We start from the raw sequence: 112,150 nt of genomic DNA, 5'->3' as shown, positions 1-112,150 counted from the left end.
CTCACTGGGTGTGTGAGAGTGGCTCACTGGGTGTGTGAGTGAGTGCGACTCACTGGGTGTGTGAGAGTGTGGCTCACTGGGTGTGTGAGAGTGGCTCACTGGGTGTGTGAGAGTGCGACTCACTGGGTGTGTGAGAGTGGCTCACTGGGTGTGTGAGTGAGTGCGACTCACTGGGTGAGTTAGAGTGGCTCACTGGGTGAGTGAGAGTGTGACTCACTGGGTGAGTGAGAGTGTGACTCACTGGGTGTGTGAGTGAGTGCGACTCACTGGGTGTGTGAGTGAGTGCGACTCACTGGGTGTGTGAGTGAGTGCGACTCACTGGGTGTGTGAGAGTGTGACTCACTGGGTGTGTGAGAGTGGCTCACTGGGTGTGTGAGTGAGTGCGACTCACTGGGTGTGTGAGAGTGTGGCTCACTGGGTGTGTGAAAGTGGCTCACTGGGTGTGTGAGAGTGCGACTCACTGGGTGTGTGAGAGTGGCTCACTGGGTGTGTGAGTGAGTGCGACTCACTGGGTGAGTGAGAGTGCGGCTCACTGGGTGTGTGAGAGTGGCTCACTGGGTGTGTGAGTGAGACTCACTGGGTGAGTGAGTGTGTGGCTCACTGGGTGAGTGAGAATGCGGCTCACTGGGTGAGTGAGTGAGTGAGACTCACTGGGTGAGTGAGAGTGTGACTCACTGGGTGTGTGAGGGTGGCTCACTGGGTGAGTGAGAGTGTGGCTCACTGGGTGAGTGAGAGTGGCTCACTGGGTGAGTGAGAGTGTGGCTCACTGGGTGAGTGAGAGTGGCTCACTGGGTGAGTGAGAGTGTGACTCACTGGGTGAGTGAGAGTGTGACTCACTGGGTGTGTGAGTGAGTGCGACTCACTGGGTGTGTGAGTGAGTGCGACTCACTGGGTGTGTGAGAGTGTGACTCACTGGGTGTGTGAGAGTGGCTCACTGGGTGTGTGAGTGAGTGCGACTCACTGGGTGTGTGAGAGTGTGGCTCACTGGGTGTGTGAGAGTGGCTCACTGGGTGTGTGAGAGTGCGACTCACTGGGTGTGTGAGAGTGGCTCACTGGGTGTGTGAGTGAGTGCGACTCACTGGGTGAGTGAGAGTGCGACTCACTGGGTGTGTGAGAGTGGCTCACTGGGTGAGTGAGAGTGTGACTCACTGGGTGAGTGAGAGTGTGACTCACTGGGTGTGTGAGTGAGTGCGACTCACTGGGTGTGTGAGTGAGTGCGACTCACTGGGTGTGTGAGAGTGTGACTCACTGGGTGTGTGAGAGTGGCTCACTGGGTGTGTGAGTGAGTGCGACTCACTGGGTGTGTGAGAGTGTGGCTCACTGGGTGTGTGAGAGTGGCTCACTGGGTGTGTGAGAGTGCGACTCACTGGGTGTGTGAGAGTGGCTCACTGGGTGTGTGAGTGAGTGCGACTCACTGGGTGAGTGAGAGTGCGGCTCACTGGGTGTGTGAGGGTGGCTCACTGGGTGAGTGCGTGCGCGACTGGCAGAGAGGGTAGGCGGGAGCTGTGGTGGTGGTGGTGGGGGGCAGGAGTTGGGGTTGATTGGGTGGGAGGTGGCTCTGTGTGTGGAGCGTGGTGGGTGTTTCTGTGTGTGTGTGGGTGGTTCTGTGTGTGTCTCTGTGTGTGGAGCGTGGTGGGTGGTTCTGTGTGTGTGTGGTTCTGTGTGTGTGTGGGTGGTTCTGTGTGTGTCTCTGTGTGTGGAGCGTGGTGGGTGTTTCTGTGTGTGTGTGGGTGGTTCTGTGTGTGTCTCTGTGTGTGGAGCGTGGTGGGTGGTTCTGTGTGTGTGTGTGTGGTTCTGTGTGTGGTTCTGTGTGTGTGTGGGTGGTTCTGTGTGTGTCTCTGTGTGTGGAGCGTGGTGGGTGGTTATGTGTGTGTGTGTGTGGTTCTTTGTGTGTGTGTGTGGTTCTGTGTGTGTGTGGTTTTGTGTGTGTGTGGAGCGTGGTGGGTGGTTCTGTGTGTGTGTGGTTCTGTGTGTGTGTGGTTCTGTGTGTGTGTGGAGCGTAGTGGGAGGTTCTGTGTGTGTGTGGGTGGTTCTGTGTGTGTGGTGGTTCTGTGTGTGTGTGAGAGTGGTGGGTGGTTCTGTGTGTGTGTGTGTGGTTCTGTGTGTGTGTGTGTGGTTCTGTGTGTATGTGTGGAGCGTGGTGGGTGGGCATCTGTCAGTTATCTCAGTCAGTCGACCCGTGGCAGCTGGGTCTGTCTCGTGACCTCCTGCCAACAGGCGTTCGACACTTCACGTGGCCTCAAGGTGCACCTAGCCTGGCACAAGGGCCGTGGTGACGTCACCGCCACCTAGTGGCGAATGGCGGTTGTTGTTGAGTGTGCAGAGTGGTGAGTGGTTCTGTGTATGGGGAGCGGTGGTGCAGCGGTTAGCGCGCTGCGCTACAAATCCGGCGACCCGCGTTTGATACCCGCTCACGGCCAACACCGGTGACAATGATCTGAACCGGTCCTGTGCCTCCCCTAGGTCGACTCAGCCTCAAATGAGTACCTGGTGTGGTGTATAAACATCGTCACTGGGGAGACAAAGGCGGCCGGGCGTGGTGTTGACAACCCACCCTCTCGTGTGCCGTACCGGCCTTCATAGGTGATCGGTAAGAGCACTTGTCCCAACAGCCTGCTCAGGCTATACGGGGGATCTTTGTCTTTATTACTATTGTTACCTGTGTGTGGAGAGTGGTGGGTGGTGATGTAGGGGAGCGGTGGTGGAGCGGTTAGCGCACTGCACTACGAACCCGGCGACCCGGGTTCGATTCTCGCTCACGACCACCGCCAGTGACGATTACCTGAACAGGTCATGGGCCTCCCCTAGGTTGACTCAGCCTCAAATGAGTACATCGTGCGTAAACATCACCACTGGGGAGATAAAGGTGGCTGGCATAGTGCTGCCCCCTCCCGCATCTCGTGAACAGCCTTTACAATTTTAAATTTCACATTTTTTTTTATTTTACTAGGTAAGGCCCATTGGGCTATATAGTCATTTTTTATCAGAAACGACCTGGCCACACGTCACAACTCAACGAAGTGGCTATAATCGCGTGGTGGACGCACAGCAGCCAAACACTCTGGACGCATTTTGATTCGAAGTGTGGAGGAGAAAAACTGGATAAAAACCCGGATACAATTCCACGCGACACGGGGCGAGAGACGCACAAAACCTCCAATACACAGCAGGCGTCGGGATCGGGATTGAGCCCACGACCTCCTTGCACAGAGTTGGTGTACGGTGATTTTTCTGCAATATTTTGCTGTCTTTTCTTGGATTTTCTGTTTGCACTTAGTCACTTTAAGATGTTTTCTTGTTCATGTTTTTTTTTTGTTTGTTGCGGTTGCACCCGATTCAAGAGCCGAATGGCTCACAGGGCTATACCTAATAAATGAACTTTGAACTTTGCACACCTGGCGACGGAGTGAACATCTCACCACCGTGGCACTCCTCATAGGTGCTGCTCGCTAACAGCACGTGTCCCCACGGTCTGTTGAAGGCCATACGGGGGGTCTTTGGGTGGGTTGGTGAGCAGGGTGGCTGTGTGGGTGAGTGGGTGGCTTGGTGAGCACTGCTCGGTGCTAATGCATTAGCCCTGTGCCCTGGCCACCGTGTTCTGTGGCGTTCTGTGCAAGTTGTTGGGTCAATATTTGCGCTCAGAAGCGCCGGGGGAAATGGCGGTTTGTGGCAGGGCTGCTGCTGATGATGGTGATGCTGCCGATGATGATGATGATGATGTAGGGGATGATGGTGATGTGGGTGATGATGATGATGTGGGTGATGATGGTGATGCTGCCGATGATGATGATGATGTAGGGGATGATGGTGATGTGGGTGATGATGTGGGTGATGATGTAGGGGATGATGGTGATGTGGGTGATGATGTGGGTGATGATGTAGGGGATGATGGTGATGTGGGTGATGATGATGATGTGGGTGATCGTGATGTGGGTGATGATGTGGGTGATGATGTAGGGGATGATGGTGATGATGATGATGTGGGTGATGATGTGGGTGATGATGTGGGTGATGATGTGGGTGATGATGTGGGTGATGATGTAGGGGATGATGGTGATGTGGGTGATGATGATGATGTGGGTGATGATGATGTGGGTGATGATGCTGTGGGTGATGATGTAGGGGATGATGGTGATGTGGGTGATGATGATGATGTGGGTGATGGTGATGTGGGTGATGATGTGGGTGATGATGTAGGGGATGATGGTGATGTGGGTGATGATGATGATGATGATGTGGGTGATGATGATGTGGGTGATGATGCTGTGGGTGATGATGTAGGGGATGATGGTGATGTGGGTGATGATGATGTGGGTGATGATGATGTGGGTGATGATGATATGGGTGATGATGATGATGATGATGTGGGTGATGATGATGATGTGGGTGATGATGATGATGTGGGTGATGATATGGGTGATGATGATGATGTGGGTGATGATGATGATGATGATGTAGGTGATGATGATGATGTGGGTGATGATGATGTGGGTGATGATGATGATGTGGGTGATGATGATGTGGGTGATGATGTGGGTAATGATGATGATGTGGGTGATGATGATGATGATGTGGGTGATGATAATGATGATGATGTGGGTGATGATGATGATGATGATGTGGTGTGATGATGATGATGATGTGGGTGATGATGATGGGTATGATGATGATTGTGGGTGATGATGATGATGTGGGTGATGATAATGATGATGATGTGGGTGATGATGATGTGGGTGATGATGATGATGATGATGTGGGTGATGATGATGATGATGATGTGGGTGATGATGTGGGTAATGATGATGATGTGGGTGATGATAATGATGATGATGTGGTGATGATGATGATGATGATGTGGGTGATGATGATGTGGGTGATGATGATGATGTGGGTGATGATGATGATGTGGGTGATGATAATGATGATGATGTGGGTGATGATGATGTGGGTGATGATGATGATGTGGGTGATGATGATGATGTGGTGATGATGATGATGATGATGTGGGTGATGATAATGATGATGATGTGGGTGATGATGATGATGATGATGTGGGTGATGATAATGATGATGATGTGGGTGATGATGATGTGGGTGATGATGATGATGATGATGTGGGTGATGATAATGATGATGATGGGGTGATGATAATGATGATGATGTGGTGATGATGATGATGATGATGTGGGTGATGATAATGATGATGATGTGGGTGATGATGATGTGGGTGATGATGATGATGTGGGTGATGATGATGATGTGGGTGATGATGATGTGGGTGATGATGATGATGATGTGGATGATGATGATGATGATGTGGGTGATGATGATGATGTGGGTGATGATGTGGGTGATGATGATGATGATGTGGGTGATGATGATGATGTGGTTGTTGATGATGATGTGGGTGATGATGATGTGGGTGATGATGTGGGTGATGATGATCTGGGTGATGATGATGATGTGGGTGATGATGATGATGATGATGATGTGGGTGATGATGATGATGTGGGTGATGATGATGATGTGGGTGATGATGTGGGTGATGATGATCTGGGTAATGATGATGATGTGGGTGATGATGATGATGATGATGTGGGTGATGATGATGATGTGGGTGATGATGATGAAGTGGGTGATGATGATGATGTGGGGTGATGATGGTGATGTGATGATGATGATGTGGGTGATGATGATGATGTTGGTGATGATGATGATGATGTGGGTGATGATGATGATATGGGTGATGATGATGTGGGTGATGATGATGATGTGGGTGATGATGATGATGTAGGTGATGATGATGTAGGTGTTGATGATGATGATGTGGGTGATGATGATGATGTGGGTGATGATGATGTGGATGATGATGATGATGTGGATGATGATAATGAGGGTGATGATGATGATGTGGGTGATTATGATGATGATGTGATGATGATGTGGGTGATGATGATGTGGGTGATGATGATGATGTGGGTGATGATGATGTAGGTGATGATGATGATATGATGTGATGATGATGATGTGGGTGATGATGATGTGGATGATGAAAGCCGCAATGGGTCAGCGCACCGCGCTACGAACACATCTAACCTGGTTGTATTCCCAGCCCACGGCTTGCATCAGTGGCGAGTGACATTTGAACCAATCTGCTGGTGCGGTGTGTGAGAATCTCGCCACTGCGAGATGTTAACTACCTCGCCTGGTATACAGGAGGTCGTGGGATCGATCCCGACCCTGACGCTTGCTGCTGTATATTTGTGGTTTGCGTGTCTCTCTCTCATCATCATCACGGTGGCTAGGAGATGTTAACTACCTCGCTAGGTACACAGGAGGTCGTGGGTGCGATGCCTACCCTGACGGCTGCTGCTGTGTATTTGTGGTTTGCGTGTCTCTCTCTCTCTCATCATCACGTTGGCTAGGAGATGTAACTACCTCGCCAGGTACACAGGAGGTCGTGGGTGGCGATGTCTACCCTGACGGCTGCTGCTGTATATTTGTGGTTTGCGTGTCTCTCTCTCTCTTTTCCGGTGTTGGCGTGGCTTTTTCTCCGGGTCCTCCGGGCTTTCCCCTCCACATTTAGAATCAACGTCACGCGTTTAGAGCATTTGGCTGCTATACATGTCCCCGTGACGATGATGAGCTCACTCCGTTGAGCTATCATTTGTGTGCCGGGTCGCTTCTGAAAAAGCGCTGTATAGCTCAGTGGGCCTTAGCTGGTAAGACAACAGTTTAGTAAATATTAGCATTGGGGAGACAAAGGCGGCCGAGCGTGGTTCTGGCAACGCAAACCCTTCGGGCGACGTTTCTGTCCCTTGATGTCTGCTCGCTAGCTGCACTTGCCATGACAGCCGGCGCGGGCTACCCGGGGGATCTTTGTCTTGTTTGCGAACCTTTGTAGGCGCACGTGCAAGTATCGATGCTGTTGCGTTGTGCATCGAAGAGGGAATCGATCCCGGAAATGTGCTTTCGCCAAAGGAATGTTCATCAATGATCAATCACTGCCATCGTCACGACCGTGTCGATGAAACGAGAACAAACGCGTGGAGTAGTCGGACTTGTAGCAGGGCAACGTCAAATGTTCAAGTTCATGTATTAGGTGTAGCCCTGTGAGCCATTCGGCTCTTGAATCGGGTGCAACCGCAACAAACAAAAAAACATGAACAAAAAACATCTTAAAGTGAATATGTGACTAAGTGCAAACAGAAAATCCAAGAAAAGACAGCAAAATATTGCAGACAAAACATCGTACACCAGCGCTGTGTGCAAAAATCCCAGTGGGATGCAAGTCAAACAATAACAACAACCACAAGACAACATAGATTAAGGCCATCAGTCTAACTCTGTACTACAACAAACAACAACAACAACCACAAGACAACTTAGATTAAGGCCATCAGTCTAACTCTGTACTACAACAAACAACAACAACAACCACAAGACAACTTAGATTAAGGCCATCAGTCTAACTCTGTACTACAACAAACAACAACAACAACCACAAGACAACTTAGATTAAGGCCATCAGTCTAACTCTGTACTACAACAAACAACAACAACAACAACAACCACAAGACAACTTAGATTAAGGCCATCAGTCTAACTCTGTACTACAACAAACAAACATGGCCAAACCAATACACTTTTCGAAAATCACCAAAATAAATTCATGAAAGCAATGAAACAGTGATCATAGGAACTGTGACGTGGAGCAGATTCAATAACAAAAAGTAATTGGTGACAATCTCAATTTTGGAGCTTTCGTGACTGCAGGAATTATTCTTTGGTTCTTTCTGTTAAGTCACGTATAAAGATAAAACAATAAATTAAATAATAGTATACTACGACGTTTCGATTGCAACACAAGCAATCATCATCATCATCATCGTCTCGCTTACCGTACCGCGTCGTCGTCCACTCATTGACATGCTAATTTTGTCTCTGCCCCCTCCCTCTATCCGCCCCCTCTCTATATTTAAGGCCTCGTCACAGAAACGACCTCTCTCTTTGTGCCGATACGTGTTCTCCCTCTCTCTCTGTGTGTCTTCATGATGTCTGTCTGCTTGTGTGTCTGTCTATAGTTTTCCGGTTAGATTTTTGTTGCTATTTCTTTTATACCTGATGATGATTGCTTGTGTTGCCATCGAAACGTCGTAATATGCTATTATTTAATTTATTATTTTATCTTTATACGTGACTTTACCGAAAGAACCAAATAATAATTGATGACATTGGCATTGACATTACGCGTACGTTCAATGTAACTTATTTCGGAGAATCAAAACGCGTTTATTTTAATCAGTTTATTCCAGGTAAGGTCCACGTGACGTTTGTGTTTAATCGTCGTCAGCCCTGGTCTGTCCACTGCTGGATGAAGGCCTGCCCCCAAAACAAACGTCACCTCAGTTGAACACGTGGGAGGCTTTCGCGACCAATATCATCCACAATAGAGGTTTTTTTTGTGGGTGAGATCGCGTAAATATATAAATGTGTCGTTAAACCCACCACCACCCGACACAGCTAACTAGTAAGGTTTGTCACGTAAACAGAACGTGGTCAATTCGTCACTAGTACAGCATTAGTGTGTAGTGTATAGTGTAGTGTATAGTGTAGTGTATAGTAGTGTAGTGTATAGTGTAGTGTATGGTGTAGTGTATGGTGTAGTGTATGGTGTAGTGTATATTGTAGTATACTAGTACAGTACTAGTGTAGTGTGTAGTGTATGGTGTAGTGTATCGTGTAGTGTATGGTGTAGTGTATATTGTAGTATACTAGTACAGCACTAGTGTATGGTGTAGTGTATAGTGTCGTGTATGATGTAGTGTATAGTGTAGTGTATGGTGTAGTGTATATTGTAGTATACTAGTACAGCACTAGTGTATAGTGTAGTATATAGTGTAGTATAGTGTAGTGTATAGTGTAGTATACTAGTACAGCACTAGTATATAGTGTAGTGTATAGTAGTGTAGTGTATAGTGTAGTATACTAGTACAGCACTAGTGTATAGTGTAGTATAGTGTAGTGTATAGTGTAGTGTATAGTGTAGTATAGTGTAGTGTATAGTGTAGTATACTTGTACAGCACCACCGTTTGTGTGTTGGAGAGCAAAGCCACAACATTTACAATCCGAGTACGACGTTTCGCCAGTACTTACAACTTTTATTTATATTATCCCCCACCCCCCGCATTTAATTCTCTAAAAACGCAGCATTAAAACGTATTTTTATTTAAAACAAATGAACGTGCAAATGGTAACAACAATGTTAGAGGTCAATTCATTTGGGGTCACATGACATCTGGACCGCCCTGTGCAGTACAATACAAAGTTTTGCTGTCTGGCTGGCTGGCTGGAGTGAGGGGGAGTCAAACACGTAATTGGTCGTTTAAATTTCGATTTAAAGCTTCTTTCGTGACCGCAGGGATTCATCTTCTTGGTTCTTTCGGTAAAGTCACGTAGAATGGAAATAATAAAATAATGAAAATAAAACATAATAAAATTGTGTATGATTTGTGTACGAATTGTATCTCTTCATTCTTATTCTCTATCGATGTGTCACTGAAGCGCAGAGCGAGCTGCTACGTCAGAGAGAGCCGAGTGTGACGGTGACAAGGGGCGAGATGACGTCACGCCGAGAGCGTGCCAGCCGGAGACATGACGTCACCGTGACAGGGTTGAGGGGAGGGGGCGGAGCAAAACGAAGTGAGGGGGAGGAATGACGTAACCGAGAGAGGAGATTGACTGGCACTGCGCGAGCGAAGATGAAGAGAGAACATGACGTCACTGTGAGAGGGAAATGGAGGAAAGAGACGATGACGTAATGTAATGGTGGTGGAAAGTGAGGGGGGGGGGGATGACAACGTCACTCCGAGAAGCAAACGGAGGATGTCACTGCTTCCGGGGAGATAATAAATGACGTCATTGCGAAATGGGGAGATGATAAATGACGTCACTACGAGTTGGAAGATGATAAATGACGTCACTGCGAGTGGGGGAGATGATAAATGACTGGGGGGAAACGAGGGGGGGGGGCGGAAAGAGGGGGGGGCGGGGAGAGGGGGGGGCGGGAGGGAGGGGGCGGGGAGAGGGGGGGGGAGAGGGGGGGTGGGGAGAGGGTGGGGGAGAGGGGGGGGGGGAGAGGGGGGGCGGGAGGGAGGGGGCGGGGGAGAGGGGGGGGGAGGGGGGAGAGGGGGGTGGGGAGAGGGTGGGGGAGAGGGGGGTGGGGAGAGGGGGGGGGGAGAGGGGGTGGGGAGGAGAGGGGGCGGGGAGAGGGGGGTGGGGAGAGGGGGGGGAGAGGGGGAGGGGAGAGGGGGGTGGGGAGAGGGGGGGGGGAGAGGGGGGGGGGGAGAGGGGGAAGAGGGGGCGGGGAGAGGGGTGGGTGGGGAGAGGGGGGGGGGAGAGGGGGGTGGGGAGAGGGGGGGGAGAGGGGGGTGGGAGAGGGGGGGGGAGAGGGGGGCGGGGAGAGGGGGGGGGGAGAGGGGGTGGGGGAGAGGGGGGGGGAGAGGGGGGGGGAGAGGGGGTGGGGAGAGGGTGGGGGAGAGGGGGGTGGGGATGAGGGTGGGGGAGAGGGGGGGTGGGGAGAGGGGGGGGGGGGAGAGGGGGGGGGGAGAGGGGGGGGAGAGGGGGGGGGAGAGGGGGTGGGGAGAGGGGTGGGGAGAGGGGGTGGGGGAGGGGGGGGAGGGGAGGGGGGGGGGAGGGGGGGGGGAGAGGGGGGGGGGGAGGAGGGGGTGGGAGGGGGGGGAGAGGGGGGTGGGGAGGGGGGCGGGAGGAGGGGGGGGGGGGGGGGAGGGGAGAGGGGGGTGGGGAGAGGGGGGGGAGAGGGGGGCAGGGAGAGGGGGGAGGGGGAGGGGGGGGGAGAGGCAGTGTGGGGGTCGGGCGTAAGGTCACAGGTGAGGGGGGGGGGGGAGGGGGGGGGGGGGGGGGGGGGTGGGACAGGGGAGGGGAGGGGGTGGGGAGGGGGGTGGGGAGGGGGGGGAGGGAGGGGGTGGGGGGTGGGAGGGGGGGGAGGGGGGGGGGGGAGGGGGGGAGGGAGGGGGGGGGGGGGGGGAGGGGGGGGGGGGGGGGGGGGGGGGGGAGGGGGGGGGGGGAGGGGGGGGGGGGGGGGGGGGTGGGGGGGGTGGGAGGAGGGGGGGGGGGGGGGGGGGAGGGGAGGGGGGGGGGAGGGGGGGGGGAGGGGGCGGGGAGGTGAGGTGGAGGGAGGAGAGGGGGGGGGGAGGGGGGGGGGGAGGGAGAGGGGGTGGGGGAGGGGAGGGGGTGGGGAGGGGGAGGAGGTGGGGGAGGGGAGGGGGTGGGGAGGGGGAGGAGGTGGGGGAGGGGAGGGGGTGGGGGAGGAGGTGGGACAGGGGAGGAGGTGGGACAGGGGAGGGGGTGGGGGAGGGGAGGGGGTGGGGGAGGGGAGGGGGTGGGGGAGGGGGAGGAGGTGGGGGAGGGGAGGGGGTGGGGGAGGGGGTGGGAGTGGGGAGGGGGTGGGGAGGGGGTGGGGGAGGGGGAGGGGGTGGGGAGGGGGAGGGAGTGGGGAGGGGTGGGGGAGGGGGGGGGGGGGGAGGGGGAGGGAGTGGGGAGGGGGGGGGGGGGGGGTGGGGGAGGGGAGGGGGTGGGGAGGGGGAGGGAGTGGGGAGGGGGAGGGAGTGGGGAGGGGGGTGGGAGGGAGTGGGGAGGGGTAGGGAGGGAGTGGGGAGGGGTGGGGAGGGGGTGGGGGAGGAGAGGGGGTGGGGAGGGGGAGGGGGTGGGGAGGGGGAGGGAGTGGGGAGGGGGTGGGGAGGGGGGTGGGGGAGGGGGTGGGGGTGGGGGGGGGAGAGGGGGTGGGGAGGGGGAGGGGGTGGGGAGGGAGTGGGGAGGGAGTGGGGAGGGGGTGGGGAGGGGAGGGGGTGGGAGTGGGGGTGGGGTGGGGGAGGGGAGGGGGTGGGGGAGGGGAGGGGGTGGGACAGGGGAGGAGGTGGGGGAGGGGAGGGGGTGGGGGAGGGGGTGGGAGTGGGGAGGGGGTGGGGAGGGAGTGGGGAGGGGTGGGAGGGGGTGGGGAGGGGAGGGGGTGGGAGTGGGGGTGGGGTGGGGGAGGGGAGGGGGTGGGGGAGGGGAGGGGGTGGGACAGGGGAGGAGGTGGGGGAGGGGAGGGGGTGGGGGAGGGGGAGGAGGAGGGGGTGGGGGAGGGGGAGGAGGAGGGAGTGGGGAGGGGGTGGGGGTGGGGGAGGGGGGAGGGGGGAGGGGCCACCGCGAGCCGGAAGTGGCGATCAGCTGATCGGAACCGGCGGCGACCGCGGCGACTCGCGCATCAGGGAGTGCCGCCGAAGCCGTTCGTTCTGCCGTGGCGTCGTCTTCTCATCATCATCCTCCTCGTTGTTGTTGTTGTTGTCCTCGTTGTTGTTGTTGTTTGTTTGGAGGGAGGGAGGGAGGAGGCTCGTGAAGGACACCGCTACTGCCGGGGCGGTTGGAAGGCAGTTGTTTCTCCCAGCAGCAGCAGCAGCAGCATCATCAGCAGCACCATCAACAGCAGCATCAGCAGCAGCATCAGCAGCAGCATCAACAGCAGCAGCAGCAGCATCAGCAGCATCAACAGCAGCAGCAGCATCAACAGCAGCAGCAGCATCAGCACCATCAGCAGCAGCAGCATCAGCACAGCATCAGCAGCAGCATCAGCAGCAGCATCAGCAGCAGCATCAACAGCAGCAACAGCATCAGCACCATCAGCAGCAGCAGCAGCAGCATCAACAGCAGCAACAGCAGCAGCGGCGGAGGAGCGACGCTCACAACAGCGGGCGGATAAAACGCAGTGAGTTCAACACGTGGCAGGCTTTCGCGACCAATATTATTCATAATCAACGTTTTTTGGGTTTAGATCGCGTTATTTATAAATGTGTCGTAACCCTCCACCACCCGACACGGCCAATCAGTAAAAAAAGTGTCACGTTGACAAAAGACAAAATAGTTCACTGCTTTAGCGTGAAACCACAACATTTACAATTTGAGTAGTACGACGTTTCGCTGGTAATTATATAAGAACGGGAGACACAGCAGAGCCTCACCATTCTGGCGAATTGCCCGATGATGCTGGATGCAATTACCAGCGAAACGTCGTACTACTCAAATTGTAAATGGTGTGGTTTCACGCTAAAGCAGTGAACTATTTTGTCTTTTGTCAACGTGACACTTTTTTTACTGATTGGCCGTGTCGGGTGGTGGAGGGTTACGACACATTTATAAATAACGCGATCTAAACCCAAAAACATTGATTATGAAAACGCGGTGAGTTGCCACGGGGTCGGTAGGTCGGTCAACGCGGCCCCACGGCACTTGCCGGGGTCTGCCGGCGGGCGCTCGATGCTCCACGTGACCTCACAAGGCCACGTGACCTCACAGGGTCCACGTGACCTCACAAGGTCCACGTGACCTCACAGGGTCCACGTGACCTCACAAGGTCCACGTGACCTCACAAGGTCCACGTGACCTCACAAGGTCCACGTGACCTCACAGGGTCCACGTGACCTCACAAGGTCCACGTGACCTCACAAGGTCCACGTGACCTCACAGGTCCACGTGACCTCAAATGTCCACGTGACCTCAAGGTCTACGTGACCTCACAAGGCCACGTGGCCTCACAAGGTCCACGTGACCTCACAAGGTCCACGTGGCCTCACAAGGTCCACGTGACCTCACAGGTCCACGTGACCTCAAATGTCCACGTGACCTCAAGGTCTACGTGACCTCACAAGGCCACGTGGCCTCACAAGGTCCACGTGACCTCACAAGGTCCACGTGGCCTCACAAGGTCCACGTGACCTCACAAGGTCCACGTGACCTCACAAGGTCCACGTGACCTCACAAGGTCCACGTTACCTCACAAGGTCACGTAACCTCACAGGTCCACGTGACCTCACAGGTCCACGTGACCTCAAATGTCCACGTGACCTCAAGGTCTACGTGACCTCACAAGGCCACGTGACCTCACAAGTCCACGTGACCTCAAGTCCACGTGACCTCGTGGGGTGACTTCACCGCCTTCGAGTGGCGGGGTTTGTTGTGATTAATAGCGCTCGGTTGTTTGTTTTGAATAAAAATACGAATAATTACAAATGTAATTATTCGTATTTTGTTCGTGGAGCCTTCGTCATTAATCGGCGATGTGTCTGATTGGATGATTCTTCACCTTGACTGCAGCCTTGCACCCCCCCCCCCCCACACCTTGGCCGTCCATAAATGACGTCACGCACCTAGGGGGGTGGGGGGTCAGACATTTGTGACGATGTGTGACGAGGGGGGGGGGGTTTGAGAAATGTGACGTCACATCAAAATGCGCAACTTTAAATAAACATAGACAACACGTTCCACTTAATTAAATAGACTTTTTAATAAATGTTTTCTCCTACAACATCAGAGTGCAGCGCCACATTAAACACGCACTACAATGACAATAGTTTAAAGCGATTTGAAGCATGTTTTATTTTCAAAATGGAAATATGGTTTTGGGGGGGGGGGGGGGCAGAGCTTTGTGACGTCATATTTGAGGGGGGGGTCTGACTTTTTGTGACGCCGTGTGACGAAGGGGGGTGGGGTCAAAAATCGTCCATAATCGCGTGACGTCATTTATGGACGGCCCCCAACCGCGTAGAGGGTTTGATGGCACCAAGCAAAGTTGCCACTGACGCGGCCCGTGATACATATGCGTTTTCGATTGTTTGCCTTCGAAATAAAAAAAGTTGGACCACGTCTCGCTACCCCCCAGAAAGGGGGCATCTCTCACCACTGGCCTGCAACCAATCCGGGCAGCCGCCAACAAAATGTAAATTGACACCACGGGTGGCTAAAGCACAGCAAGTTGGCACAGTAGGGGGCACAGGTGGTGCATCAGCCAGTCATCTCGGTCATCTTGGTCAGTCGACCCGTGGCACCTGCTGGGTCTGCCCCGTGACCTCCTGCCAGCGGGCGTTCGACACTTCACGTGGCCTCAAGGTGCACTTGGCCTGGCACAAGCGTCGTGGTGACGTCACCACCACTTAGTGGCAAATGGTGGTTGTTGTTGTTGTGTGTACGTGGACCCCCCTAATGGAGCATCTTCGCCGGTTAGAAACATTCAGGCTGGCCTGCCTACAAACCATCCTGGGTTTAACCAGACTGGATTGTGTGAGGAGCTCACAAATCCTTGAAAGATCCATGTAGCCCGCATGCCCAGCCACCGCATGCCATATCTGCATTTCCCATAAATATGCTAAATTCCTCTGTTGATATGCAAATTCCTTTGTCAAGGCGCCCTTCCCCCTCCAACCCAGCTTAAATATACGCTGCCAAGCTTGGTGGTGTTCATTCAGATGCTGTCTTTCCGACAGACCTGTTCTTCACCTGAGGACGGCTGCTTGCGTTGTGGCCGAAACGTCATGAGAATTGTATTTTATTATGTTTTATTATTATTTTATTATTATTTTATTATTTCCCTTCTACGTGACTTTACCGAAAGAACCAAGAAGACGTTTGGTGTTGCCCGTATTGAAACGGCTGAGTCTGAAAATTAAATTTCCTTGTACAAGAATAGGGGTCAACCCGTAGTACGGGTTGACAGGTATGCGATTTCACATATTTTGACCATCGATCACGAATCCTCGACATTAATTTATTGCCGTATTCTTCTAATTAGAAGACACACACCAACCAAACTTAAAATCCGTTGGGGGGTCCAGATATGTGTTGCTTCATAGGTGCTACTCGCTAACAGCACTTGCCCCAACAGTCTGTTAAGGCTACATGGGGGATCTTTGTTTTTTGTGCGCGTCGTTCCGCATTCTGTCGTTCCGCTGCCGCACCACGCCGTGGCTGCTTCCTTGCGGGTTATTTCACTACGTATTCTTAATTTTTTTTTTCCGGTAAAGTCACGTAGGTAAAAAATGTAAATTAATAAAAGTAAAATAAAAATAAATAAAAAATCACGACGTTTCGGAGGTAACACAAGCCTCCGTCTTCAGGTGGAACCGTCACAGCACGATAGATTTTTTATTTTATTTTAATTTTTTATTAATTTAAATTTTTTACCTACGTGACTTTACCGAAAAAACCTAAGAATATGAATCCTTGCAGTCACGGAAGCTTCAAATCTAGAATTATTTCACTACGATCTCTGCCCACGCGATTTTTGCGAGGAATGTAACTTGGGGTGCGTTGCGAGCGATGCGGATTCCTTGCGATTCGTTTCCCAGTGAAGTTTGACCGGCCTCTAGTCGGTCAACAGCACCAACAACAATATCGGCCACAATGTTATCCTTACTATCATCATCTTCGTTGTTGACGACGACAACGACGACATCATCATCGTCATCATCCTCATTGTCATCGTCATCATCGTCGTCATCATCGACACCGAAACTGAAGCCACAATGTAACCGCAATCACAACCACGTTATAACCACAGCCATAACGTATGCGTGTATATATATATATGTACGATGAACTTCTTTTGCACCCTACGTAGCCAACCGTGCTAACCGGAGGTGCGGGGTGAAGGACAACAAACTAAGTAACAGCCGCATTATGACCGCAGCCAAATCCACATTTAAACCACCATCGCCATAACGCTGTCGACCGGAGTTGGATTTGATCGCGATCGCTTCTTCACCGCGAGCGCCGTGCGGCGGTGAACCCCCGGCGAGACCGCGAGGGGTTCCTGCCGGAGGTATTTTGTTCCTAAAAAAAAAAAAACCACCCGCCACGTTTAAAGAGTGCGAACCAAACCTTCCCGTCCGCTTTCGCCCGACAGCGCCGGCGCCGCCGCGCGCCCCGACACACGCGGCCGTCATGAAGTCGCTGGTGGCGTTCGACTTCGACCACACGCTCATCGACGACAACAGTGACATGTGGGTGCTGCGCTGCGCCCCCGGCGGAGAGCTGCCGGAGCGCTTGGATTACCGCGGCGACGACGACGGCGTCGGTGGCGGCGTCGGCGGCACCTGGACGGATCACATGAACCGGGTCCTGCGCTACCTGGGCGAGGAGGTGGGCGTCACTGCCGCCGAGATGCGGGCCACCATTGAGGCCGTGCCGGACACGCCGGGCATGCCGCAGCTCCTGCGCTTCCTGGGTAAATGCGGTGGGGTGGGCTCAACCAAAACGCTTTGCACCGAATTTTTCGCACCGCGCCGCCGGGCCGTGTCGGGGCCGTCGTGCCGAGACGGCCCGGCGCCCGGCTCGGGATTCGTCCGGCGTTGTTGTTCGAGCCGACGCCGCCGCCGCCGCCGCGAGTGGTGAAAGAGCGGAGACGATTGTGGGCGCCGCGGTGACGTGCCGGACACGCCGTGCATGCCGGCTGACGTCAAAGCGAAATAATAACGTGGAGGAGGTGGTGATGGGCAGAGGTGGTGGTAGTGGGGAGCGGTGGAGCAGGGGTTCGCCCACTTTGCTAGGAACCTGGTGACCCGAGTTCGATTCCCGCTCACGGGCAACACCGGTGATGATAATCTGAATCGGTCCTGGTCCTCCCCTAGATCGTCTCGGCCTCAAATGAGTACCTGATGCGGTGTGTAACCATCACCGCTGGGGAGACAAATGCGGTCGGGCGTGGTGCTAGCCACCCACCCCCTTGTGTGCCGTGCCGGCCTTCATAGGTGCTCTCACTAACATTCTCTTAAGGCTATTCGGGGGATCTTTGTCTTTGTTCTGATGACGATAGTCGTGATGGTGGCGATGGTGATGGTGGCAGTGGTGATAGTGGCAGTGATGATGGTGGTGATGGTGATGGTGGTGATGGTGATGGTGGCAGTGGTGATGGTGGCAGTGGTGATGGTGGCAGTGGTGATAGTGGCAGTGGTGGTGGTGATGGTGGTGATGGTGGCAGTGGTGATGGTGATAGTGGCAGTGGTGATAGTGGCGGTGGTGATGGTGGCAGTGGTGATAGTGGCAGTGGTGGTGGTGATGGTGGTGATGGTGGCAGTGGTGATGGTGATAGTGGCAGTGGTGATAGTGGCGGTGGTGATAGTGGCAGTGGTGATGGTGGTGATGGTGATGGTGGCAGTGGTGATGGTGATGGTGGTGATGGTGGCAGTGGTGATGGTGGCAGTGGTGATAGTGGCAGTGGTGGTGGTGATGGTGGTGATGGTGGCAGTGGTGATGGTGATGGTGGCAGTGGTGATAGTGGCGGTGGTGATAGTGGCAGTGGTGATGGTGATGGTGGCAGTGGTGATGGTGGCAGTGGTGATGGTGGCAGTGGTGATGGTGATGGTGGCAGTGGTGATGGTGGCAGTGGTGATGGTAATGGTGGCAGTGGTGATGGTGGCAGTGGTGATGGTGGCAGTGGTGATAGTGGCAGTGGTGGTGGTGATGGTGGTGATGGTGGCAGTGGTGATGGTGATGGTGGCAGTGGTGATAGTGGCGGTGGTGATGGTGATGGTGGTGATGGTGGCAGTGGTGATGGTGATGGTGGTGATGGTGGCAGTGGTGATGGTGATGGTGGCAGTGGTGATGGTGGCAGTGGTGATGGTGGCAGTGGTGATAGTGGCAGTGGTGGTGGTGATGGTGGTGATGGTGGCAGTGGTGATGGTGATGGTGGCAGTGGTGATGGTGATGGTGGCAGTGGTGATAGTGGCGGTGGTGATGGTGATGGTGGTGATGGTAATGGTGGCAGTGGTGATGGTGATGGTGGTGATGGTGGCAGTGGTGATGGTGATGGTGGTGATGGTGGCAGTGGTGATGGTGATGGTGGTGATGGTGGCAGTGGTGATGGTGATGGTGGCAGTGGTGATGGTGGCAGTGGTGATGGTGGCAGTGGTGATAGTGGCAGTGGTGGTGGTGATGGTGGTGATGGTGGCAGTGGTGATGGTGATGGTGGCAGTGGTGATGGTGATGGTGGCAGTGGTGATGGTGATGGTGGCAGTGGTGATGGTGGCAGTGGTGATGGTGGCAGTGGTGATGGTGGCAGTGGTGATGGTGATGGTGGCAGTGGTGATGGTGATGGTGGCAGTGGTGATGGTGGCAGTGGTGATGGTGGCAGTGGTGATAGTGGCAGTGGTGGTGGTGATGGTGGTGATGGTGGCAGTGGTGATGGTGATGGTGGCAGTGGTGATGGTGATGGTGGCAGTGGTGATGGTGGCAGTGGTGATGGTGGCAGTGGTGATAGTGGCAGTGGTGGTGGTGATGGTGGTGATGGTGGCAGTGGTGATGGTGGACTACGAGACTACGATTACCGATGCCGACTACTTTAACACTGCCCCCCCCTCCTGCCGCCCCCCCCCCTCTCCCCCGCCCACACTCCTGAAGCCGACCACCCCGAGCAGTTTGAGTGCGTCATCGTCTCGGACGCCAACTCGGCCTTCATCGGCTGGGTGCTGGAGTCACGCGGGTGCCGCCCCCTCTTCCGCGAGCTTCTCACCAACCCGGCGAGCGTCGACGCCGGCGGCTCGCTGGTGCTGCTGCCGTTCCACGGCGGCGGCGGCGGGCGCCAGCACGGCTGCTCCCGCTGCCCCGCCAACATGTGCAAGCGGGCGGCGCTGCGGTCGTTTGTGGAGCGGCACGGCGGGTACGGGCGCGTGATCTACGTCGGCGACGGCGGCAACGACGTGTGCCCCGCGCTGGCGCTGCTGCCGGGCGACGTGGTGCTGCCCCGCCGCGGGTACCAGCTCGAGAGGGCGCTGGCGGCGCTGGAGCAGGCCCAGCCCGGCGCGGTGCAGGCCACCGTGGTGCCGTGGGAGTCGGGGGATGAAATACTCGAGCACGTTCGGGCGCTCGCGCAGGGCGCCGCCTTGTAGCGGCGGCGGCGGTTGCGGTGGCGGAGAGGTGTGATGGTGAGCGTGGCGGTGGTCGTTTGTAGCGGTGGTGACGATGGTGGCGGCGGTGGTGGAGCGGAGTGACGGTAGCGGTAGCAGTGGCGGTGGCGACGGTGGCGGTCGCGGTGATGCCGCCATCGTGCGTTGGGGTGTGAACCGTTTTACCGAACAACCGAATGGTCGAACAGACAAATGAAGGAGAGGATAATTGTACCTGCTTGTGCGTGCATTCTGTTTATTGTATGCGCCTAAGCAAAGTGGTCCCGCTGTGTTGGGGACGATGTTAAACCAGTGGTTTTACGATGTGTTGGGGACGATGTTAAACCAGTGGGTTTACGATGTGTTGTGGACGATGTTAAACCAGTGGTTTTACGATGTGTTGGAGACGATGTTAAACCAGTGGTTTTACGATGTGTTGTGGACAATGTTAAACCAGTGGGTTTACGATGTGTTGGAGACGATGTTAAACCAGTGGTTTTACGATGTGTTGGGAACGATGTTAAACCAGTGGGTTTACGATGTGTTGGGGACGATGTTAAACCAGTGGTTTTACGATGTGTTGGAGACGATGTTAAACCAGTGGTTTTACGTTGTGTTGGAGACGATGTTAAACCAGTGGTTTTACGTTGTGTTGGGGACAATGTTAAACCAGTGGTTTTACGATGTGTTGTGGACAATGTTAAACCAGTGGGTTTACGTTGTGTTGGAGACGATGTTAAACCAGTGGTTTTACGTTGTGTTGTGGACGATGTTAAACCAGTGGTTTTACGATGTGTTGGAGACGATGTTAAACCAGTGGTTTTACGTTGTGTTGTGGACAATGTTAAACCAGTGGTTTTACGATGTGTTGTGGACAATGTTAAACCAGTGGGTTTACGTTGTGTTGGAGACGATGTTAAACCAGTGGTTTTACGTTGTGTTGTGGACGATGTTAAACCAGTGGTTTTACGTTGTGTTGGAGACGATGTTGAACCAGTGGGTTTACGATGTGTTGGAGACGATGTTAAACCAGTGGGTTTACGATGTGTTGGGGACAATGTTAAACCAGTGGTTTTACGATGTGTTGTGGACAATGTTAAACCAGTGGTTTTACGATGTGTTGTGGACGATGTTAAACCAGTGGTTTTACGATGTGTTGTGGACAATGTTAAACCAGTGGGTTTACGTTGTGTTGGAGACGATGTTAAACCAGTGGTTTTACGTTGTGTTGTGGACGATGTTAAACCAGTGGTTTTACGTTGTGTTGGAGACGATGTTAAACCAGTGGTTTTACGATGTGTTGGGGACAATGTTAAACCAGTGGTTTTACGATGTGTTGGAGACGATGTTAAACCAGTGGTTTTACGTTGTGTTGTGGACGATGTTAAACCAGTGGTTTTACGTTGTTTTGGAGACGATGTTAAACCAGTGGTTTTACGATGTGTTGGAGACGATGTTAAACCAGTGGTTTTACGTTGTGTTGGAGACGATGTTAAACCAGTGGTTTTACGTTGTGTTGGAGACGATGTTAAACCAGTGGTTTTACGATGTGTTGGGGACAATGTTAAACCAGTGGTTTTACGATGTGTTGTGGACGATGTTAAACCAGTGGTTTTACGATGTGTTGTGGACGATGTTAAACCAGTGGTTTTACGATGTGTTGTGGACAATGTTAAACCAGTGGTTTTACGATGTGTTGGAGACGATGTTAAACCAGTGGTTTTACGTTGTGTTGTGGACGATGTTAAACCAGTGGTTTTACGTTGTTTTGGAGACGATGTTAAACCAGTGGTTTTACGATGTGTTGGAGACGATGTTAAACCAGTGGTTTTACGTTGTGTTGGAGACGATGTTAAACCAGTGGTTTTACGTTGTGTTGGAGACGATGTTAAACCAGTGGTTTTACGATGTGTTGTGGACAATGTTAAACCAGTGGTTTTACGATGTGTTGTGGACGATGTTAAACCAGTGGTTTTACGATGTGTTGTGGACGATGTTAAACCAGTGGTTTTACGATGTGTTGTGGACAATGTTAAACCAGTGGTTTTACGATGTGTTGGAGACGATGTTAAACCAGTGGGTTTACGATGTGTTGTGGACAATGTTAAACCAGTGGTTTTACGATGTGTTGTGGACAATGTTGAACCAGTGGGTTTACGATGTGTTGTGGACAATGTTAAACCAGTGGTTTTACGATGTGTTGTGGACAATGTTAAACCAGTGGTTTTACGATGTGTTGTGGACAATGTTGAACCAGTGGGTTTACGATGTGTTGTGGACAATGTTAAACCAGTGGTTTTACGATGTGTTGTGGACAATGTTAAACCAGTGGTTTTACGATGTGTTGTGGACAATGTTAAACCAGTGGGTTTACGATGTATTGGAGACGATGTTAAACCAGTGGTTTTACGATGTGTTGTGGACAATGTTAAACCAGTGGTTTTACGATGTGTTGGAGACGATGTTAAACCAGTGGTTTTACGATGTGTTGGAGACGATGTTAAACCAGTGGTTTTACGTTGTGTTGGATACGATGTTAAACCAGTGGTTTTACGTTGTGTTGTGGACAATGTTAAACCAGTGGGTTTACGATGTGTTGGGGACAATGTTAAACCAGTGGTTTTACGTTGTGTTGGAGACGATGTTAAACCAGTGGTTTTACGATGTGTTGTGGACAATGTTAAACCAGTGGTTTTACGATGTGTTGGGGACAATGTTAAACCAGTGGTTTTACGATGTGTTGGAGACGATGTTAAACCAGTGGTTTTACGTTGTGTTGTGGACGATGTTAAACCAGTGGTTTTACGTTGTGTTGGAGACGATGTTAAACCAGTGGTTTTACGATGTGTTGGGGACGATGTTAAACCAGTGGTTTTACGATGTGTTGGGGACGATGTTAAACCAGTGGTTTTACGATGTGTTGGAGACGATGTTAAACCAGTGGGTTTACGATGTGTTGGAGACGATGTTAAACCAGTGGGTTTACGATGTGTTGGGGACGATGTTAAACCAGTGGGTTTATGATGTGTTGTGGACGATGTTAAACCAGTGGTTTTACGATGTGTTGTGGACAATGTTAAACCAGTGGTTTTACGATGTGTTGGAGACGATGTTAAACCAGTGGTTTTACGATGTGTTGGGGACGATGTTAAATCAGTGGTTTTACGATGTGTTGGAGACGATGTTAAACCAGTGGTTTTACGTTGTGTTGTGGACAATGTTAAACCAGTGGTTTTACGTTGTGTTGTGGACGATGTTAAACCAGTGGTTTTACGATGTGTTGGAGACGATGTTAAACCAGTGGTTTTACGATGTGTTGGAGACGATGTTAAACCAGTGGTTTTACGTTGTGTTGGGGACGATGTTAAACCAGTGGTTTTACGATGTGTTGGAGACGATGTTAAACCAGTGGTTTTACGATGTGTTGGAGACGATGTTAAACCAGTGGTTTTACGATGTGTTGGAGACGATGTTAAACCAGTGGTTTTACGTTGTGTTGGAGACGATGTTAAACCAGTGGTTTTACGATGTGTTGGAGACGATGTTAAACCAGTGGTTTTACGATGTGTTGGGGACAATGTTAAACCAGTGGTTTTACGATGTGTTGTGGACGATGTTAAACCAGTGGTTTTACGATGTGTTGTGGACAATGTTAAACCAGTGGTCCCGCTGTGTTGGGGACGTTAAGGGGGCGATGTTAAGCCAGTAGTGTGGGGGGGGGGGGGGGGGGTGTTGGGGATGACAGTGATGCGTATCGATTCTCAGGTTTCGGAAGCAATGGTCGCGATTGAACCTGTAGGGTTGTTTGCGAGGGGCCTGAGTTTTTAACGGTTTGGGTGAACGCCGTGGGAATTTTGCACCGAAATGAGACGGAGATACGAGCGACGTGAATTCGGACTAAACTTTCAACTAAAACCAAACTATTTATTGTTTCGTGTTTTTACCAGGTAAGGCGGCTCCACTGAGCGATGTCGCTCTTTCTCAGAAGCGACCTGGCCATCACAAATGACGGCACCACGAATTGGCTCATCGTCAACGCGTGGAAATTGATAGTAGCCAACAACTCTAAACGCATCATGTCGATTCTAAATGTGGAGGGGGCGAAAAACCGGAGGACCCGGAAAAAAAAAATCTACACTACCACAGGCGGGGGGGGGGGGGGGGGGGGGGAGAGATGCACGCAAATTACAAATACACAGCGGCAGGCGTCGGGGTCGGGTTTGGGGTCGGGATCGACACCACGACCTCCTGTAAACCAGGCGAGGGTGTTCACATCTCCTCGCCACCGAGACGGTACAAAGTGGACAACCCAAATACTAACCGCTCGGTGTGACCGCGACCGCCGATTCGGTGACGATTCATGGGCTGGCCAGAGACAGAGAGGGGGGGGGGTTGGGGGGGGGAAGGGTCAATCGATCGCTGCCTATTACCCGCTGACCGGTCACAACGCCAATTCCGTAAGCGATGACGGTGGGAAGCAGAAGCCGGAGATAATCCACGACGGCGTACGCACAATGGGATGGGGTGGGGGGGGGGATAGCCCACAAAGTTTCCGCTACACAGATGAGTTTACAATCCCGCTTGCTGCACTGCCCTCTCCTGGCCACATCTCGCGGCCTCTCGTTGCTCGCGTCTCCGAGGCCACGCACGTCGGCAACTGTTGGCTCTGGGGGAGGGGGGGGGGGGGAACGGCTTCAAGTGCGGTTCCTCGCACGCAACCGGTTTCGCAACCGAGTTCCGCAACCGGTTGCTCCATTGCGGGCCCCGGCTCGAGACGGAGGTAGATCTGGGCATCGCGAGACCGCGAGGAGGCATGGCGACGGAGTTGGTGGAGGCTTTTGTCCAGCAGGGGATCGATCGTGGCGCGTGACGATGACGATGACGACGATGACGGCTGTGTGCCCTGGCATCTTGTGCGTTGGGAGCGAGGAATTAAACGCGTCGGTCTGCGATTCGCCGTGTTAGGCATCACCGTTGTTGTGCACTGCGAACGGGAGTTTCGAAAGACCCACCTCCTGACGGTTTTGTGCAAAAGCTGCGTCTGATCCAGAGGTCGCAAACGGGTTTTGATTCTTTACCCATACCCGTACCTGGCCGCACCAGGGTCGCAAATGGGTACCCGTACCTGGCCGGGTACGGGTACCTGTTCCCTACCCGTACCCTACCCGAATGAGTGACAAACGGTGACTCACCAGTGACTCACAGCCTACCCGTACCCGTACCCGGCCGCACCAGGGTCGCAAACGGGTAGGGTATGGGTATCGGGTACCCGGTTGCGACCTCTGGTCTGATCCTGATGGCGTTTTTTTCCCGTGCTGGTTCTAAGCATCGAGCATCTCGCCTCCGTGAGCTTTTGCCACGCACGCCGCTGCGGGCGTTTGTCAATTTGGTGTGCGTGTTTGTAACCGTGGGCACGCGTGAGCGAGCACGCACGCACGGGCACGCACGGGCACGCGTGAGCGAGCACGCACGCACGGGCACGCACGGGCACGCGTGAGCGAGCACGGGCACGCGTGAGCAAGCGCGCGTACGGCACTCGGCCACGTGCTGCTGCGAGCATCTTCCTGAAGTTGAGTCGGCGAAATTTCCAATCCGCAAGAGCTCGGCTCGGTTCGGCTTCTGTGGTGGGGAGGAAACGGACCAGCCCGGTGGTGCCACCCCTCCCGGCTTTGCGGGGGGGGGGGGGGGGAAGAGGCTCAACGTGGCAACTGCGGCGGCGTTCTCCGCACACGCTGGAAACTCGTCCTGCACAGTGACCGTGCCCCGCAGCAACCTCCGGGAGCAGCGCGCTTGTGATGGGCTGCTGACGAAGTCAAGCGCGGGTGTCCCCGCGCGAAACGGCGGCGACGAGTTCAGGGAATAGGAAGTTTGTCCAACAATAATAAACTTGTTTTTGACTTGTTTGTTCTATCTTTGTGTGCGTGTCTCTGCGCGTGCGGGAGCGGTGGTGCAGCGGTTAGCGCTACGCTGCGCTACGAACCCGGCCGCCCGAGTTCGATTCCCGCTCACGGCCAACAGCAGCGACTATCAACTGAACCCGGTCCTGGGCCTCCCCTAGGTCGACTCAGCCTCAACCGAGTGCCGAGTGCGGTGCGTAAACATCCTCGACTGGGGTGAAGACGGCACAACGAGAGAACGGCGGCAAGAGCGATGGCAGCAGCTGCAGCAAACGGAAGAATTACACTGGTCAACACACTTTTTCTGGCATAAGCTATTCCAACGGTTTTAATGCAATTTTGGGGTGCCGATTCCAAATCTGTCTATCACATCAGGTTTTTGAGATATCAAATATTGCATTTTCAATAAAAACTGCAGAAGAAAAATATTAAATGTGGATATCGACATAAAATGATGTTAAAAACACACTCTCCTAAAAATACAGCACCGTATTTTAACACTAAAGCAGTCACTGACTCGCAACAACTTGCAATCGTAAGTGACAGAGTTAATTTCGGGTAAAATCAATGAAAATGGGGTATGCCGATAGCATACAAATGAGATGTGATAGAGAAAATCTGAGCAAATCAGATTTGGAATCGGCACTCAGCAATAAGTTTAAAACAGCTGCAAAAGTCCAGGCCAGAAAAAAATGGTTTTTTTTTGTTGACCAGCGTTAGCGACGAATTCTGCGGAGTCCATTTGAAAGGCTGCGATTAACACGCGGCACGCTCGGGCGTTTAAATTCACCCAGCCGCAGAAGGACCTATTCCATATCTAGACTAAAGCTTTATTTAGTTTGTTTTACCATGTAAGGCCCACTGAGCTATGCGGATCTTTTTATTTCTAGATTTGAAGCTTTCGTGATTGCAAGTATTCATATTCTTAGGTTTTTTCGGTAAAGTCACGTAGGTAAAAAAATAAAAATGTATAAAAGTAAAATAAAATAAAATTCACGATGTTTCGGAGGCAACACAAGCCACCTGAAGACGGAAGCTTGTGTTGCCTCCGAAACGTCGTGATTTTTATTTTATTTTTATTTTATTAATTTAGTCACCTACGTGACTTTACCGAAAAAACCTAAGAATAGGATCTTTTCATTTTTAGAAGCGACCTGACTTTCACAAATGATGGCACAACGAAGTGGATTATTATCATCACGTGGAAGTGTACAGCAAGTCGGCAGCTACTCTAAACGCGTGATGCTGATTCTAAATGTGGAGGGGGAAAACCGGAGGAACCGGAGAAAAATCCACGCGACCACGGGGAGAGAGACACCAAATACACAGCAGCAGGCGTCAGGGTCGGGATCGAGCCTACAACCTCCTGCATACCAGGCGAGGTAGTTAACGTCTCATAGCCACCGTGGTGATAATGAGAGAGAGAGAGCGAGACACGCAAGCTCCAAATTTTCAGCAGGCGTCTGGGTCGGGATCGAACCTACGACCTCCTGTAGACCAGGCGAGGTAGTTAACATCTCCTAGCCACCGTGATGATGAGAGAGAGAGCGAGACACGCAAACTTCAATTTTCAGCAGGCGTCTGGGTCGGGATCGAACCCACGACCTCCTGCATACCAGGCGAGGTAATTAACATCGCGCCCAGAGACATGCACTCGGACCCAGAGACTCAAAGAGTGAATGGTGATGACACAGGGTGCTCCAGTGGAGCGAGTTCATGTTCTCAGCCAGAGGTGTGGACTCGAGTCATGTGACTTGGACTCGAGTCAGACGAGTCATGAATTTGATGACTTCAGACTCGACTTGGACTTGCATAACAATGACTTTGTCCCACCTCTGTTCTCAGCCTGGTGAACAATTGACTACACACACACAATAATAGAGTTTTCCCATTTAAATGTGATAGCATTCAGGTCTGAGAATTATAAATATATTGGGTTGACTTCCGAGGTCGCAACCGGGTACCCGATACCCGTACCCTACCCGATACCCGGCTACCCGTACCCGGCCGGGTACGGGTACCCGTTTGCGACCCTGGTGCAGCCGGGTACTGGTTACGGGTAAAGAATCAAAACCCGTTTGCGACCTCTGGTTGACTTGGAACGCAACGGACATTATGAACCATCCCGCATGCAGAGCCTGCGAGAAGGCGAATATTTTCTCCTACAACATCAGAGTGCAGCGCCACATTAAATGCGCACTACAATGACAATAGTTTAAAGCGATTTGAAGCATGTTTTATTTTGGGGGGGAGGGGGGGCAGAGCTTTGTGATGTCATATTTGAGGGGGGGGGGGTCTGACTTTTTGTGACGCCGTGTGACTCGGTGGGGGGGGGGGGTCAAAATCGTCCAAAATCGCGTGACGTCATTTATGGACGACCCCCGATAACATCATCAGCCACCGACTTGCCAGAGGCGTCTGTCTATCCAGGGCTGACTAAGCCGCGTGGTGGGGTAATGGAAGCCCACAAAGGTGGAAATAGGTGACCCACCCTCCCTCCGATTAATTGGGCCGATGAGCCAATGGTGAGACAGCTTGGAGGGGGTGTGGAGGGAGGGGTGGAGTGAGGGAGGGGGGTGGATGTCTGTATTCTGAGCCAGAATACAGACATCGTGAGTCACGGAGGTGTTGATGTGCAGAGGAGCGGAACGTGAAACAACAACAACAACAACAAAACAACAACAGCAACAACCAGTAGCACCAGCGACCGCCACCACCGCCAGCAGCAGTATTTGGCGCTCTGGCAAAGCAAGTCTTCGAGACCGCAAGTGAAACCTCACCCGAGATGGCTGCTAACGAGACGGTTAATTTTGTGGGTGGAGCTAAGGCCGTAATTATGATATTCAAATATGCTCAAAATGTCCCCCCCCCAATCTATTGCTATAAAAAATAATTGTTATGTAAATAAAAAGAACAATTTGCTGAACCTTGGCCACAATATCTGGACTCGTCTTCATATAAATCAATGCGTAGATTTATGTTTGTATGATTGTGGTTATTGGTTGCACTTTATGAATCTCTAATCTCTGCCATTACATACAATGAAACAAGAAATGGTAAAAAAAACGGAGCAATGTAATACAATACACTATTAGACATTATTGTAAAAAACTGATAAAAAGTCCATCCCATGTGTTAGTGAATTTTTCAAAATATTTTGGGCAGGAAACCAGTTTTCAAATTTAGATATTTTATTTTTTAAATCCTTTATATTAAGTTCGCTTGCTTGCTTGCGTGCTTGCTTGCTTGCTTAGGACCGTGCAAATCTTTCGCTCGCTTTTTAACCCACTTCCCGTGATCCAATCGAGCTGACATTTTCCACACAGACTCGTTGTGCGAGACAATTCATGTTCGGGAAATTTTTTTTCTAAAATTTTACACTTTTTAGGCAAAACATTTTTATTTTACATATATTCAAATAGAACTCATTCATCGCTTTGGCTGAACGTCACAGTATAAGAGCCCAGAGCGTAACCCCTCCACAGGCCGTGGCGGAGTAGCGCAGTTGGTAGCGCCCTCGCTTCCCATGCCAAAGGTCGTGGGATCGATCCCCGTGTCCTCCACAGGCGAATATATTTTTAAATCCTTTATATGAAGTTCGCTGCCACGCATATAAAGGATTTATAGTGAAAAACTTTGTTTTTACGGGTTATACTTTTTTAACCCACTTCCCGTGATCCAATCGAGCTGACATTTTGCACACAGACTCGTTGTGTTAATTTTCGTGAAAAAAAATCCTAAATTTTACACTGTTTAGGGAATTTTAAAAAAAAATATTTAATTACCAATTGCTTAATGGTGGCAGGCAATCATCTGACCCATTGGTGGCAGCCATCTCAAGCCAGAGGACGAGAGGACTCTAGCCGCCCCGCATATAAAGGATTTATAGTGAAAAAACTTTGTTTTTACGGGTTAAATTTTTTTGGGTTGGGACCCCCAGACCCCCTGGAAGATTTGGTCCCCCCCGATGTTGACTCCACGGCTACGTCCTTGGGTGGAGGAGACAAGTGAATGGGGCTGTTGGGTGTTGCAGGCCGGAGAGCAGAGGGGGGGGGGCACAGAAGGCGCGGAGGCCACGGACGTGAGAGAGGCGTGGTGGTGGTGGGGGGGGTGGTGGTGGGGGGTGGTGGTGGGGGGGGGTGGTGTGGGGGTGGTGGGGGGTGGTGTGGGGGGTGGTGGGGGGTGGTGGGGGGGACACGGCAGGAGGTTTCGCGAGAGCGGGAGGCCGACGGGAGGCACGGGAGACTCGGCAGGCAGCACAGCGGTGGCGGTCGGGCTCGGGGAGATTTTGCGTCGCTCTGGAGGGCGGTGGGGTGGGGGGGTGAGATGGGGGGGATGGGTGAGGTTGGATGGGTGAGGTGGGGGGCAGGATGGGGGGGGGCGAGGTCCTCCGTGTGCCACCCTTGGGCGCGCCCCCGCTGCCCACACGGGTGGCAGTGGCGAGACATCACCAGGCCCCCCGTACTGCCAGCGTCGAGCTGCTGCTGGTCTGGATGGAGTGTGTGGTGTGGTGTGGGTGGGGTGGGTGGTGCGGTGTGGGTGGTGTGGGTGGTTCGGTCTGGATGGAGTGTGTGGTGTGGTGTGGGTGGGGTGGGTGGTGCGGTGTGGGTGGTGTGGGTGGTGTGGGTGGTGTGGTGTGGGTGGAGTGTGTGGTGTGGTGTGTGTGGAGTGTGGGGTGTGGTGTGGGTGGTGTGGGTGGTGTGGTGTGGGTGGTGTGGGTGGTTTGGTGTGGGTGGAGTGTGTGGTGTGGTGTGGGTGGTGTGGGTGGTGTGGTGTGGGGTGGTGCGGTGTGGGTGGGGTGGGTGGTACGGTGTGGGTGGTGTGGTGTGGGTGGTGTGGTGTGGGTGGTGTGGTGTGGGTGGTGTGGGTGGTAAGGTGTGGGTGGTGTGGTGTGGGTGGTGTGGTGTGGGTGGTGTGGGTGGTGTGGTGTGGTGGTGTTGTGTGGGTGGAGTGTGTGGTGCGGTGTGGGTGGTTTGGGTGGTGCGGGGTGGGGTTCGGCGGTAGTGGGTGGGGTGGGTGGCGCGCTGCGTTACGAACCCGACGAACCGAATTCGACTCCCGCTCACGGCAACAGCGGTGACCCATTGTCCGAACCAGTCCTGTGCCGCCGGGCCTTCAAACGAGAACCTCGTGCGGTGCGCAGTAAACATCGCCAGCACTGGGGAGACAAAGGCGGCCGGGCGTGGCGCTGGCCACCCACCCCATCGTGTGCCACAGTGCCGGCCTTCACAGCTGCTGCTTGCTAGCCGCACTTGCCCCAACAGTCTGTTGAGGCTACACGGGGGATCTTTGTCGGGAGTTAAAGGGTTGTGGCTCTGTGCCGTATTGGGGTCCCTTGATTTGCTTTGGCTCTCACAGCGCTATCGAAGCCGGTAAAGTCACGTAGAAGGGAAATAATAAAATAATAAAAATAAAACATGTATTTAATTGTTTTATTTTTATTATTTTATTATTTCCCTTCTACGTGACTTTACGGAAAGAACCAAGAACATTTGTGGTGAACCCCCCCCCCCCCCCATCACTGCACGTTAGCCATCAACCGTGTCCCAAGTCGGAGGTGCGATGTTACATGCGTTTTGTCAAGCGATTCTTTATTTGTTTGTTTGTTAAAGAAACCCACCAGGCCCAAACCAAGGTGGGCTCGCGTTTTGAAATCTAAAATCGTTGCCAGGGTCCAAAGAAAAAAGTCACCCACGAGCTTCTAGAACCAGATGTTGTACTGCGGCTGAGATGTTCGCAGTTGACGGGCGAAATGTCGTTTGTGGTGCTGCGATATACACAAGGTGGTTCCAGATGTCTTGTGACCCCCCCCCTAATTTATTTTAAACTTTAATGTTTTAAAGTAAGGTTTATTTAAAGCAAGCAAAGTATGGAAAGGGAACATTTTATTGGTCAATTATTTGGCGGTGGGGAGGGGGAGAGGGTCATAAGACACTCGGACCACCCCTGGTTGATCTTGTATGGCTACGGACCACGTGGCATTTAAAGTTGTTGGTGGCCAAATAGAATGTAAGGGGCGGGGCGTAGATTGCACCCGCCTCCACCAATCCCAACACCGGATTTAAACCCACATTATGACGTCGCCACCCGTCATTGTCGTCACAGGCCAACCACAAACGTTGCCTCGCACATTCACCGCTGTCATTCGATGTTTTTTTTTTTGAAGTACCGAGCACCAGACATTCGGGTTTTATTTGCAACATTGTAACAGGTAATGATGTTAAGACAAAACATTTATATTCGATATATTTATATATATATAGCAGAGGGCTAGGTTATTGGCAAAGTGCAGTGCAGAAGAAAAAAAACGATTGTACTGTACTATGGTCCCGTGTCTATGCCCCTCCTGACCGCACTTGAAAGGCGAATGCCCGGTTTGAAGCCTGGTCAAACGTGTGTCCCCCCCCTCACTTCCAGACATTAGAAATTGTTACATTCACCGCAAAATGTTTATAAACGAACATTAAACGGAGCATATTCTTGGTTCTTTCGGTAAAGTCACGTAGAAGGGAAATAAAATAATAAAAATAAACATAATAAAATACAATTCTCACAACGTTTCGGCCACAACGCAAGCAGCCGTCCTCAGGTGAAGAACAGGTCTGTCGGAAAGACAGGTGAAGAACAACCTGAGGACGGCTGCTTGCGTTGTGGCCGAAACGTCGTGAGAATTGTATTTTATTAGGTTTTATTTTTATTATTTTATTATTTCCCTTCTACGTGACTTTACCGAAAGAACCAAGAAGATGAATCCCTGCAGTCACGAAAGCTTTAAATCGAAATAAAACAGAGCAATTTCGGCGCAAATAAAGTGAAGGCGGCGGTGGTGGTGGTTTACCTCCCACTAACGGATATATTTGTAGAGGTGACGTGAAGGCAATAAGCAAACTTAGCAAAGGCTCGGGGAGGCTTAAAGAGCCCCCCCCCCCAGTTTCGTGATGTGGGTGCCTCGAATCTCGGCGCAACTTAATCCTAAATACATTTAAAATCCGTAAAAGGTGCCAGGTTGATGCCAAACGGTGAATGTTCTCGTCTAGATCTTGCCTCTTTCTCTTCTAACCACATCTCCTTGTCCAAGTTCCACGGACAGTGCCGGATTATGCTAGTAGCAAAAGTAGCTACATATGTAGCTACGGGCCCAGCGCTAGAAATGCTTTCAAGCTATCAATTTCGGTTCAGTGATTCTGCACTTGCTCTATTAATAGAGTACTATAATGAACGACTGCGTGTTTAAGGTGAGCGATTTTCGACCTGATCTTCACCTGAGGACGGCTGCTTGCGTTGTGGCCGAAACGTCGTGAGAATTATTAATGTTTTATTTGTATTATTTTATTATTTTCCTTCTACGTGACTTTACCGAAAGAACCAAGATGGTGAGCGATTTTGTCGTATTATCCGGCTGTATAGCAAATGCAAAAATACAATTACTTTATTATGCAAGTTACACATTTGTGTATTAATGTTTTTTTTTTATTTAGGGCCCCTTTATAGCATATGCTACAGGCCCCCCCCCCCCCCACTAGTTTAATCCGGCACTGCCCACAGTGTCTTCTCTCGTCGCACTATCTTGTCTTGCGTTTACATTCCTCTTATCGCGCCACCAATCTCCGCGCCGACATCGCTTTTCGTCGCCGCAGCTCTGAATCTCCGTTTTTTTGTTCGCCGCCGTTTTCAAAATGCTTTGGGTAGTCTTGCAATATTCCTCGAGTAGCATGCTGGTCATCGTTCTCTGCAATGTCGTCTTGCTCTATTTAAGACCGGAAGCAGGTGGATTGCTTCACTCTTCTGGCAAAATCGCCCGTGATGCTGGTCAATGTCGTCACCAGCGAATCTCTGCCATGGCAAGGTGACATGGCCGTTTGCGCCATTTCCGATGGAACGCCGCGCTGTGTTGCACTGCATGGTCCCACCACCCACGATGTTGGACAAACGATTGCAGGGTATTTTTTCGCATCTGCGTTTCTCCTCACCTCTATCCCCCCCCCCCCCCCAAGAAAGGGGTTGAATGTTTTTAGCTTCATATACACGGCGTCATCCTGCGTGCAAATTGCATCTCCCAGTTGCCATGGAGCAACGAGGCGCGGCACTTATACAGTGGTACCAACGGGTGCCTAAGCTCTGCAGTCCTCTATATATATTAAAGACTTTTTTATTTTGTTTACGAGCATTTTGGGAAGGAAACCTGCCAGGAGCACCCCATGAAAACGCACACTTTTTTACGGGGGGGGGGGGGGGTGGTGGCAATGCTACAATTCCATTCTTTGCAGAACCACCTTTTTCATATCATGTCTATTGTGCTTAATAAGATAACTTTAAAAACTTTAAATACACGAGTAGCAGGCTCCGCACCGAGTCGGTAGCCGGTAGGTGCGTAGGCTTGGGTACAACTAGCTGGGCCTGTGGCCGCCTCCGTGGCACTTTGTCGGATTCGATGCTTTTTCAACGGTTTTGCTTAACTTGATTCTTCTGTTTGTCGTGGTCAAATCTTGTAATCAAAATTTCCCGTTGTCCAATCAATTCCACATTTTGCACACGTACTCCGATGCGGTGACCATGCATGCCTGTATCAAAATCGGCATCGATTAAATCGCTACTTTTTAAAGCAATTAACATTTTGTGTGGACGCCTTATTATTTCTATATATTTGTATAGGTCAAAAACGCCGCGGTCGCTAAACTGTGGAATCGGCTCGCACAAAACGCAGGCGCCACGTGTCTCAGGCGCCATTTGACGTACTTCTCGACCGCGAGTTAAACTAAGTTGTTAATAAAACCGTTGTTTAAAAAAAAACTATTTTCAAGGAGTTTATTATTCCCTTAAAATCGACCCAGGGAAGTTCAACTTCCATAGGCCTTGCCCTTGACTCTTTAGGCCCTCACCTCCTGCCTCTGTATATCCCCCACCCCTAGATTTGGCCCTGTTGTTGTATCTTCCCTATTTTGTCTCTGTGCCTTTCCTTTTTAGGGAACGCGCCATTTTATGTTTAGGCACCAATCCTGTGGCCAAGGGGGTATTGGGCTGGTTTGGGTTGTGGTAGGGGTTGTGCAATTGAGCGGCGGGGGGGGGGGGTGGGGGAAGTGTGCGTGTGCAGCAAGCCCAATGACTAATCTTTTTAAGAGCAGCAATATGCTTGTAGACTGCATGTGCAGCAGAGTTATCCGTGTCGACCGGGAGGGGGGGGTGGGGGGGGGGTAACCAATGGGAACTGTTTCCCAGTGGCATGCCCGCCTGCCCGCCCACCCGGTCCCCCAACTTTCAAAAATCCCAGAGCAGCAGCTACCACCGCCTCCAAAAAGAGGACGAACCTGGGGAAACTCCCCCAGTTCAGGTGGCGTTAAGGTTATTTACAGCCTGAAGTGTGTGTGTGTGTAAAGCATGTTGTGCATATATACAGGTTCATATAAGTGTGTGCATAATATACATGTCCATGTGCGTACAAGCCTTTACTAGGCCCAAACGGGCCTGGCCTAGTGCAGGCTGTTTTGCGTGCCTCCATCAGGGAAGGGGTGTAAATCCCTTTTTAAAAGGTTTAATGCAACCGTATCCTACTTCTTAAAGTAATTCCAGTAATAATCCCAAGACAGCCTCGCCGAGTCAAGACTCTTTTTCAGGAGGGTCCTGCATTGTGATGTCTGGCCAGTCCCATATTTTTTTTGTACCAAGCGTTTGGCATTAATTGGGATTAAGCTGGACCAAACCCACCATGCATTCAAGGGGACAACCATAAACTCCGCACAGATGTAGTCACGAATCCATTGCTGTACTGCCACTTGCAATGGTCCCCCATCCCCACCTAAAAATAAGCCGACCTCGATCCCGGTTTTAACCCACCTCCAGAAATCACACCAATTCTGGAAGAATTAACAGTTGGGCAGGTCAAATTGATGAATACGCTTCCATCGCAGAGGATCGAGTGCTAGTGGTGGTTAACCTGGGCGTTGACGAGAGAATGGTAGGCGCCCTGCCGCGCCAAAAGCTCGGTATGCGTGCCAATCTCGACGACACGGCCCTGCTGGATGACGGCTATGATGTCGGCGTTCTGGATGGTGGAGAGGCGGTGGGCGATGACGATGCAGGTCCGGCCTTCGCGGGCCCGGTCCAGGGCCTGCTGTACGATCTGTTGGGCAACAACGTGCGACGGAGAAGAGAGAAGCATTAGAGTTAAACATATTTTGCTTTAATGGACTCAACTGAACTCTTTACCATTTTAGGACCACCGAGCTGTTCAGCTCTTTCTCCAGAAGCGACGTGGCCACAAATGAAAGGTCAACGAATTGGCTTAGGTGGAACAGCCAAATGCTCTAAAGGCACGCTTCTAAACTGTGGAGGAGGGGAAAAAACTGAATAAAAATCCACGCAACCATGGGGAGAACATGCAAACTCCAAACATACAGGCGTCGGGGTCTGCATCAAACCCACCAAATTCCTGTATATCAGGCGAGGTAGTTAACATCTCGCTACCATGGACAGGTGGGTCGGTGGTAGGGCAAGTTGGTTCGCAAGTGGAAGCGTTGTGAGATCGAGTCCTGGTTTTGGGGTTGACACGAACCATCTCTCTCCAGGTCGATTTAAAATTGGTACCACTTTGTGGGGGGACGTCAACTGTGGTTACCCCTTCGCCACCACCATAAGAATGTGGAACAAAACCCCGTAAACACTGAGAACAAACAACCTTCGCGCAGAAAAATGGCGCCCGAGGGTTGGGAATCGAACCCAGGGCACGTCTGGCATTGAGCCACGAGTGTTACCATTTGCGCGATTTTTTTTTTTTGTAAACGTGTGTGACGATTTCGGCGGGACCCTCACCTTCTCGCTCTCCGTGTCGAGCGCTGACGTGGCCTCGTCCAGCAGCAGGATCTTGGGGTTGCGCACGAGGGCGCGCGCGATGGCGATGCGCTGCTTCTGTCCGCCCGACAGCTGCGCCCCCTTGTCGCCGACGCGCGTGTTGTATTTCTGCAGGTTTAGGCAGAGTTGCAGAGTTAGAACAACTTCCATTTTGGAGGTGTAGTGAGTTCTCAGGGAGACAGATGGCGTAGTTGAGGCACACTCTTTTATTTAACCAAAAGGCGGTAACAACACTTGAAGGGGTAACGGCCCCTTCACCCGTGCTCAATGGGAAACACCCCTAGCACTATTCCCTGACTCTCCTATTCCCAGTGCTAGGGGAGGCTATCTGATCCGGCCCTGGTCAAGCACGGATCCCGGCACCCAGCTAACCAGGCCGTGCTCTTACAAGAGCAGCGGTCCTGGAGCTCTTGGGGCCGCGCCACTGGCTTGCCCTGCTCGGCCCTGACAAGGACAGCGAGCCAGGGGAGTCCCAGGGCCTATTCTGCCGGTCTTCAGTCTTCACTGGTAAAGCTTCTAACACACTGGCTCCGAGCCCTCTGGCTCCCCGCCTTTTATAGGAATCCTCTCCGAGGGGTGGGGCTATGGGGGATCACAGCGCCCCCATGGCCCCCCCAGGGTTAACCGATGCGGACGTGGATGTAGACACCCGTGTGTGGGTGCAGACACCCTTGTGTTTCTGTCCGCCTTTCTCCCCGTAACAACCCCTACAGAGGCAAGGCGTTGTATAATAATAATAATAATAATGACGACATTGAAAGTTTCTGCGGTGGCTCCTGTGGACCTGATGTGATATTTGGGGGGGCCTTGCTGTGTTCGGTTGGGCCCACCCTCGTGATTAGACTCGGTGGCCTTTTGCGGGGAGGTTTTAGCGGTGGGCCCTGCAATGCGGCCGTGGCGCGAAGGCTTACGTCGGGCAGCTCCTCGATGAAGTTGTGGATGTTGGCCGCCTGGGCAGCCGCCAGCATCTCGGCGTGGCTCACGCTGCGCTCGTTGTCCCCGTAGGCGATGTTTTCGCCGATGCTGCAGTCGAAGAGGATGGGCTCCTGCGACACGATACCCATCTGCTGTCGCAGCCAGCTGATCCTCAGAGTGCGCAGCTCCTCACCGTCCAGCAGCTGCACGAAGGGGGTCGGGGGTCGGGGGGGGATGGGGTCGGTGTGCAGACAAGGATGTGTGGTAAGGGTTTGGGGGTTTAAAGTCCCCCCCCCCCCCGCTCCCTTTATACAATGCATGGCAATTCTATGAGAGTATTTGGCTGCTATGAGTTTCCACGTGATTTGAAAGCCACTTCGTTGAGCTATTATCTGTGGCCATGTCGCTTCTGTGTGCCCCTCCCTTTTTTGAAACACGGTCTCGTTTACAAGGTTGTGACAACCTCTGATTTTCTTTTTAATGCACGGTTGGCTACGTACAGTGCCAAAGAAGTTCAGCATTCAAAATCATCATCAGCAGCATAATAACCATCGGTCTCCCCTCCTCTACCCCCTCACTTGCACCGTCTGAAACCGTAATCCTCCTAACCGCCCTTGCTCTAACACCTCGCCCTCCTCCATCCCCTCCACCCGTGACTCTTGCTAACCCTTAAACATCCCTCGCCGTGTACCAGAGGTCGCAACCGGGTACCCGATACCCGTACCCTGCCCAATACCCGGCTACCTGTACCCGGCCAGGTACGGGTACGGGTAGCCGTTTGCGACCCTAGTGCGGCCAGGTATGGGTACGAGTAGGCCACGAGTCACTGGTGAGTAACCGTTTGTCACTCATTTCGGGTAGGGTACGGGTAGGGTACGGGTAGGAAACGGGTACCCATACCCGGCCGAGTACGGGTAAGGAATCAAAACCCGTTTGCGACCTCTGCCGTGTACCTCCATAACTCGCTCGCCCCTAACCTCCATCATAACCCTCCTCCCCATCCCTCGCCTCACCCTCTCGCCCTCAATCTCTGCTCCCCCCTCGCACCTCCCCCCCACCCCCCCCACCACCACTCACCACAACGCCATCGGCGGGGTCGTAGAAGCGCTCGAGGAGCTGCACCGAGGTGCTCTTGCCGCAGCCGCTGCTGCCGACGAGGGCCAGCGTCTGGCCGGGCTCCACGGCGACGCTGAGGCCCTGCAGGACGGGCACGCCGGGACGCGTCGGGTAGCGGAAGCGCACGTCACGGAACTCGACGCGCCCGCGGGCGCCCCCCGGCGGGGCGGACCCGGCCTCGCTGTAGCTGTCGATGGAGGGCACCTGCGCCAGCAGCGCGAAGACTCGCCGCGCCGACATCTGAGCCTTGGCGAAGTCGGGCGCGAAGGAGCTCGTCTGACCCACCGACATCGCCGAGAAGACGATGGCCGAGAAGACCCTGGGGGGGGGGGGGGGGGGGCGGGGAAGAGGAAGGTTGTTTGGTGGTTGTGGTGGGGGTTGAAGTGGCGGTCCTAGTAGGAGAAGAGGGAGGTGGATGTGTGGTGTGATGGTGGTCGTGGTGGGGGGTGGGAGTTAAGAGGGAGATGTGTTTGAATGAAAGTCTTGTGTGACCTCATGGGGGTGCTTTTAACGAGTAGCGGCAACCTATAATTATGCTGAAGCCCGGCAAGACGCACAAGGGGTTGGTGGGTGGTCAACGGCACCATGTACTGCCTCTAGTCAACCTAGGGGAGGCCCAGGACCGGTTCGGGTAATCGTCTCCAGCGCTGGTTTGTGGCAGTGCGCAAGTGGCGAAGGCAAGTCGCCAGTGGAGGGGGGGAGTTGAACTCGCAGGAAGACCACGTGATGAGTGGGATTTGGACTCACAGGAAGACGTTCTCGAACGTCATGTACTGGTTGGCGACAAGCCAGGCGCCGAAGCGGAAGGTGACGGCGTAGATGATGTAGAGCATCATCTGGGAGATGCCGTACGTGAGGCCGGAAAGCGGGGCCTGGCGCATGCTCTGCCTGGGAAGGGGGGGGGGCGGGGGGGGAGGGGGGGGCGGGGGGGAGGGGGGGGGCGGGGGGGGAGGGGGGGGGGCAGCAGCGGTGAAGACGACATCAGCAGTGGTGGTGACCTCATGATTAATGGTCATTGCATTGGTGGTGGTCATTGGAGGTGACAGTAGTGATTGTATTGCGAGGATGGGGCTGACAGTGGTGGTTCTGCTCGTGTTCATGGTTGTGACTGTGGGTAGAGGTGGTGGCCGCTGTGAAGACGACATCAGCAGTGGTAGTGACCTCATGATTAACGGTCATTGCATTGGTGGTGGTCATTGGAGGTGACAGTAGTGATTGTATTGCGAGGATGGGGCTGACAGTGGTGGTTCTGCTCGTGTTCATGGTTGTGACTGTGGGTAGAGGTGGTGGCCGCTGTGAAGACGACATCAGCAGTGGTAGTGACCTCATGATTAACGGTCATTGCATTGGTGGTGGTTATTGGAGGTGACAGTAGTGATTGTATTGCGAGGATGGGGCTGACAGTGGTGGTTCTGCTCGTGTTCATGGTTGTGACTGTGGGTAGAGGTGGTGGCCGCTGTGAAGACGACATCAGCAGTGGTAGTGACCTCATGATTAACGGTCATTGCATTGGTGGTGGTCATTGGAGGTGACAGTAGTGATTGTATTGCGAGGATGGGGCTGACAGTGGTGGTTCTGCTCGTGTTCATGGTTGTGACTGTGGGTAGAGGTGGTGGCCGCTGTGAAGACGACATCAGCAGTGGTAGTGACCTCATGATTAACGGTCATTGCATTGGTGGTGGTCATTGGATGTGACAGTAGTGATTGTATTGCGAGGATGGGGCTGACAGTGGTGGTTCTGCTCGTGTTCATGGTTGTGACTGTGGGTAGAGGTGGTGGCCGCTGTGAAGACGACATCAGCAGTGGTAGTGACCTCATGATTAACGGTCATTGCATTGGTGGTGGTCATTGGAGGTGACAGTAGTGATTGTATTGCGAGGATGGGGCTGACAGTGGTGGTTCTGCTCGTGTTCATGGTTGTGACTGTGGGTAGAGGTGGTGGCCGCTGTGAAGACGACATCAGCAGTGGTAGTGACCTCATGATTAACGGTCATTGCATTGGTGGTGGTCATTGGAGGTGACAGTAGTGATTGTATTGCGAGGATGGGGCTGACAGTGGTGGTTCTGCTCGTGTTCATGGTTGTGACTGTGGGTAGAGGTGGTGGCCGGACACTGGTTTTTGTTGTTGTTGTTGTTGTGGTTAATTACTTGTGCACATCCTCCAAGCTGTCTGCAAAGCTCTGGAAGAAGGCATCCTCCCGGCACAGGCCCACCACCGTACGGATGTTCTCCACTGCCTCTGTGCTGATCTGGATGACACACACGCAAAACAAACACAAAGATCCCCCGTGTAGCCTTAGCAGACTTTTGGGGTAGGTGCTGCAAGCGAGTGGCACGCAACGAAGGTTGGCGCAGCGCACGAGGGGAGCGGGTGGCCAGAACCCACACCTCACCGCCTCCCTCGTGCCGATGTTTACACACGGCACTAGGTCGTAATTTGAGGCCGAGCCAACCTAGGGGAGGGCCCAGGAGAGGCTCCAATAATTATCACCCGCTGTGATAATTCCCGCGAGCAAGGATTCCGGTGGATGAGTTCGGAGCGCCAAATGAGACAATAGGCATGCGGCAGAGGTCGCAACCGGGTACCCGATACCCATACCCTACCCGATACCCGGCCGGGTACGGGTACCTGTTTGCGACCCTGGTGCGGCCGGGTATGGGTACGGGTAGGCCGTGAGTCACTGGTGAGTAACTGTTTGTCACTCATTTCCCAACGTCTTGTCTCTTCTCACAATTCAAGTTCCTAGAATCAACCCACCCGCGCCTGCAACATGGCTTCATCCCAGAGGTCGCAATCAGGTACCCGATACCCGTACCCGGCCGGGTACGGGTATGGTACGGGTACGGCCGGGTATGGGTACGGGTACCCATTTGCGACCCTGGTGCGGCCGGGTACGGGTAAGGAATCAAAACCCGTTTGCGACCTCTGGCATGCGGGTGCAAGTGTTGGCCACTCATCTTGTGGTGGTGGTGGTGGCGATGATGGCAGAGGGTGGTAGTGGGGAGCGGTGGCGCAACGGTTAGGGCAACTGCGCTACAGACCACCTGGCGACTCGCATTCGACTCCCGCTCGACCAATAGCGTTGGAGATTATTTGGACCAGTTTAACACGTGTAAGGCTTTCGCGACCAATATTATTCATAATCAACGTTTTTGGGTTTAGATCGCGTTATTTATAAATGTGTCGTAACCCTCCACCACCCGACATGGCCAGTCAGTAAAAAATTAACCCGTAAATCCTTTATATGCGTGGCGGCTAGAGTCCTCTCGTCCTCTGGCTTGAGATGGTTGCCACCTCTGGGTCAGATGATTGTCTGCAGTATTAAACAATTGGTAATTAAATATTTAATTTGTTTTCCCTAATCAGTGTAAAATTTTGGAAGAAAAAAATTCACGAACATTAATTGTCTCGCACAACGAGTCTGTGTGCAAAATGTCAGCTCGATTGGATTACGGGAAGTGGGTTAAAAAACGACCGAAAGATTTGCATGGTCCTAAGCAAGCAAACAAGCACGCAAGCAAGCAAGCAAGCACGCAAACTTAATATAAAGGATTTAAAAAGTGTCACGTTGACAAAAGACAATTAGTTCACCGCTTTAGCCCACCGGTGTGTTGAAGCGTGAAACCACAACATTTACAATTTGAGTAGTACGACGTTTCGCTGGTAATTGCAACCAGCATCATCGGGCAATTCGCCAGAATGGTGAGGCTCTGCTGTGTCTCCCGTTCTTATATAGAGCAGCAGCAGGAGGGTGACGTCATCATTAATTAATGATGACGTCACCCTGCTGCTTATATAGAGCAGCAGCAGCAGGGTGACGTCATCATCAACTCATCAACTCATCAGGTGCAATGATTTGAGGGGGGGGGGGGGCGGGTTATTGTAATTATATACTAGATTAGTAATCGGGCAGTTGTTACGATGCGAGTTGTAGATTAGTAATCATTTGGAATGTGTTTTATTGTGATTATGCTACGTTAGTAATCAGGCCTGGGCCCTCCCCTAGGTTTACTCGCCATTAAACGAGTACCTGGGTGCAATGTGGTAACATCGGCACTTGGGATTCAACAACAGTGCCTGGCGTGCGGCGCTGGCCCACCCATCTCCTTGTGTGCCATACCGGCCTGTGTTTGATTCTGCTCACGTACAATGTTATTATTACACCGAGACCTCCTTTAGCAGTGGCAAAATATAGTGATAGGTTTTAACCCTTTAAACTGGTACAAAAACTGACACCTTTATACAAGGCATCATGTTACAGTAAATGCTTACCCCGAGCTCTCAATACTCTGATAGTGCGCTGTTTTTGAGTTGTACGCCTTTTGGCGTCATCTGGTCCAACACCAATGGAGACTAGGCTCTAAGGAAAGCTGTCTCGGGTGTGGACCAATCAACTTCAAGGACATCATCAGAGTTATTTATTTTAGTTTGCAATTTAACTGCTTGTGTTGTGGTTATTGCAAACATGATGTCTTGTATAAAGGTGTCAGTTTTTGTACCAGTTGAAAGGGTAAAAACCTATCACAATGTTATTATTATTGACCTGACCCTATGTTTACATGTCATATTGGGGGGTGTGTGTGGGTGGGTGGGGGATGGAGTGGGCTGCTACCACAACCACCGCTTTGCCCCTCCTCACCCTGCCGGAATTCTCCAGCGCCGTGTGATCCTTGTTAGCGTGGCCGCCCACGGCACGGAAGCGGATGACGGTGGAGATGGCGATGATGGGCATGAGTGCGAGGATGAGCAGGCACAGCTGCCAGCCGAAGACGAACGCGATGATGACCCCCGTCGCCAGGCTGGCGAGCGTCTGCGCAGACAGGCCCAGGCGAGCCCCCGTAGCCTGCACCACAAAAACGCGTTGGCAACTGCGTTAGAACCCTGTAGCTACGTCGTCGGCTGTGTTATAACTCTAATTAACGAGCCAAATGCGTTATAACCCTGTAATAACTAGGTCGTCGGCTGTGTTATAACTTTAATAGACGAGCCAAATGAGTTATAACCCTGTAATAACTAGGTCGTCGGCTGTGTTATAACTCTCATAAACGAGCCAAATGAGTTATAACCCTGTAATAACTAGGTCGTCGGCTGTGTTATAACTCTAATACACGAGCCAAATGAGTTATAACCCTGTAATAACTAGGTCGTCGGCTGTGTTATAACTCTAATACACGAGCCAAATGAGTTATAACCCTGTAATAACTAGGTCGTCGGCTGTGTTATAACTCTAATAGACGAGCCAAATGCGTTATAACCCTGTAATAACTAGGTCGTCGGCTGTGTTATAACTCTAATAGACGAGCCAAATGCGTTATAACCCTGTAATAACTAGGTCGTCGGCTGTGTTATAACCCTGTAATAATGGCATCAACTTTGTTATAAATGTAATAACTACACCTTGTAACAGTGTTATAAATAACAAAGCTACAACCCTGTAATAACCACGTGAACTGTTATGGACCGCAACCATCGACTGTTATAACGGTATTACATTCTCGTTATCCCTGCACCGGGACACATTATATAATCGTACAAACCACATTACAGTGAGGGAAAAAAGTATTTGATCCTCCGCTGATTTTGTACGTTTTCCCACTGACAAAGAAATGATCAGTCTAATTTTAATGGTTGGTTTATTTGAACGGTGAGAGACAGAATAACACTAAAAAAAATCCAGAAAAACGCATGTCAAAAATGTTATGAATTGATTCGCATTTTAATGCTACTGTAGTGACATAAGAAGGGAGGGGCTGCTGGGGGCTCTGGGTTCCCAGGGGGTCCAGACGCTTAAGCTTCTGGGCGCCAGGCGTTGGGTTCCCAGGCGCTTAAGCCTTTTTGGCGCCGCCAACGGGGGGGGGGGGGGGGGCTGTGTGTGCTCTGTGGGATGTCTGGTGGCGCACACAGCCCCACCCCTCGTTAGACCAGGCATAAAAGGAGAGCTCCCTGGACGATCAGGGTCCAGTTGTAACTCAAGACCCAAGACCCACGACCAGCCATCTGAAGACCCTGGGATGCTGTGAGAGCCAGCGCTGGGACTCTGGAACTCCCGACTCTACGACCTTGTGAGGGCGAGTTCCGGAGCGTAGCCAGAGTAGTGGATCTAGGTTGTGTAGCTAAGCTGTGTACCTAGGCTGTAACAGAGTATCAGGACTGTTGGAGAGTTGGAGTACTGTTGGAGTGTTGTATTGTAATAAAGAAGTACATCTAAAAGTGTCTCCGGAACCCGTTACACTACCAACAGCTACATTCAAACGGGCACACACCACACACGAACCCGCAGCATCATTAACCGCAACGTAACCGCGACTTAACCGCATTATAACGGCGCCGCTTGGCATTGTCGCCACGACAACATTGCCCGCTGATCGGCCCCGCGTCCAGACGAAGACGCGAGCGTTCCAAGGCCGCGCTCCGCCACAATGCGCCACTCACCCCCTTGATTTGCGAGGCATCCGTCGCTAGGCGTGTGGTCAGCACCCCCACGGCGTTCTTGTGGTCGTCGAACCAGGAGATGTCCTGCACGCGGAGCGAAGGTAAAGAAACCTGCCACACTCCCCACCCCCCTCTGTGTAGCCTCCAGAATCTGCTGGGGCAAGTGCTGTCGACGAGCTCAAACGATTACCACGATGACAAACATGATGATGATGATGACAACCATGATGATGATAACCATGACGATGATGACGACGATGATGATAACCATGACGATTATGACAAAAACGATGATGATGATGACAACCATGACGATGATGATGATAACCATGACGACGACGATGATGACGATGACGACCATGACAACGACGCTGATGATGATGATGATGACGACAACGACGATGATGAGAACGACGACGACAATGCTGACAACCATGATAATGATGACTATGACAACCATGATAATGACGACGACGACGACCATGATGATGATGACAACCATGACAACGACGCTGCCGATGATGACGACGACGACACACACCTGTCGCAGTATGGCCTTGAAAAGGCGGCCGCGCACTCGCATGGTGAGAATCTCGCCGGCCTTGCCGAACATGACGCCCTGGGAAAGCCGAGAGACGCACGACACGCTCATGTTGACGCCTCTCAGGGGCTCTACAGGGACGACGCACGTGGAGATGGAGGCCCCTCCCTCTCAGCCATTCGGCCACACCCACTTTGACACTAGCACCACCCACTTCACCACCAGCCCCAAAGAAAACAAAGACCCCCCCCCCCCCCAACGTACAGAGACTCCTCCGTTTAAGACGCAGGGGGGCTTTGCGCGACCAGTTAATCAATCGCAAAGGTTTTTTTGGGTTAGATGGCATAAGTAGAATTGTGTCGTGACCCTCCACCACCCGACACAGCCAGTAAAGTTCGTGACGTAAACAAAACGCCAATTAGTGGGGTGGGGGTGGGGGGTCGGGAAATATCCATTCAGGGCCGTCCATAAATGATGTCACGTGATTTGACGATTTTTGACCCCCCCCCCTCAAATATGACATCACAAAGCTCTGCCCCCCCCAAAAAAAAATAAAACATGCTTCAAATCTCTTTAAAGTATTGTCATTGCAGTGCGTATTTAATGTGGCGCTGCACTCTGATGTTGTAGGAGAAAACATTTATTACAAAGTCTAAGTAGAAAGTATCTATATTTATTTAAAGTTGCGTATGACGTCTCATTTCTCACCCCCCCCCCCTCGTCACACCGTCACAAATGTCTGACCCCCCCCCCCCAGGTTCGTGACGTCATTTATGGACGTCCCCTTAGGGACGAGCACTGCTGAGCGGGCACGACGTGGGATCTGTGGGTCAGCCTGCCAAGGTGCCCGGGGGGGTGGGGGGTGCAGGGCTCACCTGCAGGAAGTAGGAGACGAAGCTGATGGCGCCCAGGAGCAGGAAGATGAGCGAGTAGGTGATCGTCTTGGTGCTCTTCACCTGTGCGTCTGGTTCGTTAAACACCTGGGTGACGGGACACGGACAAAGGTTCCCCCCGTTTAGCCCAAACGGACTGCTGGGGAAAGTTGTTGTGATGGCGAGCGGAGCCCACGAAGGCCGGCACGTCACACGAGGGGGTGGTGGGGTGGTCAACACCGCCGTGCCCGGCCGCCTTTGTCTCCCCGGTGGCATTGTGTTTTTTTTACTTTTTACACACCACACCAGGTCGAATCGACCTAGGGGGGGGGGGCGGGAGGCCCAGGACCAGTTTGAGATAATCATTGCCGGGTGTTGACCGTGAGCGGGAAATCGAACTTCGTAGCGCAGCGTAGCCAGCCACTCCACCACCGGTCCCCCCCCTACCACCACCACCACTGCTCCTCTACCGTGTCCACCAGTGTGGCAAACCTCTCCACACACACAGCTCGTTAACCACGTGGGCAAGGGGAGAAAACCCCACGTGTGCAAGGGGGGGGGATTTAAAACATAAAAAAAACTGCTGCACGCAAAGAGGCGGCCAAGTCTCTCTCTCTCTCTCTCGCATGTTCTGTCTCTCCTTTTTTTTTCACGAATTTGCGTGTCATCCTTGTGCAGGGGCCATGCTAATCTTCTCTGTATCGTTCCAATTTTAGTATATGTACTGCCGGAGCAAGTACTCTCGTTCTCTCTCTCGCTCTCTCTCGTGCTCTCTCGCTCTCTCTCACCCCGATGATTTTGGCAAAAAAGACGGCGAACGCCGGCTGCACCCCGCCGCTCACAATCGCCGCCACGACGCCGATCACCAGGAAGTGCCATTCCGGGCGGTTCATCGCCAAGATCTGGGAGTACTTCACTGTTGGAAGCTCCGCCTCCTACACACACGGACACACGGACAAACACAAAGACACACATGAACACGCAGATTCCCCCGTATAGCCTTAACAAACTGTAGGGGCAAGTGCTGTTAGCGAGCACCAATGAAGGCCGGCACGGCACACGAGCAGGTGGGTGGTCAGCACCACGCCCGGCCGCCTTTGTCTCCCCCAGTGCTGATGTTTTACACACTGCACCAGGTACTCATTTGAGGCCGAGTTGACCTAGGGAAGGGCCCAGGACCGGTTTAGATAATCGTCACCGGGTGTCGGCCGTGAGCGGGAATCGAACTCTGGTCGCCGGGGTTTGTAGCGTGGCGCTAACCACTACTCTACCGCTACACCACAAACAAAGATTCCCGCGTGTAGCCATTGCAGAGCGGTTGGGGCGAGTGATGCGAGCAGCTATGAAGGTTAGCGAGCACCTAACCAGCGGTTGCTCGGGGGCGGGGGCAGCGACATCCCGATGCCGCGGGGGCATTTCACTCGATAGGGGAAATAAATTTCGATGTAAAGCTTTCGTGACTGCAGGGATTCATCTTCTTGGTTCTTTCGGTAAAGTCACGTAGAAGGGAAATAATAGAATAATAACAATACAACATTATAAAATATGAATAAATTTCGATTTAAAGCTTTCGTGACTGCAGGGATTCATCTTCTTGATTCTTTCGGTAAAGTCACGTAGAAGGGAAATAATAAAATAATAAAAATAAAACATAATAAAATTATTCTCACGCCGTTTCAGCCGTCCTCAGGTGAAGAACAGGTCAGACGCTGTCTTCTCGACAGACCTGCTCTTCACCTGAGGACGGCTGCTTGCCGTTGTGGCCGAAACGTCGTGAGAATTATTTAATTATGTTTTTTTTTATTATTTCCCTTCTACGTGACTTCACCGAAAGAACCAACAAGAGGGGAAATACAATAAAATAAAAAGTCCAAACCTCCTCCTTCTCCAGCTCCTTCTGGCTCTTGGCTTTCTCTCCCTGCTCCGCCTTCCTCTTCTTCTTCCTCTGCCTCTTCTCCGCCCGGCTCATCTTCGCCGTCCTCTGCGACCGTCGAGAGCTCGCGCCGTCACGGAACGACGCCCCCGCCAGCGACGCCGCGTCGCCCGGCGCGCCGTGGTTCGAGTCCTGCCCGGGGTGGAGCGAGCCGGTAGCCACCACCTCGTGGTCGTCCTCCAACACGATATCCTCCTCCTCCTCCTCGTCCTCCACCGCATCATCATTGATCTCGTCGTCGTCCTCGTCCTCCAAGTTTTCTAAATCCGCGGCGCCCTCCTCGTCAGGATCCTGTCCCAGCGTCTGGCCGGAGGACGGAATACATCGCGGTTAAAGCAACTCCGGCCCACGGCTTGGCCACGCAGTGGCACCACTCGTTTGACCGTCGGCTCCAGAGGGATGCTGCGCAAGTTACGCACGACTGTTGAACTTCTTTCGCACCCTACGGAGCCAACCGCGCTCATGCGGAGGTGCGACGACGACGACGACGATGATGATGACGATGAGTCGAGCCGGCCCCCATGACCGGCATGCGAATTCGACGTTTGATTTTGTGAGCTGCTCGCGTCAAAAAGCTGTGCCCACATCCAGACGCCCCAATGATTTGAAGAATGTAAAAAAATTGCCATCAATTATCTGGGAGGCTCCACAGGCAGCGCGGTGAACTGGTCTGGCATCTTGAGTCCGCACATGTGACCGTGCACGTGTGTGACGATTATCTGAACCAGTGCTGGGCCTCACCTAGGTCGACTGTTGCGGTGTGTAAACATCGCCACGACAGAGACCAAGGCGGCCGGGCGTGGTGTTACTCGCTAACAGCACTTGCCCCAACAGTCTTAAAGCTACATGGGGGAATCTTTGTATTTAGTCTTTGCATGCGGCAGTGGTAAGTTTGCACAGTAGGGGGCACAGCTGCTGCATCTGCCAATCATCTCAGTCGAGCCGTGGCACCTGGGGTCTGTCCCGTGTGTGCTTGTGTGTGTGCTTGTGTGCGTGTCTGTGTGCGTGTGCGTTTGTGTGTGTGTGTGCTGGGTCTGCCCCGTGACCTCCTACCACTGAGCCTTCGACACTTTACGTGCCCTCGGAGTGCACATAGCCTGGCACAGGCACCGTGGTGACGTCACCGCCACATAGTGGCGAACGGCGGCTACTGCTGCATGCGGTCATACGGTCGGGCGCTCCGCGCTGCATCGGCGTACCCGCGCGCTCCGTGCGGCGGGTGGGGGAGCACCTGCTGGGTGACGAGGAGGTGGTAGATGCCGCGGCGCTCCATAAGCTCTGCGTGCGAGCCCTGCTCCACCACGACGCCGTCGTTGAAGCCGGCGATGACGTCGGCAGTGCGGATCGTCGACAGCCGGTGGGCGATGACGATCGTCGTGCGGCCTTGGCGAGCCTGCAAGCGACGATGGCAGCGGCGAAGGAAAATGTCGAGCGGAGGAGGAGGAGGCAGTGACTCCCTCGCATGAGAGTCCAATCGTGACGGCGGTGGAGAGCGATCCACCACTCGCATGGCGATGTCTAGTGTGCCGCTCGATTGCCAGTCTGTGGTAGTCTGCGACCCTCTACGCGAGTCTGTGATTCTCTACGCGAGTCTGAGTCTCTGTGCTGGTCGAAGGGTCTCTGCGCGAGTCTGTGATTCTCTACGCGAGTCCGAGTCTCTGTGCTGGTCTACGGGTCTCTGTGCGAGTCTGTGATTCTCTACGTGAGTCCGAGTCTCTGTGCTGGTCTACGGGTCTCTGTGCGAGTCTGTGATTCTCTACGCGAGTCCGAGTCTCTGTGCTGGTCTACGGGTCTCTGTGCGAGTCTGTGATTCTCTACGCGAGTCCGAGTCTCTGTGCTGGTCTGTGATTCTCTACGCGAGTCCGAGTCTCTGTGCGAGTCTGTGATTCTCTACGCGAGTCCGAGTCTCTGTGCGAGTCTGTGATTCTCTACGCGAGTCCGAGTCTCTGTGCTGGTCGAAGGGTCTCTGCGCGAGTCCGCTCACGGCCCACTGGCGACCCCCCCCCCCCCCCAGACACCAATTGCTTCTTCACACCCACCGCTCGCTCACGCACGCACGCCTCGCTCGCTCGCACACAGAGTTTGTGATAAACTCGGTGCCGCTGTTTCTCCGGCGCCCCCGGAGGGACCGAAGTGAGACCTTGTCGAGGGCGGACTGCACGACGGCCTCGCTCTCCGTGTCGAGCGCCGACGTTGCCTCGTCCAGCAGCAGGATCTTGGGGTTGCGCACGAGGGCGCGCGCGATGGCGATGCGCTGCTTCTGTCCGCCCGACAGCTGCGCCCCGCGCTCGCCCACCATCGTGTTGAATTTCTGGAAGGGCAGGACATGGCGCCAACACGTTACCGCTGGCACCCTCCGTGTGTGTGTGTGCCGTGTGACTGCCACGTGACTACCACGTGACTGCCGCCACCCTCTTGAACATGCGACTACAAATTTGTGTACCACCATGTGACCGTCATCGCCCTCTGTGCCATGTGACTGCCCCCACCCTCTGTAACATGTGACTACTACAAATTTGTGTACCACCATGTGACCGTCATCACCTTCTGTGCCACGTGACTGCCGCCACCCTCTGTAACATGTGACTACTACAAATTTGTGTACCACCATGTCACCGTCATCACCCTCTGTGCCACGTGACTGCCCGCCACCCTCTGTAACATGTGACTACTACAAATTTGTGTACCACCATGTCACCGTCATCACCCTCTGTGCCACGTGACTGCCCCCACCCTCTGTAACATGTGACTACTACAAATTTGTGTACCACCATGTCACCGTCATCACCCTCTGTGCCACGTGACTGCCCCCACCCTCTGTAACATGCGACTACTACAAATTTGTGTACCACCATGTCACCGTTATCACCCTCTGTGCCACGTGACTGCCCCCACCCTCTGTAACATGTGACTACTACAAATTTGTGTACCACCATGTCACCGTCATCACCCTCTGTGCCACGTGACTGCCCCCACCCTCTGTAACATGTGACTACTACAAATTTGTGCACCATGTGACTGCCGCCACTCTTAAGACCAGACCAGACTTGTATCTCAATGCTGGCCAAAGTATGCGTTACACGAACATAATTCAATACGCGATCGTCATTTGTGTATATAAATGATGATCACAATAATCGACAACCTTTTTCAGATCTTAGCGCAGCACGCAAACCGCTGTCCCTGCTACCCCATATATAACAAAGACAAAGATCCCCCGTGTAGCCTTCAGAGGCTGTTGGCGCAAGTGCTGTTAGCGAGTCGGCACACGAGGGAGGTGGGTGGCCAACACCACGCCCTTCCACCTTTGTCTCTCTAGTGGCAATGTTTAGACACCGCCCCAGGTACTCATTTGAGGCCAAGTGGACCTAGGGGAGACGCCGAACCGATTAGGATGATCGCCACTGGTGGGTTCGTAGCGCAGCGGGTTAACCGTTGCACTACCACTCCCCACACATACATACACACATATAATAACACCCGTCATTCGCCACTAAGTGGCGGTAACGTCACCACAGCGCTTGTGCCAGGCCATGTGCACGTCAAGGCCACGTGAACTGGCAGGAGGCCACGTGAACTGGCAGGAGGTCACGGTGCCGTGGGTTTACCGCCTGTGCCGCCCTCCCTCTGCCAACATACATACGCACACACCTCACACGCACGCACACACACGCGCAAGTATAATTGTCTCTTACGAGGCAGATCCGAATCTTGAGACCTTGAAAATCTGCACATTTGTAAGCGATACGAGGAGGCGCCGTCGTAGGTACGTTCCCGTCACGGCGTCCGCAAGTCGGGTTGCATTCTTTCAAAGCGACAAAATCGGGCCCCGAGATCCCAACTGCACCCCCCCTCCCACCCCCGCGGCATCTTGATGCTCGTACCAAAAATAAAACAAGAAAAACGCGACTTGGTTCCCAGACGAGTGTTTTTTGTGTCCCACGCGCCGTGCCACACGCCGGCTGTCAAAAACGATTCGTCGGGCAAAGCCCCGCGGAGCTGTCTAGCTCTTCGCCACGCTTGGTAGCTGACTGCAGTGACCGGTATCATCGCCGTCGTCACCCATGAAGCTTGGTGGCCTTCATCCAGCAGTAGGTAGACCACGGCTAACGATGGTGGCGGCCTTCATCCAGCAGTAGGTAGACCACGGCTAACGATGGGGGCCTTCATCCAGCAGTAGGTAGATCATGGCTGACGATGGGGGCCTTCATCCAGCAGTAGGTAGACCACGGCTAATGATGGTGGCCTTCATCCAGCAGTAGGTAGATTACGGCTGACGATGGGGGCCTTCATCTAGCAGTAGGTAGACCACGGCTGACGATGGGGGCCTTCATCTAGCAGTAGGTAGACCACGGCTAATGATGGGGGCCTTCATCCAGCAGTAGGTAGACCACGGCTAACGATGGTGGCCTTCATCCAGCAGTAGGTAGACCACGGCTAATGATGGGGGCCTTCATCCAGCAGTAGGTAGACTACGGCTAACGATGGTGGCCTTCATCCAGCACTAGGTAGACCACGGCTAACGATGGGGGCCTTCATCCAGCAGTAGGTAGACCACGGCTAATGATGGTGGCCTTCATCCAGCAGTAGGTAGACCACGGCTAATGATGGTGGCCTTCATCCAGCAGTAGGTAGACCACGGCTAACGATGGTGGCCTTCATCCAGCAGTAGGTAGACCACGGCTAATGATGGTGGCCTTCATCCAGCAGTAGGTAGACCACGGCTAATGATGGGGGCCTTCATCCAGCAGTAGGTAGACCACGGCTAATGATGGGGGCCTTCATCCAGCAGTAGGTAGACCACGGCTAACGATGGTGGCCTTCATCCAGCAGTAGGTAGACCATGGCTAATGATGGTGGCCTTCATCCAGCAGTAGGTAGACCACGGCTAACGATGGGGGCGGCCTTCATCCAGCACTAGGTAGACCACGGCTTACGATGGGGGCCTTCATCCAGCAGTAGGTAGACCACGGCTAATGATGGGGGCCTTCATCCAGCAGTAGGTAGACCACGGCAAACGATGGTGGCCTTCATCCAGCAGTAGGTAGACCACGGCTAATGATGGTGGCCTTCATCCAGCAGTAGGTAGACCACGGCTAATGATGGGGGCCTTCATCCAGCAGTAGGTAGACCACGGCTAATGATGGGGGCCTTCATCCAGCAGTAGGTAGACCACGGCTAATGATGGGGGCCTTCATCCAGCAGTAGGTAGACCACGGCTAATGATGGTGGCCTTCATCCAGCAGTAGGTAGACCACGGCTAATGATGGGGGCCTTCATCCAGCAGTAGGTAGACCACGGCTAACGATGGGGGCCTTCATCCAGCAGTAGGTAGACCACGGCTAATGATGGGGGCCTTCATCCAGCAGTAGGTAGACCACGGCTAACGATGGTGGCCTTCATCCAGCAGTAGGTAGACCACGGCTAACGATGGTGGCCTTCATCCAGCAGTAGGTAGACCACGGCTAATGATGGTGGCCTTCATCCAGCACTAGGTAGACCACGGCTAATGATGGGGGCGGCCTTCATCCAGCAGTAGGTAGACCACGGCTAATGATGGTGGCCTTCATCCAGCACTAGGTAGACCACGGCTAATGATGGTGGCCTTCATCCAGCACTAGGTAGACCACGGCTAATGATGGGGGCGGCCTTCATCCAGCAGTAGGTAGACCACGGCTGATGATGGGGGCCTTCATCCAGCAGTAGGTAGACCACGGCTAACGATGGTGGCCTTCATCCAGCAGTAGGTAGACCACGGCTGACGATGGGGGCGGCCTTCATCCAGCAGTAGGTAGACCACGGCTGACGATGGGGGCCTTCATCCAGCAGTAGGTAGACCACGGCTAACGATGGTGGCCTTCATCCAGCAGTAGGTAGACCACGGCTGACGATGGGGGCGGCCTTCATGCAGCAGTAGGTAGACCACGGCTGACGATGGTGGCCTTCATCCAGCAGTAGGTAGACCACGGCTAACGATGGTGGCCTTCATCCAGCAGTAGGTAGACCACGGCTAACGATGGGGGCGGCCTTCATCCAGCAGTAGGTAGACCACGGCTGACGATGGGGGCCTTCATCCAGCAGTAGGTAGACCACGGCTAACGATGGTGGCCTTCATCCAGCAGTAGGTAGACCACGGCTGACGATGGGGGCGGCCTTCATGCAGCAATAGGTAGACCACGGCTGACGATGGTGGCCTTCATCCAGCAGTAGGTAGACCACGGCTGACGATGGTGGCCTTCATCCAGCAGTAGGTAGACCACGGCTGACGATGGTGGCCTTCATCCAGCAGTAGGTAGACCACGGCTGACGATGGTGGCCTTCATCCAGCAGTAGGTAGACCACGGCTGACGATGGTGGCCTTCATGCAGCAGTAGGTAGACCACGGCTGACGATGGTGGCCTTCATCCAGCAGTAGGTAGACCACGGCTGACGATGGGGGCGGCCTTCATGCAGCAGTAGGTAGACCACGGCTGACGATGGTGGCCTTCATCCAGCAGTAGGTAGACCACGGCTAACGATGGGGGCCTTCATCCAGCAGTAGGTAGACCACGGCTAACGATGGTGGCCTTCATCCAGCAGTAGGTAGACCACGGCTAACGATGGGGGCCTTCATCCAGCAGTAGGTAGACCACTGCTGCTGGTGAAGATGTCAAGCATTACGTAAGTTCAGGGACTCGGGCATAATCTGCTACCCCCCCCTATTAAATGTACAGGAATGGGGGGGGGGCATCCGTGCCAAGAATTTTAAGAATCCGTTTATTATAAAACAGAACCTGGTACAGTCGCATTTCAAAGGTAGGGAGAGCCGAGGAGAGCCGCGCGGGTTTTTACTTTTTTGTCTTAAAAGAAACCGGTTCTGCAGCCCCTGCTGCTGCTGCTGTGCTCGGGTTAAATTTAGCACGAGACGGTGGTGGGGGCGGTGGGTGGCCCAGTGGTTGTGGGGGCCGGTGGTGGGGGCGGCGGTGGGTGGCCCAGTGGTTGTGGCGGTGGTGGTGGTTGTGGTGGGTGGCCCAGTGGTTGTGGCGGTGGTGGGGGAGGTGGTGGGTGGCCCAGTGGTTGTGGTGGTGGTGGGTGGCCCAGTGGTTGTGGCAGTGGTGGTGGTGGTGGATGGCCCAGTGGTTGTGGCGGTGGTGGGGGAGGTGGTGGGTGGCCCAGTGGTTGTGGTGGTGGCGGTGGGAGGCCCAGTGGTTGTGACAATGGTGGGGGGCGGTGGTTGTGGCGGTGGTGGCGGTGGTGGTGGCGAGTGGCCCAGTGGTGGAGGCGGGGGGGGGGGGGGCGTGAGTGGTGGCGCTAGCGGTTAACGCTACGAACCCGGCCACCCGAGTTTGATTCCCGCTCGCGGTGTTGGCATCCCCTCGGTCAACAAATGAGTACCTGGTGCGGTAGTGTGGTTAATCATCACCACTGGGGAGACAAAGGCGGCCAGGCGTGGTGTTCCCAAGCACCCCCCCCCCTCGTGCGCCGTACCGACCTTCGTAGGTGCCACTAGCTCACAGCACTTGCCCCAACAGTCGGCTAAAGGCTCCACGGGGGATCTTTGTCTTTGCTTGGCGTGAGTGTGCCGGGTATCATGTCAAATGTCACAAGCGAGGCGGCTCGGCTCGCCTTACACAAACACAATGGATGTGTAACCGATACAAACACGAGCAAGGAACCTCTGCATCACCCCGTGTGGCCCACACAACACTATGGGGGGGCAAGTGTTTTATTCTTTACGAGGTAAGGACCACTGAGCTGGTCGCCTAGCTCGTTTTCAGCAGCGACCGGCTCTCGCGAAGGATCGCTCGACTGATCGGTGGCTTATCGTGTGGGAATCCAAAGCAGCCGATGACTCGAAAAGCGTGGTCATGTCGACTCTAAATGTGGAGGGGAAAAACGGAAGGAGCCGGACAAAAAATCCACTACACACCGTACCAGGTACTCATTTCAGGCCGAGCCGACTTAGTGGAGGGGAACCCCGTTCAGACACCCGGTTATTGGCCGCGCGAGCGGGAAGTCAACGGGGAAGCAATCTCTTGCCGGGTTCGCGTGCGCTAACCGCTGCACCTCCGCTCTCTCCTCCCCCCTCCCCCCCCCAACCCCCAAGCGATGGACGCGTGCAAATTCACGGTGGAGCGAGGGGGGGTGACGCAATTGCCGCGGCCTCTCTCAGGCGTGGCAGTTGATGTCACCACCATCATCATTATCGGAGGTGGAGGAGGAGGTGGTGGTGGTGTTGGCACAGAAGTCACCCAACGTTTTTGCCGTCAAAGCGATTCGAACAAGTTCCAACCGACACATCCCCGCAAAACACCTTTGATCTCCACACTTTCGGTAAAGTCACGTGGGTAGAAAATAAAATAAATCAATCACGACGTTTCGATTGCAACACAAGCAATCATGGTTACCGAAAGAAGCAAAGAGTATGGATTCCTGCAGTCGCGAAAGCTTCGAACCTTTGCTCACAGCGCTTGGGAACGAGCGCCGACAGTTACGCACCGTAACACAACCCCGGCTCATATTCTTTGGTTCTTTCGGTAAAGTCACGTATAAAGGTAAAATAATAAATTAAATAATAGCATACGACGTTTCGATCACAACACAAGCAATCATCATCAGGTATAATGAAATAGCGACATAAAATCTAACCAGAAAACTATAGGCAGACATATAAGCAACAGATATCACCAAGATGCATAGAGAGAGCAACACAGGTACAGAGAGGGGTGATCGTCCAAAATTAAGATTGAACCCCGGCCCGCCCCCCACCACCCCAAACAAGCTGGGGGGAGGGCGAGTGGTGAGAAACGAAGCCCCCCCCCCCAAAGCCGGCGAGCGAACCACCACGCCCCGTCACGCCTGACCCAGGAGGCTCAGCAGGTCTGCGAGCCTGACCGGCGCACGCGAGCGGGGCGACCGACCGACTGCTGCCACATGTGACACGGGCGACACAACGCGGGGGGAGGGGGGGAGGGGGGGACGCGGGGGGGGGGGCACCTCGGGCAGGCGCGAGATGAAGTCGAAGGCGTTGGCCTCGTGCGCCGCTCGCTCTACGTCGGCGTCGCTGGCGTCCTGGCGCCCGTGCCGGATGTTCTCGCCGATGGTGGCGGCGAAGAGCACCGGCTCCTGGCTCACGACGCCGATGTGCTCGCGCAGCCAGCGCACGCCCAGCGAGCGCACGTCGCGACCGTCCACCAGCACCTGCGAGGGGGGAAGTTGGGGGGGGGGTGCGGGGGGTGAGTCACGTGGAGAGAGGCGCAGCCCTGCAAGGCCGCCCCGATCAACGCTGCCACTGCTGGTGCCGGACAGGACCACGCCAGCGAGCAAGAGACTTCGCGCCAGCTGACAGGATCACACCAGCTGACAGGACCACACCAGCTGACAGGACCAACCGCTGAACCACCGTTAAACACACACATACACACACGTGCACACACAAAAATACAAAGATCCCCCTGTACAGCCTGTAACAGACTGTAGGGGCAAGTGCTGTCAGCGAGTAGCAGCACCTATGAAGGCCGGCACGGCACACGAGGGGGGTAGGTGGCCAGCACCACGCCCGGCCGTCTTTGTCTCTCCAGTGGCGATGTTTACTACACCGCACCAGGTACTCATTCAAGGCCGAGTCGACCTAGGGCAGGGCCCAGGACCGGCTCAGATAATCGTCACTGGTGTTGGCCGCGAGCGGAAATCGAACCCGGGTCGCCGGGTTCGTAGCGCAGCGCGCTAACCGCTACCACCACCGCTCCCCGACACACGTGCACACGCGCACACGCACGCACCTCGCCAGCGCCGGGGTCGTAGAACCTCTGCAGCAACTGGATGGTGGTGCTCTTGCCGCAGCCACTGCTGCCCACCAGGGCGATCGTCTTGCCGCTCTCCACCTCCAAGTTCAGCCCCTTGAGGATCTGCGGGCCCCACGGTAGCAAACCCTTGAATATGACCTCTCACCGTCCCACGCAATCCCAGCAAGATCCCCGCGCAATCTCTCACAACTCCGATGGGATCCCTCACGCAATGATTTACAGCTACTCGCAATCCCATTAGAAGCCAGTCGTAATGCCATAGAATCCCCCTGGAATCCCTCAATCCCACACAATCGCTCACAATCCCACACAATATCATACAATCCAACAGAATATAGCCGCAATCCCACACAATCCCATAAAATCCCTCAATCCCACACAATCTCATACAATCCCACACAATCCCATAGAATCCCTCACAATCCCACACAATCCCATAAAATCCCTCAATCCCACACAATCCCACACAATCCAACAGAATCTAGCCGCAATCCCACACAATCTCATTAAATCCCTCAATCCCACACAATCCCATTAAATCCCTCAATCCCACACAATCTCATACAATCCCACACAATCCCATAGAATCCCTCACAATCTCACACAATCCCTCAATCCCACACAATCCCATAGAATCCCTCACAATCCCATAAAATCCCTCAATCCTACACAATCCCACACAATCCAACAGAATCTAGCCGCAATCCCACACAATCTCATTAAATCCCTCAATCCCACACAATCCCATTAAATCCCTCAATCCCACACAATCTCATACAATCCCACACAATCCCATAGAATCCCTCACAATCTCACACAATCCCTCAATCCCACACAATCCCATAAAATCCCATAAAATCCCTCAATATCCCATGAGGATCTCACGTTGGTGATGAGGTGGAGGCACTGATGCAGTGTCAGCGATGGGGTGGTCTTGACGAGGTGGAGATGGTGATAAAGAGACGGTGATAAGGCGGTGAGCGGCGGGGGTGGTGAGCGGCGGGGGTGGTGAGCGATGGGGTGGTGAGCGACGGGGCGGTGAGTGATGAGTGATGGGGTGGTGAGTGGTGAGTGACGGAGGTGGTGAGCGACGGAGGTGGTGAGCGATGTGGTGGTGAGTGATGAGCGGCGGGGTGGTGAGTGGTGAGCGACGGAGGTGGTGAGCGATGGGGTGGTGAGCGGCAGGGTGGCGAGTGATGAGTGATGGGGTGGTGAGTGGTGAGCGATGTGGTGGTGAGTGGTGAGCGACGGAGGTGGTGAGCGATGGGGTGGTGAGCGGCAGGGTGGCGAGTGATGAGTGATGGGGTGGTGAGTGGTGAGCGGCAGGGTGGTGAGTGATGAGTGATGGGGTGGTGAGTGGTGAGCGGCAGGGAGGTGAGTGATGAGTGATGGGGTGGTGAGTGGTGAGCGACGGGGGTGGTGAGTGGTGAGCGACGGGGGTGGTGAGTGATGAGCGATGGGGTGGTGAGTGGTGAGTGATGGGGTGGTGAGTGACGTGGCGGTGAGCGACGGGGTGGTGAGTGATGAGTGATGGGGTGGTGAGCGACGGGGTGGTGAGTGGTGAGCGGCGGGGTGGTGAGCGACGGGGTGGTGAGTGGTGAGCGACGGGGTGGTGAGTGATGAGCGACGTGGTGGTGAGCGACGGGGGTGGTGAGTGGTGAGCGGCGGGGGTGGTGAGTGACGAGTGATGGGGTGGTGAGCGACGGGGTGGTGAGTGGTGAGCGGCGGGGGTGGTGAGCGACGGGGTGGTGAGTGGTGAGCGGCGGGGTGGTGAGTGGTGAGCGGCGGGGTGGTGAGTGGTGAGTGATGGGGTGGTGAGTGACGTGGCGGTGAGCGACGGGGTGGTGAGTGATGAGTGATGGGGTGGTGAGCGACGGGGTGGTGAGTGGTGAGCGGCGGGGTGGTGAGCGACGGGGTGGTGAGTGGTGAGCGACGGGGTGGTGAGTGATGAGCGACGTGGTGGTGAGCGACGGGGTGGTGAGTGGTGAGCGGCGGGGGTGGTGAGTGACGAGTGATGGGGTGGTGAGCGACGGGGTGGTGAGTGGTGAGCGGCGGGGGTGGTGAGCGACGGGGTGGTGAGTGGTGAGCGGCGGGGTGGTGAGTGGTGAGCGGCGGGGTGGTGAGTGGTGAGCGGCGGGGTGGTGAGTGGCGAGCGGCGGGGTACCTGCACGTCAGGCCGGGAGGGGTAAGAGAAGTGGATGTTTCTGAATGAGATGTCGCCTTTGATCCGCTCCGGCTTGAACCCATCATCGGAACTGCTGTCTATGGGGCGGGGCTGTGCGTACAACCATCATCAGCATCATCAGCATCATCATCATCATCAGCAGTCGTCGTCACTATCATCGTAGTCATCATCGTCATAGCAAAAGCTCTGGGCCGGTTTTGACATTCGGTGCCTCATCGTCATCGTCGTCATCAGAGGCAGGCAGGAGGCTTGCCCGAAACCGATGCTGGTGAACTATTATTGGTTGAACCAGGTGGCCCGCGATGCGTCTATGTTGAACTTATTTTGCACCGCACTAATCAAAGGTGCGGGAGAAGGACAACCAAAACTAACACACACACAAAAGGCAGTTTTAAAGAGACGAGTTTGCAATCGAGATCATGGTGATTTTTAAGTGCATAGCCTCCCAATGGCTTCCTAATATCGGAAGGGGAAGAGCGTTCCAGACGGCCACAGAAGCAGCGCATCTGAAAGCCGCCGCTACTGATGCTCGGGGGGAATGATCGGAGTTTGCGCGATGGTTCGCAAGCTCGCAGACACCAGTTTAGGCACAGTGGTTCTCTCCAACCTTTACTTCTTGCAGCATTGCAACATCTTTTTTGGTTGTCAATCATTCAAGACAATGTGCAATGTTAAATAAAAACGTGTAGGGTCTGATGAAACAAAGTACGCTGCAACTTACATGCCCCATGCTTAATTTGTGTTTTCGATGAATTACCTTCTAACGAAATTAATCTGTCCATGTCTCGCACACCGCCACCCCCCTCCCCCCCCCCCCCCCCCCCCCAGTGCTGGTGGATTGAACTGTGCGTGTGTGTATATACCTGGCGCGGTGTGTAAACGTCGCCACGAGGGAGACAAAGGCGGCCTGGCGTGGTGCTGGCCACCCACCCCCTTGTGTGCCGTGCCGGCCTTAAATAGGTGCCGCTCGCTAACAGCACTTGCCCCAACAGCATGTTAAGGCTACACGGGGGATCTTTATCTTTGCGAGTGGGTGAGTAAGTGGGCGAGTAATTGGGCGAGTGATTGGGCGAGTGAGTAGGTGAGTGTGCCGTTTCGGCCTTCGTAGGTGCCGCTCGCTAACAGCACTTGCCCCAACAGCATGTTAAGGCTACACGGGGGATCTTTATCTTTGCGAGTGGGTGAGTGAGTGGGCGAGTAATTGGGCGAGTGATTGGGCGAGTGAGTAGGTGAGTGTGCCGTTTCGGCCTTCGTAGGTGCCGCTCGCTAACAGCACTTGCCCCAACAGCATGTTAAGGCTACACGGGGGATCTTTGTCTTTGCGAGTGGGTGAATGAGTGAGTGGACGAGTAATTGGGCGAGTGATTGGGCAAGTGATTGGGCGAGTGATTGGGCGAGTGAGTAGGTGAGTGTGCCGTGTCGGCCTTCATAGGTGCCGCTCGCTAACAGCACTTGCCCCAACAGCAAGTGTTTTTTTTGTGTGTATGTAGAGGCCACGGATATCTGTGTCGGTGGCGTCACCTTGTCTAGGATCTGGAAGATGGTGAACGCCGCACCGCGGGCGTTGGAGAAGCTCTCCAGGTTAGGAGCTCCTTGTCCCAGCGAGAAGGCGCCAATGAGGACGGAGAAAAACACCTGCAGAAGGCAAAAGGCAAAAGATTCACAGCGTATGCCCTGTGACCTTGGTAATCCAAGGTGGTGGTGCGGTGGTGGCGGTGGCGGTTGGAGGTGTTGTGACGGTGCATTGTGACCTTGGTAATCCAAGTTCAAGTTCATGTATTAGGTGTAGCCCTGTGAGCCATTCGGCTCTTGAAATCGGGTACAACCGCAACAAACAAAAAACGAAAACATGAACAAGAATACATCTTATAGTGACTATGCGTAAACAGAAGATCCAAGAAAAGACAGCAAAATATTGCAGAAAAAGCACCGTACACTAACGTTGTGTGCAAAAATCCCAATGGGATGCAAGTTAAACAACAACAACAACAACAAGACAACTTAGATTAAGGCCATCAGTCCAACTCTGTACTACAACAAACAAACATGACCAAACACAAAAACTTTTCGAAAATCACCAAAATAAAGCCATAAAAGCAATGAAACCGTGGAACTGTGACCGAATTTTCACAATAAACGACGTAAGCAACATGCATTACCAAACTCTGCAGCCAAGGTGGTGCGGCGGTGGTGGCGGATAGAGGTGTTGTGATGGTGCATTGTGACCTTGGCAATCCAAGGTGGTGGTGCGGTGGTGGTGGCGGTGGTGGATGGAGGTGTTGTGACGGTGCATTGTGACCTTGGTAATCCAAGGTGGTGGTGCGGTGGTGGTGGCGGTGGTGGTGGCAGTGGTGGATGGAGGTGTTGTGACGGTGCATTGTGACCTTGGTAATCCAAGGTGGTGGTGCGGTGGTGGTGGCGGTGGTGGTGTGACGGTGCATTGTGACCTTGGTAATCCAAGGTGGTGGTGTGGTGGTGGTTGGAGGTGTTGTGATGGTGCATTGTGACCTTGGCAATCCAAGGTGGTGCGGTGGTGGCGGTGGTGGTGGTGACGGTTGGAGGTGTTGTGACGGTGCATTGTGACCTTGGCAATCCGAGACTGGTGGGAGCGGTGGTGCTGCGGTGCGACTCACGATGAGCACGCGTCCGATGGTGTAGTTCTCGGGCTCTTCAATCACCAGCTTGGTGCCGTACCAGAAGGCGAGGGCGTACGAGCCGAAGATGATGAACTGCGTGAGTCCGAACGACAGGTTGGTGGCGACGGCCTTCTTCATGCCCATCGTGCTGGCGTCGTGCAGGTTCTTGTTGTACCTGCGGCGCCAGCGGCGACGAGCGCAGGAACGGGAGGTGGGGAGCGTCGCGGTGAGCGTGGCGGTGAGCGTGGCGGTGAGCGTGGCGGTGAGCGTGGTGGTGAGTGTGTTGGTGAGTGTGGCGGTGAGCATCGCAGTGAGCGTGGCGGTGAGCGTGGTGGTGAGCGTCGCGGTGAGCGTGGTGGTGAGTGTGTTGGTGAGTGTGGCGGTGAGCATCGCAGTGAGCGTGGCGGTGAGCGTGGTGGTGAGCGTCGCGGTGAGCGTGGTGGTGAGTGTGTTGGTGAGTGTGGCGGTGAGCATCGCAGTGAGCGTGGCGGTGAGCATGGCGGTGAGCGTGGCGGTGAGCGTGGCGGTGAGTGTATCATGGTGAGCGTGGCGGTGAGCGTGGCGGTGAGCGTGGCGGTGAGCATGGCGGTGAGCGTGGCGGTGAGCGTGGCGGTGAGTGTATCATGGTGAGCGTGGCGGTGAGCGTGGCGGTGAGCATGGCGGTGAGCGTGGCGGTGAGCATGGCGGTGAGCGTGGCGGTGAGCGTGGCGGTGAGTGTATCATGGTGAGCGTGGTGGTGAGTGTGTTGGTGAGTGTGGCGGTGAGCATCGCAGTGAGCGTGGCGGTGAGCATGGCGGTGAGCGTGGCGGTGAGCGTGGCAGTGAGTGTATCATGGTGAGCGTGGCGGTCAGCGTGGCGGTGAGCGTGGCGGTGAGCATGGCGGTGAGCGTGGCGGTGAGCGTGGCGGTGAGTGTATCATGGTGAGCGTGGCGGTGAGCGTGGCGGTGAGCATGGCGGTGAGCGTGGCGGTGAGCATGGCGGTGAGCGTGGCGGTGAGCGTGGCGGTGAGTGTATCATGGTGAGCGTGGTGGTGAGTGTGTTGGTGAGTGTGGCGGTGAGCATCGCAGTGAGCGTGGCGGTGAGCATGGCGGTGAGCGTGGCGGTGAGCGTGGCAGTGAGTGTATCATGGTGAGCGTGGCGGTCAGCGTGGCGGTGAGCGTGGCGGTGAGCATGGCGGTGAGCGTGGCGGTGAGCGTGGCGGTGAGTGTATCATGGTGAGCGTGGCGGTGAGCGTGGCGGTGAGCGTGGCGGTGAGCATCGCAGTGAGCGTGGCGGTGAGCATGGCGGTGAGCGTGGCGGTGAGCGTGGCAGTGAGTGTATCATGGTGAGCGTGGCGGTCAGCGTGGCGGTGAGCGTGGCGGTGAGCATGGCGGTGAGCGTGGCGGTGAGCGTGGCGGTGAGTGTATCATGGTGAGCGTGGCGGTGAGCGTGGCGGTGAGCATGGCGGTGAGCGTGGCGGTGAGCGTGGCGGTGAGTGTATCATGGTGAGCGTGGTGGTGAGTGTGTTGGTGAGTGTGGCGGTGAGCATCGCAGTGAGCGTGGCGGTGAGCATGGCGGTGAGCGTGGCGGTGAGCGTGGCAGTGAGTGTATCATGGTGAGCGTGGCGGTCAGCGTGGCGGTGAGCGTGGCGGTGAGCATGGCGGTGAGCGTGGCGGTGAGCGTGGCGGTGAGTGTATCATGGTGAGCGTGGCGGTGAGCGTGGCGGTGAGCGTGGCGGTGAGCATCGCAGTGAGCGTGGCGGTGAGCATGGCGGTGAGCGTGGCGGTGAGCGTGGCGGTGAGCATGATGGTGAGCGTCGCAGTGAGTGTATCATGGTGAGCGTGGCGGTGAGCGTGGCGGTGAGCGTGGCGGTGAGCATGGCGGTGAGCGTGGCGGTGAGCGTGGCGGTGAGCATGGCGGTGAGCGTGGCGGTGAGCGTGGCGGTGAGTGTATCATGGTGAGCGTGGTGGTGAGTGTGTTGGTGAGTGTGGCGGTGAGCATCGCAGTGAGCGTGGCGGTGAGCATGGCGGTGAGCGTGGCGGTGAGCGTGGCAGTGAGTGTATCATGGTGAGCGTGGCGGTCAGCGTGGCGGTGAGCGTGGCGGTGAGCATGGCGGTGAGCGTGGCGGTGAGCGTGGCGGTGAGTGTATCATGGTGAGCGTGGCGGTGAGCGTGGCGGTGAGCGTGGCGGTGAGCATCGCAGTGAGCGTGGCGGTGAGCATGGCGGTGAGCGTGGCGGTGAGCGTGGCGGTGAGCATGATGGTGAGCGTCGCAGTGAGTGTATCATGGTGAGCGTGGCGGTGAGCGTGGCGGTGAGCGTGGCGGTGAGCATGGCGGTGAGCGTGGCGGTGAGCGTGGCGGTGAGCATGGCGGTGAGCGTGGCGGTGAGCGTGGCGGTGAGTGTATCATGGTGAGCGTGGTGGTGAGCGTGGCGGTGAGCGTGGCGGTGAGCATGGCGGTGAGCATGGCGGTGAGCGTGGCGGTGAGTGTATCATGGTGAGCGTGGCGGTGAGCGTGGCGGTGAGCATGGCGGTGAGCATGGCGGTGAGCGTGGCGGTGAGTGTATCATGGTGAGCGTGGCGGTGAGCGTGGCGGTGAGCGTGGCGCCGTTCCTTTGGATCTCGCCCAATGACAACGATGACAACAACGAGGGTGGGTGGGGGGAGGGGCTGTGGACTGGACACCGTGCAGGAGAAGGCCGATGGGGGGGGAGGTGGAGGCAGGAGGCAAGCTCCTCGGTGTATCGTGACCTCTCTGTGTATCGTGACCTTAGTAATCTAAGCGTGGGGGGGGGGGGTGCTGGTGGGGTTCGTTGGGACCAGGCGGTCTTCATTGGGGGGTGGAGGGGAGCGGGGCGGGGGGGTAACGGAATCAGAACAAGGACCAATGAGGCACGCCGTGACGTACGTCGTTGCGTACGCCGTGACGTACCGCCTCGCGTACGCCGTGACGTACGTCATTGGAACGGGAAAGGGTTAATAGAGCAATGGCGTATTTGCTAAATTACGTAAAAAGGGGGCGACGTAAATCAACGTTACGGAGGGGGGCGGTGGGGGGGACAGTGGTGGGGGGGAGCAGTGATGGGGGGGGGCAGTGGTGGGCGGTGGTGGCGGGGGGGGTGCCCGTGTGCTCACCTGTCGACGGCTTTCTGCTGACCTCCGAAGGCCACCACCGTCCTGATGGCCATCAGGACCTCCTCGGCCACGGCTCCGGCCTTGGCGTACGCGGTCAGTTCGGCTGTCGTCAGCGAGCCCAGCAGCTGGTGTACGCGGACACACACACGCACACACGCGCACACACACAAAGACAAAGGTCACCCATAGAGGCAGACAGACCTGCTGGGGCAAGTGCTGTTAGCGGGCGTCTTATGAAGGCCGGCACGGTGCACGATAGCACGTGGCCACGTTTGTGTATGTGTGTGTGTACGTTGAACTTGTTCCGCACCCTACGTAGCCAACTGTGCCAAATCGCTACTGGGGCACAGTTGGAGCAAGCAGTCGCCTAACAACAACAACAACAACGGAGGGTTAGAGGAGTGAGCGCGCGAGCTCATCCACCCAATCTAGCAGGCGAGCGAACGAGCCATCGGGCGAGCGATCGATCGAGCGGGCGAGCGAGCGAACGGTCGACGAATGAGCGATTGAGCGAGCGAGCGATCGAGCGGGCGAGCGAACGGTCGACGAATGAGCGAGCGAGCGAGCGAGCGGGCAGTCAAGGCGTGGCCCACGCCGTGACCGCCAGCCCCGTTCGCCGACGGAGCGTCGCCGTCCTCACCTTGGCGAGCATCGAGGCGCAGATGGCGAGCAGCGGGCTCACGGAGAGGATGACGAGCGTGAGCTTCCAGCCGTGGGCGAAGCCGATGACGAAGCCGACCACGAAGGAGGAGAAGAACTGCATGAACAGGCTGACCTTGTCGCCGATGCCGACGTTGATCGTGTTGATGTCGCTGCGAGACGGGAGGATGGCAGAGAGAGAGAGACGGAGGTGGGGGTGGGGGTGGGAGAGGGGATGAGTCACGGTGCCGTGAACAGGATGGTGCTTGTGACCCCCGCAAGCTTTCTGTGACCGGTACCGGCGGTGTCAAGGAGGAGGTTGTTGAAGGAAGGACGCTGCTGCTGCTGCTACTGGGCCGTTGGAGGCAGTCGCCCTTCAGCAACAGCGGAGGGCAGAGGAACGACGCTCACAACAACGAGCGGAGCGCCGGGCGTGCGTGTACTTGACTCCATGTGTATGTGACTCCGCGTGTACGTGTGCGCCCGACTCCGCGCGCGCGTGTGCGGCGCTCACTCGGTGAGTCGCGAGCCCAGCTCGCCGATCTGCGTCGTGTCGAACCAGCTCATCTCCTGGTGGAGGATTGCGCGGAAGAACTGGTGGCGGATGCGTTGGCACTGGCGCGCCGCCGCCAGCATCCAGCACGACACCTGCAGCGTCGCGGACACCAGCACGGCGCAGCCGATGGCCACGTAGTACCAAGCGTACCTGCGCAGGCCACGGCGGGAGGGGTCAGAGTTCAGGAGGCGAGAGGAGCAACGCTCGATCCCCGCTCTCCTCCCGCATTCTCCACCGTTGCCGAAGTTATCTCCATCGCACCCCGGCCACAACACCCCCCGCCCCTCCCCCCCCTCACTTTGCGGCCGACTCCCAGATGGCGGCGAGGTGGCGCCCGCCGGACCGTCGTCTCCGCGAAACTTTGTGACGCTACGGCGTGCCCGCCCGGGGTCGGGCTGCGAGCGACGTGTTCAATCCACTGCCGGACTAATAGCCCTCCCCACCCCAAGAGCTGCCGTGGCCTCCGTCAGCCTCCGCCGTCGGCTTACGCCCTCCGACAAGATAAAAACTGAGCTTTGAAAAGGGAGGAACCCTTGCGCTGCTTGATCATCATCATTATTACCATTACGAGTCGTAGTATTATCATAACCACTTGGAACGTCTGTGGTGTTGGCTCATGGTGGGCATCACTTTGGAAGGTGCTGCTGCCACCGCTGCGGTTCCTGTTCCTGCTGCTACTGCTGCTGTTCCTGCTGCCACCACTGCTGTTCCTGTTGCTGCTGCTGATCCTGCTGCCACCGCTGCTGCTGCTAATCCTGCTGCCACCGCTGCGGTTCCTGTTCCTGCTGCTACTGCTGCTCCTGCTGCCACCACTGCTGTTCCTGTTGCTGCTGCTGATCCTGCTGCCACTGCTGCTGTTCCTGCTCCTGCTACTGCTGCTGTTCCTGTTCCTGCTACTGCTGCTGATCCTGCTGCCACCACTGCTGTTCCTGTTCCTGCTACTGCTGCTGTTCCTGCTGCCACCACTGCTGTTCCTGTTGCTGCTGCTGATCCTGCTGCCACTGCTGCTGTTCCTGCTGCCACCACTGCTGTTCCTGTTGCTGCTGCTGATCCTGCTGTCACTGCTGCTGTTCCTGCTCCTGCTACTGCTGCTGTTCCTGTTCCTGCTACTGCTGCTGATCCTGCTACTGCTGTTCCTGCCACTGCTGCTGATCCTGCTGCCACTGCTGCTGTTCCTGCTCCTGCTACTGCTGTTCCTGCCACTGCTGCTGTTCCTGTTCCTGCCACTGCTGCTGTTCCTGTTCCTGCTACTGCTGCTCCTGCCACTGCTACTCCTGTTCCTGCCACTGCTGCTGATCCTGCTGCCACTGCTGCTGTTCCTGTTGCTGCTACTGCTGCCGATCCTGCTGCCATGCCTGCTGTTCCGGTTCCTGCTGCTGCTACTGCTGCTGCTACTGCTGCTGTTCCTGCTGCCACTGCTGCTGTTCCGGTTCCTGCTACTGCTACTGCTGCTATTCCTGCTGCCACTGCTGCTGTTCCGGTTCCTGCTACTGCTGCTGTTCCTGCTGCCACTGCTGCTGTTCCTGCTGCTGGTACTGCTGTTCCTGTTCCTGCTACTGCTGCTGCTCCTGCTGCCACTGCTGCTGTTTCTGCTGTTGCTACTGCTCCTGCTGTTGCTACTGCTGTTACTGCTCTGGCAGCTACTCCTGCTACTGTTGCGCTTGCTGCTGCTGCACCACAATGATGATGATGATGACGGTGATAACGATAACCGTGACAAAGATGTCGTTGGTGACGAAGATGATGATGGCGGTGATTATCATTGAGACCCATGACAATGATGATGACAATCATGACGAAGATGATGACCATGATGAGGATGATGACCGTGACATTGACCAAAACGATGATGACGACGACGATGATAACAAGGACGACGATGATGACGACGATGATGACCATGATGACGAAGACGACGACAACGACAATGACAACGACGACGATCATGATGACGATGACGATCATGATCATGATGACGATGACGACGCAGGACAAGGGCGACGACGATCCTCACTTCGACATCTCGGCCTGCAGCAAGTCGCCCATTTCGGTGGCGCTCAGGTTTGCCGACGGGAAGGTGACGTTCGTGTCGTTGGCACCGCCGGGCACCGTGGCTGTGGCACAGGACAGGGCGCGCGCAGAAGCCACCGAGAATTGATTACACGGAGACTCCACGCGGATAACACACAAAGACAAAGATCCCCCGTGTAGCCTCAACAGACTGCTGGGGCAAGTGCTGTTAGCGAGTGGCACCTACGAAGGCCGGCACGGCACACGAGGGGGATGGGTGGCCAACACCGTGCCCGGCCGCCTTTGTCTCCCCAGTAGCGATGTTTACACACCGCACGGGGTACTCATTTGAGGCCGAGTCGACCAAGGGGAGGCCCAGGACCGGTTCAGATAATCATTACCGGCGTTGGCCGTGCGCGAGGATCGAACTCGCGTCGCCGGGTTTGTAGCGCACCGCAGCGCTAACCGCTGCACCACCGCTCCCCACACGTACAGGCACACACACACACGCACTCACAGGCACCGAGCGAGCGATGGAGAGAGGAGGTTTCACATCGTCTCTCTCCGGGCTTTGATCACCGGATCGCCTCTGCCGGCATCACGGCGTCACGGACGCCTCCACATGAGCAGAGAGCGGCCCGCAGAAGCGGATTTCACAGAGCTACCTCCGAGATCCCTTCATCACGTGACGACACTGGTCCCACTTGCCATGTTCGTGGTTCTTTCGGTACAGTCACGTAGATAGAAATACAAATAATAGAATAAGATACAAAATAAGGCGGTCTTTTTCTTTTTTCTTTTTCTCTCCGCCTGATGAAGACCGCTAGTGTTGCGATCGAAACGTCGTGGGCTTTTTGCTTTTATTATTATTTAATTTAATTTTTATTTATTTCTATCTTGGTGACTTTACCGAAAGAACCAAGAATATTAATTCCTGCCGTCACGAAAGCTTTAAGTCAAAATTTAACCCACTTCCCATGTTAGAGAATGACCTGCAGGAGTAGATATCACCACAGAGCTACCTCCGATATCCCTTCTTCAAGTGTCACTCGAGCGAGTCTTTGAGAGTCCGGTTCAATCACAGGGGGCTAAAGTCGCTGCGGCCCCCCACAGTCGCGCCAAAAGAGCGTCACGGCAGCGTCAGACCGACGGCGTCGAGACGGAGAGAACGAGAGGCAAAGAGAGCGAATCTGGACACCTGTGAAAAAGAGCTTCATAGGTCATCGGATTTCCTCCGGTCTGAATAAAGGTCGTGAATCGCGAGGTCGTGACCCCCCCCCCCCTTCCCACCGTTGATGCCGCTGCGGACGAAGCTGTCGGTCATTTGGCCGAACACGATGATCATGAGCGGGAGGGCTCCTCCGTGACCCATCGCAGCCACCAGGCCCACGATCATGAGGGCCACGTCCAGGCCGTCGGCGAACCGGAACTACGGGCACCGGGACAACGGCACGGAGACATCGACACGGAGACATCGACACGGAGACATCGACACGGAGACATCGACACGGAGACAACGGCACGGAGACATCGACATGGAGACATCGACACAGAGACATCGATACAGAGACATCGACACGGAGACACGGACACATTGATAGAGAAACATCGACACGGAGACATCAACAGAGACAACGGCATGGAGACACGGACACGAACACATTGATAGAGCAACATCGACACGGAGACATCGACACCGAAACATCGACACGGATATCGATATGGAGACATCAACAGAGACAACGGCATGGAGACACGGACACATTGATAGAGAAACATCGACACACAATGACGCGGAGGCAACGACTCAGGTAGAAGCAATGTTTTACCCGTGTGTGTATAATAACTACACGTATGTAAATGTACGTGCGGCGTAGTGATTATAATTACCACTTCCAGTACGCCGACTGTCTGCTTTGGCTTCTTGTCCTTCTTGTCTCTGATTGGGGGGGGGGGGGGGAGAGAGATGGGGGGGGGGGAGATGGGGGGGGATGGGGGGGAGGAACAGAGATGGATGGGGGGGGGTAGAGAGATGGGGGGGGGGGGGGGAGAGAGAGATGGGGGGGAGAGATGGAGGGGGGATAGAGAGAGATGGGGGGGGGGAGAGATGGGGGGGGGGTAGAGAGATGGGGGGGGGAGAGAGATGGAGGGGGGAGAGAGAGAGATGGGGGGGGGGAGATGAGGGGGGAGAGAGAGATGGGGGGGATAGAGAGATGGGGGGGGAAGAGAGATGGGAAGGGGGGGGGGGGTGGAGAGAGAGATGGGGGGGTGGAGAGAGAGATGGGAGGGGACAGATATGAGGAGGGGGGGTAGAGAGATGGGGTGGGAAGATGGGGGGTGGAGATGGGGGGGAGAGAGATGGGGGGGGAGAGAGATGGGGGGGAAGAGAGATAAGGGGGGGGGGGGAGAGAGAGATGGGGGGGAGAGATGGAGGGGGGATAGAGAGAGATGGGGGGGGGGGGAGAGAGATGGGGGGGGTAGAGAGATGGGGGGGGGAGAGAGATGGAGGGGGGAGAGAGAGAGATGGGGGGGGAGATGAGGGGGGAGAGAGATGGGGGGGATAGAGAGATGGGGGGGGGAAGAGAGATGGGGGGGGGGGGGTGGAGAGAGAGATGGGGGGGTGGAGAGAGAGATGGGAGGGGACAGATATGAGGAGGGGGGGTAGAGAGATGGGGTGGGAAGATGGGGGGTGGAGATGGGGGGGGGAGAGAGATGGGGGGGGAGAGAGATGGGGGGGAAGAGAGATAAGGGGGGGGGGGGGGAGAGATGCAATTTAAATCGCTGTGACAGCTTTAGATTCAGCGCAGGCTGGAGGCGTCTTATCAAGTAACAGACCACACACACATTGCAATTCCTTACAGGCGAGTCACATGCCAAGTGGCTGATTACAGATCTATTACATAATTGCATTCACCCCCACCCACACCTCCGCCTCCGATCTCGAATCCTGATGGGGTTCAACAATGATGACGTAATCCTGCACTATTTAAGACCGCGATCAGTTCACTACTCTGGCAAATCGCCCGACGATGCTGGGTGTAATCTCCAGCGAAACGTCGTACTACTCAAACATTTTTCAATGTTGTGGATCCACTCTTCAACACACCGGTGGGCTAAAGTAGTGAACTATTTTGTCTTTTGTGAACGTGACACTTTTTTTTACTGATTGGCCGTCTCGGATGGTGGAGGGTTGCGACACATTTATAAATAACGCGATCTAACCCAAAAACCTTTATTTAAATAATACTGGTCGCGAAAGCCTGCTACGTGTTAAAGTTGCGGTTTAAGTTTATTTTTTGCGCTTTGCTTACCCTTCCCTGTACTTTGCCCTCCCCATCGTTGTTGTATTGTTGTTGTTGTGTTGTATTGTTGTTATTATTGTATTGTGTTGTATTGTTGTATTGTTGTTGTATTGTATTGTTGTTATTATTGTATTGTTGTATTGTTGTTGTATTGTATTGTATTGTTGTTATTATTGTATTGTGTTGTATTGTAGTTGTTGTATTGTATTGTTGTTATTATTGTGTTGTATTGTAGTTGTTGTATTGTATTGTTGTTATTATTGTATTGTGCTGTATTGTATTGTAGTTGTTGTATTGTTGTTGTATTGTATTGTTGTTATTATTGTATTGTATTGTTGTTGTTGTATTGTTGTTGTATTGTAACACTCTGCCCCGCCATCCTGACTGGACACTCGTCAAAAAAAAAAGGCTGCATAGCGCACAGAAAAATCTCGAGCATAAAAAAAATCGGCATTCCGATTCTTCGTCTTCCACCGCTCAATGTCCTCCCCCGATGGAGGTCGCAAACGGGTTTTGATTCCTTACCCGTACCCGACCGGGTACGGGTAGCCGGGTATCGGGTAGGGTACGGGTATCGGGTAGCCGTTTGCGACCCTGGTGCGGCCGGGTACGGGTACGGGTTGGCCGCGAGTCACTGGTGAGTAGCCGTTTGTCCCTCATTTCGGGTAGGGAACGGGTAGCCGTACCCATTTGCGACCCTGGTGCGGCCGGGTACGGGTAAGGAATCAAAACCCGTTTGCGACCTCTGGGTCACAGCGATAGGCTGCCCCTCATTGTCGCCGCCGAACCGTTCTGACGTCACAGAAGCCCAGCCTCACCCCCCCCCCCTCCACCCCCCAATGAAAGAACCGTGGACTCACTTGTTCGCCTTCTTTGTGACCTCCTCCTTTGTGACCTCCTCTGGCGCGTCTCGCTCGAAGCCGGCGTTGTGGAAGCCATTCTTGACGCTACCTGCACGCAACGGACGACACGCAAAAAAAAGGGAGGCACCGCGCCCCCCACCCCAGCGCTGTCAGTGAGCGCCTATTGAGGCCGATTGGCACAGTTGGCGAAGTACGGTGCGAAAGAAGTTCAACGTACACGCACACACACAACGCGCGGTTAACATGCCAATGTTGACCCACCGTTGGTCCGACGTTGGTTTAACGTTGACCCAACGTCGCCCCAACGCTCCACGTTTACTGCGGTTTGGCAACCCCACCAGGTAGGTGCTCATCCGAAGCTGAGTCGACCTAGGGGAGAGTGGGAATCTAACTCGGGTCGTTGGCTTCAGAGGCACTACGAAGGCCGGCACGGCACACGAGGGGGTGGGTGGCCGATGTTTACACTCCACACCAGGTACTCATTTCAGGCTGAGTCGACCTAGGGGAGGCCCAGGACACGTTCAGACAATCGTCACAGGTGTTGGTAGCCACGAGCAGGAATCAAAGTCGGGTCGCCGGCTCCGCAGCTAAATGCGCTAACCACTGCGCCACCGCTCCCAACATGTGTACATGTACACATACGACACACACACACAAACACAGTCGTGTATGCACGGTACACACGCACACACAAAGGTTATTAGAAAGGCCATTGGAGGCAAAAATGCTTTGTGTGTGTTTAGTTTCTTGTCTTTCCCCCGCAACCTCCGATTAGCTCGGCTGTCTACGGACGGTGCGAAAGACGTTCAACGTGTACAAAGATAAAGATCTCCCGTATAACCTTAACAGACTGTACGGGCAAGTGCTGTTAACGAGCACCTATAAAGGCCGGCACGGCACACGAGGGGGTGGGTGGCCAGCAACCACGCCCGACCGCCTTTGTCTCCCCAGCAGCGATGTTTACACACCGCACTAGGTACTCATTTGAGTCCGAGTCGACCTAGGGGAGGCCCAGGACCGGTTCAGACAATCGTCACTGGCGGTGTTGGCCGTGAGCGGGAATCGAACCCGGGTCGCCAGGTTCGTAGCGCAGCGCTGCGCTAACCGCTACACCACCGCTCCCCGCACACACGCACACGTACACACGCAGGTTAAATAAACGCCGCACGCAGAAAGAGAGCGTAGCCTTACGCCACCTGACCGCGGCTTCGGGTTAAGCGATGACACCAGGTCCCCGGGCATCTCACGGAGACGCCGCCGTCAATCCGCCGCTGGACTAGAGCCCAGAGGTGGGACAAAGTCATTGTTATGCAAGTCCAAGTCGAGTCTGAAGTCATCAAATTCATGACTCGAGTCTGACTCGAGTCCAAGTCACATGACTCGAGTCCACACCTCAGAGGTGGGACAAAGTCATTGTTATGCAAGTCCAAGTCGAGTCTGAAGTCATCAAATTCATGACTCGAGTCTGACTCGAGTCCAAGTCACATGACTCGAGTCCACACCTCTGCTAGAGCCTCGCGCGTTATTTGACCGTACTTCACCATGCTGGTCAGTGCGGGTTTGGCGAAGACGGGCGGCGCAGAGAGTACAGCACAACACCAATGGGGGCGGGGAGAGGGGGGGGTGCTATCCTGTCCTCTGCTGCCCGCCAAAGCATCCCAGCAGCAGCAGCAGGAGCCTATAGCATCTGGCATGCACGGTGGTCACCCCATCCGAGCACTGTCCAGGCTCAACCCCGGCTTGACTTCGTGATGGTGCGATTTATTTACGATCATGCCTCACCGAGTACCAAGGCCTACTTCCCAGGAGGCTGCTGCTGCTGCTGCTGCCGCTGCTGCTGCCGCTGTTGCTGCTGCTGCTGCTACTGCCGCTGCTACTGCTGCTGCTACTGCTGCTGCTACTGCCGCTGCTGCCGCTGCTACTGCTGCTGCTGGCAGTACTGCATTGGGGACGTTTGGCCGACTGGAGCGACGGATGAGCGTTTGGGATTTCGCGTGGGCACCGCCAAAAAACGAAGAGCCCGGTGGGAGCGTTTACCTCGTTCGGGAATGAAGGTTGGCGTCAGATCAAATCCGTCGCTCTGCTTCCCCTTCCCGGCCATCTCGGCGGCTGCGGGTGGAGGACGATCCTGGGGTAGGTGGATTCCTGGAGAGAGAGAAAAAGAAGAAAGTCACGTAGGTAAAAAAATCAAAATTAATGAAAGTAGAATTAAAATAAAGTAAAAATCACGACGTTTCGGAGGCAACACAAGCTTCCGTCTTCAGGTGGAACCGTCACAGCCCGATAGCTGTATCAAGTGATACAGCTATCGTGCTGTGAAAAAAATTAAATTAATGAAAGTAAAATAAAAATAAAATAAAAATCACGACGTTTCGGAGGCAACACAAGCTTCCGTCTTCAGGGGGAACCGTCACAGCCCGATTGCTGTATCAAGTGATACAGCTATCGTGCTGTGAAAAAAATTAAATTAATGAAAGTAAAATAAAAATAAAATAAAAATCACGACGTTTCGGAGGCAACACAAGCTTCCGTCTTCAGGTGGAACCGTCACAGCCCGATAGCTGTATCAAGTGATACAGCTATCGTGCTGTGAAAAAAATTAAATTAATGAAAGTAAAATAAAAATAAAATAAAAATCACGACGTTTCGGAGGCAACACAAGCTTCCGTCTTCAGGGGGAACCGTCACAGCCCGATTGCTGTATCAAGTGATACAGCTATCGTGCTGTGAAAAAAATTAAATTAATGAAAGTAAAATAAAAATAAAATAAAAATCACGACGTTTCGGAGGCAACACAAGCTTCCGTCTTCAGGTGGAACCGTCACAGCCCGATAGCTGTATCAAGTGATACAGCTATCGTGCTGTGAAAAAAATTAAATTAATGAAAGTAAAATAAAAATAAAATAAAAATCACGACGTTTCGGAGGCAAGACAAGCTTCCGTCTTCAGGGGGAACCGTCACAGCACGATAGCTGTATCAAGTGATACAGCTATCACAACGCTTGATACAGCAATCGTGCTGTGACGGTTCCACCTGAAGACGGAAGCATGTGTTGCCTCCGAAACGTCGTGATTTTATTTTTATTTTACTTTTATTAATTTTAAATTTTTTACCTACGTGACTTTACCGAAAAAACCTAAGAATATGAATCCTTGCAGTCACGAAAGCTTCAAATATAGAGAGAAAGAACAAACGTTGGGGCGGGGTTGGTGGTGGCGGCGGCGGCGTTCGTCCCCGCGGCACGGACCATGAGCGACGGGGGACGCGGTCGTGGCGGGCGCACTGCGGCGAGGAAAGAAAAATGCCACGCCGAGGTGACACACACACAGCAAAGGGAATCTCCTGAGAATCATCTTCTTGGTTCTTTCGGTAAAGTGACGTAGAAGGGAAATAATAAAATAGTAAAAATAAAACATAGTAAAATAATTTTATTATATTAAAGTGACGTAGAAGGGAAATAATAAAAGAATAAAAATATAACATAATAAAATAAAATAATTTTATTATATTAAAGTCACGTAGAAGGGAAATAATAAAGTAATAAAATAATAAAAATAAAATATAATAAAATAAAATAATTTTATTATGTTGTATTTTTAATAAAAATAAAACATAATAAAATAAAATAATTTTATTATGTTGTATTTTTATTATTTTATTACTTTATTATTTCCCTTCTACGTGGTGACTTTACTGAAAGAACCAAGAAGATGAATCCCTGCAGTCACGGGGGAGGGGAGTGGGGGTGGAGCAGTCGCCTCTCCCCATTCAACACGATGACGTCCACTCGTCGTCGCTTGCAAGGTCACGCACGGCATGTCCGTTTTGGACCTGTGCGCTTAACCGACAACGACGCCGGGGAATGGAATTCAACGGATCTCGTGAACAAACACCAGCTTGTTGTGAAAGAGCCACACGCAGCAAGAACATCTGGGTTTGAACTTCCCACCCTAAACCGCATCCGCTTGACAAAGCTTCAGCGGCAGCACATGCTTGATCCCTGTTGCGCTGGTGGAAAATTTGAAAAATCTCCAGTAGCGTGTGCGACTGTGAGTCACCCAGGGCAGACACGTAGTACAACGTGGAATGACGCAATGGCCCGATCCACAAGCACGAAGGAAAACATCACAGCGGTACACTCCGCTTGCTCCTGATGCGGTTATCTGGCCTGAACACCTGAATGTTAAATTGTAGCCGTTGGTTGATGTAGATCAGCGGTCGGGAACCTATGGCTCGCGAGCCATATATGGCTCTTCCAGTGACGGCATATGGCTCCCAGACAATTTTGAGTTGAAAATAATAATAACAAAAATAAATAAAAAAATCGGTTTGGAACTGATTTTAAAATACTTGTGATATTGTTTAATAATGCTGTGTCATTTTAAAGTAAACAGAAATAAGTTTTGAAGATAAATTTCACGGGTCACGCCTGCATGAAGCTCAACCTCACCACGTACGAACCAGACTACAAGGCAATCAGCAAAACCATGCAGCACCAGAAGTTGCATTAAAAGTAAGACATATTTAATTTATTATACGTTAAAAATACTATATGGCTCTCAATGAAATATATTTAGAGATATTTGGCTTTTATGGCTCTCCCAGTCAAAAAGGTTCCCGACCCCTGATGTAGATGCACATCACACGGAAGAAATAAATGCAAGGAAGGAGGCCGCCTAGTAAACATGGAACGTCGCCGGGCCCAAGTCAGGCCTAACGTTTTCAACCACATCCCGACGTTGGCCCAACGTTGACCCAACGTCGGCCCAACGTCGGTATGTGCCTGCCCACCGGGTTGATGCCATCGGTTGTTCACCGCCGGCCCCAAAGCGTCAGAGTTGCGACGGATGAAGAGTGCATTCACGCGCGGCTGGGAACGAGCAAGGTTCATCGTAAGAGGTTATCTATCGTAAGAAGTTATCCATCGTAAGAGGTTATCCATCGTAAGAACAAGGTGATCATCGTAAGAAGTTTCCCCTCGCTCTGTGCGGTGGTAGTCGGCGTAGTAGTAGATTTTTTTCAAAGAATAAAGGGGAGCACGCAGTGAAATTGCGTGGCATCACGGACCACGCGGTCACACCCAACCCACAATGCACTGCACGAGGCGATAGCTGCCTGCCGAGTAGCGTACACACACACATCTATATTGCCAACTATTCAAACTATTTTCTATTATACTTGATACAGATATTTTGCTGTGACGGTTTCACCTGAAGACGGAAGCTTGTGTTGCCTCCGAAACGTCGTGATTTTTATTCTTTTATTTTTATTAATTTTAATTTAATTTTTTACCTACGTGACTTTACCCAAAAAACTAAGAGTATGAATCCTCGCAGTCACGAAAGCTTCAAATCTAGAATTATACAAGGTTTTCGAAAAAGATGGACTCAATTTCAAAGCAGTATATTTCACGATGGCAACATGTTACAATTACACAAAAAGTTACAAACGGTTTAACGAGTTATCAAGTTTTACTAACCATTTTATAAATGTACCCTCCACCTGCTGTACGGACAACATCGAGACGATAGTTGAATTCATCCCAAACGCCTCTCTTCTCACGTTTTCCTCTGAGGTGTGTGGTCGCTCCGTGCTCTTCCCCTTACATCAACAGCCCGTTTCCTCAAATTGTCGGCACCAACGACGAATGCTCTTTGACGTTGGCGGCTCAATGCCAAAACGCCGTTGAAACGCACGCTGCACCGCGATTACGGATTCAGTCTTGCCGAACTGCAGAACACAAAACGCCCCTTGTGTTGTGACTGAGGCTAGGGGCTGTTTGTGCGCTGGGAGAGGCATCTCGCGGTCATCATTTGAAACTCTGTGCCCCGCCCTCTCTCTATGCCCCGCCCTCTCTACGCCCCACCCTTTCAAGTGGTAAGAGTTTCATTCATGGGCGGTTCGTGGTTACAGAGATATAGCGATTTAAAATCGGGTCCATCTTTTTTAAATTTCTTCTTCTTTAGTGCTGCCTAACGGCGTGTGCGACTTCACGATGATATTGGTCCCGGTCTAGCACGGCGTGTAGAGTTTGTGCTGCTGTTGTTTATTGTAGCCATGTTTTGATGTTACTGAGCCATGTCGTTTTTAGCCGTCCTGGTCGTTTTTTCCCTTCGATTTTTCCTTCCAAGATTTGCTTTAATAGCTGGTACTTGTGGTCGTTTCGGGCAATGTGGCCTAGGTAGTAACACTTCCTGCTAATTATGGTCTTCAGCAGTTGCCTGTCAGTGCCCATATCTTGCAGAGCTTGTGTATTGGTGGTTTTGGCTGTCCATGGGATTTTCAGCATCCTTCGATACAGCCACATCTCAAAAGCTTCGAGCCTTTTTGTTGCTGTTGTTGTCAGTGTCCACGTCTCTACTCCGTACAGCAAAATTGACCAGATGTAGCATTTCAGTGTGCACAGTTTCAGTGATGTACTCAAGTTGTGATCTGCAAGGAGTGTTTTCCATTTAATAAATGCTTGCCTTGCTTGTTCAATTCTGCTCTTGATTTCGACTTCATGGTTCAACTGATAGTCAATGATTACACCAAGGTATTTAAATCGGTGTACTTGTTCCAATTTTTCGCTGCCAAGCTTGATTGTTATTTCGCTTGTAGTTCGGCTGACCTTCATAACCTTTGTTATCTTTTTATTAATTCGTAAGCCCCATATTTGACTCTCTGTGGCAATCTCGTCCAAGAATTGTTGTAGGTCTTGTTCCGAATCGGCCAACAGTGCAGTGTCGTTGGCATAACTGATGTTGTTAATGTATTGTCCATTGACTTTAATACCAATGTTTTTATTTGCTAGTGTTCGATCAAAAATCTGCTCCGAGTAGATGTTGAAAAAACTGGGTGAAAGTGGGCAGCCTTGTCGTACACCTTTTTGTATTGGTGTTGGGTCTGTCAATTCGTTGTCATATCGGAGTTGGGCTGTTTGCTTCCAATAAAGAGCAATGATGAAGTTGATGTCGTTTTTATCTAGTCCCAGTTGTTTTAATAGAGCTGCTAGTCGGTCGTGGTCTACTGAGTCAAAGGCTTTCTCGTAATCTATGATGCAGACGTACACTTCTTTCTGATGTTCGTAGCATCGCTGTAGTAGTATCTGTAGACAGAAGATTGCTTCTCTTGTGCCTAGTCCTTTGCAGAAGCCAAACTGTGTGTTCTTCAATTCATTTTCGCATGTGGAACGTATGCGCTGTTGGATCACCTTCAGGAAGACTTTCAGCACGTGGCTCATCAAGCTTATCAGTCTGTAGTCCTCGCATTTGCGGCTTGTTGCTTTCTTTGGTATGGCCACAAAGATGGATTGTAGCCAGTCGGATGGAATTTTATTGCCATTGTATATATGATTGTACCAATTAGTCAGTTGTCGTATGTTGTTACTGTCTAATAGTTTGAGCAATTCTACATGGATTGTGACGGGCCCGCACGCTTTGCCTGACTTAGCTGTTTTGATTGCATGTTCTACTTCTGATGTTAAAATGTGTAGAGCGTCTTTCGACATCTGTTGGTCTTTTTCTGCAGGTGTTCTCGCGGCGCCATAGAGCTTGTGTATATAGTTTGTCCAGGTGTAAATATGTTCTTGTTTATTTAGGATTGGTTGGTTGTTGTCCGCATACAAGGTAGCTGTTGGGGCTGGTCTGTAGATGTTACCAGATTCTTTGAGCTTCTTGTTGCCTCCGAAACGTCGTGATTTTTGTTTTATTTTATTTTAATTAATTTTGATGTTTTACCTACGTGACTTTACCGAAAAAACCTAAGAATATACTTCTTGTGCAGAGTCAAATTGTCATGTTTTTTAATTAGTTCTTCAATCTCGGCGCATTGTTCTTCCATCCACTTTTCTTTTGCCTGTCGGATTGCTTCTCTGATCTTCTGTTGCATTGTTTGTACTTCTCCAAGTTGTTATTTTTGTACATTCTTCGTTTGCTCATTAGATCGAGAATACAATGTGTCATCCATCGTTGTTTCTTTTTCAGTGGCCGATGTCCCAGCATGACTTCTGTTGTTTGTGATGCATTGTTTGAACGAGCGCCAGTACTCCTGAACATCTGCTGTTTCTGTTGTTATTGAGCGGATGCTATCGTTGAGATGTTGCTGTACTTGTATTTTATCGGCGCTGTTTTTCAGTTTCTCCAGGTCTGCTCGTCTCGTCTTTGTACATTGGATTGATCGCAATTTGAGTCTTATTGTAGCTGTTACTGGGTTATGATCTGACGATATATCGGCTCCAGGGTAGGTTTTTGCTGTAATCACACTGGACTTAAACCTGATGTTAATTAGGATATTTTTTTTTATCAGGTAAGGCCCACTGAGCTATGTAGCTCTTCTTTCAGAAGCGACCTGGCCACTAACTGATAGCTCAAAGAAGTGGCCCATCATCGTCACGTAGAAATATATTTTGGCAAAATACTCCAAGCGCACGATGTTGATTCTTAATGTGGAGGGGTAAAACCGGAGGTCCCAGAGAAAAAGCGACAAGTACAGGTAGAGACAATGCAAACTCCAAATATACAGCAGCAGGTGTCAGGGTCGGGATCGAACCCACGACCCCCTGTATACCAGGCGATGTAGTTAACATCTCCTAGCCACCGTGATGATGATGAGAGAGAGAGACACGCAAACTCCAAATATGCAGCAGCAGGAGTCAGGGTCGGGATCGAACCCACGACCTCCTGCATACCAGGCGAGGTAGTTAACATCTCCTAGCCACCGTGATGATGATGAGAGAGACACCGCAAACTCCAAATATACAGCAGCAGGCGTCAGCGTCGGGATCGAACCCACGACCTCCTGTATACCAGGCGAGGTAGTTAACATCTCCTAGCCACCATGATGATGAGAGAGACACCCAAATTCCAAATATACAGCAGCAGGCGTCAGGGTCGGGATCGAATCCAAGACCTCCTGTAGACCAGGTGAGGTAGTTAACATCTCCTATCCACTGTGATGATGATGAGAGACACGCAAACTCCAAATATACACCAGCAGGTGTCAGGGTCGGGATCGAACCCACGACCCCCTGTATACCAGGCGATGTAGTTAACATCTCCTAGCCACCGTGATGATGATGAGAGAGAGAGACACGCAAACTCCAAATATGCAGCAGCAGGTGTCAGGGTCGGGATCGAACCCACGACCTCCTGCATACCAGGCGAAGTAGTTAACATCTCCTAGCCACCGTGATGATGAGAGAGACACCCAAATTCCAAATATACAGCAGCAGGCGTCAGGGTCGGGATCGAATCCAAGACCTCCTGTAGACCAGGTGAGGTAGTTAACATCTCCTATCCACTGTGATGATGATGAGAGACACGCAAACTCCAAATATACACCAGCAGGTGTCAGGGTCGGGATCGAACCCACGACCTCCTGCATACCAGGCGAGGTAGTTAACATCTCCTAGCCACCGTGATGATGAGAGAGAGAGACACACAAACTCCAAATATACAGCAGCAGGTGTCAGGGTCGGGATCGAACCCACGACCTCCTGCATACCAGGCGAGGTAGTTAACATCTCCTAGCCACCGTGATGATGATGAGAGAGAGACACGCAAACTCCAAATATACAGCAGCAGGTGTCAGGGTCGGGATCGAACCCACGACCTCCTGTAGACCAGGCGAGGTAGTTAACATCTCCTAGCCACCGTGATGATGAGAGAGACACCCAAATTCCAAATATACAGCAGCAGGCGTCAGGGTCGGGATCGAATCCAAGACCTCCTGTAGACCAGGTGAGGTAGTTAACATCTCCTATCCACTGTGATGATGATGAGAGACACGCAAACTCCAAATATACACCAGCAGGTGTCAGGGTCGGGATCGAACCCACGACCTCCTGCATACCAGGCGAGGTAGTTAACATCTCCTAGCCACCGTGGTGATGATGATGAGAGAGAGACACGCAAACTCCAAATATACAGCAGCAGGTGTCAGGGTCGGGATCGAACCCACGACCTCCTGTATACCAGGCGAGGTAGTTAACATCTCCTAGCCACCGTGATGATGATGATGAGAGAGAGACACGCAAACTCCAAATATACAGCAGCAGGTGTCAGGGTCGGGATCGAACCCACGACCTCCTGTAGACCAGGCGAGGTAGTTAACATCTCCTAGCCACCGTGATGATGAGAGAGACACCCAAATTCCAAATATACAGCAGCAGGCGTCAGGGTCGGGATCGAATCCAAGACCTCCTGTAGACCAGGTGAGGTAGTTAACATCTCCTATCCACTGTGATGATGATGAGAGACACGCAAACTCCAAATATACAGCAGCAGGTGTCAGGGTCGGGATCGAACCCACGACCTCCTGTAGACCAGGCGAGGTAGTTAACATTTCGCCACTGCGGGGGCCATTATTTATGCATGTAGAACTTGTTTTGCACTGTACGTGGCCAACAGCGCTAATTGGAAGTGCGGGATACAAGGATGGTGACGATGATGATGATGGTGGCGATGATGATGGTAATGATGACGATGGTAACGATGATGGTAACTATGATGATAACGATGACTGTAATGGTGATGATGGTAACGATGATGATGGTAACGATGATGGTAACTATGATGGTAACGATGACTGTAATGATGATGATGGTAACGATGATGGTGTAACAATGATTGTAGTGATGATGATGATGATGATGGTAACGATGATGGTGTAACAATGATTGTAGTGGTGATGATGATGGTAATGATGATGGTGTAACAATAATTGTAGTGGTGATGATGATGATGGTAATGATGATGGTGTAACAATGATTGTAGTGGTGATGATGATGATGATGGTAACGATGATGGTGTAACAATGATTGTAGTGGTGATGATGATGATGGTAACGATGAAGGTGTAACAATGATTGTAGTGGTGATGATGATGATGGTAATGATGAAGGTGTAACAATGATTGTAGTGGTGATGATGATGATGATGATAATGATGATGGTGTAACGATGATTGTAGTGGTGATGATGATGATGGTAATGATGATGGTGTAACAATGATTGTAGTGGTGATGATGATGATGGTAATGATGGTGTAACAATGATTGTAGTGGTGATGATGATGATGGTAATGATGATGGTGTAACAATGATTGTAGTGGTGATGATGATGATGGTAATGATGAAGGTGTAACAATGATTGTAGTGGTGATGATGATGGTGTAACAATGATTGTAGTGATTATGATGATGATGGTAATGATGATGGTGTAACAATGATTGTAGTGGTGATGATGATGGTAATGATGATGGTGTAACAATGATTGTAGTGGTGATGATGATGGTAATGATGATGGTAACAATGATTGTAGTGGTGATAATGATGATGGTAATGATGATGGTAACAATGATTGTAGTGGTGATGATGATGGTAATGATGATGGTAACAATGATTGTAGTGGTGATAATGATGATGACGTTGGTGTACAGTAAAGACGGAGGTAGCCGCGTCACTTGACCCCTATACACACGTGACCCCTCTACACACGTGACCCCTCTACACACGTGACCCCTCTACACACGTAACCCCTCTACACACGTGACCTCTCTACACACGTGACCCCTCTACACACGTGACCCCTCTACACACGTAACCCCTCTACACACGTGACCCCTCTACACACGTGACCAGACACCTTGCGCCAATATATCAAAGGGACGACATCAACAAAAGACAAAGATCCCCCGCGTAGCCTCAGCAGACTGTTGGGGCAAGTGCTGTGTTAGCGAGCACCTATTGAAGGCCGGCATGGCACACGAGGGGGTTTTGGTGGCCAGCACCACGCCCGGCCGCCTTTGTCTCCCCGGTGCCGATGTTTACTACACATCGCAACCAGGTACTCATTTGAGGCCGAGTCGACCTAGGGGAGGAGGCCCAGGACCGGTTCAGAGAATCGTCACCGGTGTTGGTTTGGGGCCGTCCATAAATGACGTCACGCGATTTAGGATAATTTTTGACTCCCCCCCCCTCCCCCATCGTCAAACGGCGTCACAAAAAGTCAGACCCCCCCCCCTCAAATATGACGTCACAAAGCTCTGCCCCCCCAAAAAAATAAAACATGCTTCAAATCGCTTTAAACGATTGTCATCGTAGTGCGTATTTAATGTGGCGCTGCACTCTGCTGTTCTAGGGGAAAACATTTATTACAAAGTCTATTTAATTAAGTAGAACGTGTTGTCTACATTTATTTAAAGTTGCAGCATTTTGATGTGACGTCACATTTCTCAAACACCGCCCCCCGCCCCTGTCACACATCGTCACAAATATCTGACCCCCCCCCTCTTCCTCTCGGTGCGTGACGTCATTTATGGACGGCCCTTTACCGTGAGCGGGAATCGAACTCGGGTCACCGGGTTCGTAGCAGACCGACAGCTCGCGTGATGGTGCCAGGAAGACGACTCATCACAAAAAAAAAAATCTTAAAATAACAAATCCTGCCAATCACCTAGAGGGCAACTTAGTTTATTTCTAAACTCCCACCCGTAAAAACCCCAGCAGTGCCTCCTTAACCTTAGAGGTTATTGGGGTGGGGGGGGGGGGAGATTGCGTAAATATAGTAAATATAAGTGTGTCGTTAAACCCGCCACCGCCCGACAAAGCCCAGTTGAATTTCGATTTGAAGCTTCTTTCGTGACTGCAGGGATTCATCTTCTTGGTTATTTCGGTAAATTCACGTAGAAGGGAAATAATAAAATAATAAAACTAAAACATTTTTAAATAATTCTCACGACGTTTCGGCCACAACGCAAGCAGCCGTCCTCAGGTGAAGAACAGGTCTGTCGGAAAGACAGCGTCTCATTCAGACAGCGTCTCATTCAGACGCTGTCTTTCCGACAGACCTGTTCTTCACCTGAGGACGGCTGCTTGCGTTGTGGCCGAAACGTCGTGAGAATTATTTTATTATGTTTTAGTTTTATTATTTTATTATTTCCCTTCTACGTGACTTTACCGAAATAACCAAGAAGATGAATCCCTGCAGTCACGAAAGCTTTAAATGCTCAAAAGTTTGTTTGGTAAAAATAGAAAAGTCTTTCCGAGTTGCTGCTCCACGTTTCAGCTTGGTCTCATCCCCCCGCCCCCCACTCTACTTCCATTATTCAACCAAAACACAAGTCAAGTTCCTGGTAAGCTCCAACATATCCCCGACGCCTCGTGCTACCACCGAAAGTTTCCATTGCAGACCCGCCCATCTGTGATATCAACAGCTTCGTAGCTCATCAGATTCCTCCATGCAGTCTAAATCAAGATGCTGATGCTCGATTCGCGTGCGTTCATGCCACTAAACTATAGGCGCGGCCGTGCGCCTGTACCTAACGTTCCAAATGACACTTTGCAACCTGCGTTTCGTTTAACACCCGTTTAATATTACTCGTTTGTGAGTCGTGACGAATCCCTTAGGGACCCAGCTGCTGTATAGGCAAAGACAAAGATCCCCTGTATAGCCTTAACAGACTGTCGGGGCAAGTGCTGTTAGCGAGCTGTATAGGCACTCCTCTACTGACGAACAATCGACTTACGAACTTTCAGAGGTACGGACAAACCCGTCCGTATGTCCAGTTGCCTGTTCGGACCGAGAGTCGCAAGTTATAGATGGCGGTGGTGGCATCTACATCTGCTGAACGTGAAGAACCAGTGGCATCTACATCTGCTGAACGTGATGAACCAGTGGCATCTACGTCTGCAGAACGTGAAGAACCAGTGGCATCTACATCTGCTGAACGTGATGAACCAGTGGCATCTACGTCTGCAGAACGTGATGAACCAGTGGCATCTACGTCTGCAGAACGTGATGAACCAGTGGCATCTACGTCTGCTGAACGTGATGCACCAGTGGCATCTACATCTGCTGAACGTGATGAACCAGTGGCATCTACATCTGCTGAACGTGATGAACCAGTGGCATATACATCTGCTGAACGTGATGAACCAGTGGCATCTACATCTGCTGAACGTGATGAACCAGTGGCATCTACGTCTGCAGAACGTGAATAACCAGTGGCATCTACATATACAGAACATGAAGAACCAGTGGCATCTACATATACAGAACATGAAGAACCAGTGGCATCTACATATACAGAACATGAAGAACCAGTGACATCTACATATACAGAACATGAAGAACCAGTGACATCTACATATACAGAACATGAAGAACCAGTGGCATCTACATATACAGAACGTGAAGAACCAGTGACATCTACATATACAGAACATGAAAAACCAGTGACATCTACATATACAGAACATGAAGAACCAGTGGCATCTACATATACAGAACATGAAGAACCAGTGGCATCTACATATACAGAACATGAAAACCAGTGACATCTACATATACAGAACATGAAGAACCAGTGGCATCTACATATACAGAACATGAAGAACCAGTGGCATCTACATATACAGAACATGAAAAACCAGTGACATCTACATATACAGAACATGAAGAACCAGTGGCATCTACATATACAGAACATGAAGAACCAGTGGTATCTACATATACAGAACATGAAAAACCAGTGACATCTACATATACAGAACATGAAGAACCAGTGGCATCTACATATACAGAACATGAAGAACCAGTGGCATCTACATATACAGAACATGAAAAACCAGTGACATCTACATATACAGAACATGAAGAACCAGTGGCATCTACATATACAGAACATGAAGAACCAGTGGCATCTACATATACAGAACATGAAGAACCAGTGGCATCTACATATACAGAACGTGAAGAACCAGTGACATCTACATATACAGAACATGAAAAACCAGTGACATCTACATATACAGAACATGAAGAACCAGTGGCATCTACATATACAGAACATGAAGAACCAGTGGCATCTACATATACAGAACATGAAAAACCAGTGACATCTACATATACAGAACATGAAGAACCAGTGGCATCTACATATACAGAACATGAAGAACCAGTGGTATCTACATATACAGAACATGAAGAACCAGTGGCATCTAAATATACAGAACGTGAAGAACCAGTGGCATCTACATATACAGAACATGAAAAACCAGTGACATCTACATATACAGAACATGAAGAACCAGTGGCATCTACATATACAGAACATGAAGAACCAGTGGCATCTACATATACAGAACATGAAGAACCAGTGGCATCTACATATACAGAACATGAAGAACCAGTGGCATCTACATATACAGAACATGAAGAACCAGTGGCATCTACAGAACATGAATAACTAGTGGCATCTACATATACAGAACGTGATGAACCAGTGGCATCTACATATACAGAACGTGAAGAACCAGTGACATCTACATATACAGAACATGAAGAACCAGTGGCATCTACATATACAGAACATAAAGAACCAGTGGCATCTACATATACAGAACATGAAGAACCAGTGACATCTACATATACAGAACATGAAGAACCAGTGACATCTACATATACAGAACATGAAGAACCAGTGGCATCGACATATACAGAACATGAAGAACCAGTGGCATCTACATATACAGAACATGAAGAACCAGTGACATCTACATATACAGAACATGAAGAACCAGTGGTATCTACATATACAGAACGTGATGAACCAGTGGCATCTACGTCTGCAGAACGTGAAGAACCAGTGGCATCTACATATACAGGAGGTTAAGAGGTTATACAACATTTAAAAGCCATTCCCCGTGTTTCGTGTACACGCCGTACATGTTTCGAATCAAGGGGTGTCAAGTGGGACTTACGTGTCTCTCTCTCTCTCTCATCATCACTACGGGAGCTAGGAGATGTTAACTACCTCGCCTGGTATACAAGAGTTCGCGGGTTCGATCCCGACTCCTGACACCTGCTGCTGCATATTTCGAGTTCGCGTGTCTCTCTCGCCGTGGTCACGTGGATCTTTATCCGGGTCATCCGGTTTATCTCCTCCACGGCGTTCCGCGTCTAACACTATTTGCCGACTTGCTGTAAAATCTCCACGTGCCGACGAGGAGTCAATTCGTAGAGCCGCTATCGTTCGTGACAGCCAAACTCGCGTCTGTAAAAGAAGCAGCTTCGTGGGGGGCTTTACCTGGTGAAAAAAAAATTAACCCGTAAAAACAAAGTTTTTCACTATAAATCCTTTATATGCGTGGCGGCTGGAGTCCTCTCGTCCTCTGGCTTGAGATGGCTGCCACCTATATTAAGCAATTGGTAATTAAATATAATGTATTTTTTCCTAAAAAGTGTAAAAATTTTGGAGAAAAAAAATTTCACGAAAATAAATTGTCACGCACAACGAGTCTGTGTGCAAAATGTCAGCTCGATTGGATCACGGGAAGTGGGTTATAAAACGACCGAAAGATTTGCACGGTCGTAAGCAAGCAAGTGAACTTAATATAAAGGATTTAAAAAGTTTATAGTTTACCCTTAAACAACCTCAACCCCTCCCCCCTCCTTCTATCACGAACACGCGATCGACCAATTACAGCCAGCCCTTGAACACCGCCGGGTTGATCTTCTTGGTTCTTTCGGTAAAGTCACGTAGAAGGGAAGACAGCGTCTTCCCGACAGACCTGTTCTCCACCTGAGGACGGCTGCTTGCATTGTGGGCGAAACGTCGTGCGAATTATTGTATTATGTTTAAATTTTTATTACTTTATTATTTCCCTTCTACGTGACTTTACCGAAAGAACCAAGAAGATGAATCCCTGCAGTCACGAACGCTTTAAATCGAAAAATACCGCCGGGTTGATTTCATCTCCATCCGGTCGACGTCTTCCTCCGCTCGCACGCTGCGTTCCCTCCCTTGGGCTTTCGTTCCGTTATTTGTCTCGACCATCGTCCACATCGGCATCACCATCGTCGTCCCGCCCAAGTTCCACTCAAAACTAAAACTATATGCACGATAGCCCCCCCCCACCCCCCTAACTATGGCCGCGTTCTCGAATAAGCCACGTGCCCACCCCCCTCTCAGTGAAAGCCCCAAGCTGACACAGACCCACAGACCTCCCTTCCCCCCGTGGGCTTCACCTCGCGTGCGCGTTCTTTCTGCTCGCTCGGAGTTTCCCCATTTTGAATGCATTTACGAACCGTCTTAGCTGGGACAGCTCCAGGCATGCCAGTCGTTCGCTTGTCCCCACGATTCCCCTACTGTGCCCTGCCAATGTCCGTGCGTGTCAACCAGAGGTCGCAACCGGGTACCCGATACCCGTACCCTACCCGATACCCGGCTACCCGGCCGGGTACAGGTACCCGTTTGCGACCCTGGTGCGGCCGGGGACGGGTACGGGTAGGCCGTGAGTCACTTGTGAGTCACCGTTTGTCACTCATTTCGGGTAGGGTACGGGTAGGATACGGCTACCTGTACCCGCCCGGGTACGGGTAACCATTTGCGACCCTGGTGCGGCCGGGTACGGGTAGGATACGGCTACCTGTACCCGGCCGGGTACAGGTAGCCGTTTGCGACCCTGGTGCGGCTGGGTACGGGTAGGATACGGCTACCTGTACCCGGCCGGGTACAGGTAGCCGTTTGCGACCCTGGTGCGGCTGGGTACGGGTAGGATACGGCTACCTGTACCCGGCCGGGTACAGGTAGCCGTTTGCGACCCTGGTGCGGCCGGGTACGGGTAAGGAATCAAAACCCGTTTGCGACGTCTGGTGTCGACTGCGCAAGTGTGCCTTACCTTTGGTTCCAGAGATCGCTCGCAGTCGGATTCAAGTCGCCCGCGTGCGCGCGCGTGTCTCTCTACACAAGCGGCGTCCGACACGCCGAGTGACACGTCGACCCGAATCGCCGTGGAAAAGTTGTCGAAGCCACCGCGTGGCACCAGGGCGATGCCGAAATAAATGATTCAGCCCAGCGGTTGGCGTCCCACGCATTCGGCTGCCGAGTTAGCAAGCGACACGCTCGCAACTCACTTTTGTTTGCGAAGGGAGCGCCGACTGATCGACCGTCGGCGTTTCTGCTCCAACGTCCGTCTCGCGTGTGAGCTGTGCGTTTGATGTTTTATAGATGGTGGAGGTGAGTCGGTGGGTGGGTGGGTCAGAATGCTTTAAGCATGAGGGACCGCCCCATCACCTCATGCTATATCTGACTTGTTGATGCAACGGCGCTGTAATTCCGGTGGCTACATCCTCTACGATCATTATCACTATCAGTAACAACCATCATCACTATCAGTACAACCACCATCATCATCATCATCGCTACCATCATTATTACTCGTGTCATTGTTATCACCACCACCAACCATCATCATTACCATCATCACCACGACCATCATCATCACTACCATCGTCACTGTTAGTACAACCAAAGCGAACACCACCATCATCGGCACAACTACAAGTATCACAGCCATCATAATCATAACCACCAGCACCACCTCCATCATCATCGTCATCACATCACCACTACCACCAAAACCACCTCCATCATCATCATCAACACCACCACCAACACCACCAAAACCACCTCCTCCATCATCATCACCACCACTTTAATTACTACCAACATCACAACCACTTTCATCACCACCACCACGAGTACAACCACACAACAGCAACGTCACCGCCCCTGAGTAGCGGTGACGTCACCACGACGCTTGTACCAGGCTAGGTGCACTTTGAGGCCACGTGAAGTGGTCGAAAGCTCATGGGACAGACCCAGGTGCCATCATCACCATCATCACCGCCGCCACTATCACCACCACCATCATCAGCACGTCTATCAACCACCAACATCAACCAGTCTCATCCGGCAACCAGTCTCAATCCGGGGCACACACAGATAAAGACAAAGATCCCCCGTATAGCCTTAACAGACTGTAGGGACAAGTGCTGTTAGCGAGCACCTATGAAGGCCGGAACGGTACACGAACGAGGGGGTGGGTGGCCAGCACCACGCCCGACCGCCTTTGTCTCCCTAGCGGCGATGTTTACACACCGCACCAGGTACTCATTTGAGGCTGAGTCGACCTAGGGGAGGCCCGGGACCGGTTCAGATAATCGTCACTGGTGTTAGCCGTGAGCGGGAATCGAGACCCGGGTCGCCAGGTTCATAGCGCAGCGCGCTAAACGCTACACTACCGCTCTCTATTATACACACACACACAGATACACACACACAGATACACACACACATACAGACACACACATACAGACACACACATACAGACACACACACACATACAGACACACACATACAGACACACACACAGACACACACACACATACAGACACACACACATACAGACACACACACACATACAGACACACACATACATACACACACACATACAGACACACACATACAGACACACACACACATACAGACACACACACATACAGACACACACACAGACACACACACACATACAGACACACACACACATACAGACACACACACACAGACAGACACACACATACAGTCACACACACACATACAGACACACACACATACAGACACACACACACACAAGAGGCAGACAGAGTAACAATAATGCAAAGCGCCTCGACACGTTCAGAGTACGTTACATTATCGCCACCAAGCAGGCGATTCCCACGTGTAGCTACCCACGATCGTGGCGGTTTGGTGCGGGCCAGGAACCACGGCCCGGCCGCCTTTGTCTCCCCAGACACAAAGGCCGCGATGTGCGCGATGAAAAGGGGGCATCGCGGAAGGCGCCTCTTACTCGTTTTAAGGCTGAGTCGACCGCGGGGCGAAACTGCCAGACCGCTTCGGCAATAATTCCTCGAACGATCGTGGCTTTGCATAGAATGACATGATCCGGCAGCCGCTAGAGGCCGCTACGTCGCGAACGAGGGACAGGCGGGGTGGGTAGGGGGGATGAAAAATCCATACATAACTATACAAAGACAAAGATCCCACCCCCAACCGTATAGCCTCAACAGACTGTTGGGGCAAGTGCTGTTGGTAGCGAGTAGCGCCAATAAAGGCCGGCACACCGCACCGCACCAGAGTAGTCATTTCAGGCTGAGTCGACCTAGGGGGGGGAGAGCCCAGGACCGGTTCAGATAACCTCGCACTCCCCCACCCCCCCTCCCCCACTCATTATCGATAATCGTAGATCAGCGGAACCCCCCCCCCCCCACGACCAACACCGCCACCCCCCATTGAGAGGGCGTGCGAGACGTCTTCAACGGTGACGCATTCCGCACTCGAGGTGCCTCGGGGTGCCGGCAGAGTGGCTCCAGTGACCCCGGGGACCCAGTGCCCCATCTCACCCAGTTCCCCCCCCCTCCCTCGCCGTCGTTCACCCATTGGCGACGATAAACATCTCAGCGCGTGCCGAAGAGATTCCACCGAGTTCATCGGGGGAGGGGGGTGGAGGAGGGGGGGTGGGGGAAGGAGGCTGCTGCTGTTTGCTGCTGCGTGTGTCAGAGTGAGTGTGCGTGCTTTTGAACTCGCGTGTGTGTGTGTTCGTGTTAGTGTGTGTGTGTCAGTGTGTGGAGACAAAGGCGGTCGGGCGTGGTGCTGGCCACCCACCCCCTCGTGTACCGTTCCGGCCTTCATAGGTGCTCGCTAACAGCACTTGCCCCTACAGTCTGTTAAGGCTATATGGGGGATCTTTTGTGTGTTAGTGTGTGTTAGTAAGTAGTGGGGAGCGGTGGTGTAGCGGTTAGCGCGCTGCGTTACGAACCTGGCGACCCGGGTTTGATTCCCGCTCACGGCCAACACCCAGTGACGATTATCTGAACCGGTCCTGGGCCTCCCCTAGGTCGACTCAGCCTCAAATGAGTACCTGGTGCGATGTGTAAACATTGCCACTGGAGAGACAAAGGCGGCCGGGCGTGGTGTTGGCCACCCACCCCCTCGTGTGCTGTGCTGGCCTTTATAGGTGCTTGCTAACAGCACTTGCCCCTACAGTCTGTTAAGGCTATACGGGGGATCTTTGTTAGTGTTATTTTCTTTAGACGTGGGCTCGCCTTCCCATCAACCGGAGGCGAGGAGTGGTGGTCTTGGTGACTTATGCCCCCAAGACCGTTGAGTCAGATGCCTTTTATGACCTCCTGTCACAGGTGCTGGCTAAAGTGGCCCCTCGGGATAGAGTCATCTTGGTGGGGTGACTTCAATGCCCGAGTTGGTCATGATGCTGGCACCTAGTCTGGAGTGATTGGAAGGCATGGGCCATATCAGCTCAATAACAACGGTAGGAGGCTGCTAGATTTTTGTGCAGCCCATGGGCTTGTAACACGCTGGTCCGGCGTCGGCGCATCCATACAGCATCATGGATGCATGCCGGGTCCAAGCAAGAACATCTGCTGGACTATATATTGACATACCAGCGGATGCAAGCCCATGTCATTGACACCAGGACCTACTGTGGAGCTGATCTGCCCTCTGACCATCAACTTGTCATCTGTAAGATGCGCTTGCCATTTTTCCACTCCGGTGGTGGGTGTACACCCACGAACCAATTCCAACCAAAGGTTGCCTGGTCTGAGCTAGCTGATGGAAATTTCAAGCGAGAATTTCATCATCGCTTGCGGCTGGGGTTGGCATCTTTCCCCACTCCTCCTGATGTCGAGGGTAGATGGGCGAGGTTTAGGACTGTGACTAATGCAGCTGCAATGGCTGCTTTGGGAACGCGGTCCAGACCTCCCCAGAGACCCTGGCTGACAGAGGAGGTGTTCAGGATGGTTGAGAAAAAGTGACATGCCCACACTCATCGATTACAGCATCCCACGTCAGAGAATGAGGAGGCTTACCGCAGCCTTCGCTCGGAGGTTCGGAGAGCCGTTAGGCGCTGCAAGGATGGGTGGTGGTCGCGGGTTGCTGAGGAGATGGAGTCTGCCTCAATGGCCCGCGATCACAAATCCCTATTTAACTCCATCAAAAAAGTAACCTGCTGTGCCACACCTATTATCATCATTAGGGGAAAGAACGGTGATCCAATCCCCGACCCCCAGGAACAGGTTTGCTGTGCATTCCTGTGAGGTCCTGGGGGAGGGGGAATCCCTCGGCCTGGAAAACCTCATGGGACAAAGTGGGGATGACCCTGCTGAGGCTGCGGTGCCGCAAATATTGGAGGAGGAAGTCACCCCCTGTGAGTGGCTGTCTGAGGTGCCATCTGTTGAGGAAGTACTGAAAGCGATCCAGAGTTTGAGACCAGGAAAGGCACCGGGCAGAGATGATCTCCCAAGCGAAATGCTGAGGGAGGGTGGCATTTGTGCACAGAATGCCCTACATGACATCATAACAACAGTTTGGGCCACTGGACGGGTTCCGCAGGATTAGAAGGATGCCCTGGTGGTCCCCCTCTTTAAGAAGGGGGACCCCACACAGACTGTAACAACTACAGTGGCATCTCACTATTCAGTGTGCCGGGAAAGGTCCTGGCAAGGATTATTCAACTAAGCACCTGCCTGGGTATTTTGTACCATCGGGCAACCCACCAAAACAACTCCCAATCGGTGATGGGGCAGTTGTGGAGAGTAGAGAGTTTCCCATACCTGGGCAGTGTGCTCATGACTGGCTCCGGTTTGACAGCAGAGGTCTCACTCAGAATCAGTCAAGTGGTATTATCTTTTCATCGGTTGCGTAACGCTGTGTGGAAGCTACCTGGTCTGTCGCTCCGCACGAAGCCTCAAGTCTTCTCGGCCATCCCTTCTCTACGCTTGCGAAACGTCGACCCCCCTAATGGAGCATCTTCGCAGATTGGAAACATTTAGGCTGGCCTGCCTAAGATCCATCCTGGGTTTAAGCAGGGTGGATTGTGTGAGGAGCTCACAAATCCCAGAAATATCTGGGGAAAGTCCCATCGGTGAACTCCTCCGGCAGGCAAGGCTGCGTTGGCTGGGTCATATAGCTTGTATGCCCAGCCACCGCATGCCTAACCAGCTTTTGTTCGGCCGAATAGAGGGGGCTAAACGAGCGCGGCACAGGCTAGAAAAGATATGGAATGACGTGGTACAGGAGGATGTGGAGCTGAGTGGACTTGCCAATGACTGGTACCAGCGGTGTCAAGATCGGCCTCTGTGGAGGAGGCTCGTGAAGGACGCAGTTGGAGGCAGTCGCCCTCCAACAACAACGGAAGGCGGAGGAGCGACGCTCACAACAACGAGCGGAGCGCCGGGTGGCTAAATCACATAAAGTTATCACAGTAGGGGGCACAGGTGGTGCATCAGCCAGTGATCTCAGTCAGTCGACCCGTGGCACCTGGGTCTGCCCCGTGACCTCCTGCCAGCGGGCGTTCGACACTTCACGTGGTCTCAAGGTGCACATAGCCTGGCACAAGCGTCGTGGTGACGTCACCGCCACTCAGTGGCGAATGGCGGTTGTTGTAGTGTGTGTGTGCTAGTGTGTATGTGTAGAGTAGCGACCCGGGTTCGATTCCCGCTCACGGCCAACACCCAGTGACGATTATCTGAACCGGTCCTGGGCCTCCCCTAGGTCGACTCAGCCTGAAATGAGTACCTGGTGCGGTGTGTCAAAAATGATCGCCTCTGGGGAGACAAAGGCGGCCGGGCGTGGTGTTGGCCACCCACCCCCTCGTGTGTCGTGTCGACGCTTCATATGTGCTCGCTAACGGCACTTGACCCAACAGTCTGATGAAGGCTATACGGGGGGTCTTGGTCTTTGTGTCTCGCTACGAATGCGTCAACGAGGTCAGACCACGAGTGTTCCACTTACACTGGTCAACAAACAAACAAAATTCTGGCCTGGACTTTTGCAGCTGTTTTAGACTAAATTCAGGGTGCTGATTCCAAATCTGATCTCAGATTTGCTCTATCACATCTCATTTTTATGCTATCGGTATACCCCGTTTTCATTGATTTTACCCGAAATTAACTCTGTCACTTATGATTTCAAATTGTTGTGAGTCAGTGACTGCTTTAGTGTTAAAATATGGTGCTGTATTTTTAGGATAGTGTGTTTATAATATAACTTTATGTAGATATCCACATTTATTTAATATTTTTCTTCCGCAGTTTTTATTGAAAATGCAATATTTGATATCTCAAACACCTGATGTGATAGACAAAAACTGCCAGATTGGAATCAGCACCCCAAAATTACATTAAAACCCTTGGAATACCTTATGCCAGAAAAAGTGTGTTGACCAGTGTTATTAATAAACAGCCAATGATGTCTCCTTCACGTATCCGTCCCTCTGCGTAAAAACATCATGCATGTATCTTCCTGGTTCTTTCGGTAAAGTCACGTAGAAGGGAAGTAATAAAATAATAAAAATAAAACATAATAAAATAATTCCCTTCTACGTGACTTTACCGAAAGAACCAAGAAGAGTTAAGAAAGTTCTTGCTAACTTAGCTCTGCTGGTGTCAGCTCTGAGTTACTGGGTTAGCCCAATGCATTCTCTGGGTTATTGGGTTAGGGGCCGTCCATAAATGACGTCACGCACCTGGGGGGGGGGGGGTCAGACATTTGTGACGATGTGTGACGAGGGAGGGGGGGGGGGGGCGTTTGAGAAATGTGACGTCACATCAAAATGCGCAACTTTGAATAAATATAGACAACGCGTTCTACTTAATTAAATAGACTTTTTACTAAATGTTTTCTCCTACAACATCAGAGTGCAGCGTCACATTAAATACGCACTACAATGACAATAGCTTAAAGCGATTTGAAGCATGTTTTATTTTCAAAATGGAAATATGGTTTTGGGGGGGGGGGGCAGAGCTTTGTGACGTCATATTTCAGGGGGGGGGGGCTGACTTTTTGTGACGCCGTGTGACGAGGGGGGTGGGGGTCAAAAATTGTCCAAAATCGCGAGACGTCATTTATGGACGGCCCCCCTTAATCCAATGTCTTCTCTGAGTTACTGGGTTAGCCCAATGCATTCTCTGTTCATGGGGTGAGTGCAATGCCTTTACTGAGTCATTGGGTTAGTCCAAAGCCAACTCTGGTCATTGGGTTCGACCCAATGGTGAGGAATGTCCCCCGCATGTTTCAGCGACGAGAAAGAACACAATTGCAGCTTCTCAGAATTGTGGCTAAAATTAACATCTGGACGAACGGCATATCTATCCAGCGTGACGCGTGTGGGCGTGGAGAGATGGCGAAGCGGTCAGGACCACAGTGACGATGAACCTCGTTCACCCAGGTTGGGTGTCCGGCCTCGGCTAACAGTCGAGGGCGTTGAGATGCGATCTGAACCGGTTCTTTACCCGTCCTTAACCCCCCCCACACACACTCAGTCCACGCACACTCAGTCCACGCACACTTAGCCCACACACACTCACCCCCACGCACACTCAGTCCACGCACACTCACCACACGCACACTCAGTCCACGCACACTCACCCGCGCACACTCAGCCCACGCACACTCACCCCACGCGCGCTCAGCCCACGCACACTCAGCCCACGCACACTCACCCCACGCACACTCACCCCACGCACACTCACCACACGCACACTCAGCCCACGCACACTCAGCCCACGCACACTCACCCCACGCGCGCTCAGCCCACGCACACTCACCCCACGCACACTCAGCCCACGCACACTCACCCCACGCACACTCAGCCCACGCACACTCAGCCCACGCACACTCAGCCCACGCGCGCTCAGCCCACGCACACTCACCCCACGCAAACTCAGCCCACGCACACTCACCCCACGCACACTCACCCCACGCACACTCACCCCGCGCACACTCAGCCCACGCACACTCACCCCACGCGCGCTCAGCCCACGCACACTCACCCCACGCACACTCAGCCCACGCACACTCACCCCACGCACACTCAGCCCACGCACACTCAGCCCACGCACACTCAGCCCACGCACACTCAGCCCACGCACACTCACCCCACGCACACTCACCCCACGCAACACTCACCACACGCACACTCACCCAAGCACACTCACCCCACGCACATCATTTCACGCACACTCACCCCCACACTCACCCACACACACACTCAGCCCACGCACACTCACCCCACGCACACTCACCCCGCGCACACTCAGCCCACGCACACTCACCCCACGCGCGCTCAGCCCACGCACACTCAGCCCACGCGCGCTCAGTCCACGCACACTCACCCCACGCACACTCAACACACGCACACTCACCCCACGCACACTCACCCCACGCACATTCATCTCACGCACACTCACCCCCCACACTCACACACACACACACTCAGCCACGCACACTCACCCACGCACACTCACCCCACGCAGACTCACCCCACGCACACTCACCCCACGCACACTCACCCCCCCCCGCGCACACTCAGTCCACGCACACTCAGTCCACGCACACTCACCACACGCACACTCACCCCACGCACACTCACCCCACGCACACTCCCCCACCACACACTCATCACACGCGCACTCACCCCCCCACACACTCACCACACGCACACTCACCCCACGCACATCCCCCCACACACACTCACCAACGCACACTCACCCCCACACTCAGCCCACGCACACTCACCCCACACACACTCACCCCACACACACTCACCCCACACACACTCATCACACGCACACTCACCCCACACACACTCACCCCACACACACTCACCCCACGCACACTCACCCCACGCACACTCACCGACCACACTCACCCCACCACACCTCATCTCACGCACACTCACCCCACACACACTCACCCACAACACACTCACCCCACACACACTCACCCCACACACACTCACCCCCCACACTCACACACCACACTCACCCCACGCACACTCACCCACACACACTCAGCCCACGCACACTCACCCCACACAATCACCCCACGCACACTCACCCCACGCACACTCACCCCAAGCACACTCACCCCACGCACACTCAGCCCACGCACACTCATCGCACGCACATTCACCCCACGCACACTCAGCCCACGCACCCTCACCCCCACACTCACCCCACGCACACTCAGTCCACGCACACTCAGTCCACGCACACTCACCCCCACACTCACCCCACGCACACTCACCCCACGCACACTCACCCCATGCACACTCACCCACGCACACTCACCCCACGCACACTCACCCCACGCATACTCAGCCCACGCACACTCATCCCCACACTCCCCCCACGCATACTCAGCCCACGCACACTCAGCCCACGCACACTCACCCCACGCACACTCACCCCACGCACACTCACCCCACGCACACTCACCCCACGCACACTTAGCCCACGCACACTCACCCCACGCACACTCACCTCACGCACACTCAGCCCGCACACACTCACCCCACGCACACTCACCCCACGTGCACTCAGCCCACGCACACTCACCCCATGCACACTCACCCCACGCACACTTAGCCCACGCACACTCACCCCACGCACACTCACCTCACGCACACTCAGCCCGCACACACTCACCCCACGCACACTCACCCCACGCGCACTCAGCCCACGCACACTCAGTCCACGCACACTCAGTCCACGCACACTCACCCCATGCACACTCACCTCACGCACACTCACCTCACGCACACTCACCCCGCACACTCACCATACGCACACTCACCCCACGCACACTCACCACACGCACACTCAGCCCACGCACACTCAGCCCACGCACACTCACCATACGCACACTCACCTCACGCACACTCACCCCACGCACACTCACCATACGCACACTCACCCCACGCACACTCACCACACGCACACTCAGTCCACGCACACTCAGCCCACGCACACTCACCCCACGCACACTCAGCCCACGCACACTCAGTCCACGCACACTCACCCCATGCACACTCACCATACGCACACTCACCTCACGCAAACTCACCCCGCACACTCACCCCACGCACACTCACCATACGCACACTCACCCCACGCACACTCACCACACGCACACTCACCCCACGCGCACTCAGCCCACGCACACTCAGTCCACGCACACTCAGTCCACGCACACTCACCCCATGCACACTCACCATACGCACACTCAGCCCACGCGCACTCACTCCACACACACTCACCCCGCACACCACTCACCCCGCACACACTCAGCCCACGCACACTCACCTCACGCACACTCACCCCACGCACACTCACCCCGCACACACTCAGCCCACGCACCACTCACCCCACGCACACTCAGTCCACGCACACTCACCACACGCACACTCACCCCACGCACACTCACCTCACGCACACTCACCCACACACACACTTAGCCCACGCACACTCACCCCACGCACACTCACCTGACGCACACTCACCCCACGCACACTCAGTCCACGCACACTCACCCCACGCACACTCACCTCACGCACACTCACCCCACGCACACTCAGTCCACGCACACTCACCCCACGCACACTCACCTCACGCACACTCACCCCACACACACTCACCCCGTACACACTCACCACACGCACACTCACCCCATGCACACTCAGTCCACGCACACTCACCCCACGCACACTCACCACACGCACACTCACCCCACGCACACTCACCCCACGCACACTCACCCCACGCACACTCACCCGACGCACTCACCCCCCCCCCCACACTCACCCACACACACACTTAGCCCACGCACACTCACCCCACGCACACTCACCCCACGCACACTGACCCCACGCACACTCACCCCATGCACACTCACCCCCACGCACACTCACCCAACGCACACTCACCCCACGCATACTCAGCCCACGCACACTCATCCCCACACTCACCCCACGCATACTCAGCCCACGCACACTCAGCCCACGCACACTCACCCCACGCACACTCACCCCACGCACACTCACCCCACGCACACCTCACCCCACGCACACTTAGCCCACGCACACTCACCCCACGCACACTCACCTCACGCACACTCAGCCCGCACACACTCACCCCACGCACACTCACCCCACGCGCACTCAGCCCACGCACACTCACCCCATGCACACTCACCCCACGCACACTTAGCCCACGCACACTCACCCCACGCACACTCACCTCACGCACACTCAGCCCGCACACACTCACCCCACGCACACTCACCCCACGCGCACTCAGCCCACGCACACTCAGTCCACGCACACTCAGTCCACGCACACTCACCCCATGCACACTCACCTCACGCACACTCACCTCACGCACACTCACCCCGCACACTCACCATACGCACACTCACCCCACGCACACTCACCACACGCACACTCAGTCCACGCACACTCAGCCCACGCACACTCACCATACGCACACTCACCTCACGCACACTCACCCCACGCACACTCACCATACGCACACTCACCCCACGCACACTCACCACACGCACACTCAGTCCACGCACACTCAGCCCACGCACACTCACCCCACGCACACTCAGCCCACGCACACTCAGTCCACGCACACTCACCCCATGCACACTCACCATACGCACACTCACCTCACGCAAACTCACCCCGCACACTCACCCCACGCACACTCACCATACGCACACTCACCCCACGCACACTCATCACACGCACACTCACCCCACGCGCACTCAGCCCACGCACACTCAGTCCACGCACACTCAGTCCACGCACACTCACCCCATGCACACTCACCATACGCACACTCAGCCCACGCGCACTCACTCCACACACACTCACCCCGCACACACTCACCCCGCACACACTCAGCCCACGCACACTCACCTCACGCACACTCACCCCACGCACACTCACCCCGCACACACTCAGCCCACGCACACTCACCCCACGCACACTCAGTCCACGCACACTCACCACACGCACACTCACCCCACGCACACTCACCTCACGCACACTCACCCACACACACACTTAGCCCACGCACACTCACCCCACGCACACTCACCTGACGCACACTCACCCCACGCACACTCAGTCCACACACACTCACCCCACGCACACTCACCTCACGCACACTCACCCCACGCACACTCAGCCCACGCACACTCACCCCACGCACACTCACCTCACGCACACTCACCCCACACACACTCACCCCGTACACACTCACCACACGCACACTCACCCCATGCACACTCAGTCCACGCACACTCACCCCACGCACACTCACCACACGCACACTCACCCCACGCACACTCACCCCACGCACACTCACCCCACGCACACTCACCCGACGCACTCACCCCCCCCCCCACACTCACCCACACACACACTTAGCCCACGCACACTCACCCCACGCACACTCACCCCACGCACACTGACCCCACGCACACTCACTCCCCACACTCACCCCACGCACTCACCCCCCCCCCCACACTCACCCACACACACACTTAGCCTACGCACACTCACCCCACGCACATTCACCCCACACACACTCACCCCACGCCCACTCACCCCACGCACATTCACCCCACACACACTCACCCCACGCCCCCACCAAGACCCCCTCCCTAATCCCTCCATCCTATCCCCACATTATTTGTTAAAAATAAGTTGCGGTGGCTAGGAGATGTTAACTACCTCGCCTGGTATATAGGAGGTCGTGGGTTCGATCCCGACCCTGACGCCTGCTGCTGTATATTTGGAGTTTGCGTGTCTCTCTTCCCGTGGTCGCGTGGATTTTTCTCCAGGTCCTCCGGGTTTTCCCCTCCACATTTAGAATCGACATCACCACGCGCTTATAATGATTTGACTGCTGCTGTCACTTCCCACGTGATGATGATGATACGTCTCGCTGTGCCGGTGTGATTGTTAACATCAATACTCTGTTCATCGTAAGTTGCCAATTGAAATCTTGATTTGAAGTTTTCGTGACTGCAAGGATCCATACTCTTTGGTTATTTCGGTAAAGTCCCCACCACCTACACATTCCACAAGTAGTGACTAATCCCATATCTGCGTTTTCCATAAATATGCTAAATTCATCTGTTGGTATGTAAATTCCTTTGTCAAGGCGCCCTTCCTCCTCAAAACAAGCTTAAATATACGCTGCCAAGCTTGGTGGTGTTCATTCAGACGCTGTCTTTCCGACAGACCGGTTCTTCACCTGAGGACGACTGCTTGCGTTGTGGCCGAAACGTCGTGAGAATTTTATTGTATGTTTTATTTGTCATTATTGTATTATTTCCCTTCTACGCGACTTTACCGAAAGAACCAAGAAGATGAATCCGTGCAGTCACGAAAGCTCTAAATCGAAATTTACATAAGCATTGCTACAGTCGACGTAATAAGCTGGCAATACGGTCACCAGCTTAAAAAGCTGGCTACAGTCTTCATGAAAGACTGGCAGTACACTGACCGAGCTAAAGAAGCAGGCAATATTTTTCGATTTAAAGCTTTCGTGACTGCAGGGATTCACCTTCTTGGTTCTTTCGGTAAAGTCACGTAGAAGGGAAATCATAAAATAAATACAAATAAAACATAATAAAGTTCTCACGACGTTTCGGCCACAATGCAAGCAGCCGTCCTCAGGTGAAGAGCTGTCGGACTGACAGCATCCTAATGAACACAGCAGTGTCCATTAGGATGGTGTCTTTCCGACAGCTCTGTTTCTGCGTATTATGTTTTATTATTTTATTATTTCCCTTCTACGTGACTTTACCGAAAGAACCAAGAATATAAGCAGGCAAGAGTATATGTTATAGACTGGCGTACACTCACGCAGCCTACTAAAAACATATACAGTGTAGATGATAGACTGCCAGGGCACTGACTTTAATTAATAAGCAGGCAACATGCCACATTACAGACGGCCAGTACACTGGCCTAGCTTCGTAAACATGTGTGCAGTCTACATAAGAGACTGCCAGTACACTCACCTTACTTAATAATCAGACAACAGTAGACAGTATAGACTGCCAGTACACTCACCTTACTTAATAATCAGGCAACAATAGACAGTATAGACTGCCAGTACACTCACCTTACTTAATAATCAGACAACAGTAGACAGTATAGACTGCCAGTACACTCACCTTACTTAATAATCAGGCAACAATAGACAGTATAGACTGCCAGTACACTCACCTTACTTAATAATCAGACAACAGTAGACAGTATAGACTGCCAGTACACTCACCTTACTTAATAATCAGGCAACAGTAGACAGTACAGACTGCCAGTACACTCACCTTACTTAATAATCAGGCAACAGTAGACAGTATAGACTGCCAGTACACTCACCTTACTTAATAATCAGGCAACAATAGACAGTATAGACTGCCAGTACACTCACCTTACTTAATAATCAGGCAACAGTAGACAGTACAGACTGCCAGTACACTCACCTTACTTAATAATCAGACAACAGTAGACAGTATAGACTGCCAGTACACTCATCTTACTTAATAATCAGGCAACAGTGGACAGTATAGACTGCCAGTACACTCACCTTACTTAATAATCAGGCAACAGTAGACAGTACAGACTGCCAGTACACTCACCTTACTTAATAATCAGACAACAGTAGACAGTATAGACTGCCAGTACACTCACCTTACTTAATAATCAGGCAACAATAGACAGTATAGACTGCCAGTACACTCACCTTACTTAATAATCAGGCAACAGTAGACAGTATAGACTGCCAGTACACTCACCTTACTTAATAATCAGGCAACAGTAGACAGTACAGACTGCCAGTACACTCACCTTACTTAATAATCAGACAACAGTAGACAGTATAGACTGCCAGTACACTCATCTTACTTAATAATCAGGCAACAGTGGACAGTACAGACTGCCAGTACACTCACCTTACTTAATAATCAGGCAACAATAGACAGTATAGACTGCCAGTACACTCACCTTACTTAATAATCAGGCAACAGTAGACAGTACAGACTGCCAGTACACTCACCTTACTTAATAATCAGACAACAGTAGACAGTATAGACTGCCAGTACACTCACCTTACTTAATAATCAGGCAACAATAGACAGTATAGACTGCCAGTACACTCACCTTACTTAATAATCAGGCAACAGTAGACAGTATAGACTGCCAGTACACTCACCTTACTTAATAATCAGGCAACAGTAGACAGTACAGACTGCCAGTACACTCACCTTACTTAATAATCAGACAACAGTAGACAGTATAGACTGCCAGTACACTCATCTTACTTAATAATCAGGCAACAGTGGACAGTACAGACTGCCAGTACACTCACCTTACTTAATAATCAGGCAACAATAGACAGTATAGACTGCCAGTACACTCACCTTACTTAATAATCAGGCAACAGTAGACAGTACAGACTGCCAGTACACTCACCTTACTTAATAATCAGACAACAGTAGACAGTATAGACTGCCAGTACACTCACCTTACTTAATAATCAGGCAACAGTGGACAATATAGACTGCCAGTACACTCACCTTACTTAATAATCAGGCAACATTGGACAATATAGACTGCCAGTACACTCACCTTACTTAATAATCAGACAACAGTAGACAGTATAGACTGCCAGTACACTCACCTTACTTAATAATCAGGCAACAGTAGACAGTACAGACTGCCAGTACACTCACCTTACTTAATAATCAGACAACAGTAGACAGTATAGACCGCCAGTACACTCACCTTACTTAATAATCAGGCAACAGTGGACAATATAGACTGCCAGTACACTCACCTTACTTAATAATCAGGCAACATTGGACAATATAGACTGCCAGTACACTTACCTTACTTAATAATCAGGCAACAGTAGACAGTACAGACTGCCAGTACACTCACCTTACTTAATAATCAGACAACAGTAGACAGTATAGACTGCCAGTACACTCACCTTACTTAATAATCAGGCAACAGTGGACAATATAGACTGCCAGTACACTCACCTTACTTAATAATCAGGCAACATTGGACAATATAGACTGCCAGTACACTCACCTTACTTAATAATCAGGCAACATTGGACAGTATAGACTGCCAGTACACTCACCTTACTTAATAATCAGGCAACAGTAGACAGTACAGACTGCCAGTACACTCACCTTACTTAATAATCAGACAACAGTAGACAGTATAGACTGCCAGTACACTCACCTTACTTAATAATCAGGCAATAGTGGACAATATAGACTGCCAGTACACTCACCTTACTTAATAATCAGGCAACATTGGACAGTATAGACTGCCAGTACACTCACCTTACTTAATAATCAGACAACAGTAGACAGTATAGACTGCCCGTACACTCACCTTACTTAATAATCAGACAACAGTAGACAGTATAGACTGCCAGTACACTCACCTTACTTAATAATCAGACAACAGTATACAGTATAGACTGCCAGTACACTCACCTTACTTAATAATCAGGCAACAATAGACAGTATAGACTGCCAGTACACTCACCTTACTTAATAATCAGGCAACAGTAGACAGTATAGACTGCCAGTACACTCACCTTACTTAATAATCAGACAACAGTATACAGTATAGACTGCCAGTACACTCACCTTACTTAATAATCAGGCAACAATAGACAGTATAGACTGCCAGTACACTCACCTTACTTAATAATCAGACAACAGTAGACAGTATAGACTTGCCAGTACACTCACCTTACTTAATAATCAGACAACAGTATACAGTATAGACTGCCAGTACACTCATCTTACTTAATAATCAGGCAACAGTAGACAGTATAGACTGCCAGTACACTCACCTTACTTAATAATCAGACAACAGTAGACAGTATAGACTTGCCAGTACACTCACCTTACTTAATAATCAGACAACAGTATACAGTATAGACTGCCAGTACACTCATCTTACTTAATAATCAGGCAACAGTGGACAGTACAGACTGCCAGTACACTCACCTTACTTAATAATCAGGCAACAATAGACAGTATAGACTGCCAGTACACTCACCTTACTTAATAATCAGGCAACAGTAGACAGTACAGACTGCCAGTACACTCACCTTACTTAATAATCAGACAACAGTAGACAGTATAGACTGCCAGTACACTCACCTTACTTAATAATCAGGCAACAGTGGACAATATAGACTGCCAGTACACTCACCTTACTTAATAATCAGGCAACATTGGACAATATAGACTGCCAGTACACTCACCTTACTTAATAATCAGACAACAGTAGACAGTATAGACTGCCAGTACACTCACCTTACTTAATAATCAGGCAACAGTAGACAGTACAGACTGCCAGTACACTCACCTTACTTAATAATCAGACAACAGTAGACAGTATAGACCGCCAGTACACTCACCTTACTTAATAATCAGGCAACAGTGGACAATATAGACTGCCAGTACACTCACCTTACTTAATAATCAGGCAACATTGGACAATATAGACTGCCAGTACACTTACCTTACTTAATAATCAGGCAACAGTAGACAGTACAGACTGCCAGTACACTCACCTTACTTAATAATCAGACAACAGTAGACAGTATAGACTGCCAGTACACTCACCTTACTTAATAATCAGGCAACAGTGGACAATATAGACTGCCAGTACACTCACCTTACTTAATAATCAGGCAACATTGGACAATATAGACTGCCAGTACACTCACCTTACTTAATAATCAGGCAACATTGGACAGTATAGACTGCCAGTACACTCACCTTACTTAATAATCAGGCAACAGTAGACAGTACAGACTGCCAGTACACTCACCTTACTTAATAATCAGACAACAGTAGACAGTATAGACTGCCAGTACACTCACCTTACTTAATAATCAGGCAACAGTGGACAATATAGACTGCCAGTACACTCACCTTACTTAATAATCAGGCAACATTGGACAGTATAGACTGCCAGTACACTCACCTTACTTAATAATCAGGCAACATTGGACAGTATAGACTGCCAGTACACTCACCTTACTTAATAATCAGACAACAGTAGACAGTATAGACTGCCCGTACACTCACCTTACTTAATAATCAGACAACAGTAGACAGTATAGACTGCCAGTACACTCACCTTACTTAATAATCAGACAACAGTATACAGTATAGACTGCCAGTACACTCACCTTACTTAATAATCAGGCAACAATAGACAGTATAGACTGCCAGTACACTCACCTTACTTAATAATCAGGCAACAGTAGACAGTATAGACTGCCAGTACACTCACCTTACTTAATAATCAGACAACAGTATACAGTATAGACTGCCAGTACACTCACCTTACTTAATAATCAGGCAACAATAGACAGTATAGACTGCCAGTACACTCACCTTACTTAATAATCAGACAACAGTAGACAGTATAGACTTGCCAGTACACTCACCTTACTTAATAATCAGACAACAGTATACAGTATAGACTGCCAGTACACTCATCTTACTTAATAATCAGGCAACAGTAGACAGTATAGACTGCCAGTACACTCACCTTACTTAATAATCAGACAACAGTATACAGTATAGACTGCCAGTACACTCACCTTACTTAATAATCAGGCAACAATAGACAGTATAGACTGCCAGTACACTCACCTTACTTAATAATCAGACAACAGTAGACAGTATAGACTTGCCAGTACACTCACCTTACTTAATAATCAGACAACAGTATACAGTATAGACTGCCAGTACACTCATCTTACTTAATAATCAGGCAACAGTAGACAGTATAGACTGCCAGTACACTCACCTTACTTAATAATCAAACAGTAGACAGTACAGACTGCCAGTACACTCACCTTACTTAATAATCAGGCAACAGTAGACAGTATAGACTGCCAGTACACTCACCTTACTTAATAATCAGACAACAGTAGACAGTATAGACTGCCAGTACACTCACCTTACTTAATAATCAGACAACAGTAGACAGTATAGACTGCCAGTACACTCACCTTACTTAATAATCAGGCAACAATAGACAGTATAGACTGCCAGTACACTCACCTTACTTAATAATCAGGCAACAATAGACAGTACAGACTGCCAGTACACTCACCTTACTTAATAATCAGACAACAGTAGACAGTATAGACTGCCAGTACACTCACCTTACTTAATAATCAGACAACAGTAGACAGTACAGACTGCCAGTACACTCACCTTACTTAATAATCAGGCAACAGTAGACAGCATAGACTGCCAGTACACTCACCTTACTTAATAATCAGGCAACATTGGACAGTATAGACTGCCAGTACACTGAGTGCGATCAAGAATCAGGCTGCCGTGTACATAAGTGGAAGTTTGCACTTTAATATTGCAATAGTATTTGTAGTCATTTATTTAGTAGTCACATTCAAGATTTCATGGCAATTGGTCTATGTAGGTAACGAAAGAAGCAACGTACGTGACGTTAGGGAAAGTCGCAAATAAGAAGTGAAATGAATGCAGATGTTGTTGCTGGCATGTTTTGTAATTTGTCCAGCGAAGGCGAAATGGAGATAGTTATAAAATTAATGCTGACGCATTGAAATATAATTTTCCAGAAGCGGTCATAAACGCAGTGTCAAGAATACATTATTTAGAGTCCCCGGTGGCGATGTTTACTGCACATCGCAGCAAGTTATCATTTGCAGCTGAGCTGACCTAGGGAAGGCTCACGACCGTTTCAGATGATCTTCATCGGTGTTGAGCGCGAGGGGGAATGGAACTAGTCTATTTAATTAAGTAGAACGTGTTGTCTATATTAATACTGGTAGGAACCTCCTGGTTACACCAGCCCACAGGGGATTATTGTGTCCGTCCGTCCGTCGTGCATCCAAAAATGGGAGGGGTGGGGCTAGGTGGAAAGGGGAGGGTGGGGAGTGGCTGGGTGGGGAGGGTGGGGCAGGGTGGGTGGTGGGAGGGGTGGGGCTCGGTGGGGAGGGGAGGGTCACCCCGTGGTGCCCTTATAAAACTCAACGTTTAACCTACTCACGCCGGCTTGTGCCCGCCCTCACAGTCGGCCATATTTGCGGAAAAAACCACGCCGCCGTTGACCCTGGCCGTTGACCGAGCAACCCGACGTTCCTACCAGCTCCCTCCGCAGGAATGTGTTTTAAAGTTGCGCATTTTGATGTGACGTCACATTTTTCAACCCCCCTCGTTACACATCGTCACAAATGTCTGACCCCCCTCCCCCTAGGTGCGTGACGTCATTTATGGACGGCCCCAATGATAACGCTTTAACTCACAGAGCGTGCTCGATGTGTCCACCATTGTTCCTGAATTATCTGGACTCGTTCTTCCCTACTCGGAGAAATCTTGGACATGCAGAAACAAAACAAAACAAAATACGAATTCGTTATTTCACACCTACTACCCGTACAATTTCCAGACGTACGGGACACACAGCGAAAAAAAGAGAAATCTCACCACTCCCAGATACACGTGGCACGATGCAGCAGAATGAGAGGCGAGAAATGTTCCCTGCGTCGGCGTGCAGGCTTCTGTTGTGTATTCGCGAACACTACGAGTATGCCCGCGTTGGACACAATATGCATCATCGCCATGATCACCACCATCGTCATCATCATCCTACAAAATTGCTTTTAATTACGAGCCGCTGGCGTGGCGGCGTTTCGTTACGATCACGCGGTCCTCATGTCCCTCGCTCTCCGCGGATGGCTTTGTGGCATTTTCGCCACGACGCTCAAATACAAATGGCAAATATGAATAGCGAATGTAAATTGCAAGTATAATTTACAAATGTAGATACAAATCAGTGGCGGCTCCTGCAAAATCTCTCAGGGGGAGGCAAATGTCTGGATGATTGATAAGGATAAGGTCCACCCATGCAATGGATAAATTAACAGCTTAAGCATGTAAAGGCAACTTCACTTCTTTAATATTAATGAAAAATAAAGTGACTCTTACAATACATCCTGTTTGTTTCTATACTCACTATTATTACAATCCACTCAGTTTATTTTATTAAAGATTCC

General features: G+C 52.5%; 2 protein-coding genes and 1 non-coding gene across 4 annotated transcripts; 1 reads left to right on the top strand and 2 right to left on the bottom strand.

The window, feature by feature from the left end:
• Window positions 1–12,260: 12,260 nt before the first annotated feature.
• Window positions 12,261–20,132, top strand: LOC133358387 (pyridoxal phosphate phosphatase PHOSPHO2-like). The gene is made up of 3 exons (XM_061576702.1): window positions 12,261–12,767; window positions 16,737–17,057; window positions 19,229–20,132. Exons 2-3 carry the CDS (start codon window positions 16,775–16,777, stop codon window positions 19,714–19,716), a joined length of 771 nt encoding a protein of 256 aa, XP_061432686.1. The 5' UTR covers window positions 12,261–12,767; window positions 16,737–16,774; the 3' UTR covers window positions 19,717–20,132.
• Window positions 20,133–33,332: 13,200 nt separating this feature from the next.
• LOC133358322 (ATP-dependent translocase ABCB1-like) lies at window positions 33,333–91,346 on the bottom strand. 2 transcript variants are annotated; one of them, XM_061576582.1, is made up of 28 exons: window positions 91,250–91,346; window positions 75,391–75,498; window positions 73,351–73,441; window positions 71,079–71,127; window positions 70,479–70,617; window positions 69,193–69,292; window positions 67,137–67,328; window positions 66,624–66,795; window positions 65,984–66,108; window positions 62,869–63,046; window positions 61,757–61,870; window positions 60,215–60,325; window positions 58,027–58,152; window positions 57,242–57,445; window positions 50,406–50,576; window positions 49,497–49,658; window positions 48,209–48,568; window positions 47,121–47,267; window positions 46,336–46,440; window positions 45,461–45,538; window positions 44,920–45,003; window positions 43,127–43,330; window positions 40,635–40,735; window positions 39,234–39,374; window positions 38,448–38,805; window positions 37,367–37,573; window positions 36,417–36,563; window positions 33,333–35,727 (listed from the first exon to the last, which is right to left on the bottom strand). In XM_061576582.1, the coding sequence occupies exons 2-28, from the start codon at window positions 75,452–75,454 to the stop codon at window positions 35,527–35,529; spliced, it is 4,131 nt and encodes a 1,376-aa protein (XP_061432566.1). In that variant the 5' UTR covers window positions 75,455–75,498; window positions 91,250–91,346; the 3' UTR covers window positions 33,333–35,526. The 2 variants fall into 2 exon arrangements, with proteins under 2 accessions (XP_061432566.1, XP_061432565.1); XM_061576581.1 differs by having other exon boundaries at window positions 91,015–91,330.
• On the bottom strand, window positions 46,966–47,072 carry LOC133358436 (U6 spliceosomal RNA). The gene has a single exon (XR_009757078.1). It is a non-coding gene; the product is annotated as a U6 spliceosomal RNA (small nuclear RNA).
• Window positions 91,347–112,150: the final 20,804 nt, after the last annotated feature.

The sequence above is a fragment of the Lethenteron reissneri genome, chromosome 61 (genome assembly GCF_015708825.2).
Source record: "Lethenteron reissneri isolate LAM-NWPU_2019-01 chromosome 61, ASM1570882v1, whole genome shotgun sequence".
In the NCBI taxonomy this organism is placed as follows: domain Eukaryota; kingdom Metazoa; phylum Chordata; class Hyperoartia; order Petromyzontiformes; family Petromyzontidae; genus Lethenteron; species Lethenteron reissneri.
Note: the sequence above shows the minus strand (reverse complement) of the source record. Positions and strands in the feature narration are given on the sequence as shown.

Bases quoted from the DNA above. Each gene is read 5' to 3' on its own strand.
- LOC133358387 (XM_061576702.1), top strand. From the start codon at position 16,775: ATGAAGTCGCTGGTGGCGTTCGACTTCGACCACACGCTCATCGACGAC. The intron at 17,058-19,228 runs GTAAATGCGGTG...ACACTCCTGAAG, and splicing joins GCAGCTCCTGCGCTTCCTGG to CCGACCACCCCGAGCAGTTT.
- LOC133358322 (XM_061576582.1), bottom strand. From the start codon at position 75,454: ATGGCCGGGAAGGGGAAGCAGAGCGACGGATTTGATCTGACGCCAACC. The intron at 61,871-62,868 runs GTGAGTCGCACC...TGCCTTCTGCAG, and splicing joins CCATCGGACGCGTGCTCATC to GTGTTTTTCTCCGTCCTCAT. The intron at 47,268-48,208 runs GTTTGGACTTTT...CCGTGTGTGTAG, and splicing joins AGGAGCTGGAGAAGGAGGAG to GAGGCGGAGCTTCCAACAGT.